General features: G+C 38.3%; 8 protein-coding genes and 2 long non-coding RNA genes across 20 annotated transcripts; 5 read left to right on the forward strand and 5 right to left on the reverse strand.

The window, feature by feature from the left end:
* The first annotated feature begins 2,255 nt into the window (after nucleotides 1–2,255).
* On the forward strand, nucleotides 2,256–11,466 carry LOC103450546 (V-type proton ATPase 16 kDa proteolipid subunit). The gene is made up of 3 exons (XM_029109541.2): nucleotides 2,256–2,691; nucleotides 3,154–3,439; nucleotides 11,034–11,466. The coding sequence occupies exons 1-3, from the start codon at nucleotides 2,613–2,615 to the stop codon at nucleotides 11,164–11,166; spliced, it is 498 nt and encodes a 165-aa protein (XP_028965374.1). The 5' UTR covers nucleotides 2,256–2,612; the 3' UTR covers nucleotides 11,167–11,466.
* A 15,589-nt stretch (nucleotides 11,467–27,055) lies between these two features.
* On the forward strand, nucleotides 27,056–29,402 carry LOC139188982 (uncharacterized). Its single transcript, XR_011572440.1, has 3 exons — nucleotides 27,056–27,093; nucleotides 27,288–27,314; nucleotides 28,047–29,402. It is a non-coding gene; the product is annotated as an uncharacterized lncRNA (long non-coding RNA).
* A 24,832-nt stretch (nucleotides 29,403–54,234) lies between these two features.
* On the forward strand, nucleotides 54,235–57,366 carry LOC103422167 (arginine decarboxylase-like). The gene has a single exon (XM_008360203.4). The coding sequence runs from the start codon at nucleotides 54,885–54,887 to the stop codon at nucleotides 57,075–57,077; it is 2,193 nt and encodes a 730-aa protein (XP_008358425.2). The 5' UTR covers nucleotides 54,235–54,884; the 3' UTR covers nucleotides 57,078–57,366.
* A 10,313-nt stretch (nucleotides 57,367–67,679) lies between these two features.
* Nucleotides 67,680–72,397, forward strand: LOC103445159 (uncharacterized). Of its 2 annotated transcripts, none has more exons than XM_008384145.4 (10): nucleotides 67,680–67,851; nucleotides 68,424–68,475; nucleotides 69,042–69,119; nucleotides 69,874–69,898; nucleotides 69,984–70,016; nucleotides 70,128–70,249; nucleotides 70,378–70,508; nucleotides 70,787–71,004; nucleotides 71,759–72,009; nucleotides 72,114–72,397. In XM_008384145.4, exons 2-10 carry the CDS (start codon nucleotides 68,473–68,475, stop codon nucleotides 72,210–72,212), a joined length of 960 nt encoding a protein of 319 aa, XP_008382367.1. In that variant the 5' UTR covers nucleotides 67,680–67,851; nucleotides 68,424–68,472; the 3' UTR covers nucleotides 72,213–72,397. The 2 variants fall into 2 exon arrangements, with proteins under 2 accessions (XP_008382367.1, XP_070661967.1); XM_070805866.1 differs by having other exon boundaries at nucleotides 67,738–68,029; nucleotides 68,106–68,475.
* A 3,367-nt stretch (nucleotides 72,398–75,764) lies between these two features.
* LOC103445160 (epimerase family protein SDR39U1 homolog, chloroplastic) lies at nucleotides 75,765–81,688 on the reverse strand. 3 transcript variants are annotated; one of them, XM_008384146.4, is made up of 13 exons: nucleotides 81,413–81,688; nucleotides 81,278–81,331; nucleotides 80,725–80,800; nucleotides 80,306–80,365; nucleotides 79,199–79,317; nucleotides 78,990–79,034; nucleotides 78,779–78,857; nucleotides 78,262–78,323; nucleotides 77,379–77,481; nucleotides 77,012–77,072; nucleotides 76,644–76,714; nucleotides 76,265–76,404; nucleotides 75,765–76,189 (listed from the first exon to the last, which is right to left on the reverse strand). In XM_008384146.4, the coding sequence occupies exons 1-13, from the start codon at nucleotides 81,488–81,490 to the stop codon at nucleotides 76,076–76,078; spliced, it is 1,062 nt and encodes a 353-aa protein (XP_008382368.2). In that variant the 5' UTR covers nucleotides 81,491–81,688; the 3' UTR covers nucleotides 75,765–76,075. The 3 variants fall into 3 exon arrangements, with proteins under 3 accessions (XP_008382368.2, XP_070661968.1, XP_028965375.1); XM_070805867.1 differs by having other exon boundaries at nucleotides 81,278–81,328; nucleotides 81,413–81,632; XM_029109542.2 differs by having other exon boundaries at nucleotides 80,725–80,810; nucleotides 81,413–81,539.
* Nucleotides 81,689–83,274: 1,586 nt separating this feature from the next.
* Nucleotides 83,275–83,735, forward strand: LOC103412091 (small ribosomal subunit protein bTHXm-like). The gene has a single exon (XM_008350689.4). It carries the CDS (start codon nucleotides 83,303–83,305, stop codon nucleotides 83,600–83,602), a length of 300 nt encoding a protein of 99 aa, XP_008348911.1. The 5' UTR covers nucleotides 83,275–83,302; the 3' UTR covers nucleotides 83,603–83,735.
* A 1,111-nt stretch (nucleotides 83,736–84,846) lies between these two features.
* LOC103412090 (uncharacterized) lies at nucleotides 84,847–86,858 on the reverse strand. Its single transcript, XR_011571872.1, has 2 exons — nucleotides 85,570–86,858; nucleotides 84,847–85,230 (listed from the first exon to the last, which is right to left on the reverse strand). It is a non-coding gene; the product is annotated as an uncharacterized lncRNA (long non-coding RNA).
* Nucleotides 86,859–87,064: 206 nt separating this feature from the next.
* LOC103412088 (NADH dehydrogenase [ubiquinone] 1 beta subcomplex subunit 9-like) lies at nucleotides 87,065–90,572 on the reverse strand. Its single transcript, XM_029109543.2, has 6 exons — nucleotides 90,323–90,572; nucleotides 90,168–90,209; nucleotides 89,865–89,946; nucleotides 89,151–89,206; nucleotides 88,337–88,411; nucleotides 87,065–87,287 (listed from the first exon to the last, which is right to left on the reverse strand). Exons 1-5 carry the CDS (start codon nucleotides 90,452–90,454, stop codon nucleotides 88,370–88,372), a joined length of 354 nt encoding a protein of 117 aa, XP_028965376.1. The 5' UTR covers nucleotides 90,455–90,572; the 3' UTR covers nucleotides 87,065–87,287; nucleotides 88,337–88,369.
* A 6,853-nt stretch (nucleotides 90,573–97,425) lies between these two features.
* Nucleotides 97,426–97,992, reverse strand: LOC139188538 (uncharacterized). Its single transcript, XM_070806128.1, has 2 exons — nucleotides 97,790–97,992; nucleotides 97,426–97,630 (listed from the first exon to the last, which is right to left on the reverse strand). The coding sequence occupies exons 1-2, from the start codon at nucleotides 97,990–97,992 to the stop codon at nucleotides 97,426–97,428; spliced, it is 408 nt and encodes a 135-aa protein (XP_070662229.1).
* Nucleotides 97,993–99,302: 1,310 nt separating this feature from the next.
* Nucleotides 99,303–106,445, reverse strand: LOC103445161 (kinesin-like protein KIN-7E). Of its 8 annotated transcripts, none has more exons than XM_070805875.1 (16): nucleotides 106,272–106,445; nucleotides 105,612–105,710; nucleotides 105,036–105,065; nucleotides 104,628–104,931; nucleotides 104,306–104,395; nucleotides 104,116–104,216; nucleotides 103,866–103,979; nucleotides 103,694–103,775; nucleotides 103,557–103,624; nucleotides 103,396–103,461; nucleotides 103,141–103,265; nucleotides 102,291–102,627; nucleotides 101,657–101,758; nucleotides 100,712–101,566; nucleotides 99,999–100,306; nucleotides 99,303–99,846 (listed from the first exon to the last, which is right to left on the reverse strand). In XM_070805875.1, exons 4-16 carry the CDS (start codon nucleotides 104,845–104,847, stop codon nucleotides 99,525–99,527), a joined length of 2,790 nt encoding a protein of 929 aa, XP_070661976.1. In that variant the 5' UTR covers nucleotides 104,848–104,931; nucleotides 105,036–105,065; nucleotides 105,612–105,710; nucleotides 106,272–106,445; the 3' UTR covers nucleotides 99,303–99,524. The 8 variants fall into 8 exon arrangements, with proteins under 8 accessions (XP_070661976.1, XP_070661970.1, XP_070661975.1 ...); XM_070805869.1 differs by having other exon boundaries at nucleotides 105,939–106,315; XM_070805874.1 differs by having other exon boundaries at nucleotides 106,204–106,314.
* Nucleotides 106,446–144,179: the final 37,734 nt, after the last annotated feature.

Here is a 144,179-nt window from a genome sequence, read left to right on the forward strand (position 1 = left end):
ACCCAACAAACTGCAAATCGTTTTGAACACCTTCATTTGAGTGAGCGATGACTCACTCTCGAGGTGGGTAGCAAAAATAGTGGCCAATAGAGGCTTCTCAATCAAAAGCAAGCGTTTAGTAGGAAATTGAAGGATTTGTAGGCAGAGGAGTGGGAGGGTAAAGGAGAGCTTTCGTGTGATGCAAAATGAATGAGATCTAAGTAGTTGTTTGGGTTAGGGATTAGAGATAAACCTAGGACTAATTTAAATATGGTGCAACGAGCTGAAATTCTCCAAGAGGTGAGCAAAAAATCAAAAGGATTGGGACGAAGCACTTAATCTGAGACCGAGCTCAGGCCCACCACCACCGAAATTCGGGGATTGGGACTCACCACCGTCTGCTTCCACTTCGAGAGAGGATTTGGGAGGGCCACACTCCATAAAGATGGAGAGAGATAAAAGAAAAAAAAAGGCTTCATCAAACAGTGGTTGTGGATTGCCTACAAAAAAAGGTGGGAAATGGGACGGTGAAGAGGAGGAAGAGATGCATGTAAAAGAAAGGGAGTGGGAGAAAGACGAGGCAAGACATGGGGGCTAGGGGAAAGGGAGAGCGAAGATAGACGAGGCTAGGAGAAAAGAGGCAAAAGGACACGGGGTAGGGTTGAAGCAGAGTGTGGTAAGGGAAATGGGGAAATGGAGAAAGAAGAAGCGCTAGGGGGGTGGGGGTTGGGAAGGAATGCAGGGCCCAGGGTAGGGAACATACAGAGGTGTTGGCACAATGTGTTGGAGGGGACGAGGTCGACAATTGGATCGCTGCTGACCCCAAGCCGAAGCAAGAGGCTAGCGGCTGTGGGTTTACTGATCTAGGGTTTCTGGGAGACTCAACAACTTTTGCATCAAGCAAGCTTTATCAAATCAACACAATTATGACTTTTTGTTATCTATACCAACTAAGTATTTGTTGATATGTCATCAATATTTGGTAGACTGTTGAATGGCGTCCTGTTTGGACCTAATTTTACACTTTCGGTCCGAGGAGTTGAGGCTGTTGCGTAAGCAGATTTGTAGACCGTTGGGTATGTGAGATGTTAAGATAATTTTTTATCATAATAATTATCTCTTAATAACTTTCTAAATTATCTTGCCACTTTCATACGCTAAAAAAAGGAGGTTGCAAGCAGCAATTTGTTTACCAGCAACATTTGGATTTTTTTTTTACCTGGGCTTTATCTTTAGCCAATGATTCAAGCTGATGAGGTCTTGGTATTTGGATAATTCCATGCAATCCCATTTTTAGCACGTGGCAAATCGGATATTGCATTTGATGAATCAGTATGGGATTCCATGCAGGCAATGTACAAAGTGTGAGTCAATGGGATAGTTGACAACTTTTAGTGCAACTATAATTCTATCATACCTTTATCAGACTCGGGAAGTAATAGAATCCCGATTGGACTCTACAAAATCATCAAGTCGTGCCAAGCAGGAATATACGTACTTGAAAGATAATGTTCATATTATCTTGGAATTTACGACGGCAAGGCTACTGATGAACTATAAGTACAGAGGTAGTGGCAACATAAAGGCCTCCTCCAATTTAACACACAAACTGCTCTGCGCAAATTCTCGCTCTACGTGAAACCTCTCAACAACCTTCAGATTTAATTTTCTTTTTCCGCCAACACATCTTCAGTTTGGATAAACAACACTGTGAAGGCAACCGGTGACATCTTCAATTTGGATAAACTGTTGCCGTAGAATTAGCCGATCGCGGAGCACCTTCAGTTTGGATAAACAACACTGCGTCAAGACTGACTGGTTATCTATCCAAGTCTCGGTCGAGAAGGATTTTCGAATCCTTATTGGCAGAAGTCATCTCATTAGTCTTCTCGACGAAGTGAGGTATTACAGGTTACTACATTCGGCACATTAAAAGTCGAATATGATATTGAACTTCGCAAAACTAGCAACCTTGTCCTCAGGCTCTATAACCTAAGGGCTGAGACGTGTTCCTTCCTCGGCCACAGTCGCAAGATCAAAAAGTCAGCAGCGCGCTCAACGCAACATCAACACATTTCACTCCCCAGCCGAGCTTGGCCAACGAGTTGGCACGCCCTGCACACAACCGAATGACGTAGTTAGCTTATTAATTACTCGGTCTGCATGTCATGTAGGCATGGTAGTTTTTAGGATCAACACATCCATATTTAGTACAAATATGTCAATATAATGTTGTTAATACTGTATTGATATTCACTTGTTATGTCATCGTCCACGTAGTTAGATGTCACTCTTCGTATTACAATGTGACCCGCTCGTACCGTACACGATTCAACTAGTTTGATTTGTAATCGTTTGATTTCAGTCTTGGTACCCAGAACTACGTTTCGTCCATGTCCTTGGGTCCTAAAATGCTTAAAGTCCAAAAGAAATTGGGTTGGGTCCTTGGGAAACTTACAAACAAGTCGGATTCGGGCAATACCCGGCCCATCCAGCTTGCAACTAATGAGGGATATTACAAATGATAGCAGTTAAGCGATTCCCGTCGACGACTTTCGCTTGGTTCAGCAGCAGACACACCAATCACTGAGCGAGGGAGAGAGAGATCAGAGATCCCAAATCCACGCTTCGCAATGTCTTCAACATTCAGTGGCGATGAAACGGCGCCGTTCTTCGGCTTCCTGGGCGCTGCTGCTGCCCTCGTTTTCTCATGTATCCAAACTCTTAACTCCAATCTCGCTTTTTCTCTGCGTTTTTCTTTTTGCAATGTGTTTGGTTCCCGAGAAAGTTTAGATCTACTTTGGATTTGATCATCTGTTCCATTCGGTTGTCAATTGAAATTGGTTGCTCTAATAACAAGCAATTAGGCAATTAGGTGAAGTTTCAGTTTTGATGGTTAATTTTTGGTTAATTATCATTTGGGACCCTGAAAGTACAAAACTTTTGCTTGAAAGGAGCTAAATTTGACTATTATTATTCACTTTATGGTCTGATGATATGTTGTTGGAGTTTGTTAACATGGATCTCAAACCCCATCACTCAAAAGAGACTGATTGATCTGTTTGGCTTGGTTTATACTACATACTTGCATTTATTACCCAAAATTTTAGAACCCCGAATGGAGGTTTAGTGTACTTGATATGACGGCGACCTCGTTGGGGATTTGTATTTTAGGTATGGGAGCTGCCTATGGCACAGCAAAGAGTGGTGTTGGTGTGGCATCTATGGGAGTGATGAGGCCTGAGCTGGTGATGAAATCCATTGTTCCGGTTGTTATGGCTGGAGTTCTGGGTATTTATGGCCTTATTATTGCTGTTATCATCAGTACCGGGATTAACCCTAAGGCCAAGTCATATTACCTCTTTGATGGTTATGCACATCTCTCATCTGGTCTTGCTTGCGGTCTCGCTGGGCTCTCTGCTGGAATGGCAATTGGTATTGTTGGCGACGCTGGTGTAAGGTATAAGTTCTGATCTAAGTGCATATGCGTTTCCATAATTGTTTCTTGTTGTTTTCTGGTTTGTTTTATATGTTTTAATGTCTATACAACAACAACAACAACAAAGCCTTTTCCCACTAAGTGGGGTCGGCTATATGAATCCTAGAACGCCATTGCGCTCGGTTTTGTGTCATGCCCTCCGTTAGATCCAAGTACTCTAAGTCTTTTCTTAGAGTCTCTTCCAAAGTTTTCCTAGGTCTTCCTCTACCCCTTCGGCCCTGAACCTCTGTCCCGTAGTCACATCTTCGAACCGGAGCGTCAGTCGGCCTTCTTTGCACATGTCCAAATCACCAGAGCCGATTTTCTCTCATCTTTCCTACAATTTCGGCTACTCCTACTTTACCTCGGATATCCTCATTCCCAATCTTATCCTTTCTCGTGTGCCCACACATCCCACGAAGCATCCTCATCTCCGCTACACCCATTTTGTGTACGTGTTGATGCTTCACCACCCAACATTCTCTGCCATACAACATCGCTGGCCTTATTGCCGTCCTATAAAATTTTCCCTTGAGCTTCAGTGGCCTACGACGGTCACACAACACGCCGGATGCACTCTTTCCATCCAGCTCGTATTCTATGGTTGAGATCTCCATCTAATTCTCCGTTCTCTTGCAAGATAGATCCTAGGTAACGAAAACGGTCGCTTTTTGTGATCTTCGCTAGATTGCTCCGGTCATTAGTGTGGATAAGTATATAAATGGATAGAGATAGGAAAGCAAACACAAGATGTACGTGGTTCACCCAGATTGGCTGCGTCCACGGAATAGAAGAGTTCTCATTAATTGGGAAGGGTTTACACAAGTACATAGGTTCAAGCTCTCCTTTAGTGAGTACGAGTGAATGATTTAGTACAAATGACATTAGGAAATATTGTGGGAGAATGATCTCGTAATCACGAAACTTCTAAGTATCGGAGTGTGGTGTCGTCTTGACTTGCCTTATCTGTCTCATAGGTAGATGTGGCATCTTCTCTGGAAGTACTCTTCCTCCATCCAGGGGTGGTATCTTTAACTGGTGGAGATGCACAAGGTAATGTATCAATTTCATTTGAAGCTTACTTGTAGTTTCAGGCTTGGTCAAGCGCGATACAAACCATGTAGTAGGAGTCCCCCAAGTCGCCGAGCTAGGGGGTCTGCTGAAAGCGTTGACAGACAAGGTAAGCAATCAGAGCTCCGACTGATTGTTCACCTTCTCCCCATCTTGCAGCAGCATGAAGGATAAAGAGAAGAAAAATGAGAAGAGATGATATGAGATACTTTTGCTTTTGAAGAAGTAACTTTCCACAGGCTTATTCTTGAACTGAGCTGGAGGGTTTTCTGGTTTCCTCCAGAGTATAAGGCCGACTGAAGAATTTGAGGGTCAAAACAAGTCCATCAAATCTAGAGTACGTTCCACCCTGCTGATATGGGATACTTTTGCTTTTGACAGAGTAATGGATGTATCGGCACGTGTGCTGTTACGCTTGTCTCCACATGCTTCCTTGTATCCTTCGCACTTGCCCTATCTGTTCCTCAAGCAGATGCGGAATCTTCCCTGGAAACATAAGATGATGAAGATGAGTACTCGAGAGCAATGCCAGGTAAGTAATCAGGTAAGGGGTTCCAGGCAGTCAGTTCCTGGCTGGAAGCTTGATTCCAAGTGCTGACTGATTGCTCTCTTTCTCCTTGTCTTGCAGGTAAAAACAAGGCCAAAAGAAAAAACAGGGAAAAAGCATGATATGGGATACTCTTGCTTTTAACCCTGATGATATGAGATATTCTTGCTCTAGTATAGCTTGTTTGCAGAGGTATTATCGGGGGGAAAGAAAGCTGAATATTTCGAAAGGCTTTGTTGGGAGTGCCCTCTCAGATATGATGAAGGGTTGAGCATTTTTGCAGGTCTGCCTGTCCGTTGGGGATGGAGGTCGACATATATAGGCGTCTCCCTAACAACAAGTAGTAATGCTATTCCTTTACCCTGCTTGGTCATAGCACGGTAGTGGGAGCTGCCAGTTTCACATGTTTTAACTCTGTCAGAGCACTTTGAAAAAGTGGTCTGTGGTATCTGGCTCTCGAGATTCGGAGAACGATGCCTCTTCGATTTTTGAGAAAGCAATTATGCTGGGGGTCTGACTCTCGAGATTCGGAGAGCAGTGTCTCTTCGATTTTTGAGGAAGTAATCATGTTGGGAGTCTGGCTCTCGAGATTCGGAAGACGGTGCCTCTTCGATTTTGGAGCAAGCAATCTTGTTGGGAGTGTTGTCTCGAATGTGAGTAAAGGTTGGACATGTTTGCTAGTCTACCTTGCCACGAAGCACAAAGGTTGACACACAGGGACTTTCCAATTATCCAGCAATGGTACTGTTCCTTTACCCTCTCTTCGATTTTGAGAAAGTAGTCATGTTGGGAGTCTGGCTCTCGAGATTCGGAGGACGGTGCCTCTTCGATTTTGGAGCAAGCAATCTTGTTGGGACTGTTTTCTCGAATGTGAGTAAAGGTTGGGCATGTTTGCTAGTCTACCTTGCCACGAAGCACAGAGGTTGACACACAGGGACTTTCCAATTATCCAGCAGTGGTACTGTTCCTTTACCCTTGTGGGTAATAATATGGTAGCTAGACCTTCAAAATTTATGTGTCTAAACTTTGTTAGTGCCGTTTCTTTGCTATTCTTTTACCTTTCTTGGTCAGAGCGATGTAGTGGGAGCTGCAAGCTTCACGTGCTCAACTTTGGCAGAGAACTTTGGCAAAGTGATCTGTGGTACCCATGAGTTATTGTTGCGTGTGGGAAGTGGGTGATTGAACAGTAAGATTCATGTGCTTTCTACTTCACCAGAAGTCTTCGACAGAATGCCCATAATTTCTGCAAAGCTGAGTGTGCGTGTGACAGGTGCTGACAAGGCTAGAAAAGTAGGTGCCTCTTCGATTTCTGAGATCGGCCCTCGTGGTCTCTGAGCAGCCCAGCTTTTGAGAAAGCGAGCGCCTCTTCGATTGATTCGGAGAATGGTGCCTCACCGATTTTTGAGAAAGCAATCATGCTGGGGGTCTGGCTCTCGAGATTCGGGGAGCAGTCTCTTCGATTTTTGAGAAAGTAATCATGTTGGGAGAGTGGCTCTCGAGATTCGGAGGGCGGTGCCTCTTCGATTTTGGAGCAAGCAATCTTGTTGGGAGTGTTTTCTCGAATGTGAGTAAAGGTTGGGCATGTTTGCTAGTCTACCTTGCCACGAAGCACAGAGGTTGACACACAGGGACTTTCCAATTATCCAGCAATGGTACTGTTCCTTTACCCTCTCTTCGATTTTTAAGAAAGTAGTCATGTTGGGAGTCTGGCTCTTTAGATTCGGAGGACGGTGCCTCTTCGATTTTGGAGCAAGCAATCTTATTGGGAGTGTTTTCTCGAATGTGAGTAAAGGTTGGGCATGTTTGCTAGTCTACCTTGCCACGAAGCACAGAGGTTGACATACATGGACTTTCCAATTATCCAGCAGTGGTACTGTTCCTTTACCCTTGTGGGTAATAATATGGTAGCTAGACCTTCAAAATTTATGGGTCTAAACTTTGTTAGTGCTGTTTCTTTGCTATTCTTTTACCCTTCTTGGTCAGAGCGATGTAGTGGGAGCTGCAAGCTTCACGTGCTCAACTTTGGCAGAGAACTTTGGCAAAGTTATCTGTGGTACCCATGAGCTTATTGTTGCGTGTGGGAAGTGGGTGATTGAACAGTAAGATTCATGTGTTTTCTACTTCCCCAGAAGTCTTTGACAGAATGCCCATAATTTCCGCAAAGCTGAGTGTGCGTGTGACAGGTGCTGACAAGGCTGGAAAAGTAGGTGCCTCTTCGATTTCTGGGATCGGCCCTCGTGGTCTCTAGGGAGCCCAGCTTTTGAGAAAGCGAGCGCCTTTTCGATTTCTGAGATCGGCCTTCGTGGTCTTTGAGCAGCCCAACTTTTGAGAAAGCAAACGGCTCTTCGATTTCTGAGATCAACCCTCGTGATCTCTAAGCAGCCCAACTTTTGAGAAAGCAAACGCCTCTTCGATTTCTGAGCAGGCGCCTCTTTGATTTCTGAAGCTCCGTCGAGTGCAGATTTTTATAGAGGCTGGCATTAAGTTCCAAAGCACACTTGAATCTCCACCAGTAGAAGCTTCATTCTTGCACTTCTAAGATCTTGATTTGTCCGACCTCTTCTCTCTTCAACACCTTTGAAAATGTCTGGCCCCTCCGACCGTCGTTTTGACTTGAACCTTGTTGAAGAGGCAGCCCCGCCTTCTCCAGACAACATATGGCGCCCATCCTTTGTCTCCCCAACTGGTCCTCTTACCGTTGGGGATTCCGTGATGAAGAATGATATGACCGCTGCGGTGGTGGCCAGGAACCTTCTCACTCCCAAAGATAACAGACTACTTTCCAAACGGTCTGATGAGTTAGCTGTTAAGGATTCGCTGGCTCTCAGTGTTCAGTGTGCAGGTTCTGTGTCTAATATGGCCCAACGCCTATTTGCTCGAACCCGCCAAGTTGAATCATTGGCGGCTGAAGTAATGAGTCTCAAACAGGAGATTAGAGGGCTCAAGCATGAGAATAAACAGTTGCACCGGCTCGCACATGACTATGCTACAAACATGAAGAGGAAGCTTGACCAGATGAAGGAAACTGATGGTCAGGTTTTACTTGATCATCAGAGATTTGTGGGTTTGTTCCAAAGGCATTTATTGCCTTCGTCTTCTGGGGCTGTACCGCGTAATGAAGCTCCAAATGATCAACCTCTGATGCCTCCTCCTTCTAGGGTTTTGTCCAGTACTGAGGCTCCAAATGATCCCCCTCCGGTGCCTTCTCTTTCTGGGGCTCTACCGACTGCTGAGACTTCTCCTAAGCAACCTTTGTGAAGGCTCCCTCTTGTGTGTTTATTTTGACTCATGTATATGTACATATTTGTAGCTTATCGGGGATATCAATAAATAAGCTTTCCTTCATTTCAACGTATTGTGTTAAATACACCAAAGCCTTCTTCGCTAAGTTCTTTGAATTTGCTTTTGTTGAAGCTTGTATGTTGAAGCTTTCTGAGTGGAGCATGTAGGTTGGGGTAGTGTTCCCTTAATTTCCCGAGTGAGGAAAACTTCTTGGTTGGAGACTTGGAAAATCCAAGTCACTGAGTGGGATCGGCTATATGAATCTTAGAACGCCATTGTGCTCGATCCTGTGTCATGTCCTTCGTTAGATCCAAGTACTGTAAGTCTTTTCTTAGAGTCTCTTCCAAAGTTTTCCTAGGTCTTCCTCTACCCCTTCGGCCCTGAACCTCTGTCCCATAGTCGCATCTTCTAATCGGAGCGTCAGTAGGCCTTCTTTGCACATGTCCAAACCACCGTAACCGATTTTCTCTCATCTTTCCTTCAATTTCGGTTACTCCTACTTTACCCCGGATATCCTCATTCCTAATCTTATCCTTTCTCGTGTGCCCACACATCCAACGAAGCATCCTCATCTCCGCTACACCCATTTTGTGTACGTGTTGATGTTTCACCGCCCAACATTCTGTGCCATACAGCATCGCCGGCCTTATTGCCGTCCTATAAAATTTTCCCTTGAGCTTCAGTGGCATACGGCGGTCACACAACACGCCGGATGCACTCTTCCACTTCATCCATCCAGCTTGTATTCTATGGTTGAGATCTCCATCTAATTCTCCGTTCTTTTGCAAGATAGATCCTAGGTAACGAAAACGGTCGCTCTTTGGTATTTCTTGATCTCCGATCCTCACCCCTAACTCGTTTTGGCCTCCATTTGCACTGAACTTGCACTCCATATATTCTGTCTTTGATCGGCTTAGGCGAAGACCTTTAGATTCCAACACTTCTCTCCAAAGGTTAAGCTTTGCATTTACCCCTTCCTGAGTTTCATCTATCAACACTATATCGTCTGCGAAAAGCATACACCAAGGAATATCATCTTGAATATGTCCTGTTAACTCATCCATTACCAACGCAAAAAGGTAAGGACTTAAGGATGAGCCTTGATGTAATCCTACAGTTATGGGAAAGCTTTCGGTTTGTCCTTCATGAGTTCTTACGGCAGTCTTTGCTCCTTCGTACATATCCTTTATAGCTTGGATATATGCTACTCGTACTCCTTTCTTCTCTAAAATCCTCCAAAGAATGCTGTTCAAATCAGTACCCCTTTCTTTTTCTTTTCGAATATTAGGCAGAGAATAATTACGGTAGCCATATTTGTCCTTAAACGTGCTTTTTGAGCAGTGAACAGAGTAGAACTAACTTCACAAATAGCAATACTGGTCTTTCTTGTTTTCCTTTCTTTTATTTGTCTCTTACAGAAATTTCCGAGTAGTAGAGTTTGTTGGTGAGCTTTTTTTACCGACTGTCACAATGAACCAAATTACTTAGCCTCTTGTTTAATTTCAGAATTGATATGCAAAGCAAATTTTTTTTCCAAGACTAGATTTAAAGATAAAGAGATTGGCCTGATAGAGGATTAGTATAGTCATTGTAAATTGGAATATCCAAGGAAGGATATTAAACCCCTGAGTTCATTTTAATATGGGAAGTTGGAGTCCAAGACAAGGATAGTAAGTTAGTAACTTAAAGCCACGAAAGACTAGAACTAAAATTAATGATAAATCGTAGTATGGAAATGGATAGTGAAAACATTGTAAACTATGCTAGGGCTAATAAATTGATGTCATGTTTACTTACAAGGAATGAGAATGCAAGGTTGGGTATCATTTCCATTTCTGGAAAATCCACCGTTTACTAACACAAGGAATGAATAAATAAGTGGGCCACATTTTGATGATATTGCTCTATTCCCAATTTACCTAGGTATCATTGTCAGGGGATGTTTATCCCATACCTAAAAATTTAAAGGTATAATTCCCCCCATTAGCCCATATCACTCCTATTCCCAAAAGTATAAGTATCTTAACTGTTCCTGGCAATGTGTAAAGAAGTCCAAGGTTCTTGAGACTATAGTAAAATGTGTCTCGCAGAATATGATCCAAATGTCAATGTATGTTTGACACGTAAGACGAAAATATCATTCTCAAGAACAACTATTGGAGTGGTTCTAATTTAGGGCTTGGAATTACTTGAGAATTAATATTAAAGTTCTCTTTACAAGTAATATGGACTTTTGGTGTAATTGTAATCTGTATGGCCCTGAATATGATTCTAATTCTCATATGTATGCGTCACAAATCACAATACTCAGAAAGTACCAACAGTGGTTAAATTTGAAGTTTATAACTAGTATAATTTGGTAGACAAATGGTATAGCGTTTTACTATAATTTGGCAGTGTGGGTCAAAAGGAGTAAAGATGAAACGATGGCCCTTAGCCCTTAAGTTTTCATGGATCTGTGAAGCTACTTTTTGTCACTTGAGAGCAAAAGAGCAGAACAACTAGAGTTTTAATTGGTTATTGAAAGATATTTGGTTGTAGCGCTTGATCGATATTCCTTACTTTAAATGCTCTTTTTTATTTGAGATTTATTATCCTCTATAGTCTCTACGTAGTAGTCTCAACCTAATTTTAATTAAGTTGTGCACCTCTGGATTAACTGAGCTTGTTTTGTAGAGCTAATGCACAGCAGCCAAAACTCTTTGTTGGGATGATCCTCATTCTCATTTTTGCTGAAGCACTGGCCCTTTACGGCCTCATTGTTGGCATCATCTTGTCTTCTCGATCAGGCCAATCCAGAGCAGACTAAGAAGTGACCGTGCGGTCTAATATTCTTTTATTGCTTATTTATATCACTTCAAAGGGAAAACTTTTGGCCGCTCTCAGGTTAGTAGTTGGACTCTGCTCGCTGGTTCGTAAAGAATATGTTTGTGTAAGTAACGGCCCTGCCTTGTAGTAGTAAGTTTGAGGTTTTCATTCAACAGAATAAAAGCTTTTGAAGCTGTTAAGGTTTTTTCATCGATTGATGTATTTTCCGCCAGAACTATCTTGATTGTCAAATGCCAGATTGGGCCTTTATTATGCTATTTTAAGAATTTGTGCCTTGTTATGTTGTGAGTAAAGGACCAACCCTTGCTAGATTGGAGCCTTCATGTACATGGTTGTAGTCGGCAAAACCAATTGGTTGTTATGCTCATCTCACATTTAGATTTTTTCTAATATTGTTTTATTAGTGGGGGAAGGGAGATTCAAACGTAGAATTGTTTTAAAATTGAAAAGACATATCATTTGACAAAAAACTAGCTAGTTTATTTAAGCGAATCTTAACACTTCGTTTGGGTATAAGGGACTGTTCTAAAAAATCTCCGCCTAGTGCCGTGTAGGATGTTGGTTACCGTCCCGATTAATTCTTAGGCATTTGAAGATTAATAAAGGGCGCCTAGACTTGCTTAGGCATCCGTTTAGCCCGTCTAGACCCGCCTAGGCACCTACCTAGGTCGCGATTCTCAATTGGACGGAAAAATTGATTACCATTTTTGCATTTTTTTTAATAAAAATGTAAGAGATTCGTTGAATACTTGGATGAAATTCATTATATGTTTGTTTCTCATATTTTCAATATGTTCTAATACTTTATCATCTATATGTCATTTTATTTTGTAATTTATCTATCTGAATACAATTTTGTATTTTTTAAGTATAAAAAGGCACTTAGTTATATGGTATATCATAAATTTACTTAAATCCGCCTAGCTCCTGCCTAGGTGCTAGGCTCTAGCCTGCTGCCCACTAACGCTTAGTGTCTTTTAAAACTTTGGCATAAGGTGGGGGCAAATCCATCTCAAAACTCATTGATACACGCGTCATGTCTTCAGAGGCTGAATTATTTATTTATTTGTTTAATTGTTTATCTTTAGGTATGTTGCAAAAAAAGAGATCTTAAGACAAAGTCGTTAAGAGGGGAGGAGGAGACAGAATTTACCATCCTTCTTTCTCCTTTTTTCTTTAGGTTTCACTTGGTGAATTCAAATTTCCTTGTAGTCAAATGGTATGAGCCATGATCAAATTCGAGAGTACATCATCTTTTTTCTGTTCTTTCATCAATTTAATCATTCCGCCAAAATTCTCTCTCGAAAATTTATTATTTTTCTAAACCTAGTGTTAGCGCGCGCCGATTTGAGTAGGAACGTAAAAGAAATAAAATATACATATGAAATGTTATGTGGATGCTACTGCATGTGAGTTCATAGAATGGTCATGTAAAACACGCATATTTCACGAGTAATTTACATAAATGATGTACATTAAAGTGTTTTGACGTAAAAACACAAGTTGCGTCTTTTTAAATATTTTGTAAATGATATAGGGAATCACCTTGGAACGTTTTACTTATGTATGTATTGCTTAGGGGCCCAAATGGGGGCCTAGGGGTCCATATATGGTGGTTGAATATGTGAAGAAGGTTATGCTCATGGGCCCGCATGGGGGTCATTTGTAGAAAGAGATTTTACTGGGGTGTGTTAAAACTCAACTCATCAAATTTAGGACATTTGAATTATAATCAGGGTGATACTTGCTATCCACTCTTCAAACATTCTTTTTATTATAATAAGGGTAATACTTGCATTTCCTTTAGGATGAGCTCATTCCCCAACATTCAAATAACGTATCTTCCTTGTAAATTTTTAACAATTAGAACCACTTAAGGCACGTTTACTAATCCGTAATCAAATTGAGAGGAATTGGATTGAGGAGGAATTAAAATGAGGTGGAATCAGAATCAGATTCATGTTGAAGTTGTTTACTAAAACTGTTTGCAATTGGAGTAGGAATGATGTTGAGTCCATATAAATTGTTTAATAATTCACTTCAATCGGAATGAAAACTCGGTTGATTACTATATTGCCCTTACATAAATAAATTATTTCCATACTAATTAATTTAATTAAATTTATATAATAAAATTCATCTATATAAAATATATATAAATAAGTTTTATTTATTTATTAAAAGATGGTAGGAATGATGTTGAATTCATATAAGTTGTTTACTAATTCACTTCAATCGGAATAAAAACTAGGTTGATTACTAAATTGCCCTTACATAAATAAATTATTTTCATACTAATTAATTGAATTAAATTTATATAATAAAATTCATCTATATAAAAATATATAGATAGGTTTTATTTATTTATTAAAAGATGGCATAATGAGTGTCAAATGAAGGGCAATGTTGGGATAATAAGAAACAAGTGAGGGCATAATTGGTAAATAAACTCCATTCCAGATTCCTCAAGTCACAAGGAATTGAAATACCTCCCTTATGTAGGGAGTCCAATTCCTCCAAAATTAGGAGTTGGATTCCTTAATGTGTGTGGACCCCACATGTATTTTGATTCCCTAAGATTACGTAAACAAAGGTGTATCCCATAATCGGAATCCAATTATGTAAATTGATTCCGATTACAGGTACGTAAACGTGCCATTAGTCTCTTAATCTTCATTCGAAGATTATCCCTTCAAAAAATCATTCGATTAGGAAACAGTTGAGTCATCCAAATGTAAAAAAAAAAAAAAAAAAAAAAAAATCAATAATGTAGTTACCATGACACACCACCTGGGAAGGTCGAAGCATACTGGCCATCACCGTGAGGTGAGGTAACCATAAAGGTAAGTGATGTAAAAAGTGAGTAAATTTAAAAACTAATTAGAACTAATTATACTAAATAGTGAAAGAGTGCGCGATCGTGGGAAGAACCCACTACAATTATTCAGAGCGTAATAGATAGTGAGACTACAAAAGAGTAGTCAAAGCAGCTAAGTACACTTATTACATAACAGTGATAAGTTCGCACGTCTAACAGAAGAGAATGTCAGAATTGCCGAGATTCCTCGAGTGCCACAAAGAGTACAGCTATCTAGGTCCTGGAGGGGCGAAAAATAAAGTTGACTGAGTCAGCAAAACAATGCTTATACAAAATCCTTTATTTTCGAATATACTAAGCCCTCGCCATAAAACAAGTATAGTTTTCTTAAAACATACTACGTAAGTATGTAAACAATAAATCAACAACATTAATAGTATAAAAATAAAAAATATGCCAAGTCATGATGTATCAAATGCCACAATAATATAATCAAGTGATAATCAAGTATAGCTAAGTGCTCATCCATCTAAGCTGACACACGAGTTTGAACATATAATTTCTAACACAAACAGAACTGGGTGAAATCAATATGCTCTAGTACTACGATCACGTGAAGGCTGGTCCAGAAGCATGTCACATATAAGTCGGATTACCTAATGCAATCTACCCGACAGGACTAGCCTTGGCCCTGGGGCGAGTACTAACACCAGGTGCAGCAAGATGAGCATGTACAAATATGTATGAATGCCATGACAGTAATATCTCAACCATATAGCAGCATTTATCACAATTATATCGCAATTATCAATTATTTGGCAATATATACGCAAAGTGATGTATTTATGCAATTTTGGAAACTATAAATACGTATAGATAAAAAAATTGCCCACTCACAAGTTCGTCGCTGGGTCGTAACCCTCGAGCCTAGCTTGGCCTCGAACGTCCTCGGGATACGTTTCCCCTATATGTCAAATAACTAAAATAGAATTAATTAAAGCACATATATGGAAACCTAAATAAAACCCCTATAGTTTGCTTAAACCTAGGGTTTAAATATACCATCGTGACCTATTCGACGTCACGAACATCCCCAAAATTTTAAAATAATTTTTGGATATCTCACACGCCCCCACGCGCTGGCAATGGCACGGCCAGACGCGCCCCCACGCTTAGGCCAGTGCCGTCAGTTAGCCTAACGCTGTCAGGAATATTCCGTTAAAAGCTAACAGAAGTTAACGACGTTACCTGACACCATCAGAAATATTCCATCGACTCTGACGGAATATTCTGTCTCCTTCTCCGATTCTTCTCGCCGTCGCCGCCATCTGCCACTCGATTTTTTCTGGATTTCTAGAAAAATTTCAAACTCATTATTCTTATTCATTTCTCAACCATTTTTGACGTACTTTATATGGATTTGAAGCTCATGAAGAGTAGAATCGCGTTATACCTGTTTGGAGTCCAAAAAAGTGGATGGAGGTCGCCGGACAAAGCCTCGAAAGTTCCGGCCAAAAGTGAACTCTTCGAAACTCAATCGTTTCACATCCAAATTTCTCCCAAATTGATGTAAGAGCCTTGAGGAGTTGTGTAGAAGCTTCCCCAAGCTTCAAAACTTCCTAACTCGCTCGAAAACACGTCGAACTCAGTTTGCTCGAGTTCGGACCTCACAAGTTCGACGTTGAAAACTCGCCCATTTCAGGTTTCAAGAACATGATTATGTTCGTAAGGATGAGATGAACACAAAAATGAGATTCTTGGGTTCGATCAACAAGCTTTGAAGCTTGTTCGAGGGTTTGCAAAGAAGAAGAGAGTATACGGGAGAGAGAGAAAGAAGAGAGAGAGAGTTCCTTTTCTCTTTTTCTGATTGGGGGACAGAAATGAGGGCACGTATGAGATTGGTGAGAAAGTGAAATAATGGAGAAGGGTGCACGGGATGGGCTAAATGAAAGCTAGGGATAAGGTCTTGGATTTTGTACAAAAAAGAGTATCAAAATCTATTCGGAATAGTGTCACACTGAAAAAATTTACGTACACTCGTAACAACGTGTACAATTTAAATGCAATAGAGAGAAATCAAATAAAAGCGATATAAATACGTCCACGTCACTTGCCAATAAGGGCATAACCGTCAATACATATACTCGGGGAGAAATTACATAGGGAAATTAGGGACGGGTCGTCACATACCAAGTACCATATTCATAATGAACCGCTGATTTATTTAATACATTTGAATGACTAAATGATATATAAATCGTAAATGGGGGGACAAGTAAGTTCCTCATGGGTTGACGACAACCACCTTGTTATTGCTTTTCCCTCCTTTTTGTCTTCTTTTTCTAGTAGTTCTACCCCTTGCCCGCTCTTTCGTCGCCTATGATCGTAGGTTTGAAAGGACGCGGCTTGTTTTCCCCGCGTTCTTCGTTGTTTTGGTTTTTTTTTTTATCATAATCCCTGGGGCCCTCCTTTTTCAACCCAAACACTCATCCTCTTCCATCATTTTCATTTAATCATCCTTCTCACATACCATTCATTCCAAAACCTTTGCTCAATACTAAGAGTGACTCACCTGTTTTGGCTGTCCAATCTAAACCTTCCCTTCACTACTCTGCACCCAACTAGCTGGAAAATTGGGACCTTAGCCCCATCCTAGGGTGTTTTGGATGCGGCTTAGCCCAAAACTAGGGTGTTTTAGATGCCCCCTTAGTCCCATCCTCTTCCCTTTTGTTTTGGCTTTTGGTTCTTCTTGTTGGGGCTTGTGTTGGAGGTTCAAATCTAATGACTCTTCTCCTATGTGGCGGTTTTGGTGGCGAAACTTGGTTTGGGAGATATCTTTGTTGGGTTGGAAATTTTTTGTGATGCGATACCTTCATCGAATTCAACGTGGAGTTGGTTTTCTTCGAGCGACTACCCTTGTGGTCACTGACGAGGTGGTTGTGTCAACGGTTGCGACGGATTTCTGCCTGTGCGGGACAGGATTTAAGGTTTTTTTATTTATAATATTCTGCCCGTTTGTTGTTTGGGCTTTGGCTATCCTCATTTTTTGTGTGCTCGTTTGTTGTACTTGTTATAGTGCCACTACCTTTCAATGAAATATTTGCTTTTCGACCAAAAAAAAAAAAAGCCATATAAGCTAACAAACTTACATTTAAAAAATTGCGTTTGTAAAAGTTGTTAGAGATGCTTTATATGGTTGGTACCCATAAATCATTTACGCATCCAGTAGCATCTTCTCTTCACCAACCAGATTGCAGATAGATAGGGTTAGGCATAATTTTCTGTAGCCTAATATCGCCTCGATGCATTCACATGCTCAGCATCAACCTTTTGTTTCTTTTTATTTATCAATTATCAAAGAAAACATGTTTTTTGTTTTTTGTTATTTTGCTGGTTAGTTTGTTGGCCTTCAGTTAATTAGCTATACTTTTTTTTAATTTTAAATAAATGGTTGTCTAAAAAGATGATTAAATATATGAATCCTATACTGTATCTGTATACAAGAACAAAACAGATCATTTGTTCGATTACTTATCCGGATTAAGGATTAAATTTTCAATAATACCTCCTCTAGCTAATAACGCTGTGTTGTCAAAATAGCTTGTAATGTCGTGTTTTGTCAAGTTTTTCCCAGTTAGGAAGTTTTTTTTTAAGAAAAAAAAATTATATATAAATAAAAATCATTAAAATAATTAAGAAGATGGTACTAGAGTTTTAGTACCAGGGTTCCAATCTGAGCCATGTGGCTTGTTAATCACAGAGTCTAATTAGTACTACCAAAACATTAAATAAAAAAAACCTGTTAGATCTTGTACCACAAGGATTCTTTGTCCAACTTCTGCAATAATTGAACGATCGTTAGAAGAACGGAAAATTTTCTCGCATTTTTGTTACTAATTTCTTCTCATTTTACAAAGGCAATCAACCCTTCATCTGCCAAATCTCTTTTGTCAAAGAGAGGTGATTTTCTCTCTATGCCAAGTCCAGTTTTTGTGGTTGTAGTCGATTTCTCGCTTTGTTGAGCGGAATTTTCATGGTTGTGGTCGTGTTCATACCTTTGGTATCTTTTGTTCAGGTCTAAAGTGATTTTTTGTGGTTTGTGCCCTTTGCTAAAAACTATGAGAATGATGTTCGGTGTTTGTTGGATGTGAATTATAGCAAGATTTTTTGTCGACGATTGTAAGATCATCTGAGGATGGTGTGATCATTTCCTCTTGGTGCCTTTAGTTCTTTGACTTGCAAGGTCAGACTAGGGTTTTGGGTTTATAATTGTGGAGTTGTAGTGTTTTGGCATGTGTGGCTTCTTAAATTATTCTATAGGTCACGTTTGACAAGTATTTTTTATGTACATTAATGTGAGCAAACTTATTTTCTCCCTTCAAACGCTACTCTTTATTTTGAGACTTTGAATAGAATGAATCAAAATATAGTTAATAAAAATGAATAAAACGTGCAAAAATAAAAATAAAAAGTATGCGGATGTACTATTTCTCTATGTAAAATGTAAAACTATGTTTTCTAGAGATTATTAAAATGTACATTAATTAGATCGGAGATGTAAACTTTCCCTACTTCTTCAAAACTTCTTTTTCTACTTTCTTCTTCCATAGCAAACCAATCACCCTAGCTGCTTTTCAATTGTTTCGCAACTCAACTAGTTATGATAAACAACAGAAGCATGCGATAACTTGACAGAATGGTGGGTCTCTCTTAGGAGATAACCCTACGCAACATTGCATTATACGTCGTGAGCATGCAATATGTGCTCGACCGACAAACTTCCACATTAAAGTGTTAACTAATTTTTGGGTTTTTAGGTAATATGTAATATGCATTGTGATCCAAGGTCTTACGTGGGAAACCATGTTTCTCTGTATATTAATATCCTGCTGACCCAAAACATGCATATTATATTAATCTGTTCTGGAGGCGATAAGGTACTGCTCACATCCTTCAGTTAATGGCCAAAAAAATTATTAGGTCATTCCCATTCCGCCAGTGTCATTTTTTCGGCATAGCTAGGGCTTGCCCAACTTTCTTTATGTTCGTTATGTGGTCCAATTCTTTCTTTTTTCCTTATTGAGATTTGAGATGATTATGTGGTCCAAATTTAAAGTAACAATTCATTGAAAGTATAAGTTTTTAAGAAGATAAATGATATTTTATAGAGATGCAAATCTAGGTTGACAAAAACTTGAGATGTTTTTTGGATTTAGCCCAGTTTTTAACATACTTGTATCATAAGAAATATATTTAAGATAGAAATGAATACAACTAATTCTAGAGGAAGATTACAAACAAACAGGATCTATTATATAAATAACTAAAAATGATTTATCTGAAAAATGTGTGATCTGATAGAGAAAATTGATTTCATTCCTAATATTATAAATAATCTTATGATTTAAGATATCACATTCTTTAAAACATTCATTTTTATAAACTTAATAAAAAGATTATAAATATTATACCAGACCTATTTCAATGAACTGGACTATTCTTAATATAGCTCACAAAATTAAATTATATTAAATTTATCTAGACGGTGCATCATGTCAAACATTACATTATCGTTTTGGAATTAAGAAAGGGACAACCACACATTTGAGAGAGGAGAGAAAGGCAGCACTTCATTTGATATCGTTTCTTTTCTAGTTGTGGATTACGAGCTTTACACTTTTCTAGTTGTGTATGTACGAATTATATTATATGAATAATAAAAGCATATATGGAGATGGATGCGTGGAGACGGATTATCCAATGAGTCCTTGCCAACTTTTCTGGGCTAAAGGCTTCCATGTGGTAGTAACTCAACTTCTTCTACAACATAAACAATACATTGGATAAACTTGCAGACATCAAACCCAATATCTATACCTGCCACCACTGCCATCGTTTGGCAACTTTGGCTGTTCGCCAATTTTGGCCACCACCGCCAACTTAAGCCGCTCATCACCATTTCTGTTTTTTGGTATTTGAGCACCGATTGGTTGTTGGCTAGCACCGAGTACTAGTCACCAGTGGCCATGTGTTTCGAATTGCTAACAGAAGGGTACTCCTTGCTGATAATTGATGACTTTTACGAAGATTTGCTTGTAAAAGGATCAATCACCATATTGTTACTTTAAGAACAAGAAAAACAACGAACGCCTCTATATGGTGCGTACTAATATGAAAACAGAAAGTAACGTGAAAAGTTCCAAAAGAACCAAAGGGCAAGTCTGATACGGCGCTATCTGGGGTGGCAATCCGAAACCTTTCTTCCATACGTTTAAACTAAATTATATGTAAAATACAAAAGCCACCCATATTGCGACTTAAACCTAAACCCAGACTTGTCCAAAGAATTTCCGAAAACAAGTCTTATGTTTGAGTTTGAATTCAAAATTCATGTAGCCTGCATATTCATTTGTGGCCACCATCAAATGTTTGACACGCACCGGATTAAAAAAGGAAAAAAGCTATTCGAAATGGCATGTAACTTCTCTCAATGGCATGTTTTTTAATTGAACAAGATTAGGCCTCTAATTTGCTTGTCTATATAATTTTCTTATTCATCGAGTTGCTTATGTGGATTGTATTTAGGCCATCTCCAACCGAAAGAGGGCCATAGGGTCATATTTTAATGAACAGTGCAGTGCCATATTTCTTACCATCCCTAACCGAGGGGCCACAAGGCCATAAACTAAACATAGCATTGTGAAAAGAAAAAAAAAACCATCTCTAACTAAGGGCCAAATGGCCAAACATAATTTATTATTAAATTTAAAAACTACAACAACTTAAATTTAAAAACTACAACTACAACAAATTACATGTAATATAATTAAATATTTAAAATAAATTGTGAAAACACTTACTTCGTAATAGTAATTGGCGCCTCTTTCATGTCTACTTGCGGCGGTTAACAATTGTATGTTAAATTAATTTTTTTATTTAAGTGTCCAATTATTAGTACAACTTAGTTTGAGATAGTATAAATGCACATTTACCATCTCTAATAGGAAGTTTATATTTGGGGTACCCATTTTATTTGTCCCACATCGGTCGTGGGAGAGAATTGAGCAAGCACAAGCTTATATTTGGGGCACCCATTATATGTGTCCCACATCACCCGTGGGAGATTAATGAGCAAGCTAACATGCTTATAAAAGGAACACCCCAACATTGAACAAATCACATTTCTCAGCCTATAATTAAATATTTTTAAAAAAAAATTGGCCCAAAAAAAAATTCAAATATAACAGTTAGCTGACGTCAGCATGTTACTATTACATTCAAAATCAGGCCCGCCGTGAGACTGGCTGGCTGGGTTAGGCCAGCCGGTTGGTCCTTTTTTGTCCCGTGAAGCCCATGAGCCCTTTGGCTTAGTCCTCAGTTGGAGATAATTTTCAGGCTATTTTCGACCCTCCGGATTCTTCGGTTGGAGATGACCTTAGTAGTGTAGGAGGCAGGTGGGTTTGTTCCATAGATTGTACGGTTGATTGGGAATATATAAAAAAAAGTGAAAATTAGAATCAGATGCTCATTTGAAACTTTTCGAGGTCAAAAATTTGTTACTTTTCAACTTTAAATTAAAGTGCTTTCATTTTTTATTAAACCCTATATTCTAGCTATACTTTTAATTTAAGTGTTTTTGAAATTCATTTCTATGTCAAAAATATACTCAATAATATTAATTAATTAACTGCTATTTTTGTGGAATCTCATCCTTCCTCAATTTAAGAATTCAATTATATCTAGTGAGGGTTGAGATTAACTTAATAATCAATATATATCTAAATTATTTAAGAAATTTAAATATATCTAAATTATTTATAACTTTGTTTTATACAAATATTTTTTGTCACTTTTTTCTTCATTGCTATAACTATTGTTGTTAATAGTTATTTCTCATTTTTTATTTTCGTCTCTAGAAATTCAAGTATGATTCAATTGAATTGTACCATTGCTCTTTAAAAATAAACATTGACAGGTACCAACACAATTTGTTCTCAAATTGAAATGTACTTAGGCTAAATTAAAATGTATACATACCGAATTAGAATGTATGCTTACTAAATTGAAATGTACCGGTGCCGAATTGAAATGTACTCATATTAGCTTGAAACGTACCAATAGGTTTTAGGGTTACACAGAACTTGCTGTTACCTTTTTACATACCAAAATATGATAATATAAACGTATCAGGAACTTGGTACCTATCTAAACAATAACTAAATAACATATCAAAATACTAATTAATTTATACACAAATTTGAATTACATAACATACCAATAATGTACCAATAAAAATATCACCGTTTGATTTTTTTTTTTAATTTTTTTGTTAAAAAATTATCTTTTTTCACCCACAATTCAATTCAACTTTTTTTTTTGTTATTATAGAATTTTTTTTTCTTTTGAAATGTATTGAATTATTGGGACCTAAATAACAATATCTTCTTTTGCAAGATTTTAAGAATTTGTTATATATTGGACTTATTTAGTAAATTCATTACAATAACAATTTGTGTAATTTGAAATTAATTAAAACTGTTGAAAAGTAGTTTGATCAAAATTGTAGATGTTTGGTCTAAGAAGTTAAAAAACCAAGCATCTAGATCAAAATACCCTTTAAAACCCCTTTTTAATATACTTAAACACAGGTAGTTAGAGTTGGCTTTTTTTTGGGGGGGGGGGAATTGTTATTGGCATTCTAAAAATCTCATTCTACACTCCAGACTTTCTATATTTGGAAAGAAAAATACATTTGTGAGGAGCGTAGAATGAGATTTTTGAAATGTCAATAACACTTCCCTTTTTTTATAGCAAAGTTAGAGTTGTCTTTAAACTAAGTTAAAATAACTTACACAAATTAAAAATATTCCAATGAGGGAATTAGAAATTAGAATGCTAACCTAGCTCCTTCATGCAATAGAAAATCAAAATACTCATAAATTTATTTTCAATTTAAAAAATTGATCCTACAAAACTTTATATTTCTTATTTCTCTAAGACTAACTCCAATCCTTGGAGTAAGTCTCAAAATTTAGCTTCTAAACCCGCCCCATTTCACTCTAACCCTTGGCCTAAATTTTGAGTTTGGGTTAAAACTCAAAATTGGGCCAAATACCAGCCAGCTTTTAGGTTTTAACCCCACCGATGTGACTGAATGCGCCTAGTAAACGCTACCCGCATGGGATTTGATGCGCCTGTTTGAATCTCACGCCCCCAACTTTTCTCCTACCATTATTCTAATTTTTCTCTCTACCATCTTACAAAAACATTTGTACCATGTGTTTCATATTCTTTCATAGCATTCTTTTTTTCTTTTTTTTTTTTAGACAAAGGCGATAGATGTATTGATGATAGGAAAGAAGATTACAACAAAAGGAGCAGTCAGAGCTCAAGCAAACAGTCTTCAAGTAAAACATCTAAAATAAAATCTGGTGGTTCTTTAAACCAAAGACCAGGGCTAGTGGACAAGAGACTATAGCGGGCAAGTCTGTGAGCAACTTTGTTTGCTTGGCGCCTGATATGGGTAAAACAAACTCCAGTGATCCTCGAAGAAATCTCTCTGGAATCCTCAACAATGAGATTGATAAGGGAGAGGTCCAGCGATAAAGAGTAGAAAGTTGGGTGATCTAGAGCAAACTTCTCTCAATAATAATGTTTTGAAAACCCCTGGAAGACGCCAAAGCAAGACCCTCCCTGATTGCTAAAGCTTCAACAAAGAGGGGGGAAGGGACATGAGAAAGAGACTTAGATAAGCCTGCCAAAAAAATTATTGCCGAGTCACGGAAGACCGCCCCCATTCCACTAATAAGGCGATTTGCATTCCAAACTCCATCTATATTCAGCTTCAGCAGGCCAAGCCTAAGCTTTACCCACTTTACCCCCGGAGAGGCCGGGAAGCGGCAAGGGGTAAAAGTAAGAGTAGAGACGAGCTGAAAATTTTGCCACCAAGAGACAGTGCGAGAGACCACGACATTAGGAAGATCACATTTGCCAGACCAAAGATAGAATTCCAAGTAGTCCAAATAGCATAAGAGAGCATCAAGATTAAATCAAATCTATGCTTATCCAGCATAGGAATGAGAGATATTACCCGCTTGCCGACTGTGAGAGGTGAATTGCCACTGGATAGACGACCCAAAACCGAAAAGCTCCACACACAGGCTGCAAAAGCACAGTTGCAGAGGATATGGACGCCAGTTTCACCTTCACTACCACAGAGCACACACCGGGAATCAGAAGTAATGGACGCTAGTTTCACCTTCATGCCAGTTTCACTTTCATAGTGTTTAATGAGTTTCGTAGTGTCGATTTAGTAGTTTTTCAATATTTATCGGAATTTAAATATTTTTAAGTTAAAATATTCATAAAATTAATTAGGATAGTCTACATAATTTTTTTTAAAGTTAATTAAAAAAATAGCCTAAGTTCAGTATTTAATAATTTGGGGCTAAAATTTTAAGCCATAAGGGTTGGAGTATAAAAGTTGTTTTGGGTTAAAAGCTACATTTTGTGGGCTAAAATTTTTTAGGTTAAGCGACCAGGGGTACGCACTCAAACATAGATCAACTTTGTAACAAATCCCGCCGATCGAGTCTGTGAACCAGTACCTAGCTACATCAAAATCATCATATCATCTCATCATTGTGTCAAGTAATATGTGTTTGTTAATTTGCTAACTTCATGTTGGGTTTAAATTATATACACACACACTAGTAGAAAAAACAACTTGCGAGACAAACAATATTTCTTCACACAAGACGTACTTGCGCGACGGAAAAAAAACTTTTATCTCGCAAAATAGACAAGGAAGGAAAATATATATATATATATATATATATATATATATTGCGTGTAAAGTAAGCAAGAAAACGCGGGGTAATTTTTTTTGCGCGAAACACTTACACGACGAAAAGGGGAACCTTGCACGACAAAGGGTTCGTTGCACAAGTTACTATCAGTTTTCACTTAGACCATTCACTGCAGGTGAATAAGAGGAATCAATACTGCAATTAATACAGATGTTTGTGCGACAAAGCCTTCATTGCGTATGCAAATGCCCTAACCTTCCTATAAATATGCGCTTCGGTTGTTCTTATTCTTCACAATTATGTTCTTATTGTTCAAGAACAGATGGAGGATAAAAACAAGGATCAAAGTATGCACAACGCCAACCCACATGATTTGAGACAACATTTTGAGTTCGCGCATGCGATTGCTGTAGCCATGCGAAATAATTGTCCTTCTGCTAAGTGAAATTCTGGAAATTTATACCCGAGAATGCGAAGAAGGCGGTGATGGATGAATTATTAGTAAGTATATTGTTGATGAATCAATAATTAATTTTGTGAAATTTGTTGTTATATGTTGGAATTAATTATTTGCATATGTGTAATAGTGTAAGTATACTCTTGATGATGATACAAACGAACAATTGATGAAGTTGATGGAGAATGTGTTGGAGGAAGGTTACAATTGGTGGCGTTATGACATCCAGTGGAATAGAGGACCATCGAAATAGTAGTTTTAAATTTCTGATTTGTATGACAATATTTAAATTAAAGGTTTTTGTTTTTTTATTTTTTATAAGTTATGTATTTGGACTTAATTAGGTTTTAATTTCTGTTTGGTTATTTAAATAATTGAATGGATTATGGTATTAATTATTTTTAGAATAAATATTTAAGGTAATATTTATTTTTAGAATATATATTTAACTGGAAATTTGATTGTAATTATAAAGTTTACATAAACATAGATATCTATGTTTACGTAAACTTTATAATTACAATCAATCAAGTCGTCGCTAAAGAGATTGCGCGACGAAAATGTCGTCACTCAAGCACACTTCACGCAACAAAGATCTTCTTTCGTCGCACAAGAAAAAGGTCAGATTGCGTTCAAACGATCCCATTTATTGAGCAGTTATGACGCGTTTGCGCTACAAACTCAGGCCTTTGCGCGACCAATGTGTTCGTCACTTGCTATATAAACACAGTTTCAGAACCCTAAATTTCAATTTTTTTTTGTTTCAAAAGCAATGGCTGATTTTAGAGAAGGTTCTGGCAAAAAGAAACTTGTAGTGTGATAAGAAAGGTATTGACAAAAGCAAGTGCAGTACTTTGCAGACAAAAATATGGCTGAGATGTACGCTGAACTTATTTATGATATTGGCGATTTAGTGCAGAGGGAATGTTCTGCCGAGTTGTCTTGGAAAAAAGTGCCTGAGGAGTTGAAAAAGTCCATGTTGGGGGAGTTATCTGTAAAATTGTATTAAATAATGTATATTTATTTTCGTTAAAATGTAGTATTTTTAAAATTACTAATTTATTGTTATTGGCATTAATGTAGGTTCATTAGGATGTTGACGAAACAGATGAGAAGCAACGAAAGCATCTGGATGGGCTTTTCAAGCAGCGTTTCCGGCAGTGGAAGTTTGATGTGTCACGGGATGCGGAGGCAAAGGAGGCTTGAAGTTGAATTGTTAATTTCTTTTTCTTTCTTTTTTTTTGTATAAATAAAATTTTGTGGACTCTTATTAATAAATTTATGTTATATGGATGAGTATTTAATATTTACATCAATTATAACTTGTATTTGGGATAGTAAATTAGTTTTGGTAATTAATTTAATGTTTAATTAGGTTTGAGTTTTTAATTTAGATTAAAATAAAAATTTATATTACATAAAAAGAAAACGGAAAAACTTTAAAAAAAAAAGTTAAAAAATATGCATTGCACAACAATACATGTTTTCGTTATGTAATTTGTTGAAAAGAATAAATTAGAAAGTACAGGAAATAAAATAAAAAAATGGTAAATTTGCGCGACGAACACATTACTTTTGTCGCGCAAAGGCTATTCGTAGATCTTTGTTGCGCAAAATCATTCGTCCAAAAGTTAACTTTATAATTAATCTGGATTTAGATTGTGGAGAGGCTGCATAATTGAAAAGAATAAATTATAAAATAAAGGAAATAAAATAAAAATACGGTAAACTTGTGTGACGAACATGTTATTTTTGTCGCGCAAATTTCCTTTGCACGACAAAGTATCTGTTAGTCGCTCAAAGTCTCTTTGCGTGACGAAAAGGGTATGTGTCGCACAAAATGATTCGTCCAAAAGTGAAATTCATAATCTGGATTGAGCTTGTGCAGAGGCAAACTGCACAAAAATTACAGATTTAGCCTTTGCACTCATCCCCTTCGATTTCGCTCAATCTGGCATCCGTCATTTCCATTTTCTCTCAATTTCATCATCTCATACTCCCTCCATCTTCTTTTCTAGGTTGATCGAGCTATCTCGGTGTGCCTGGTAAGTGTTTTTTTTTTGTTAGGGTAAAAGTATTAATCTAAATTCATACTAACACCATGAATTTCATTATTTATAGGGATATTGTGTGTGATTAGCGATTGGTGAAGAACGATTGAGAATGTATTTTTTTTAAATATCAAATTAATTAAATTATGTTGAACTTATGTTGTTATGTTTATATTGTGTTGTGAAATTATGTTTATATTGTGTTGTGAAATTATATTTATATTATGTTGTTAGATTTGTACGTGACGTACAAATATGTGTTGTGATGTACGGAGTTAATTGAAATTAACTTTGTACTTGTTTTTTATTGTTAGTAAAACTTGGTTTCCCGTTCGAGCATTAGTTGGATTTCGCGCATGGATGCGAAAGCATGACTGCGATCCAATTAATTCTTGAATTGTCCCATTATTTGGACAGTTTGGGAATGCACAGTTATGGTGTGTAGTTTATGGTTGCAGGATTAGGTTTCGGTTATGGAGTTTCAGTGTCATTTATGTACGTTTTTCAGGTGGCACATAGGTATTTTGTATCTACGTCGTACATCTGAAAAACTGTACCGAGATGCTGCTGAAATTCATCCACGTCGAAATCTAATCTGATATAGCAGTAAATTACGTGACATAACTATGCATTCTCGAATGGGATAGGGCCCTTACCGGAGGCATAAAGTGACACTATCATTTGTATGAAGTTGTTGTGATTGTTGTACTATTATTGTGGTTGTAGGAATTATGGACAGAACGTGGATACAGAACCCGAATAGATGCGTGGACGAATACTTGGATGGAATCGAGGATTTTATTGACTTTGCACGTAAACACAACCCGGGTGCAACTAGAATCTGGTACCCTTGTAGAAGGTGTAACAATACGTTAAGGGAGACAATTGAAAATGTTCGATTTCATTTAGTAAGGAATGGAATGATTAAGACATATAATACTTGGAACCATCATGGGGAACAACTAGACAATGCTTCATCTTCAAACACCACAAGAGTGGACAATGTGGAACCTATTATGGATCCTAATGAGCAAGTCATGGATATTATAAATGATGCTTTTCCATTTGCATCGACAAACACCAATCAGGAAGGGTAAGATGACATGCCTACACCAATGGACAGTGCAGAGTTCGGACAATATGAAAAACTATTAAAAAATGCCAACCAAGAGTTATACCCGGGGTGCGAGAGCTTTTCGGTTCTCAAGGCTATTGTGGAATTAATGCACGGAAAAATAAAGTATCGTATGTCGAACCAGTGTTTCGATTATTTTTTGGAGGTTTTCAAGAGAATGCTTCCAAAGGACAATTGTTTGCCGAAAGACCATAGACATGCGCAAAAGGTGTTGAATGGTCTTAGATTGGGTTATGAAAAAATTCACACTTGCAAAAACAATTGTATTTTATTCTACAAAGAGAATAAAGCATTGGATAAATGCCCTGTATGCAATGAGTTGAGGTTCAAAATGACATTTCAGAATAGAATGACTAAGATCCCACAAAAAGTCATGCGTTATCTGCCCCTGAAACCTAGGTTGTAGTGATTGTATATGTCGACACATACTGCCACCGACTTGAAATAGCATAAGGAAAAATGGGTAGACGACAATGTGATGAGGCATCCTGCAGATGGGGAGGCATGGAAATAGTTCGATCAAACGTTTTCCGAGTTTGCTAATGATTCCCAGAATGTTAGATTAAGACTTGCCACTGACGGATTCAATCAGTTCGGGGTTCTAAACCAACACCACAGCACATGGCCGATTTTCGTATTCCCATATAATTTTCCATCTTGGAAATGCATGAAAAAAGAATACATAATGATGACTATTTTGATAACTGAAGATCCTGGTGGGTCAATCGATGTTTACTTAAGGCCGTTGGTTGATGAGCTAAATGATTTATGGACAAACAGTGTGCGCACGTATTATAAGTCCACTGGGAAGATGTTCACTTTGCGGGCAGCAATTATGTGGACTGTGAACGATTTTCCCGCATATGCAATGGTTTCTGGGTGGAGCACTAAGGGTTATATGGCATACCCTGTATGCAAAGATGATGTAATATATGGTTGGAAAGCTGGAAAAGTTTGTTACCTTGGTCATCGGAGATGGTTGCCGTGGGACCATGAGTGGCAGGAAAAGGATAAAAAGTTTGACGAAAAAACAGAGCATCACCTCAGACCTAGAGAATGGTCCGGTGATCAGATTTTGGAATAGCTTAACCATTTGAATTTTGCTCCGTTTAGGAAAACAATGAGTAGGATCAGACCTTTTGCACATATGAATTAGACGCACAAGCCTATGTTTTTTGAGCACCTGTAACTTAAATTGAGACACAAGCTCGACGTTATGCATGTTAAGAAAAACGTATTTGACATATTGGTGGGCACCATTCTAGATATCGAGGGCAAGACAAAGGACATGATCAAAGCTCGTCTTGATTTGGAAAGAATGAGCATACGGAGGGGTTTATGGATGAATAGGGAAAATGATAAAGCCAGAAGGGATCTTGCGTTTTTTCCATGAAACCGAATGACAAAGAGTTTTTAAAGTTTGTATCGTTTGTAAAGTTTCCCGATGGGTATGCTTCTAATATCGTGCATTGCGTGAATGTTAACGGGGGTAAATTTGCTGGACTAAAGAGCCATGACTGCCATATGTTTATGCAATGCCTACTTCATGTGGGTATTCGACACCTATTGCAGGAATATGTTGTGAAGCCAATCATGTTGTTGTCCAGATTTTTTCCCAACTGACGACCAGAATGTTACGGAAGATGGACGTTAATCAGTTGCGCCATAACATTGTCCAAGTCCTATGCAAGTTTGAGATGATATTCCCTCCAGCTTTCTTCACAAGTATGATCCACGTGATGGTTTACTTGCCCGAAGAGGCATTGCTTGCTGGTCCTATCAACTATTGCTGGATGTATTTAATAGAAAGGTATATAATCATCATCATTTGTTTATGCATCATTAACTCACACTTACTAATTTGTATCGTATCATTTTATTTTGGAAAACTTCTCGAGGAGCTGAAAAAAAGTGTACACAACAGTGCGAAGCCTGAAGGATCAATTATTATGACTCGCTTACATTATGTGGAATCTATTTAAAAGACGTGGAGATGACTTTCAATCGTCCTCAATGCAATAATAACAGGGGTGTGATAAAGGAGACTTTCTATTTTTGCCCAAAGCGCACGACCCTTTAGAGATCTTGTATAAGGCGAGTCATTTTCCAAAAATGACATGGAGGTAGCAAGAACATCCATCACATTTGTATGCCAAGAAACACAAAGAATTGTTTCCACAGTGGTTTCTCGAATATGTAAGTTATATGTGTTTTGTATTTGTGATATATACTGGAGTATTTAATTTTCTAACATGTGTATGTTTTTGTATAATATTACGTGAATTAATTGAAAGCATCGAATTCCCCCACTTACAGTGAAGAGTTATATAACTTGGTGTTCGATCTAATTCACGTTGAATTGTTCTCGGGTTGCCATGTTAAAGGCGTCAAGTTTTTTGGGACTGCATGAGATAACAATTTATGTACGCAAAATAGCAGTGTCCATGTCCCAGGTGGAGGCAAAAGTACGGACATTGATTTCTATGGTAAACTAACAACTGTTGTGCATTTGCTTTACAAAGTCCGATACCAAGTGTTCATGTTTAAGTGTCAATGGTTTGATACAAACCCAAATATGCAGGTAAGTGTTAAAATGGACCATGGCTTACTATCTGTGAACATCAACAGAACTTGGTACGATGATGACCCTTACATTTTGGCAAACATGGCAAAACAAATTGTGTATCTAGATGACCCTAAAGCCGGGAGAGGTTAAAAAGTTGTTCAGAAGATGGATCAGAGGAACGTGTATGCTATACCAGAACAAGACCCAACTGACGACGACGTCGACAACATCGCTGACCAACGTTTAGAATCTTCAATGGAAAATGATGTGGAAACACTTTGAGATACAAATCTTATCCAAGAACCATTTCAGATACAATGAGTGTCTTCAATCGAAATACTGATTCAGTCAATTACAATTGACCTCGATGATCTTCCATGATACGATGTTGTAGTAGGCCCAAACGACGACGGTGACCTAGTTATCGAGGAGGAGAATTGGGAGACCGAAAGTGATGATAGCGATGATAACGAAAGTTATTATAGTTCGAATGATGAATAATGAAATTTATTTGTGAATTTCCATGTAAAACATAGTAAATGAATTTTTTTTTGTAATTTAATTATCTTATGTTATAAATAAATTGTTTTTATTTGAATAAATATAAATTTTAAAAAATTTACCCGGGTAAATTAAATTTTCCGCTCATTGCGCGACGAACAAAATAGTATTCGTCGCGCAAATAGCATTTGTGCGACAATTAATTACTCTTCATCACCCAATGAGCTGAAAATTTGACGTTCTGGGCTCCCACAAAAATAATTTCGTGAAAATTTGAATTTGTTGCACGACGAATATATTTTGTTCGTCGTGCAATAACCTAAGGATTAAACTGAAATTGCAAACACTTTCTCACTTTCCCCTCACCTCTCATCTCTGTAAACTCTCCCTCCGACAACCATCTCCCTTAGCTATCCCTCGCACTCTATCTTCCTCCTTCGGCATCCCTCTATCTTCCTCCTTCAACAACCCTCTCTCTTCGTGCTCTGACATCGCTCTCCCTTTGAGGTAAATTTCAATTACTTAACTCTAGTAAAATTTGGAATTAGGGTTCTAATGTTTTAAATAATTTCTTTGATTTGATAATTGCTTTGAATTAGGGTTCTAGAACTAGGGTTCTAATCTGACCAGGAAGAATGGGTTCTAAAATTCACATCTTTTTTTACATTTTCTGTTTGGTTTCCTAGCAAATTTAGGGAGATGAGAAGAAGTAGATTAATTTTTTTATTTTTCTTAAATGGAAAATCTAAGCTCAATGCAACCAAAATGCTAAAAACCCAGTTGACCTTTTCCTTTTCAAGAAAGTATAAATACGTGATTCACTTTTCAATTTGTTTTTAATGCATTTGGTTTAGCTTTTGATGGAATCACATCATAACGTAGCAAAATTTCCTATTAAGCTTGTGAGGTTGAAGTTGTGGAGGATACTTATTGTGTTTGTTACAACCTTTGTTGTCGGTGAATTTACTTTTCCTTTTTTTGTAGGATTCATGTTCAAGTTTCTTCATGAGATTCTTTCAATCTTACACCTATCTTAGGTTGTTCATATCGTATTGTGTAATTCTTCGGGTTTGTTTGAATTTACAAAGTTATTTTAAGAATTTGGGGGAGGGAAAATCAAACCTAGGATCTGGGGTGCAAGGGTAAATGCTCTTAACCGCTTAAGCTATGAACCCCTGGCATCTGAACCTTTAGCTTGGACTATGGTGGCTTGTTGTTTGATCTGAAGCCATATAAATATATGTTCTCTGGTACTTTGATTATATGTGCAGACCAATGAGCATTTCCCAAGTAGGGTTCTAATGTGTTGAATAATTGCTTTGATTTGATAATGTCTTTGAATTTGGGTTCTAGAACAAGGGTTCTAATCTGCTTTAGGGTTCTAATCTGACCAAAAAGAATGGGATCTAAAATTCACATTTATAACTCACATGCAAACACAAAGTGAAGTTTAAAACTTCAATTTAGAAAGAAAAAAAAAATTAAAAATCCTCAATTCGAGTCATAAAACCCTAACTTCAGGAAACCCTCAATTCAAAATTCCAAACAATAACATGGATATTAGAAAGATACAAAAAATAATTACCTTTGATGCTTGCTGCTTCTACCTCCGAGTATCATTCCTCTTAGAAGGTCAACACCTTTAACTCTTTCTCTCTCTCTCTCTCTCTCTCTCTCTCTCTCTCTCTCTCTCTCTCTCTCTCTATATATATATATATATATGTATGTATGTATGTATATTTGTATATGATTAAACCTCTGTGTATAATTGAATGTATGTATGCCATGGAAGTTTTTTGTATATTTTTGTAAATCTCTGTTGGTTTCTTATATTGCGTGGAATGCAGATTGCAATAATGCAATATCTGCTTGCACATTTGTTAGTTTTTCTTCTTGTCTTTTCCGACTTTTGGAATTCCTTTCGGACTAGATAATTTTGTGGTTGCCAATATTTGTTTATAGTACTTTATGTCAAAGTATCAGACTTGTTTATATTATTGTGGTATTTAATTGTAAGTCACTTAGGTGTGAATCTGACACGATAGTAGAACAATTCAAATCTTTATGAAATGATATTACAAGTGGAGAACACAAAGCCTTATTTGACTGATTTTTATGAATCAAGCTTTAAAGAAAAATAGTTCAAATCCCAAAACCTATATTTGTGGCAGAATAGTAGATCAAAATGGTTGAGATTCTTGAACTTGTCATGTTTACAGTTATTAAAATGCCCAAGAGTGTTTTAGGGTTCATGATTTCCAATCTTCAAAACATGGATCGGTGTTTCAACTTTGCATGAGTTAACAACATAATTGATATTTTAACAACATAAGTTTTTATCTTCCTAAAGTTGGTTTGTTGAATTTGTATTTGGGAATCCCTATGTTAGGTTTTCATTTGGTCAGATTTAGGATAAAAGATTTCTACCGTATTTTCTGGGTGAGTTTTGAAGCTGCATTCTTTTGTTTGGTATGCCTGGAAATTTTCCGTATAATGTTCTTGTTTTGTTGTAGTTTCTGTGTTGGCACATGACATTATTTTGCTTGGCTTGCTGATTTTAGGTGTACTGATTCTGCTCTGTACAATTTTTTTCCTTCCAAAAGACTCACCAATTATTTTAACTTGTTCCATCAATAATATCCTTCAACATGTATTAACTAGGAAGCAATAGATGCCAATTTTCTATTTACCTTATAATATGTCTGGTGTACTAGGATTTCATCACAATTCAACTCTAGGGTGATGATTTGCTGTCAAATTTGAGTACTGTTTTGATTCTAAATGTGCTTTGTTTTATTTTTCTTGAATTTCAAATATTTGGAAAATGATTGTCGGTGTTCATGTTTTACACCTATGTTTTGTTATGAGTTGAGGAGTTGGTGCTTTGTCAGGGTCAATGAATAGGCACTAATTTTTTCCTAATTGTGCAGATATCGCAACTTTTTAGAAGTCGTAAGGTGGTGACAACTACACCCAATCTGATTTCCCCGCCTTCTATTTTAGCTGCCACTACTCCAACAGATAAGGAGCCCAGACCGATTAATTCAGTTGATGCGGCTGATGTAGTTGCCCCCCAGTCCTCCTAGGCGCCAGCATCATCAGCCTCTTCAGTTGTACTACCTATTAGCGCTAGGCATGGTCATCGCCGCCCTCGCACGCCAGACATGACATCGGCATCCACTACTAATGCCTTGGGGTCCCAACCAGGTAAACACGTGATAAATGCAATAACTGCTCATATAAATCTCTTATGCTAAATTTTGTCAATATTTATATTGCTAAGCAAATTTGCCGTATTCTGTTACCAGTGTTTGATATAAATGATTCTATTTGTTGGAGCATGAATGCCAACGGTCGATTTACTGTCAAACCTGCAAATTGAATTCAAAATAACGTTGCAACAAATAACTTAAAAACTGAGTTGCTAAATAGAATGTGGATGTTAAATGTTCCTCATCCAATTAAATTTTTTAGTTGGCTTTTGATTCGGGATAGGTTAGAAACTAGATATACACTATGTAATATTTCATTTGGCATCCATTGCTGAAGCATTCAACTGTTGTGATTGTTGTTGGATATCATATATTATTCATTACAATGTCTAGGGTTTGGGAATTGTTATAATTTTAGGGGCGGTTCTATCGGAATTTCGATTTTATTTGTTGTGTTTGTTTGAATTTTTTATTTTTTTGCATAAAAGAAAAATACTCGGGGACCTTGTCGCCAGTTGAAGGCAGCAAAGTCACCCGGATGACCAACAGACGTATCACGATCAGATACAATGACCAGCACCGGGTTGCACCAACGGTGAAGCAGCATAGCGCATTGGCCCACGACATTGGTCACATTGTTCGGACCTATTGCCCTATGCAATGGAAGTCTTGGAAGGCGATGCCGGACGAGGTGAGGATGAAGGTGTGCGCACAGTTGTCGGTAAGTATCCTACCTTTTAATTGTTTTTCCTTCAAATTTTATATATTTATATTACTTAATAAATGTAATTAATTTGTTAGATTGCAGACGAACTACAATTTCGACGAATCAACGATAATATGTTGGCGTACGTCAATAGGCTCTTTGTTGAACGGTACAAGCAATGGAAAAACGATTTGCACCAATATTTTGAGACATTTGATGATCTGCAGGTTGCTCTTGAGGAGGGTTGCCCAAAGGATTTTGAGGACCGAGAAGATAATTGGGTGTGGCTCTACAGTCATTTTCAGGAGCCCGGCTATATGATACGTTTTTTATATTAAGTTTAAAAGCATTATACGTTTCTTTTTAATGTTTATTGATTTTTTTTATATTTCATTTAAATTAGAACTAATACATTTCTTTTTTGTATAACAAAAGAAGGCGAAAGCCAACAAGAGCAATCGGGGAGAAAAAGACTATTCTCCACCATTCCGGTTCGAGGCCCTTCTTATATAAGATGGAGGTGCGGCAATAGGTAATAATAAAGTTTTTCATATTCAATTTTCAATATGTCAATAATATTTTTTTTCGAGCTAACAATTTGCATATCTTGTTCTATTCAGGGGGTTCAAAATTCCTGGAGATCCATGTCTTCAACGACGTTTATGTTCGACCTGGGGATGAGTTGGCCGAGTCACTTCATGTAAGTATTATTCAATTGTAATTACTATCTTACGCATTCAAGTATCATGGTTATTATTTGAATGTTATTATTAATATTTTCACGTGATATTACACATGCGACAATGATGGAGAAGAGGCAGTTGGTTATTCAGGAGTCTGCCTTTCAACTTCCTCCCGAGACTCCGCTCAAGTCTATGGATCCCCTAAAAGATGCGGGGTTTTAGATCCTTATAGAGACCTTGGATCAGACTCTCGGGCAGAGGTTGGGGACGTATAGTAGGGGGATGGGGAATGCCCGACGATGGGAACCTAGAGCCTCTTCATCATCGCAGTCAAAGAGTCAGGTGACAACTTTGACATCAGAGGTAACCAACCTTAGGACTGAGCTCGCCTCATATAAGAGCCAGATATCACATATTGTAAAGGCCTTCAATCAGTCCGGCATTCGTCCCCCGGATCTTCGTCCGCCATCAACATCTGAGCCCCTCTAACCCAAGCATGCCCATAACTCTACCCCTTCGACATTTGAGCTCGTCCCCAACCTCGAGACCTTGCAACCGTCTCCGAATGATGACCCTGTAGATTACACCGCATTATTTTCTTAGTTTTTTACTCCCTTAATTTTTAAACATTTTCCTTGTACATACATTTATATTTGTTTAAATAAATTATTTTTCTCTTCAGTACATTTTTTAATTGCAATTTAATTTTATTATAAAATTAAAAAAATAGAACAAAAAATTAAATTTAAAAAAAAAAATATTTTTGCACGACGAATACCTTCGTCTCGCAAAATTCTAGCGACTAATAAGGTTTCGTCGCTCAACTATAAATTGTCGTCGCGCAAATTTTCGAGAGACGAATATTAGTCATCCTATGTTTGTATCCCAGTATTTTGTGTGACGAACATATTCGTTCCTATAAATTTTGTGTGACGAAGGCTAAACTGTCGCGCCGCGTTTTTGCGACCAATGCTATTGTTCATCGCGCAAAGTCTTTCTTCATGATCTTTGTGCGACGGATTCTGCACGACGAAGTTTCCGTCGCGCAGACATTTGTGCGACGGAATAACACTTTGCATGACCAACTTTTGTTCGTCGCGTAAATAGTTAAACGTAGTAGTGATATAATTGCTTCATTGGGTGCTCATCAAGGACGGAGTCAACATGTGGTTCATGCACCAATCCCTCCCTCCCTCTCGCCGAAGCTGATAGTTGATTATTATTTGCACCAGTTTAATAAATAGGTGTAGTTGCGAGTGGTGTATTTTCTTAGTGGTATTGGGTTCAAATACTCTCTCTTTCTTTTATTATAACTTAGAATTAGGAGTGGGTTTGGAAAACCGAACTGAAAATTATTAGTTCAATTTTGGTTTTGATGGTTCAAAAACCAAACTAAACCAAACAAAATGCATATAAATTAATATTTTTACATTTATTTATGTAGGGTATTCAATTTTCATACCTGATTATAAATCAACTATGAGCCTAATTTCAATTCAAAATTAGGTAAACATAACTTTAGCTCCAAATATGTTTGTTTTGTATTGACCTTGATTATTGTAAAATATATTTGGCTTTTCCATGATATCATTTTCGTAGCTACCGCGGCTGGTGTTGATGGTTTTATTAATAAATACATACCATTCACATTATGTTGATATGTGTTGTCACGAGATATCGTTATTTGCTTGATTTCCCATTATTATGGTGTCAATATTTCGTCGATACATCATTAATATAGCTTCAATATTTTGCTAGTAACTTAAACTAAGCATATTAATGAAAAATCAATGGCACATCTATGTCGTATCAATGACATATCAACACAATATCGATAGTTGAGGAAAACTCAAAAGAGTTTGCTAACTACTTTAACATAAGTATAAACATTTAGGCACATGAATGATCTAAATTCTTCTTTAACCACATGAATGATCTGAATAACTGACGGATAATCTTGGCTTTGCCCTTTGTTCTTCTCACTATGTCAACCGAATGGGATCTCACAATAATTGCACGAACTCTCATCATTGCATGTGATCTAATATTCTAGTGAATAGAATGTTTAGATTTCACTCATGCATTTGGGTTTGAAACTCCCTCATTTTCTAAATTATTGTAATATTTTTTAACTCTTGCCCTCCCTCTAATAATAATAATTTTAAAAAAAAATTATGGAGTGTTTAGATCTAGATCCAAAATCTCAAGCTGTTATTAGGTCTAATCTAATTTGCTCTCTCTATCTATTTAGGTCGACTAGCTACCTTGATAAATAAAGGAAATTAGTTAAAATCCCCTGGTTTAATACATGCATCCTAATTTGAAATTTGAGTATTCAAATATTTCCAGTCTTTTGTTTTTTTGAAAACGATTCTATGCACATATAAAATCAGATTAACTAGTGAAATACTGATAATAATTGCTTAACATTTTGACTTCTAAGCACCTACTGAATAGGTAATGAAAAATATAAAATATATTAAACTAGTAGGTACTCTAACAAAACATATCCAACCTGATTTGGGATCAGTTTGGGGTTGTTGTGTTTTTTTTTTTCAAACTGGTTCCGTTGTGCTATGAAAATAAATAGCTGTGAAAAAGTAGTAAGTGTTTGGTAAAATATAGTGCCAAAAGTGTTTTTGACAAAAAAAAAGAAGAAAGATGTGAGTAGAATTGTCAATATGAAAGTTTCATTAATCGCTATGTTCACTTACGGGCTAGTTTGGTATTGGTGTGTTTTTTTTATAATAATAATAATAATAAAAATAAAAACCTGCTTTTTTGTGTAGTAAAAATAAACAACTGTGAAATAAAGTTGTTGGGGTGTTTGGTAAACCCTTTTTTTTCTTTTAAAAAAATAACAGTGACTGAGTGTTTAGTAAACTTTTATATAAATTGATGTGAATATGTTAAATGACTAGATAGGATATGGTATTTAATGTGAATAATAATTGTCAAAGAGAATAATGTAGGGGCAAAAATTGTAATTTTGTAAAATATGTTTTTTTTTGGGGGGGGGGGGTAACACTTGCCAATTTCATTAAAGTGGCATTGATCACTATGCTTTGAAAAAAAAAAGGCATTTTTTTAGAAGTATGATAGATTCTGCTTTTGCTTTTCTACTGTCATTAATAGTAATTTTTCAGAAAAAAACACTTTTTTTTTTGTTTTACCAAACACATTATATGTTCTAGATTTTTTAATAAGCTCTTTTTTTTTTAAAGCACCGCAACCCCAAACCAACCCTATCTCCAATGGATTTAAAAAAAATTTAAAAAAAAAACGCTTTTTAAATAAGCATGTGTAGTGCTGCTTCTGCTTTCTACTATTTTGGACCTATATTTTTGAAAAGAAAAAAAAAATTTCATTTACCAAACACAATTAAGGCCCTAACTTTTTATGAAGCTGCTTTAAAAAAAAAAGAACTTTAACGAAAAGCTTTCGGTAATGTTCACTTTAACGAAAAACCACATTTTTACACTAAAAAGTCAATCATGGTACTATTCACTTTACCCTTTATTTTGTCTTTATCGTTAAAACTCTAAGTTTTCAAACCATTTTCATTAGTTTTCCTTTTAAAAAAATTAAGCAACCCCAAACCATCCCTTAAAGATACAAGAATACAAAATCTATATACAATGACTACATGCCTATAAACAAGACACCTTAATCAATTGAAGTATACATATACAAACAATACACTAATCAAATTACTATACATATACACAAGAAACCTTAATCAATTCAAACAACAAATAATATCAATGAACAAAGGAATGAAGAAGGAAAAGACGAAAAAAATAATAATTTGGAGGTAAACTTTTTTTATAAGAGAAGGCTGCACATGTCATTCATGGAAGAAGGAAAAGCCAGATTTGTGGTCAGGGGAGGATGAAATGCCTCTGTGAGTCTTCCCGACCCTCGAAATTGATGGATAAATGTAGCTTGCCATCAATTGTCCCCTTTAAAAAAAGATGATGGGGTAAATTTGGTGTAGCGATAAAAATGATGGGACTCATCGGACTTATTTCAATGCTAACAGATAAAGTGAATTATTCCTATTAATGTTTCACAAAATTGGACTTACTTATATAAAATACCAACCAAAGAGAAAATTATTTCTTCATGAGTAAAATTTTCACCTATATATTAATCCTCATCCAATATAGAGAAAATTTAATATCTGCAATAAAAAAACATTAAAATATAATGAGTAATTGTGAAGGGGTAGAATATGTATGAAAAAATCATTCAATTTTTTACTAAACCCTAAATTGTCTCAAAACCTTCAAAATAGGAATGTTTACTCACGCGGAATGTTGATCAACTGTTTAATTTAAAAAAGGTACAATACTTGGGTTTTATCTTAAATATGCTATCATATTTGGGCTAAAATAAACTTTTTATCTGCATTAAGAAACCCTCCTACTATCTCAAACAGAAAGTAAGAGGTGAGAATTAAAACTTGTGAACTTTTTTTTTGATCGAAAAGAAACATTCATTAAGTAGAGAAGGTTACAAACCAATCCAAAGGAAACGGAAAAATATCTCAAAACATATTGGGAGGAATCAAATACATAAAGCCCAGCCGAAAAGGCAAACTAACGAAATTTAAAATCCTAATTTCCAAACGTAGGCCGCCGCTGCTGCCGGTATCACGAACGTCTTACTAGTAGCCACCAAAGCAACAATACTACTGAAAACTTTCTGTATTGCCTTTTGGTGATGGTTAAATTAAGTAAAATTTAAGAGGGCATGAGTTTTTCTGTGTTTGTTAGAAAAGAGAAAAATAACGGGCATAAACGATTTTCCCTTGTCGGAACATTTCTTTGAGTGTAATTTTTTGTTGTTCCAAACTTGTATGTATTTGACCCATACATTATCGAGGAAAAGTATTATCCTCAAAAATCTTTGGCAGTAGTTAATTCCGTGATCCTTAAATTAGGGAACCCAAAATGAAATTGAAGGTAATGATTCAAGAAGGTAATGATTCAAACTTTGATTTTTAACACATTTAATTTAATATTTACATGTCACTCAGTACTACGCCTAGTGATATTCCTCTTCACATGTATATGAGAGGTCTTAGGTTCGATTCTCGCCAAAAACGAATTTAAACCATATATTGCTAGCTCATTGTGAGACTAAGTTCTCTCTCCTCCCTTTTAATGCAGAAAATATCATTTTTTCCAAAAAAAAAACTACCTAGCTATAAGCTAATATTGTAGAAGTGTGCAAGTGCCAAGTGCCAACACTAGCTCCAAAACTATTAATATGCTATATATATTTTGTTGAATTGAAGAAGTGGTCACGGACTTTTTCTGAACACCAATTTTGAAAAACCACATCTACTCAATATTCGAGAAGATCGAGTGAGCTCCAACTCACCTTAATCTTTTGTTGCTAGCTTAGCTTAGCCCCCTATAAATAAGATATTTCCTCCATTTCAGGACACATCATCGCACATGGCCCTACCCTATCTTCATCATTCCTCTTTATCTTTCACCAACTGCACAATTTAGACACAAAAGTCTACGTTTTTTACAGCTCAGACGATACGGATTATTGAAAGGGTTGATTGGGTTCAATTTTTTTTCATGGTTAAGTTCAACAAGACAAATTTTGTCATGGCGTAGGATGAAAGGAAACCAAATCAAATTAAGGAAAGACAAATGTCACATTTGTTCCCGTCTTTGACTGATTGAAAAACGAAAGTAATCAAGAACCGTTCCCCCTTGTTTGATAGTGCTCGTGTACGTGTTACAGCAAAAGCAACCCATATGGGTTCTCAAGGGGCCCGTCGGAGATTGAATTATTTGAAAGAAGTGATTTTTTTTTTCTCATTTTTTCTCTCTATTTTTTAGGTTGCAGATGATCGGATCCCATGCAAAGTGCATGATAAATTCTATATAAAGTTTAAGTTTTTATAACGTTACCCTCCAACTATGTATTATCTCCATTTCCATACTGCACAGAGTGATAAGCAAGTGCGATGTGTTTTAATTTTTAAAATGTTGCTTCATACGCATTTCTTTGATCTAGCTAAAATGACAAGATCATGTACCTACTGCAAACATCCCTGCAAGGATAGACACGTCTAACGAACATCGAGTTTATATCCCTGAATGAATGTACCACCTCTAAAGGATGGTTTGTCGTCATTGATAAAGCATGCCAAATCCTGTATTGAAGAGATGGTACAAAGGGCGGCTAGGCAATCATATGTCCTTGGCTAGAAGTAAGACATAACATTTGGTTCGTAGGATTCACTTCCAATGGTAGGAAGAACAAGAGACAAAACAAATCCCTACTCGATTGCCGTCTCAACTATTTCATCTCATGAGACTAATCCAAATTCCTCGAGCCCTGAAGTTCTAGGTCAATCATTCAATCGGTGCAGGGTCGCTGTGAGGTCCCTTGGAGCTTAAAGTCCATTGTTGAAGATATGCAGTGGTTGGCTACATAGTTTACTATGTTTGTTTGTATTGAGAATGATTGTATTAGAAGTTTCTCTTTATGAATGAATGGTTTCTTCAGTAAAGTAAATAGATGTCTCGTTAATCCTTTAAAGTGCGGATTCGTATTTTATATATGTATAAACCTTGATATATCAAATATCATAAGCTGAAAAGAGTAAGATTCGAGGAGCCATGACAGTTGGTATGTTGTGGTGGTACAATGACAATTATGCCCTTCGAGAAAGAATAACCTTGTGGGGTAGGTCGAGTCATTTGACGAATATTCGGCGGGAGACCATGCACGTGAAAGCTGTATGAAATTCAAAGCAAAAGAGTTTTTTCTTTTTTCTTTTTTTCGGTGAATATTCAGAGCAAAAGAGTTTGTTATTATTATTAAAGCTTCGTTTGTAACTTGTAACCAAATATTATCATTTGATCATGGTCACATATAATTCATGTGACGGGCCCAGGAAATCCATCTCTTATTCACCGGAATGAAAGGTGCATCAGACTCTACATCTTCATCTCCATCCATTTTCCGCTCATCGATATAAATTATACATATTTCTTAGCAGGATTTGCTGGAAAAGGAGTCTATCAATACTTTCTATGCTCTATTATCTTTCCTCGTGAAGTATGTTCATTGGGGCCAACAATTAAATTTTATTCTTTTTCCCTCGCCATTTTTCATGTGCCCATTGGACTGGAGGCACAACATCTATGTTTTTTAGAAGCATTTTTGTTCACCACCATAAATTATAGTGTATGCTCATCATACACCAAATCATCTGTCACATATCATTTCACTTAATTTTTGGTTAATTTTTTTCAAAATTGAAAGGGTAATATTTCATAACAGTTGGTACAAGAAGCAGAAAATAATACAAAGAGTTTTAGAGAGAGAATTGTAAAGTACTTTTTGTATTAGAGAGATAAAACCTTCATTACATTGTAAAGAGCATCTCATCACTATTTATAGTAGATAGGAAACTCAATAGCTAAGTAACCATCTAACTAACTAATATCCAACGGTCAACAATCCTCCAATCTAACTAGAATATAATGGTCTACAATCAAAGTACATTTTATTAACTAAGCTAAGATTGTGCCACTTGGCATTACATGGTTAATACCCCCTCTCAATCTCAACTGGGGAATCCCAATTTGATATTGGAACAATGTTGAAGAAACAAAGTGTTAAACCCCACCTTCAAAAATTTTGTAATTAGACAAATTCCTTATAAGTTTATAGAATCTTGCAATTTGGTCCCCTATCCTAATCTAATCCGGGCCCTCCATCTAGATTTCCGTTCTCCCTCACGATGCCACGTGGCAACCTCCTAACTCACTTATCCATCTCTATCTCTCTCTCCTTTCCTGAGTCTCTCTCGAATCTCACACTCTCTCAGCTCAACTCTCACTCTCTCACTCTCCCTTTCCCCGATCGAACCCACACCCATGCACACCCAATTAAACCCCCCAACGGCAGCGCACCAGCAACACCACCATCATAGACCTTATCTCCCTCTCCCTTTGTCTCCGTGAAGCTCTGGGACACCCAGAGGGCACCCAACCCAGGTTCGGCTAACCCATGGGTTTCGAGCAGGATTCTAGCCATCTTCGGCCATTACACAATGGATTTTAGGTACAAAACTCATCCATCTCGTCTCTACCTTCGTTTTGGTATCTAGATCGGAGTTTATGATGGTGTTGGTGTCGACCAGAGCACAGAAGGCTCCAGCCTTCTTCCTCGGCGAGAAATGGGTCAACGACCCAAACCGAATGAACCAAGGCTCTTGGGCCGTGTATAGGACTCAGGCCTTAGGCCCGTTAGTCGTTAGACCCAAAAACCCAACCCGTTTAGTTTTAATTTTAATTATTTAGTTTTCTTTCAAAAACCCAAAAAAACTAGGCCGGACCTTTAAGCCCAAGCCTGTGTAAACCCTTAGCCTAAGACCAAGGGCTTCAGGCTGTGAGCTTTAAACCCAGCCCAAAACCCTTAGAACCTAAACCTTTTAGACTGAGGCCTTTAGGCCATTCACCTAGGGCCTTCGGCCCAATTAACCCAAAACCTTAAACATTTTCCCTTTGGGCCGAGCTTTAAGCCCAAAACCCTTTGAACCCAAGCCCAAGGCTCAGGCCCAACCCGGATCCAACCCAAGCCTAGAACCGTTGACCGTTGATTGTTGATTTTGACTTTGATCGGTCAAAGTTGACTTTTTGTGGACTTTTTCGGATTTCGTTCGGGACCCCTCCTAGGCTAATTTCGACGTCTTGAACCCGTTTTTTACGTCCATTTTCTCAAATTCAATCATCTGAATAGATTTTTATTAATTGTACAATTTATGTGTTTAGGTGCGAATATTAGCGATGATTCCATCATTCCTATTTCGTACGGCTCTACGACGACGGAGTATCTGTGAGTGGACCCTTCTAAATGCATATACGAAAAACATGATTTAATGAGTTCATTTTATGAAACGTTTTATGAGATGTTAAGCTTACTGAGAATATTTTGAATTTCCATATTTTTATCGAACTCATGTTCTTTGTAGTATAGATGATGGATGACTTCATACTATGAAGATGTTTTTGAGATATATACATATATATATATATGATACTTATATTGGCTTTGGTCGGACGTAGGTTGGTAGCTTTGGCCGGGAGATACTTATATTGGCTTCGGCCGGGCGTTGGTTGGTGGCTTTGGCTGTATGACACTAATATATGATACCACTATTTAGCACACGATACGATATATGTTTATGAAGTTTTATGGCCTGTTAGGGTTTTCAAAAAACCTATTACATATTATATTATTGAATTTCCATAAAACTTTGGGGGTTAGTATGTTGACTAACTGTTTTATTATCATATATATCAACTTGGTCCATTCATGTTTGTTTTGTGCCCCCTCAGGACATAGGAACGAGCATTATGACCCGAACTACGAGGCCTTCCCCTACTAGTGACATCGTGCTATTCTCTCTGCTTGACATCTATTGTAATAGCACTCATCTATCTCAACTTCCGCTTGTACTCTGTATTAGATTTATGCTTTGAACATGTCATGCATTATCACTATATTCATTGTTGGCAGTTGAGTATTATTATTGTAATAGTACTCACATACTGCATGAATAGTCACAACCTATTATCTTGATATAATTTACGTGCATGTTTCATATGTTCTTAGCATTTGCATTCATAAATGGCTTGCGTCACATTCGGGTGTCGGCCAGCACGTGGCCATCCCGATGTCCCCCGGACATCGGATCGGGGCGTGTCATAAGGGACCATGTAAACCCTTAGTCAACACATCAGCTACTTGACTTGTTGTGGATATATACTTAACTTGTAAGTCACCCTTCTATACTCGTTCCTGGACAAAATGAAAGTTCGTATCGAGATGTTTGATTCTTGTATGGAAAACCAGATTAGAATAGAGAGCTAGAATGGAAATATTATCACAATATAGCAATGGAGGATGATGCAAGTAAACATGTAAATCTTTCAAAATTAATCTAATCTAGGCTACATCTGCTGCTGCATTGGCCAATGCTTTGTACTCAGCCTCTGTAGAACTGTAAGACACCTCTCTTTGCTTCTTAGAATGCCAAGAAATAGGGTTTTGACCTAAAAACACTACACATGTAGTTGTGGACCTTCGAGTATTAATGTTAGATGCCCAATCTGCATCACTAAATGCTGTTAATTCCGTCTGTGAAGTAGCAGAATAAGTAAGGCCACAAGAAATAGTGCCTTGTAAATATATGAGTATCCGTTTAACAAGAGCAAAGTGAGAATCTGTAGGAGTGGCCATGAATTGACAAGCAAAATTGACTGCAAATGCTATATTTGGGTATGTGAAGGTGAGATATTGCAAAGCCCCTACCAAGCTTTGAAAGAATTTAACAACTGCTTGAAAATGAGTCTGAATAAAGGCATAGAATGATTGAAATGATTCAAAAACTTGAGATTTGTCTATTAATGGAAAAATCCAAGTGAACTTGGGACAATCATCTATAAAACTAACATAGTACTTGTAGCCTTCCACAACTACAACAGAAAATGGACCCTAAACATCAGTACTAATTTTCTTAAAAGGTTGTACAGACCCCAAAGTTCGAGACTCAAATACTGTCTAGACATTTTACCTTGAAGACAGAATCTACATATATGTTTATTTATATCCCTAGTGTAAGTACTATGAGATTGAGATAGCATATTGTGAAAAATCTCATTGGTTTGATGCTTTAGTTGATGATGCCACAATGATGCTTTGACTAACTGCCTAAGAAATACCTTTGGTGTAGACTGCAATAGCTGATTATACTTGAAGAAAAGCTGCTTTGGAATGTGATATAGACCCTCACTACTCTTTCCTCTTATGAGTATTGTCTTTGTTGCGTTATCCTGCACCCAAAATCCAAATTCATCAAGAATAACATAGCAATTATTATCCTTGCATAAGGTATAAACAAAGATAAGACTTGCAGCTAATTCAGGTACATCCAAAATACTATAAAGATTAAAAGGTTTAAAAGATGTTTTGATAGAAGATGAATCCGTATTCTTCACAGGTAGACATTCTTCGAATGGTGAAATTATGTCACGTCTTCAATGTCTCCAGTCATGTGATGAGTTGCTTCAGTGTCCATGATCTAAGATTGATTAGGATTAAAAGTAGTTGTAGATTGAGCAGTCATAACATTGATAATTTGAGATGGTTGAGCTCCTTGGTATGAGTAATTTCCTCTATAGAAGCAATTGAGGGCCCACATTTACCACAAATCTAGCACTCGGGAACTGGAGCATTAGAAGCAGTTTGTTCATTTCTGTAGTAGCAGTTAGAAACAGTGTGGTCCCTCTTGCTGCAAATCTAACACTTTGGTATTATATTAGATCTCTGTCCACTACTTCCATTCCAAGAATTCCAATTTGAATTGCCCTTGTTATTAGTAGAAGAGCCAGAAAAACCACCACTTCTGTTATTAAATCCTCCAGAGTTACCTCATTCATTGAACCTTGATCTTTTATTGAATATATGGCCATTGTTATTTCTTGGTCCTTGAAACTATTGATAATGTGAAAAACTTCCCCCATTATATCCATTTCCACCATTACCATTACCAGAGGTCCTTTGATATTACCCAACAAATCCTACACCATTATAGGTTTGATCATTAAAACTAGAACCATATGAACTGTCTACTTGATAAAACTTCATGTTAGCCCCCATTGTAGAAGACTATCCTTGATAAAACTGTCTCTAAGCTCCACTAGCAGAAGACTCACCCTGAGAGAACATGCATGTCATTGGAAACCGCATTGTAGTTTGGTATTCTTCAGCTGTTCTTTCGGCACTCAGTAGTTGAGCACAAAATTCCTTTAAGGTTATTGGTGACTCTCTTGCCACAGTCACAGTTCTGATCATGTTATGCTCAAATGGTAAACCAGCTAATGCAGCAACAATCAAATCATTCTCTGAAATACTTTCTCCTGCAACATGTAATTGATCCCTTAAATGTTTAAGTGTCAGCAAATATTTCTCGATTAAATCAGCCCCTTTCTTGATTGTGTGGAGCTCAATCTTGAGATGATTTATCCTTGCCCGTGACACGGTATCATACCTATTAGTAAGTTATGTCCAAGCCTCATGAGCTGTCTTGCTTCCTACAACATATTCAATTGCCTCATCACCAAGTTATGCAATCAAAAGGCTCAGTAATGCCTTATCAATCTTTATCCACTCATGATACACTGTAGTTATCTCCTTTGTGACTCCACTCTCCAAAGAACTACATACTTAGGAGGACAAACATTGGTACCATCAAAGTAGTCAAAAATATCATATCCTTCCAAGACAGATTGAAATTGAAAAGATCACTAAGCAAAGTTATCATCTTGTAACTGAATTGTAATCATTCCTAACACACCGTCAATCTTGAGTGATGTAGAGCTCATGTTGTTATAAACAACAAACAGACAATTAGCCAAACAGACAACTTTTCTAAAATCACAGCACCAAATTTAATCACCTTACATCAACTATAATCGCCTTATATCTCTAGACAATATAGCAATCAACAATATTCTTGTGCAAACAAAATCTTTCACCAAGCAAATAATAGACTTCGTGTCAAATCAGACCAAATTCATACACATCAAAGAGCTTCGTGCCCTAATTTGTGTTTTTCTGAATAGAAATGAAAGCTTCGTGCTATAATTTTCTTCAACAATTCAAGATTTGTATGAAACAATAAGCTTTGTGCTACAATAATATTAGAATCAGATTCAATATCCAAGAAAGATATATGGTTTCATGCCTAAACGATTTTCCAAGAAATTCAACATTTTTCAACAACAACAGAAACCGGAATCTCTTCGTGCCTCAATTTTATTCACAAGAACAATCAATCACCCTAAGAATTGAAGGAAGAAACCTGATTTCATGACACAAGATCCAAACAGCACCGCCATTGATGAAACTTTGAGAAAAAGATTCAACAATCGATCTCTGAATATCGAACTGAACCAGCACCAACTTACTGCAAACAGCACCAACTTGCGCCATTGACTTGCTCCGATCAGCACCTACTTTCACCACGGACTTTCTCCGATCATCATTGGCCCCCCCTACCCCCTACCCCCCTCCCCCCCCCCCCCCCCAAAAAAAAAAGAACAAACCGGCTTGATACCATCATAATAGTTGGTACAAGAAGCAGAAAAGAATACAGAGAGTTTTAGAGAGAGAATTGTAAAGTATTTTTTGTATTAGAGAGATAAAACCTTCATTACATTGTAAATAGCATCTCATCACTACTTATAGTAAATAGGAAACTTAATAGCTAAGTAACAATCTAACTAACTAATATCCAACGGTCAACAATCCTCCAATCTAACTAGAATCTAATGGTCGGCACATGTCATTAACTAAGCTAAGATTGTGCCACTTGGCATTACATGGTTAATAATATTTAATGTGAAAATTAACTATAGTCGTCATCTTCTCTCCCAAACTATGAAACTGGAAACCATGGTTGGCAAGCTGCAAAAACCATATAAATTTTTTTTTAGGTGAACCCAAGATCTGAATCTATAACCAGAAAAACTAAAAAATCAAGGTTGAATGTGAAAAAATAAACCAAAGATCTAAATCTCCTTCTGCGTTTCTCTCTCTCTCTCCCCCAAGAATTTAATTTGCATTGCTAATTATCTACAGTAGTAGTTTTCATATGTATTAGCTAGAGTAGCAGTTTTCATGAAAATACCAATCTCGTGGTCGTTAGAGATAGGAACAGCTGAGCAATTTTATATTTACACACTCTTGGGAGCGCGTTTACTAACCCGTAATCGGAATGAGAATAAGGAATCCGATTCCGATTACGGATTATACATGTGTTTACTAAAATTGAGAGTAATCAAAAGTGTGTGGGGCCCACACAAAAAATGGAATCCAATTCCTTAAATTGGAGGATTTGGATTCCCAACATATACAAGGTATTTGGATTCCGGATTGCCCAAGCAATCGGAATGATAATTTTTTTCCCTTTATGCCCTCATTTACTTTCATTATTTCCAAGATTATCCTTTTAACCCTAGACTTATTTTTCTTTTCACCCAACTCATTTTCTATCTTCACCTAGCTCATTTCTTTTCACCCAACCCATGTCCTTCTAGCTCATTAAGTATAATTCTATGCTCATTCACATTATGCACAACTCTGTACATATGCCAAAGAGAAAAAACTACAACTTGAGCGAGAAATTTTAGATATTAAAGTCAATACTTAAATTTATAAAAAAATAAACAAAATCATTTTAGTATGTCTATGAAATAAAAAAGCAATTTAATTTTTTCTTACTATTATATCAAATTTTATTAAAAAAAATATATAAAATATTTGATTTGAGACAAGGGCATTTTAGTAATCATACTGGTTTATATTCCGATTCTGCTGAATTAGTAAACAGCTTTATGGAATTGTATTCCGATTTCGGACAGTTTTAGTAAACAACTTCAATAGGAATCTGATTCTGATTCCACCTCATTTCAATTCCTCCTCAATTCAATTCCTTTCAATTTGATTACGGATTAGTAAACATGCTACTGGGTATGGAAGAAGGTGAGGAGGAGAGAGAAAATATTAAAATTTAATTAAAAATTAAAAATTCTTTAAATAGAAAATTTGAATTTGTTCAATTGTGGGATCCAATTAGTATATTATAAGAGAGAGAGTAAGACGTTGGTAGAGTTCTGCAAAGACTCGCTTCTTGCTAGCAAATTTCTAAACTATGAGATCATCTATGATTGTCCACGTGATAATTAAATTTATAATATTGTAAATACGTCTCTAACAAGAATCTTTAATTTCAATTTAAGTCATGAAAATCAATATTCATATCCTTTCAAAATTATTTAATTTAATTTAACTCTATATGAACGTGACATGCAAGAAAGAACACAAAGGAAGAAGGTTCCAAGTCAAATAGTCAATTGCAAGAAGTTGCGGGTAAGAGAAGAAGAAAAAGGTAATGTCCATTATCTCCTCTGGATTCCCCCTTACCCACCCTCCTTTGGCTCATTTGCCTAATTATATGGAAGCAAAGGTCTGATTGGTCTTCATCTTTGACTCACCATTTATTGTTAAGTCAATTTTTATCATTTCCCTAAAGACCACCTTACCCATACCTTTAGAATATTATGTGTATTTATACCATGGATTAGTTAAGTATGGTTTTTTGGTATTACAGTTTAGTTGTAATTCGATAGATAATCTGATTGATGCATTAGAGCATCTATAAAAGAGGAGTAAAAAATTTTGCATCGTCAATAACAGTTAAAAAAGACAGCTTCAATGTTTTCCAACCAAAATGCTAATTCCTACGTGGCGTGACATGGATTGACATCAAAGGTGATTGCTATCTAATTTGACGGTAATTTCAAATCTATTTTTAGTGATTAATAAATACTTTTTACCATTTTAATTATTAGTTTTTGTTTTTAGTATTAAATAATTGTTTAAATTTAACATATCGAATTACAAAATTTACAACAAGATCAAAGTGTCACATAACGTAATAGTTTAAATTTGACACCTCCTTGAGAGATGTTCTTAGGGCTTAATCTACTTGTTTTACCATGGAAAAACTCTATTGTATGGGACTATTTGTATGGGAGCTTTTGTGTACACTCGGTATGTATATTAATTTAATGCAACGAACATTTTATCTGTAATGGATTAGAATCAAATAGGTCCGTAATTCGATTATCTTTAATGTAACAAAAAAAAATGAAAATAACTTAGAATAAATACAAATACAGAGATCTTTCTATAAAAGAAATGAATAAGGACGTCGTAACCGAAATTATAATTGCAACTTAGCCCGGTTCAACTAAATAAGTTTTATTTTTGTTTTATTTTTATTTGTCTTTCTTTATAAATTTCTTCCTTGAGCAATAATCCACGCCTCTAAATGCAACCCAAAGTAATAATTGAGTCCAATCTGACGTCTCAAATGAAAAGATATAAAAGTAAAGTCTGCTTTGATTTGAATGACCAAAAAAACCAATGACTTTTAGTAATTTCAAGAAGAAAACAAAATCACCTCACATGAATGCATGCAAGGTCAATGTCGTCCTTCCAAAATAACGCAACGCGTCCAGGATTTGGTAGTTCCCCACACGGTCGTTGAAAATCACAAGCGTATTGGGAGGACTCAAAGAGATAAAGGGCATTTCGGTAAATTCGTACTGACATTCACGCAAGCCATGGCGTCCTCGCTCCAGGAGAGCAACTTACCCAGATACCACCCGCAGTGAGCAGTCCAAGCTCCTATTCTTCTTTCTATTATTTTATTTTTTTCTATAATAATAATGAAGAATTGTAATTAGCACTTTAAAAATCTCATTCTACACTCTAAACTTTCTATATTATGAAAGAAAAATACACTTTTAAAAAGTGTAAAATAAGATTTTTAGAGTGTTAATAACACTTTCTTAATAATAATAATAATAATAATTAATATTTAGTATTTAGAATTTATGTGACTGAAGAGAGAGAGAGAGAGAGAGAGAGAGAGAGAGTCCTTCGTCAAACTTTTGCTGGATTTAGAGTGTCAGTTTTTCTGTTTTTGGTGTTTGGGTCATGCTCTTTAGCTTCCCAATCTTTTGTCTGTAAACGTTGTTTACGTGTGTAAAGCGCGTCAAATAAATTAGGTCTCTCACTGTCAAAGACTTTTTTTTTTTTGGATCCGTAACGTTTTTAAAATTTCCCCAAAAAATGGGACAAATACATGTCAAATTTGCAAATTCTATCATAAATAACGTTGATGCAAAATAAAAGTACTAAAGACTTATTTGATAATTATTTAAGTTTTCAATTTTCAATTAAATCGACCACTACGCAAATGATTAGGAGGACCTTAGGTCTCGTTTGGTAGATATGGTTAGGTTGTATTTAAGTCATTTTGAAAAGAGAAATAGATGACAACCCTCTAAGTTATCTAAATTAAAGATTACTCATAAAAAAAAAAAAAAATTCCTTTTACTCTCTACGTTATATTCATCCATCATTCCATCTACTTTATCTTGATATTTAAGTTATTTGCAATAACGCTCCTTGAAATTCTATGATTATAGAATTTCTTAAAGTTTGAAAAACACCAATACCGTATGAGGTTTTAAATTGTTCATACTTTAAATCAAATAACGTAATAGATGATGCTTTATTACAATGACGAAATCAATTATATTTGTATATCCTCTGTAAATTCAATCTCCACCAATCATATTTTTTTATAGATTAAATAACAATTAATTATCTCATCCACTAAAATTATTGTTTTACAAAAAAAATCACATAACGTAAAGTGAAAAATGAAAGTGAGGAAGGAAAGTCCAGCAAATCTAGTGCATGACCTGCACGTGACATTCTTCAAACCTGAGCTAATTTTCGCGGACTTGGATTGTCTGCCCTCCAATTTATGTGCCCTCCTCATGCCTTTCTGTTTTTGTGGTCACGGTTAAACCACGTCAACATTTTATATTACTATTTATTTTTATTTTATTATTTTTATAAAAAAATAATATAAAATATTAACGTGACTTAATCATGACCACACAAAACAGGAGAACACGAGAAGGGCACCTAAATGGGAGGGCAGACAATCCAAGTCCAATTTTCGCTGCGTGTTTTGGAAAATGTCAAAGAGGCGACTGGTAACGAACTCATCCATACGTGGCACTATCCTATCCGTCCATCGGAAAAAACGCCCCATAACTCGCCTCCCTAAGAAACTTCGCGCCACTTTCCTGCTCAAAGTACCGCACTCCTCTCCCTCTCGCGGCGATATTTTAAAACCCATCCCATTTTATCGCCACAGAATAAGTTGGAACCAGGAGAATCCTCGGGAGTCGCTCCGCCCCAAAGAGTGGGTCCCAGTCCACGCCTCAGTGGCCACGCGGCAACTCGACGCTGTCGCCGATGTGTGGCTACGACAGCCCCACCCACAAATAATCGTCAAAAAGGAATCTATATCTCACGAGAAAGCCAGTTGAACCACGAAAGAAAAAAAACATTAAAGTAAAAGATATTCATTGGTCTATTGATAAAAAAAGAAAAGAAAAAGATATTCATTGGCCGAGGCCCAAATCAAAAGGCGGGTCCCACCGGCCCAACCCTAATCCCTTCGATTCCCTCCCTATATAAACACCCCCGGCCTCCCATGCAATTCTTGCCACTTCCTCCTCCTTTTCATTTCAGGATTCTTGACAGTCTCCGAGGAAAAGAATAGGATCCTTTTTCTTTTTATTTATTATTTTTCTAATTTTCCCAGCAGTTTTCCCGGCCTTTCCCGGAAAATAAAATTTCCCAAATTTAGGGTGCCAGTTGCCGTTTTCCATTTTTCTCAGGTGACAAACAACCCACAAGAGCCCATCCCCTCATCCTTATCCTGTCACATGCACTGCATGGTTGCGTCTGATTTCGGTGCTTAAAAACCTGTTTTCTGGGCCGCACAATTTCCACCGCTGTTATTACGAAACGTTTCTCTTTCTCTCTCCTGAGGCTCCGGCGTGGGGATTTCGGATCCGACTGAAGGGGTTTCTGGATTCCTGACCCCTTTCCGTACACCCCTTTACTGCTCCGTTTGCGGGGGTAGCCGGGGCTCCGGCCTCGGCGGGTTCTAAAGCCCCCATTCACTACAAACTCACAATTTAACGATTCAAACCCTAACCCCTAAATTTCTCTAATTCTTAATTTCATTTTTTGATTGATTAATCGTCGCGGAAGAAGAGATGCCGGCCCTGGCTTGTTGCGTGGACGCTGCTGTGGCGCCTCCCGGCCACCTCTTCGCCGGGGATAGCTCTCTTCCCGCGTCGCCGTTCTCAGGCGTACCTCCGGCGACCATCACCACCACCCCCGCCGCCGACAATTCCCATTGGTCCCCGTCCCTCTCATCCGACCTCTACCGAATCGACTCCTGGGGTGGGCCCTACTTCACCGTCAATTCCTCCGGCAACGTTGCCGTCCGTCCTCACGGGAGGGCGACTCTGCCGCACCAGGAGATCGATCTGCTGAAGATCGTGAAGAAGGTTTCGGATCCGAAACCGGACTGTGGGCTCGGGTTGCAGCTACCGCTCATTGTTCGCCTGCCCGATGTGCTCAAGAACCGGCTCGAGTCGCTCCAGGGCGCCTTCGATCTGGCGATCCGGTCCCACGACTACGGCTCCCACTACCAGGGCGTGTACCCGGTGAAATGCAACCAGGACCGGTTCGTCGTGGAGGACATTGTCAAGTTCGGATCGCCGTTCCGCTTCGGACTGGAAGCCGGGTCGAAGCCGGAGCTCCTCTTGGCCATGAGCTGCTTATGCAAAGGTAACCCCGATGCCCTTCTCATCTGCAACGGATTCAAAGACTTGGAATACATTTCTCTGGCGCTGTTTGCTCGCAAGCTCGCCTTGAACACCGTGATTGTTCTCGAGCAAGAGGAGGAGCTCGATTTGGTCGTTGATTTGAGCCAGAAGCTCGGCGTTCGACCTGTGATTGGCGTCCGCGCTAAGCTCAAGACCAAGCATTCGGGCCATTTTGGTTCGACGTCCGGCGAGAAGGGGAAGTTTGGACTCACCACCACTCAGATTTTACGCGTTGTGAAGAAGCTTGATAAGCTGGGTATGCTTGATTGCTTTCAGTTGTTGCATTTTCATATCGGGTCTCAGATCCCGTCGACGGCTCTGCTCGCTGATGGCGTATCCGAGGCGGCACAGATCTACTGCGAATTGGTCCGCCTCGGTGCTCACATGAAGGTCATAGACATTGGAGGCGGTCTGGGTATTGATTATGATGGTTCCAAATCGAGTACCTCGGATATTTCGGTCAGCTACAGCCTTGAAGAGTATGCCTCCGCTGTTGTCCAAGCAGTTCGAAACGTTTGCGAACGGAGGTCCGTGAAGCACCCGGTGATTTGCAGCGAAAGCGGCCGAGCCCTGGTGTCCCATCACTCGGTTCTGATATTTGAGGCTGTTTCTTCCAGTGCTTGTGACGATGCTCCTCCCATGTCCCCCTATGAGCTTCAGTACTTCATCGAGGGGCTGACGGAGGAAGCTCGTGCCGATTACCTGAACCTCTCCGCTGCGGCAATCAGAGGTGAGTACGAGGCTTGTTTGACATACGCTGATGTGTTGAAGCAACGGTGTGTTGAACAATTCAAAGAAGGCTCTGTTGGTATTGAGCAATTAGCCACCGTTGATGGACTCTGTGATATGGTTTCGAAAGCAATCGGAGCATTTGACCCTGTCCGCACATACCATGTGAATCTCTCGGTTTTCACTTCAATTCCAGACTTCTGGGGTATTGGGCAGATGTTTCCGATTGTCCCGATTCACCGCCTCGACCAGCGGCCGGCGATGAGGGGGGTATTGTCAGACTTGACCTGTGACAGTGATGGGAAGATCGACAAGTTCATTGGTGGCGAGTCTAGCTTGCCGCTGCATGAGCTGGAAGGCAATGGTGGGAATAATGGCGGTGGGCAAAAGTACTATTTAGGGATGTTCTTGGGCGGGGCTTATCAGGAGGCGCTCGGAGGAGTCCACAACCTCTTCGCTGGCCCGAGCATTGTTCGGGTCTCACAGAGCGACGGTCCCCACAGCTTTGCAGTGACGCGGGCTGTGCCAGGGCCGTCGTGTGGGGACGTCCTGCGGGTGATGCAGCATGAGCCCGAGCTCATGTTTGAGACGCTGAAGCACCGCGCGGAGGAGTGCGGGCAGGGGGATGATGGGGGCATGGCGAGTGCGGCTGTGGCCACCAGCCTCGTCCAGTCCTTCCACAACATGCCGTATCTGGTGACAGGTTCTTCTTGTAGCATGAGTGCAATGAATAACCATGGGTTCTACTATTGCAGCGAAGATGATTACGACGACGTTGTTTCGGATTCGACGGGGACTGCTGCTTCTGCTGGCGAGGAGGAACAGTGGTCTTATTGCTGTGCTTAAGAAGTCTCAAACATCCCTTTAGTTTGGTGTCGGTGTGTCTGCCGGGGCCGTCTGTTTTTTAAATTTAGTTTTAATCTTTTTGTTTTGGTTTTAATCCTTCATGGAGAGCAAGGGATGTGTTAAGGTGATAGAGAGAGGGAGAGTCCTTTGTAATTTATGGCAAAAAAGTTGGGGGAATTGGGAGCCGAATCCGCCCTTTTGTAAATTCAGGGCCTTATTCCCCTCTTCCTATGTCTTCTTAGTAGTCAAATATTTTTGCTTTTTAAGATATTATTGTCTTCCAACCAAATCTTAATTTTTGCCTTTTGTTCCTCCTTTGCATGGTACTCATGATGTTCTCGATTGCTTTCTTTCTTTGCATGTTAGGTCAGTTAACCAAAACAGTGTTCTCGAATTTTTTGTCCTTAAATTTGATTTCTTTCGTTAGTTTAGAAGGCTTCGCAATTAGAGATGACAAATCAATTTATTGAATTGTTAAAATCCGTTAAATTTGATATCAAATCAAATAGGTTTTAATGGTTATCCATTAACGATCCGATTGGTTGATGTGTTTGATAAAGAAAAATGAAATGGAATGGGGTCGGTGTGTTTAGAAAGGGCAAGGATTGTCTGCCCTCCACTTTCGGTGTCCTCCTGTTTGTGTGGTCACGGTTAAACCACGTCAACATTTTATATTATTATTCATTTTTGTTTTATTATATCTATAAAAAAATATATATAAAATGTTGACATAACTTAACCGTGATCATAAAAAACAGAAGAGCACTGGGAGGGCACCGAAAGTGGAGGGTATTCAATCCTTGTACGTTTAGAAAGGGGTTGGACAAGGAGATTCTGAGATAATGGGTAGTTGTGGGGTCTGCTGTGTGTTTAGTTTCCGTCTTTTTTGGGTGCCCGCCAATCATTTTGCTTGCTTCTGCCTTAAATTGGAGAACATGGAACATAATCACCGTCAATGTGATCTTTTTGACATTACTTTATTAGATGAAAACTTCTTGTGAAAATGAACCCATTTTATGTAAAGCCTTCTTCATCAAATTAATTTTTTTTTTCGAATAATGAATGAATAATGGTTGTTTTAAGGGTTGGGTTCAATTTGGAAATCGAACCGAAACCCTTATCTAGAAAATCAAACTGAAAATTTTAGTCTGAGAAAATTAAATAACGAAATTGAATCAAAATTTTCGGGATCCCGAAATTTGATTTAGGAGAAATAAAGGTCTGGTGGCGGTGCAAGGATGGTGTCGATCGCAAACTGGAGTGGACAGAGTGGTGGTGGCTGGTCGCCCATTTAGAACGAGAGGAAATAAGTCTTCTATTCAAAACAATGGTTGACAAATAATCTCAACCAATCTGACGGCTAGTATATTTAGATTATAGACATATTAATAACAAAACTTAAATATACAAATATATATGTTTATATTTGGTTTGGATTGGTATTACTGAAAATACGACCATGAGGTCCTGTACCGAATTATTGGAATTTTTCAGTATCTAATTTTCGGGATTTTCTGTTTCGTTTTATTAGGTAATCGTTTCTAGTTTTTTCGAGTCTGAATTTGGGTACAAAAATTCCAGCCCTAGTTGTTTTATTCAAATTCAATATACACATCCTATAGAAATTGTGATTACTTCCATGACCACAATTTTGTGGGCTTGTCGCATAGGCTTGTAGCATCAAGTCTCGAGACATTTTGTGGTTAAGATTGGCTGTGACACATGTTATATGCAAAGACTAGTGGTTGTGAGTCTTGTGGCTTGTGAGGCACGAAAACTACAAATGCAAGTTGGAAACTTGGAAACTCAGCAACTATATAATGTAAGACTAGTTAAATCCTGCGCTCGAAGTTTTGTGTTTGATTTCTCCCTCCTATTACATCTCTCGTAACCAACAAAAAAAATACGAAACAAGTATAGATGGCGATTTGAAATGGAGTAGGCTAAGAGAGCTAGTGATGTGAGTGAGTGATTGCAGAATTTTAATTACCATCAATTAGTAACGAAAATGAGTGCCTCGTACATGTTAGGGACAATTAAAACTAGGCCAAATTTTTTTCTTGGTCCCTATGGTGACATGACACTTTTAATGTGACTCTTGTGGTGAAAAAGTTATTAATTAAACTCCCGTGGTGAGACCTGTTAGCAATTGAGGTCCAAATCCAAACTTCCGTTAGTGTTCCGTTAAATAAACTCATTTGACTGTCACGTGGATGAGTCAAATTCATCATTTCAATCCAAATTACATCCTATTTCATACCATATATGTGTGTTCTTTCTGGGTGAGTTATGACATACACTTGTTTCTTTTGTGAGTTGGCATTTGATTCCAGTGTACAAAGCAAATTGAAACAAAGGGGAGATAATTTACATTAACCATTCACGAAAGAAAAAATAACTTCATCATTTCTTATACCATAATGTATTTTGCACACTTAGCATATATCCAACACCCCCCCCCCCCAAAAAAAAAAAGAAAAAAAGACAAGTATCTCTTCCACAATATATTGTGGTTCATCATAACAAAAGGTCATTTTTAACTTCATCATTTCTTATACCATAATGTATTTTGCACATTTAGCATATATCCAACAAACCCCCCCCCCCCCCAAAAAAAAAAGACAAAAGTATGTCTTCCACAATATATTGTGGTAACAAAAAAAGTCATTAAAAATGTTTTCCACAAAATAAACAAATAATCTGGTTTTTCACAAAACAAAATCAATTCCCTTCGCTTCATCTTTTTTTTTTTTTTGCAAGGTATTGTGCTAACAAGGCTCACTACGAGGGTTTAATTAACAACTTTTTCACCACGAGGGTCACATTGAAAGTGTCGTGTCACCACAGGGACCACGATGAAGGGTTGGAGATGCTTTGTGTGAAACCTACTGATACATTTGTGTCTTGTACCTGAGATTGATATTCTGTTCTCTTTTTTTTCCTAGTCAATTAGTATCGATATTCCGTTGATGGTGGTTTGAAACGGGACTTTGGGGATGGAATATGCATAATGCAGCGTGGAACTAAGTGCAGAAGATCCTTGATGATATTTTGTACCCTCTAAGCGATCTTCTATAGATCTCTTTGTCTGTTGGTTCCCTCGATTATGATCTCGCTAAATTTTTTAATGTCGCTCGATTGATCCCTGCAGGTTTGCTTGGAGCGATTTTCCACAAATTTTGGTAATTTGTTGAGAAGCATATTACCAACCACATTGGAAATAAGAATACTTGGGTTTATTAGCATGTTAGTGTGATTTTTAAATTAAGAAACTGTTTCCTATCAGATTAATTTAATGGAAAGGAATCTAAACAAACAAGATACAACAAGAAAGACGAATTATTTTCGCAGAGAATTAGTCTTTTACTGTTGTAGACATGAACTGCTTTCGTTTATTTCGAATTTTCTTGTCGATGGATACGTGATTTGATCTATAAGATTGTGATAGTTTTCTGAGAAGAGATTGCGATTTATGTTATGTAGTTGCATTTGCTGATTTGCTTAATGGAGAAGTATGAACTCAAATAATTTGACAGCAGATTCGCTTTCACTTGCCACGAGATGGAACACAAGATAATACAACAGATTGGGGATAGAAAGACTAAAGCGCAAGCAAGCAATACAAACGTACGTGGACCTGGAAGAACATCTGTGGGGAGAATATAAAACTGTGGGATTAGCAAGGTACATGTTCAAGAAAGGAATGGTGCAGTAGATGCAATTTCCTTTTTGTTAATTTGATTGTTACTTCGGACCACTAGGCATCGAGTCTTGTTTTCATGGTGTTTCGTAACTTTGGTATGCAATTATTTGTGGTACCGATGCTTTGGTAGCCTTACACCTTGAATAGGAATAAGGACTACTTCCACAGTGAACCAGTGTCGTGACATAAAGTTTTGGCTAACCTTTCTGACTTGGATGTCTTTTATCTGCAATGATGAGGTACAAAGAATTCGCCCGATTACTAGAGTTCAGAATATATGTAGTAGGAAAATATGCACACGATATTCTTGTCCGCATTCGTTTCTAATACATTGCCATAACGTCTATTTAGATGTAAAAACTTTGGTTGTAAGGAATAATATGGCTCGCACTGAACTCGGGTCAGACTAACTAACATTCGGTTGTGCTGTCTTATGCAGAAGGATGATCGCTTATATATGCAGGTTCATCCATTTACAAGGGCAAATTCTATCTACTAAATGAGTGCTTCGTGTTCGTGTTCATGTTCGTGTTAGGGAACAAAACACGCAGATAAGTAACTGTGCTTAGAACTAATATTTATGCTTTTTTTTCTTTCTGGAAGGTGGATGAAGGATTGTAGATGCTGGTATAACAATAAGTGACTTCAGCGAAAACAACCGATGCATGCCCTCATACTTTGTAGGGGGATTTGATATTCTGTTCATGCTGACTCGCACTTGTGGACTAATTTTCATGGAATATACATAATGCAGGCTTTGTGGAACAAAGTGAAGATCCTTCATGATATATAATTTGTGCCGCTCCAATTCACAATCAAAGAATGTGACCGACGCGAACATGTACAGATTACTTGGCAGTCGATTTCCTATGTATCGATCTTGTTGACATTGAAATTATCAAGAATCTCATCAAGATAATTTTGTTTTTGAATGGAAAGGAATCTGAACAGAAAGATAGAACGAACAGTGGCGAATGAGCATATTCAGCTGCTTAGAAGATTCACAGAGAGCGCTGGACCAATCTACTTCTCACATGGCAGAATATAAATAAGGCTTTCTACTGCTGTGGACATAGATGCTTCGCTTGTCAACTTTAATGCATGATCTGATCCACACCTTACTTAGATGGCCTCAAGCTGCAGGGTCAGCTTAAGCACTTGGTGATAAAGTGGCTTTTGTTCTCTCTTCTGGGTGGATTCTACTTTAGTATTACTTTACTTCTTAAAAGCTGTATTGAATCTGCTCGTGTCGATTGGAACATTCACTGATATGTATAATACAAGTGTTGAGAAGATATTACTTTTTTAAAGAACAAAGTTCGGCTCTCCTTAACTGCAAATCATAAACTAACATATATGTTGAAGTGACGTAAAACAATCACAAAGGAAAAAGTTTTTTACACGTGTGAACTGTGATTTATTTGTACAAGATTCCTTTAATGTAAGGAGCCAAGTATTTTCTTTTTTGATCGAGATTGTTGTGTTGGTTAATTATATACTGACTTCTCATTTAAATTTTGATGGAGACCCACGAACTGAATGAATTTGAGTGTTACAAGACATTGCACTAATTAGTAGATTGAGTAGGAAAAATATAAAAAGCAACAAACAGAACCAGAAAAAGAATAAATAAGGTGATCCTCAAAAACAAGATTTTTAGTGTCCCAGGAACAAGGGTAGAACACCACATGTCATTATATAATTGGAGGGTCTCTTGAAAAACAAAAACTTCCCTCCAATTGTATAATAACATATGGCGTACCGCCCCGTATTTCAGGCACACTGAAAAATCTCTCCTAAAAGACCAATCTTGGACTTGGTAAAAGAATCAAAGTGGACGGGGATGTGGAGAGCCAAAAGATGGGGCAAATCCTCTTCGTAGCAACTAGCAACTCAACCTGCTTGCTAAGATATTAGCATGATGTGTATTGTGCACAAGCCATGTTCAAGTTGCAATTGGATTTTTGTTATCTGGACTGTTTACTTAGGATCACAAGACAGTGTGTCCAAGTTTTCTTGGCGTTTCTCATGTTTCTTACCCTATTTGATTCAAAGCTCACGATTCGTAGTTATCTTACACCTTCTTGGAAACTGAAGCATTCAGATTGATGCTTTGATGGCCTTACATCTTAGATAGGATTAGAGATTTACCATGGTGAAACTGAGTCATGATATCTTCAAACGTTTTGGCATAACATTGCCCAACTTGGTAGTTCATTCCCTTTTTTTCCCTTAGCCGTGCTTTGTGGCGTGGAGCAACAAAGTAACTTATATCGTACTAGCTAGCCCACAGTGAGACGTGTCGTGCCAATGACATAATGCGATGTGTACAAAAATTTATATATGTCTTTAAAATATTGAAACAGGAAGCTACGGTCACGGTGTACATGTGCCATGTAAGCCCTTCTCATGAACCAACAGATTTAGAAAGAAAAATACTCTTATTAGGAATGAAGAATTATAGTTTTGAATGTCAATAATAATTCTTATAAATAAATAAATAGGTAGTATTTACAAAAGTACTAGTCAAAACATCGTAATGTATTATATCCAAGTAATGAAAACTAATAAAAAAACACATGAATGGATAATATTACCTATTCACAATAATTATAATTGTACCCAACAAATTTTGTGACAACCCGTGACACACCCCGACCGAGATCAAGGCATGATGGCCGTCACGTGAGGGTGACGTAGCCATGTGCACAATGCGAAAGCAATAAGGATAAGAAATATATGAATAATTAAAAACCGAAACTACTAGAGTGCACTAGTAAACAGGAAGTGTTAGGAGTAAGTTACAAAAGTAAATACTCCTAATCAGAGCATAGAAAGTCTAGGTGCAGTCCAGTAGGACAAGTACTAATTATACAGTACCATAAGATGTCCTACAATTATTTTATTATGTTAGAACCGCCGAAGTCCTCAAGGCCACCAACAGCAAGCTTACCTAAAACCTGGAGGGGCGCAAAACAGAAAACGTGAGTGGGCAAAAACAAATGTTTTACAAAACCATTTCATTCATCAACATTTCTAACCCCTCGCTGTAAAACATGTATAATTTTTCCCAGAATTAGAATACAAGCATATACATAAATATATATGTAAATATATCAATTCAAATCATGCTTCACATAATCATATTCATATGTATGTCATGTCAAGATATAACAGAGTAAGTAATTCAGGTGAGAATAACTTCATAGAAATATGACATATTAGCCAGAACCCATGTGGTAGTATGTACGGCTGAATTCATAGCTCGAAAGTCAATCTAGCCGAAGTCACTATGATGACCTATACGACACTATACTGCACAAGAGTCGGAACCAAATGAAAAGGTATGTACGACAATACTGGATGTAATATAATTATGCTCAATACTACTCTCACATAATAGCTGGACGATAAATCGCCAGTCACCTACGAGTCGGAACCATAGTAAAGGTTTGTACGACAAGACTGTGCACCTAAATTAGATCCAATATGAGCATATGGTGCGGGAGGTGACATTATAAACAAGCCTGTGCCATATCTCTGGCTAAATCACAATCACCCTAGGTGCAGTTTTATGAGCTCAACGTTATTCAATCACATATCACCCTAAGTGTAGTTTTATGAGCAACGTACCTCGGATACGCCTCCAATGTCTATACTTATGGTTGCAGCTGATAAAATAAATCCTAGTGTCAAAGCAAGTCCACTAATGAGTAAGTCTGATTTTATTTTATTTTTTTTTAAAAAAGGGACAATTGGTGGCAAGTCCACCCCTTCCGGGGGCCATGAAGACTCACAGAGGCATTTCAGCCTCTCCCTAGCCACAAGTCTAATCTTTTTTAGTCTTAACCATTTTTTTTGTGAAAGATCATTAATTCCTTTTAAATATGCAAGCTTAATGTTAGATAGCTCATGTCCCAAATGTAATTCTAAATTGTTCTTTGAATAACTCAAGATAGTGCTACGAAAAATCACTTGGATAAAATTGGACAAGTTGCATCAACTTTTCTATGGCAAAAGCGTATACTATATTATTTGGACTCAAACATGCCACGGGCAAAAGTAACTCGGTATTCTTCTCAGTAACTCAATAAGTTGCTAGCTTATGAGTCTATGACATCAATGAATAAAAACATAATAATGCAAGTTTGTGATAAGATGAGCTTTTCAATTTGATCTCCCTCCACTCAAAAAAAATAAAAATACAAAATATCATTCATGATAAATTTTAATATGATTCTTGTCACCAAAGAAGGAAACTTGATAAAGCAAAGATTCCTAGCCCCGCACTCTCATCATTTGCATATTTCGACCGAGTCTGTTGTATCCATAATATTTTGATGCTTCTTTTGTAATGCATGTGATGAATCATTTGTGATTTTGAAAAGTTGAACAATTAAATAAAAGTCAATCAAACCTTTACTTTAACTTTTTGAAGTGCCAATAATAGTCCGTATAAATAAATAAATAGATAATATTTACAAAAGTACCTATTCACAATAATTATAATTGTACCCGACAAATTTTCTTTTAAAACCGTTGCATAATGCCTCTTCATCTAAAATATCTTTTTCAATATAAACAACGAAACAATTGTTCATCCATAAAGCAGCCCTTTGATTATGTAAGTTGTTATTCACATTAGTTGTAGAAAAGACTCATTCTATACTTGTGGTTGTAATTAATAGAATAAATCTCAGTGTCAAAGCAAGTCCACTAACGAGTATGTCTGATCTTTTTTTTCTAAAAATGATGACAACTGGTGACAAGCCACTGTTATCCAATCCTTTCGAGGGTCGAGAAAACTCACAGAGGCATTTTAGCCTCATCCTGGCCACAAGTTTGATCTTTATTAGTCTTAACCATTTTTTGTGAAAGATCATTAATTCCTTTTAAATATGCAAGCTTAATGTTAGAGCTCATGTCCCAAATGTAATTCTAAATTGCTCTTTGAATAACTCAAGATAGTGCTAAGAAAAATCACTTGGATAAAATTGGACAAGTGGCATCAACTTTTCTATGTCAAAAGCGTATACTATATTATTTGAGCTCAAACATAGCACGCACAAAAGTAACTCGGTATTCTTCTCAGTAACTCAATAAGTTGCTTGCTTATGAGTCCACGACATCAATGAATGGAAACACAATAATGCAAGTTTGTGATAAGATGAGCTTTTCGATTTGATCTCTCTCCACTAAAAAAAAATATTATCCATTGTAAATTTTAATATGATTCTTGTCACCAAAGAAAGAAGCTTCATAAAGCAAAGATTCCCAGCCCCGCACTCTCATCATCGCATATTTCGACCGAGTCTATTGTATTCACAATATCTTGATACTTCTTTTGTAATGCATGTGATGAATCATTTGTGATTCAAAAAGTTGAGCAATTAAATAAAAGTCAATCACCTTTACTTTAACTTTTTGTTCAAAACCTAACGCGGCTTTACATCTGACTTCATCATCATTCAAAGAATTTGGGCACCCTAATACATTTCCCTTACTACTATTATAGGAAAAACAGGCTAGTCTGCTGGTAAACCCATCCAGATTTGAATGTTTTTGCTAGTCCATAAAACAATTTGAGACCCAGCCACTAGAGGAAACGTAGATGGATGCACCATGCAAATGCGTGTGTTGGTTGTTGTGAAGCAAATTAAGGCCATTTAAGTAAGTAGGTGAAAAGGAAGTCGGTTAGTAAGGTTGACAAAAGTACCGGGACGCGATGCAACTAAGCAAGGAAAACCCTAGCATGCAAAAATATATAACAACTGCAAGCCGTCGCATTGTATGGATATTTCCAAACTTTAAATCGCATCCCATCAAAGAGAAACTAAGACCATGGATTTTTTATGATATCTCGAAATATAAAATACTCCAAGTGTTTTAACTGTTAAATTTTTGTTTAAAACTACAAAATAAAACTTAACTATTAAAACACTAGAGAGTATCCATGCTCCTGAGCACCCTATAATTTTTCAAGCAGGGTAAGTTCCTTGGAGGTTTGATTTAATATCTTCTTCTCTTTTTGGTTTGGGTACGTAATTAACTTATTAATTATATAACAAATGCAAGTAAGTAAACCCTAGCAAACACATATAACAATTGCAAGCACATGCATTGATCTATGCGGATCTCTCTAAAACTCACATGCCTCACGTCACTAACACCAATCGATACAAATGGTGGTTCGGGCATCCTCTCCCAGGTGTTTGAGTGGTTGAACTTTTCAAACGGATGCCTACAAGGCATATCAAACTTTACAAAATTTAATTTAAAATTTTGGTCTCTCTAGCATTATTCTTTATTATTTCAACATGCTTTGTCAATAGGATAATGCTAGAGTGACCAAATTTGCAAACTAAATGACGTGGTGGTTAATGATTGGATTATTACTTTAAGTGTTGATTAATGTACTTATTTTCTATTGATAACACATAATTTAATTTAAAATTTTGATTTCTCTAACATTTTCCTTATCAATAATTCCTTTAATTGTCGTTCCACCATTTATGCGGATGGGAACCTGATGCAATGGCTAGACCCAACATTTACGTCGCTGAGGATGAGATATTCACGTCGGACAAAATTGGTGTTTATTTCAGGTGCGGGAAAATTAAAAAGAATGAGGCAGTATTTAATAAAAAAAAGTGATTGAAGAACTAATAATCCACGGGTTAAAAAATTATTTGCTACTAAAATATCCCAGAAGTTGAAGTTTTGAATTTTTCAAATGGTTCGTATTAACGTTACTTTCGTTTGGTGTGTCATTTTTAAAATTTTCGAGTTGTTTGGGCGAAAAGAACACAAGCATGGCCTTGGTGTAGATGTTAATTTTGGGCCAACATCACCAAAAGTGATGAGCTACATTTGTATGGGCCAAACACTACAGCGTGCACAAAACGCATAGAGGCGCATCTTAGCCTTTTCTTGCGCCACATTCCAACTATTTCTTCTACTCTCACCCCTAATACATATTCCAACATCGTCGTACGTCTTCCCAACAGAGATCAAAACAGACACTGCGACTTCTTCATCTGCTCCTTCTTCTCCTTCTCTCTCCATCTGACGGTATCAGAATTCTCACCCGCAATTTCAAATTATTTACCGTTTTGTTTCGCGTTTGGTTTTTCCAATTCATTATCTAATTACAGTTCTAGATCCATCCAATTTTTCCTATCTAACAAAACACCCTCTAATTTCTCAGTTTTTCTGTTTTTTGACCATACCGTTTTCTTTTGAAATAAAGGTTATATCTTGCTTTATTTTTTTAATTAAGCTAAATATTGGGTTGAGTTTTTAGTAATGGTTATCTGCAATTCTAGTATTTGATTGATTAGTTATCTTTTTTTTCAGAAATCGAATGCGATATGTGATTATATATTTGTTAATTTTATGAATGTAATTGTTTATTTGATTCATTGTATCCTGAGTTTTTCGCTCCGGTGCAATGAGACAAACAAAGGAAATTTGATACAAGTTGGAAAAGTTGGAACCTTTGAATAATGTGATTACTTTGATGTGGGCATTAGTTGCTTGTTAGGGTTCTTTGCTTTCAATTTATGGACTCATGATAGTTTCAGTAGTTGATTATTTGGTTTTGTGCAAGTACATTGATCTGTATTTTTGTTTTGTTTTGATAGGGAGCTTTCGGAGGTTGATAACCGGTGTTCAAATCTATACGCAGTCAATATGGTATGGGTTTTGTTTAGTATATCTTGTTATTTATATAAAAGAAATAGAAAAGGTTTAACTTTTCGCTGTTTAATTACTCAGTACCAATGGGCAAGTGATGATTTTCTGGGTTGAAGAGTATATTGTTGACTAGATTAGTTCATTCTTTACTTAAAACCATAGATTATGTGTATTATGTAAAGTCTTTACTCCTGGTTCAGTATGAGCAACGCTGATTCCAGCTTTTGAGGTGGTAATTGTTTGAGTAGTTTTGAGTTTAACCCATAGCTTACTGTCTACTTTGCATTGTCATGTGATGCGAGAAGTTACTAGTTGCGGGGTCTTTTTAAGACTGATGCTAGTCATCTAATATTAACTTAATGCAGACCAATTTAGATATTATTATCACATTTTTTTTTCTTTTTGTGAATAAATATATTAACTGCCACCGTTTATTTTGGTTGATTTTTGTGACTTGAAGAGATTGTTCTTATGCATTGTTCTCCATTCAAATTTCATGAAGTGCTATAACCTGTAATTCTTGATTAACCCTGAATGTTTATCAAAATTTGTCTGTCTTGTTGCAGGATTTTTATGGATACGGGTATCGTGGGACATCGTTTGAGCAGACATATCGATGTTACCCAGCATCTTTCATTGAAAAGGTTGGAATTCTTCATTTCTTTTCAAACTATGTATATGTCTCAGCACAGTTAGAGGATAGATTATTGTCCTTAGAGGAAGGCGTCCTTTCCATTTTCTTTCTTCTCTCCCCTGTTCAGAAATCTTAACTAAACAGTTCTCATATACCTCTTGTATTAATTATATAAACTCCGTTTATTGTGTTGAAAAAATATATATATTGGGGTTATGATACGCACACATTTGACACCCATTTTGTAGGGACTCACTTCGTAATGTATTTCAATAATCCGAACCGTCTATATTTTAGTATATCATTCCCAGATCATCCTTGCAAAAAATTGAACAAATCCAAAACCATTAAGACATTCATTTGTGGTGAAGAAAATGGACGAATACGGTTCTACAAAGAAACACTAAATTTAATCCAACGTCATATCGTTTCGGATTTTGGTTTTTTTGGAAGACATGATCTTTGGAGGTAGTAAGACATAAAAGATAGATGGTTGGATCGTTGAAATACATTATGGAGTGGACCTCAAGAAATCGTCTGTCAAAATGTGTGTCAAAAGCGTGTGTCACCATATACTAACCCTGTGTATATGTATAGATTCCTGAGTAAATTATTTTGTAGCTGTGGTGTGAATGTATACACACTTGGTTACTAGGCTTTGGTTTTCTACTGGATGAACTCCCCCTCCCCCGTGATTGTTAGTATTTTGTTTCTACTTGTTCAGTTCCTTTATTCTGATATCAAATTTTTCTTTTTATTTTCAGCCACAAATTGAAAGTGGTGATAAAAGTAAGTATCCAACTTGTCAATTAATTTGGTTAGGTTTTCCTTTTATTGTGTATTCCTAATTTTTTTTATCTTACTTATTTTTCAGTTATAATGCCTCCCTCAGCCCTTGACCGTCTTGGTGAGTTGTTTTACTTTAGTCCTTTGTTATGAAGATTTCTATATCAGATGAATTTATTTCGTATTAGTTGCCAACTATGATATATTAATCCTAATATTGATCCTAATACAGCATCTTTACACATTGATTATCCAATGTTGTTTGAGCTTCGAAATGATTCTGCTGACCGGGTCTCTCATTGTGGGGTGCTGGAGTTCATTGCAGAAGAAGGCATGATCTATATGCCATATTGGGTAAGAATTAACTTCTAATATATGCACGGCTTTACTTGGGGAAAATTACTTTGAAGTTGATTTTGCAGCCAAAAATGCCTTCTGATCTTTACCTTGAACTGTTTCCTTTTGGCGTTTTTATTTCTTAGATGATGGAGAATATGCTCTTGCAAGAAGGTGATATTGTGCGAGTGAAAAATGCGACTCTTCCGAAGGGAACATATGTTAAATTACAACCCCATACAAAGGACTTTCTAGATATCTCAAATCCAAAAGCTATGTAAGTAAATGATTCATATGTTATTCCATATTCATTATCCAAAAGCTATGCAAGTAAATGATTCATTGATATGACTTGTTAATGTTTCTTGTTGAGTTATTGCATTTCTTTGTAATATGTATTGTGTGAGTGGCATATCTATTTTATGCTGAGTACCTCTTCCATGTTCATTCCATGAAACTATCTATTTATTATGACAATCATTTCATGATTTTGTTTCTTAAGTTTTCTGTTAATGTTCTGATGCCAAAGAAGTTGATTATCTTGTTGCAATGCAGCTTGGAGACGACGCTGAGGAATTTTTCTTGCTTAACCACTGGGGACAGTATTATGGTAGCATACAACAACAAGAAGTATTATATAGATATTATAGAAACGAAGCCTTCTCATGCAATAACTATTATAGAGACAGACTGTGAGGTGGACTTTGCACCTCCGCTTGACTATAAGGAACCTGAAAGGCCTGCTGTCCCTCTAAATAAGGCAACTGCTCAAGGTACAGATTTCTATCCTCGTGGCCATAAGCATGGCTGGCATAATTTTTCTGGCTTTTCTATTTGTTTATTTCAGTTCTTGGTTTGTCGTTGATTGGATTCCTCTTTTGTTTCCTTATTGTGCCCTTTTCTTCCTCAAACTATTTATTTCCTGCCCTTGCTCTTTTCTGAGATTGAGTCGGCTTATCTGGTTTGTCTCTTGTATTGTATGTCAGCTGTGTGCTGGGAAATTTTGTTCTGGTGTATTTAGACATAGGCATTATACATTTTCATTGATGCACATACTTCTAGAGGCTATACAGACAATGATTAAAATATCCTGCTAGGGGATTCATTCACTAAGAAGCTAGACTTGGTAAATGCCTGAGATTTACCAAGTGTACTGCCACTTGGTCATCCCGGTGAATTTTTTAAGATCTTCTGCGGTGTTTGCTACAGTTGACATATATATTGTCGAAGAATCCTCATAATATTCAACTTTTTGACATTCGACAAACTGGTAGAAAACTTTCACCACAGAAAACCAGTAAATTGTCAATTACTGGAAAAATGTTTACATTTTCTGCTTGAAGGCTGGAATTGAAACTATAAACATTCTAGCATATAATGGTGATTAAGGGTTTTATTCAAGTCACAGAAATTACGTAGTTTGTAGTCCTCTTAATTTTGAACACTACATGTATTTCAACGTAATGGTATTCCATTGTCCAAGAAGAGAACAGAAAGGAATTGTATGAATTTCTGATTTTCTTGCAGTTGAAGAGGATCCTGCTGAGGCTGAACCTAAATTTAACCCTTTTACTGGATCTGGAAGACGCTTGGATGGAAAACCTTTGAAATATGAGCCAGCACCGGCTTCCTCAGGGTTTAAAGACAAGAAACCTGCAGTCACCAATGGAAATGCACAACCTTCTACAGGCTCTAGTTCACAAGCTACCAGTCGTCAGGCTCAGGGAAAACTTGTTTTTGGAGGAAATGCCAGTCGCAGTCCAAAGGAAACAAAAAAGGTATTCTTGGTTCTCTTGTTTCATGACTCAACTTTGGAATTATATTACGAACGTTGCCAGTTTGATGTGATGGTAAATCACTCTTTATCTATTCAATTCTGCAGGAAGCTGCAAAAGAGACTAAGAAAGAGAAGCAACCGGAAGTGAAAGAAGACCCGAAGTTCCAGCCTTTTACCGGGAAAAAGTACTCACTGAGGGGTTGATTGGATCGGATTATCAATCCATGTGTTGCTTTTAACTTATGTTGTCCCACATCATCTGCCCTTATCTGCGTCGGATTGGGTGAATGTAACTAAATTATGTACTGATCTCAGATGTTGTATCGTGGGAAAAAACTGTAGATTTTGTCAAAACTGAGGATAGAAATACAATTTCAGTTTGTGCAGCATTTCGATTTTTTATTTATTTTCCTCTTGCAATCAACCTGCTTCATAACATGATTGCAACAAACACTGACGTTGTGAAATGTGAAAGCTATCATAACTGTGTTTGGACTTAAAATACATGGGGACGTGCTCGTACAGTTCAAAGAAGGGTATGATCAACTCGTTGATTGTTGGGAACTTTCACTCCTCTATATTCGAAATATGTCTTTCTAGGAGCATTACGATCTGCAGCTCAAATTGTCCCTTATGAAGTATGTATTGGTCTTATTCTTATTGTGCACCTTATGAGCGCATGTGGATCCGCGACGGCAATCACTCGGATGTTCCCCTAACCCAACCCGGGAACGGACCGGAGGGAATTGCAGCATGGGGAATGTCCGCGTCTCGTCGCAAGGCTCATTTTAAATTGCGGGTCATAGGGCGGGCATCTTCATCTGATTAAGGGCCGGGGCACAAGGGTCTTGGTACTATCCATGTGCTAAGAACCCCAGGGGTGACTGCAATGAGCAGAAATCTCACTCACCGAGCTAAACGATGAGCAAACACTCGAACGTTCTCAACAAATGGACAAGCTCCAAGGAGGAGGAGAGAGGGAGGCAAGAACCATGCTTTCAGAGAAGTGACGGTCTGAATTTTATCTGAACTACAAGAATAATTGACTAAGCCGTGCCATAAGGGTCATTCTCCAAACAGGTTGGGGCCAAGCCTTTTAGGTTGTTTAAGTAGGTTGGGTATTGGAGGAAAGAAATTATTTGAGGAGTTTAAAACTTGAAGTGGAAGGAATGTTAGTCATGTGTATACAACAACTTTGTACTTGTATATATTTCTCTTTATGTTTATAGCTTTGCTAAAACACTTGTAGTATCGATTTCCATTAAAAGTCCAACTTGAATTAGCAAATTCGCAGTCTCCACAGAGTGATCAAGAACTTGCTCAACTGACGAGAAAGTTTGCCTAATCTCTTATTTTATATCTCAAACTTTCTAAGTTGTAAAACTTTATTTGCATGTTTACCAAGCATTCTAAGCCTGAAACTCTTAGAACAACTCCAGCGTTGCAAAGGCCCCATAGGGCAAGTCACTATTGAATAGCCTCCAATGAACAGTAACTGCCTTTTGTATCTCCATAATAACGGTCAATTAAAAAGTGCCTGAGGCCTTCTTTAGAGCAACTCCACTGGGTGGAGTAGCCCAATGGACCGGCTCGAGAACAAGGGGCAATAGCCCTAGCAATGACGTCCAACCCATGTGAGCAATAACGCAGGAGGGGGCCCGAGCGAGAGGCCTGGCGAGAATCGGTGGCCTGAGAGCCCGAGGTGGAGGTGATGCAACGCTGACGTTAGGGCGACGTCAGCCACGTTTTAATATTTTTTTAGTCAGGCGCATGCATAACATGCGCTTGGGGGCGCGTCCCCGACATGTTTTTAGGTGGTGGGGCCAACGACGCAGGCCTGCGTAATGTTACCATTGGAGGCCACGTGGCAGCTTCGCATCCGTTGGATTTCAACGGTTAATTTTTGTGGACCGTTGGATTTCCAACAGTTAAAAAAAATTCAAACCTTCATTAATTTCAACCGTTGGATTTGAAATCAACGGTCCACGTTATTCGCCCTTATAAATTAAAAAATATAACAGTAAAAAAATCTAAAATTTTACCCTTGTGCCACGTGACACAATCTAAAGGGTTGGATTTCAAAATTTGTTTAATCCAACGGCATAAATGAATTAAGTTAATAAAAAAATGTTTAAAATTAATAATAAAAAATCCGAAAAAAAATTTAAAAAAAAAATTGATTTTACTTTTCTATAAATACATTCTCATTATCTTCGACCTTACACCACAATTTCATATTTTCTCAAATACCTTCAACCATATTCCAATTTTTCTCTCAAAGTTTCAATCCAATTGGTTAAAAATTTAATCGGAAATCTATCATCAACGATTCTGAAATGGTAACGACACGTGGCATGACGGTATTAGATAAATATCTTATTGAAATCTATCACAAAAAATTGTCTTCTTGGATAATGACACGTGGCGCAACGAGAACGATTAAAAATCTTATCCGAAATTACAAATAAAATTATTTTGTATTATTTTATAAAATAAAAATACTAATATTTTATTGCCTATTGCCATGTCTATTCAGTGTAGAGACGGAGATGCAAAAGACAGTTACTGTCCATTAAATGCAGTTACTGTTTATTGAAGGTTATTCAATAGTGACTTGCCCTATGAGACATTTGTAACGCTGGAATTGCTCTTAAGGTTGTAAAAGGCACTTGAAAGCTAACTAGAGTTCTCACACCCACAAGGGGAATTGTGACACCAACAACCTGAACATTTGGTGGTGTCAGGACCAGGATCCTCTCCTGAGCTAAGGATGAGGATTCTCCTCATCAAGTGATGTGGACCGTTAGATGAAAATCCAACGGTTACAAACAAGGGGGTCCCTTTAAAGTTATAATAATTGTAACCGTTGAATTTTCATCAAACGGTCCACATCACTTGATGAGGAGGATCCTCATCCTTAGCTCAGGAGAGGATCCTGGTCCGTGGTGTCATACTGCAACAAGCACTGCTGTCCCCACAAATCATAGCTTTGCTATCGCTATACATCTATGTAACAGTACTGACTATTACAAAAGGGGTCGTTTGGTATCTATAAATAGGACAAGGATTATCTGCCCTCCCACTTCTGATGCCTTCCCGTGCCCTCATGTTTTATATGATCACAGTTAAGCCACGTCAACATTTTATATTATTTTTTTATAAAGATAATAAGACAAAAATGAATAGTAATATAAAATGTTGACGTGGATTAACCGTGACCACACAAACAGGAGGACACGGGAGGGCACCGGAAGTGGGAGGGTAGACAATCCTTGTCCCTATATAATTGGAGTTGCTCGTAAAAAATAGATAGTTCTAATCATTAAAATTCAATGCGAAGTAATATTGTTTTGTAAACACTACCAAACAGGCTCTTATTTATAGGGACAAGGATTGTCTGCCCTCCCACTTCCGGTACCCTCCTGTTTGTGTGGTCACGGTTAGGCAAAGTCAACATTTAATATTACTATTCATTTTTTATCTTATTATCTTTATAAAAAAAATAATATAAAATGTTGACGTGGTTTAACCGTGACCACACAAAACAAGAGGGCACAGGAGGACGGACAATCTTTGTCCATTATATGGGCAATTAAAGTAGGCAAAACAGTACTAAAAAAAAGTTGACCTGACATGTTGCCTACCCAATTAGGAAATCTCAAAGAAGAACTTAATTTAAAAAACACGGGTACGGTTTCACGGTTTACTGATAAGAAGAATCCCCTATCAATCCAATGCCACTAATTTTGGATGTCCTTAGGTTTGGAACTAGAGTGATTTCATATAACACTTTCAAAATGTGTTTCGGATAAAACATTAACCACTTAAACAAGAGATCCACAGCATCCACAAGGACCCAAATTTCACCTGATTCCTCAAATCTGAATTTCTTATAATCTGGGATTACCTTGTAACTAAAAGAATGAAAACAAAGAGGTTTCTTCTGCAACTTGTTACAGCATTTTCTTTACGACAATTGATCGTGATGCATCTCTGATGTAGGTTTTGGAGATTCGGATACCCTCTACCTAAAAGAATGAAGAACTACATATATTTCCTCCGCCAAATTAGGCCGCCTTTTGTGAAATAATGGATTGTAATGCATCTCTCACATACGAGTATTTGAACGAGAAACCCAGCTCCTTGGCTCTAACTGGAAGCACCCTCTGCCCATCCAGAACCTGCAAAGACCTTGTTATGTATCTCAGCAATATGAAATTGGGAAAGGGTTGAAAAGAAAATAAAGAGATTCTTACCACAGAAGCACCTTCGCCAAGGACTGCTTTCAGGGCAAAGTCCGGTACAGGCAGCCATGAGGGCCTGCCCAAGACATTTCCCAAATGTTCACACATTTCTGCAAATCGAACAGGGTTGGGTGCAGTTCCATTTATAACTCCTGAGATTTAGGTATAAACTGTGTTCAATATGTTGAAAAGTTTCAAGAACCAGTTTCACACGACATTGTTGAAAAGTTGAACAATATCATCATTAATTTGTTTATAGAAATTCTTAAGAGCATTCGAACTCTTTAGAAGTGTAGTTATCTCCACAGGCCAGCAAACTTTAGATGAAACCAACATCAATCCTTTGGTTTTTTGTTATACTTCAAAACGGTAATAAGTATTGAATCTTTACCTTCATAAGATGGATTGGATAGGGCTTCATATATCAGGTTCACTATGTCATCCAGATGAATCCAGGAAAACCTACACAATATTGAGAAGGATCAATTATCCAAGGTGTTGACAGGAAGGAGAAAATAAACTAATAAATGACATCCAATCAGTACGTGCGAAACCTTTAGTAACTTTAGTTTCTTCTTTATTAAACAACCGATGTCCTCGGTTGATCAAACTTAACCGACGATGTCATATTGTCTGATTAGCATCACTCAAATGCTTATACATATACAACAACCAAGCCTTGTCCCACTAAGTGGAAAGTGTTAGTAGCAAAACATCGACTGATACCCGTCATACGAAGGACAGAATTGAGGACAATACCATTGCTTTCCAGAGCCCAACGGTCCTCCAGCAAACACCATAAAGAGAGGGATCATTTTAGCTGCAAATGCTCAAAGGTGTCAGCGTGCGTGTGGCAGTCGGAGATTATTACATTCATACTAACCAGAGTTCTAGATATGTACACTTTGTAACCAAATTGAGTGATGTTTTAAATGTCTTTTGCCAGTATATTTTTCTAACATGACATCACAAATTGAAAGTTAGAGATAATTATGCATAGAACAGCCTGGTACAATTACGAGGTCATGCAAGCCTCAGTGCAACCAGATTGGTCAATGTATAATCAAACATAACGCGGAAAAATTACAAAACAATGTCAATGTAGAGTTCACAGTATAAATCATACCTAAAGCTCCGCCATCTTTACCAAGGACAACACCAATGCGAATGAGTGCTAGCCTAACATCCTTATTCACTTTGCGGGCAGTTCCTTCCCATTCTCTACAAACCTGAAAAGACTTATATGTTAGTTGAAGTCATTAAAAGGCTTAGATGTGAGTTAAAGACGAGGACAATTTTGTGCGCAAACGAGGAGAAGTTGTGATAGTGATAATGTGATATTCCTTCATGGACTGGAAGTCGTATTGGTAATAGAGTGTATATTTAAACAGACTGACAATATGTCCAAAAGTCCATTCTACAACTCATAATAACAGTAGGCACCACAACTATGAATTCTAAAAGAAAAACATAAACATAATTCATCTGAGCTGCAAAAGCCCTTGGCCAGTGATCCTAAAACTAGAAAACCGAGATTAGATATGATCAAAGTAGTCAGGAATTCTACCTAGCAGGTCTTACCACATCATTGAAATTAGAAAGTTCAATTTTCCATTTAATTATTTCCATCATGTCTTTTTTTTTTTAAATTTAAATAAAGGTTAAAAGTTCCTCTATCACATCCAAAGGACATGCCAAGAACCTATTATTTCAATATTGGAAATTCAAACCTTATTCAGAAAATTAGTCATCTGCAACCACAAAGCCTAAAGAAGGTTAAGGCAGCATGCCCAAAAGGGTATCACGACGGTAATCAGTTTGATCTGACTACATTGGCTATGTTGTTGATCAATCTGACTATGCATTCAACATCTATTTAGTAAGACAGTCATCAGTCAGATAATTAAATACTCTTAGAACATAGAAATCTTAGAAGTTCTAAGCATATTGTACAACCTCAATTGCCTTTTCATACATTCTTTTCGAAACTGATTATGCATAAAGCTTACCTCAGCTAAGTAATCATTCCCTGACGGACTTTGCTCATCAAATACTTGTGTCTCACTAGTACCTGAGCATAATGAATAGAAAATTAAACAAGAACCAAAAGGGAAAATGATCTTAGTAACTTTAAAGAGGCTCCTTAAATTTGGATTATCAATCTCGAGTAATGGAAAATCATTTGCCAGCTATGGGGAGATAATGAGTGTTAATTCAGCACAATGACTATATAATAATTACTAAATGGTCTTCTAACTCAGTCTGACATCAGAATGTATCACTTTAGAACTTTATCAATTATCTATGAACTTTATTGATTAACTTGCAGATCCAAGGATGCTCCAACTCCATGGGGTATTGAAAGGTTCAGTCAGAATCTAATGATCCCAAGAAGAATAAATTCCACATAAATATCTAAAATGTTTTACAGAGGACTACTAGCAAAGCAAGAAAAATAACTGAAACTTCATGCAAACCAAGCAAATACAGTGGCTTAATAGATAAAAAGCATGAGACTGAACGGACCATAGTAACCGACAGCTGTTGCGCTAACCAAGACTGTAGGTCGAACTGCATCTGGTAAATCGTTTATTAAATCTATGACCTTCACAACCAGTTGAAAAGGCCAAATCAGTTTTTGATTAAATAATACTCTTTTTATTAAGAAAAGGAACAAAAACTGGATTTGTATTTTGACAGCCGCATCCACTAATCAGTATAAGAAACAACTACTAACCTTTGAGGTGACCCTTATCCTGCTAGTCTTGATCTCTTTCTTTATCTACAGTCCAATGAGAAGTTAGTAACTTCTAGGCATACATACATATGTTCACTTCTGATATTGAATCAACATGAATCACAAACTGTATGGTCTTAGCAATATTCTGTCAATTCATGGAAATTTTTTTTTACTAGCATGAAGTTTAATTCACCACTGGTACCAACCTCAGGAGACCATCTTGTGCTTATGGGCAGTCCAGCCAAATTTACGACACCGGTTGAACCTTGAATGCTGTCTTTCCACTGTGCCTCCTCTGCAATCATGATTCCTGGAAAGTCCTTGACTACAGATGGCAGGAAAAATTTCAAGTGTTAAACCAAAATATCTGTAAAAAAAGTATACAGACGACTAGTTATCTCAATATTAACCCGGAAAATAAAACCAACAGTTAACAATGATTCAAGGATTGGGGTTAATTTCATAATAAACAAATATAATAACTTTTATGTTAAGTTACCATGTTCTCAAAAGCTTAACTATTAGGAAACAAGCCCAACAATGTTATCAAGAATAATTTAACATGAAACACTAACGCTCCTTCTCACATGACATTCACACAACAATGAACCAAAGGAGGCCTTACAGGAGCATAACAGAAATTACCAGAAAACTGGGTATTAATACTAGAACCAATGGCTTGAGGAACAATCTCTCTCCAAACCCTAACTCTATCAAGCATCAAACAACAACACACACTAACAATATGCTTGAAGTACACATAAAATAATTCTTCCTTTAGTTTTTGTGTTGATTCTTTGGGATGAAGGAGGGGTTGTTGGACAGATATCCAACTATTTAACCAATTCTAAAGAGCGGAGTTCTCTAGAAGTTGATTATCTTTCCAAGTGTTGGAAAAGTAAACACTAGCTGCTTACATATCAATGCTTTTGATGTAATGAGGAAGTGACCAGTAGAAAGCACTGGTGGAACAATTCAGCAGCTCCTCTTTCAAATGATTCACATGAATTTGATTTTCTTTGTCCTCAGAAAATCTAACTTACAGTTTCATTTCACTATTTACTTGGATTCATTGAAACATGGGGTGTGATATCCACACACCCCTTTTTACTTCTCCCACACCTTTTTGGTTTTCGGCTGTCGGATCGGATGAATTGAAGAAGATCAACGGACAGAAATTAACAAGGAGTGTGTGCGAAGTAAAAAGGGGTGTGTGGATAGCACACCCCTTGAAACATATGCACACTTACTATTCATAGATTTCAAATTAAAATTTTGAGCAAATAGCCAACAAGTGTACATTACCTTCTTACCCGGAAAAATTAACTCAGCCTTTGATCTGGACCGTGTCAAGACACGTACACTATGATTATCTGCATTACAAATTGGATCGAAAGAACGTTCAGGTGGTGAAACTATGGACATGTAGTATGAGTTTCAGCTTCATAGCAATAAGTATTAGGCAACGTAATCATAGTTAATGCAACCAAGCAGCACCACAACCTTGAATTCATTTGATTTGGTTGTAAATGCACCTTGTTATGCATAAATACTGAAAGATATGCATGTCCATTCTTGCTCGCACCAGTAAAATGAGGACCAAATCAAGTCATTGGGAAATAATCAATCCGAGGTGGATGCACGAAAATAAGGTATAACAACAACAGAATGGAAGCACTACGTATAAGCCTGCAAGATTTTTATAATAGTGGAGAAGTAGAATGAGCATAACCTGCATGCAGCCTTTGCACCAATCTTCTCCCGATAAAACCCGTAGCTCCAGTTATTGATACAGTCATCTGATTTGCCTAAGACAACCTACAAAGAGTCAATATCCAACACACAAAATGCAACCTATAAATGCTCAAATATATTCTTGTGACGTTCCAGCTTTTTTAACTACACACATAAATGCAATCACCCTAAATCATCTGATTTCTCACTGATCCTCAACCACTGTGTTATATAAAAAGGGCTGATGATAAGTAACTTTGCGAAGCCCACTCCCTACAACTTTTGGGCCAAATTGCAATGCAAAGAGGTGGTAAAAGTGAAGCTAGTTAACCATGTGGGTTAGTTGAGTTGGTGAGGGCAATGTGTGCCCTCCTTACACCCAAGTTCGAATCCCCCTCTCCCCCGCAAATTAGAATAGTTTAGAATATCGCTTGCGTCAAATATAAAACATATTAAATTCTAGTAAATATTGAATTGACCAAGTAAATTTGTATCGATATGAACAGAAAAGTACGTGTGTGTGTGGAAGGATTCATGTTGAAGAGCATTACCGTCTGGGTTTGATCAGAGGCACACCAAACACTGAGCCTCAGAGTCCCACACTTCTAAAAGTCCAGAAAAACACAAAAAAAGATCAGAAACAAAAACAAAGGAGAAATTGGAGAAGTGGGTAGTGAGATACTCACAGAGAGGGGCAGAGAGACGTGAGGAGGGGTGGAGACAGTGTGGGTCCATGAGAGAGCAGTGGCTCCACAGAGCTCCATTGCTGCAGCGGCTTGCAAGCTCTCTCTTTCTACTAAAACAAGATGTTTTGTTTCTCTTTTCTGAGATGGCGGTGAAAGGAAAGGCTAAATCACCGAGTCCGAGTCACCCATAAATGGCAATGTGTTTGATTTCGAACCACACCCAAATTACCCAAAACCAACCAACCACCCATTTCCATCGATTGCCTCTTCTCTTTTGTTTTTGCTCAGTCATTTCCATGGATTTTAGGTCTGATTTGGTATTGCTGTTCTTTGAAAAAAAGCTGCTGTGAGAATAAGCGGCTGTGCTGTGAGAATAAGCGGCTGTGAAATAAAGCCAGTAGAGTGTTTGGTAAACTTTTTTGTGAAAGTGCTTTTGGAAAAAAAAGCAGGATGATAGTGTGTCTTTTCATTAAAGGAGCACTGTAGCTCCGTGTGCTTTGAAAAAACTGGCTTTTTTTCAAAGCAGCAAATAGCAGCTTCAGCTTTTCCTTTGATTTTCAGCTTATTCTCACAGCAGCTTCCAAAATAAGCCCTTTTTTTTCAGTTTACCAAACACAAAAATGACCCTCAGCTTTTTTTCACAGTGGCTTTTTTTAAAATCACCTCAATCCCAAACGGGGCCTTAGTGACACATTTTTAGAGGAGTGCTATCCGGAGAGTTCAAATTTATTGTAATGTTATAAATAAGCAAAAGTTAGAGAAATAACTTTTGTTAGGATAGAAGCGAAGCGGGTGCAAAAAATCATATTGTCTAATTTCGTAATTATAATATAAAAAGATTGCAGGTAGAAGGAGAAAGGGAGGGATATTGATTTTATTGCTTTCAGTTCTTTTCTTTCCTTTTACTGTGTGTATTGTGATCACACAAAGTGTTCTTTATATAGAGCAACATTCGTGACAAACCAAACAAACAATATGTTTACACTTTTTCAAAGTATCACACAACTACTATTACCCTACTATCACTTTTTGAAAGTATTACACAACTATTATTACCATATTATTCTCAAGTCTACCTCACTTTGGGCATTCATTCATCCTTACAATTTTACAACATATAATAATGAAAGGATTGAAAATTTAAACTCAGAGCGCTCAGAGTGCATGAGTTGAAATTCAACATTCTATCCACCTTCTTGACATTTTAAATAACATTCCTTCTATGAAAAAAAAAAACAAAAGAATCTACCAATTCAACAAGTAAAGTTTTTGGTTTCCTAGCTCGACTATGAGGGTGTTTCCTATTGTGATGAAGCTAATTGGATCAAATGTTACGTGCAACTCTTTGGAAGAAAAAATGGCAGCAACTATTTGAAATAAAATAGCCGTTAAGCAAGCATTTTATTGTATACTATTGAATGATGGCAGCAAAAACATGAAGTTGATCGTTAATTTTTAAAATTATTATTATTATTTGTGTAATTCAATAAGGATATTATTTCTAACTCTAAATAAGTTAAATATGACTTTGCACTTGACTCCAAAGTCATATATAACTTCAATTTTATCGGTACATTGAAGAACGATTGTGTTACATTTGGAATCAAATATGACTTTTGACTCTAAATTAAGTTTATATGTTGTTTATAGAATCTGACATGAAATTTTTGTTATGTTTTTTAAATTTGAAAAAGAGAGAGAAAAAAAAAGGAGATAATTCTCTGATGTAATTTGCAACGCCCATTTTTCAATTACGTAATATAATTAGAAACATAATGGACTTGGGCTTTTATTCAATCCGGGCCTACAATACAACCCAACAGCGCAAGCCCACTCTAAAACTAAAATACTTGATAACAGCTGCTGTTAGTGGTGAATAAAGTGGAAGAAATGGCGATGATGGTGCAGTGGTGCGGCGCAGCGGCGAGGCGGGTGTTGATGGCGGAGCAGCGCGCCCTCTTCACAACCTCATCCTCCTGCGCGGCGGTAGCTGCAGCAATTGCAAAAGAGAATGTGCTCGGGGCGCCGATGCTGTGCGGGCGAGGAGACAAGAAGACGAAGAAAGGGAAGCGATTCAAAGGGTCGTTCGGAAACGCTCGGCCGAAGAAGGAGAAGATGATCGAGCGCATCAAGGACAAGGTTGAGGTGCCCAGGTCCACCCCTTGGCCTCTCCCTTTCAAGCTCATCTGATTTTTTCAAATTTTCACTCTCTTGTTTCTTAGGATTTTAGCTCCTTATATTTAACGTCGAACTCCCTAATTTTTTAGGGTTTTAAGTGTAGTGTACAATTTTTTTTTTTTAATGTCAATTCATATTTCGGATATATATGTTTCAATTGTTAATTGTTTGTTTGATGGGTCTCTTGGTGGTGTAATTTTGACGTCTAAAACCACAAAATGCATGATAAGATTTGAAACTTTGATTGAAAGCTACTTACAGTTGCTCCCCGACTGCACCCAAGTTCGAATCCCCCTCTAGATTGGATTAGGATGTCGCTCGAGCTACTGAGAATGGAAATGTCGGGACTTTTGGTGTTTAACTGTGCTATTCATTCTTATTGGGGTTAAGAATGAAAATAGTGATTGCTGGTGCAGTAGGGATTTGATCTGCATACTGTGAAGTACTTCCATTTCTCAGGAGCATTTAGCATGGGATTCGGGTTTAGGGGTTCTAGCTTCGGGTTCTGTTTGCATGTATTTTCAGTATATCATCTTCTAAGTCCATGTTTCAGTTAATTGCTTGAGTAACTTAGAAGATTTTCAGAAATATATTGAAGCAATTTTGTTGGAGCGGAACTGACAAAAAGAGATAACGGCAATACTAGGCGGAAATTGTGAACTAGGTACGTAAATTAGAGTTTGGACTGGTTGGTGAAATGTGAGTGTAGCATATAAGGATGGTTTGTGCTTTTGATAAGATGGACACCAACTATTTTGAAAATGCTTTATGCATAGGAATAGGCATCATGAGTTATGATATTCAATTTGTGAGCCGTTTGAAAACACATTGCTGTTCAATTTGTGACACTAGATGCTTGCCTATGGTATTATTCCAAACGTCGGTGTGGTTCTACATGGATAATAATGGTTTTGGTAGAACTTAGTTGCCTCAGTATTGTTCCTGATCGTCGAGTCAATTAGCTAGATAAATGTTGTTAATTGATGTATAATGCTAATTTTGATTGAAAGCTAGTGACTTCTTGCCTATCCCCCAAATCATTTTGACTCTTGCTAGGCATGGAGGGCAAACCTTATAGGCAACTTAGATTTTCCAATTACCAATTGCAGATTGTCGGATGGTTCATAAGTTGGTAGGGAATTAAATGATAGGACATGATTGATAGAGCATCTGATACCAAAAACCTTTCCATCTTTGTAGCTGATGCCCTGGAGCTATACTCGCAGCTTAAATCAGAAAATATAATTAGTGCAAAATGAGCTTAATCTACTTTCTAATCGAAAAGAGCATTGTATTTAGTATTTACACATTGTATGGTGTATTATAGCAGTGTCAAACAAAACATGTGACGTTTATTATGCATACTTGATGATTAACAATTTCATTTTTCTCTGTCGTTTGGAACTGCTTTGTCAACTCGAGCGCTAGCTCTGCAATTATGCAGAGTCCGATGATAGAGTAAGTGAAGCCAAACATAATAGTCACTACACCAACTGGGGATGCTAGAGGAAAATATTTGTCTTCTCTTCTAGGTTCAGTTGCAAGCCTAAGTCCAGTGTTAATTGCCCATGCTAGCATGACCATTGCGATGATACTCACGACTATGCGGCTGACGATACATATCGTCTTCAGCTTCCCTGCTGCATCATCAGAAATCGAGTGAGATAATAGTTGTCGAAGGTAAAAAGTTCAGATGAATGAATTTCATAAGTTTAGAAGCCATTGAATGTACTAATGAACTCTTTAGCTTTTCATGTGTGTTTGGATTATATCATATGTTTATGTATCTACCTGGAGAAAGACTTAACTATCCTGGTTTCGTACACCCCCGCCCCTCCTCTAATCTCACTCAGATCATGTGATGTGATGATAGAGATGGAATGGGTGTATGAAACCGTTGCGTGTAATTTTCTCGCACCCCTGAAGTTAACACCTGTTTCTTCGTTTTAAATTCCTACTTTCGGCGTTGGTTATATTACCTTGATTTTGAGGTTTCCTGGTCTCCTCCTGCTTCCTCTGCAATTGTTCTGAGAATTTTATGACCAAGTCTACCAGTAAAGGAAGACCAGCAACCAAAAACAGGAAACCGAGAACTATCGTCAGAAGTCCGACGCAGAATGCCCAGTTGTTCGCCTCCCTTTTTATCCCCGGCCTGTCTGCAGGCCCAGATTCCGACGTAATGGTCCACAGGAACAGAACTACCATGAGCAGAGACGTCAACACAGGAAACAATGTTGCACATAGGGTTTTGGCATCTCTACTTACCTTCAACCCCAAGGCTCTTATGCCTTCTTCCTCCATCTTCGGCCCGCCGGAGTTCGAGGAGAGAAGAAGAAAAACAGAGAAGAAACAAAAGAAATGGTTCTGGCGCTGAGAAACTAAAAAGGGTTATGGTTTAATGGATCACGCCAGATAAATGGGGGAAATTTTATGTTGTAAGTTAGTTGGGTCATCACTTAATTCAAATTTAAATAAACATGACAGAGATTGTGGTAATTAGCCGTGCTTTATTACCTAACACCCAATTTATGAGTAAAATGCCCTCTTGCCACTTGGTTTTGTTTTGTTGACCATTATCATTTATTTTTAAATGGTGATTCATGAGCCTTATTTTATCTTTCACACATCCTGCTAATTTCTGTCTGATCATCTTCAATTCATTTGATATGATGTTCAAAACTTGAAAGAAGAGTGCGGATAGCACCACTTTTATTTTTTGAAAAATGATGGAATAATTTATACTAGTTATTTAAACTACAGTAATATGGGAGAATTTAAACCCGAAACTTAAAAACTTAAAAAAAACAAGTACTTTATTTACTAGAATAATCCACCGCTTATTATTGCCATGCTTACATCAGTCATGAATATTCAAAAGAAAGAAAATGAAGATAGAGGATTATGGGCCAATATTCACAATTAAATGACAAGAGACTTTTGGTATTAGGACACTAGGTATTAAATTGCGTTTTCCACAGTGAGAGCACTTTGAAATGGACACGTCACATCTTCAAGTCTTGAGGTAGTGTTTTACCTTTTTGGTTCGTTTCCAATTCCAAAGGCCCTCATTTGCTTGCAGGTCATCATGGCTTGAAAGGTAATTTCAATTTTAATTATCATACCATGTCCTAATCACCCTTCAAATTCTTCAATTCAATTCAAAAGTGGACATTGTAATGATACTTGTTAGTCATAGTGGAACTCGAGTCTCCTTAATCTCGTGGCCCTTTTTTCGTCGGTGGACGAAGACCGGAAAACTAGTTAGTGCCCGTCGATGAACTTAACAATGACGAGACTGACTCGTTAGATAGAAGAAACACATACCCAATGACGCCCTATCAAACAAATGTACGTGAGTATGTGTGTGCGAGCGAACGCATGGATGCACTCATGCACCCACACTACATTACTCCAACTGCAGGTCTAGTGTCGCATATTTGCCCGCCAGCAATAACTCAGCCAAGGAAATGCAAATTACATGAACAGGAGAAAGTTGTTCATATCAAGCGTCACGCTTAATCCAATCCTGATCCTGCAGCATAAGCCGCGTTGTACTAAAACACCAAACTCACCTTGAAAGGAGAAACTAAGCATTTAAAACTATTCAAAGCTTAAATCCATCATTTACTTAAGCAACACGTCAATGATGCTGGCCTCGATTATTATCTTCTTCTTCATATTCACTCTCCATCTTGATCTGCATCGTTAAAAATACCAGACATCATCAACATAAAAATACTTATTATTTATTTATTTATTAGAAAGAAGAAGAAAAGCATTGCGTGACGGGGGAATGCTTGATGTGTGTTAAACTTCCTTCCTAGTCTCTCTCCCTCCTTCCTCCTCTAGTCCTTTGCTTTTGTCTCCATCTCCCTCTGTTTCCTTTCTCTATCAGTTTTCTAATTCTCAAAGCTAGCGCCATCAAAACGTCACAGGAAAACTTCTGCCTCGGACTTGTACCTATGGGCTTTCATGCACACACGCAAGTTAGTGGAATTTTTGAAAGTCTTGATTTTCTCTCTTTTGCAATTTTTGGATTTCTGCGAATTATATGAAAATTATATTTTAGGGCCTTCTACCTTCCACCATTTTCCCTCCAGTTATTCCTTCTCTTTGTTTCTATTGCTTAAACTCTACTTGGGTTCATATCATTTTCCCTCCAGTCATTCACTCTCTCTTCACTTTCTGTTTACCAATTTGTTTCCTTCAAATTTTCAAGATTAAGGAGTTGATACGAAATTAGTAACAAGAAACAAAAAAAAAAAAAAACTATATTTTCTTTATGACTATAATGCCCTCACAATCAACAATGTCACCAATTTAGCTGTATGAAATCGATCCGAAGACTCATTCATATTGAACTAAAAGAGGAGGGAAAATAAGATTTTGAATTTGTGGATCGTAGAAGAACAAGACCGTTATGGTAGCACTATATTTGTGATTTCCTGTTAAAATCATAAAATTACAGTAAGGCTACAAGTTATGCTCTTACTACACAAGTAACTTTAGCTATTTATTTATTGGAAGTAGGAAAGAAGAAAATGTCAGTCTAGTGAAGATGTCACCAATGTGTTAAGAAATGGTGAGTTGACAAACTGTGGCACTCGTCATGTAAAAATTAGAAAGAAGGGAAAGTGTGATTCTCAGTCTCGGAAGGGGTGAAAACTCAAGAAAGCCAATCAACTGAGCATCCAAACTGAAAAGTGTTAAAGAAACACTTATCAAGTATATAATTAAATTGCTCAACTTTATTTATTGCGAAGAAAAACATTTGAATTTTTAGTCGTTATCCTCTTTTCCATAGTCGTATACTATCTCAATCTGCATTAAACAACAAATACCACCAGGGTTAAACAAGTTCTAGGTGACCGCATTGTTCCAGGAGGGAATAGCACGATAAACAGGACCAATGCAAAGCCAAGAAATATTTGGAAAAAGTAAAGAACTTTCTACTTGCAATAGGAAGACACCCTTTTTTTGGAAACTGACAATAGTAATATTAAACAAAAAAAAAAATCGTAAGTAAGAAAACAAATTAGTGTTCTAAAGCATCCTTTTAAACTTGACCGATAACAGTATTCTATTTTCCTGAATGGAATAAAACCAATTAGTAGGTAACTAAGAAAACTCTCAAGGATCCATTATGATTACTGGGCAATAACAATACTCTATCTCCGTGAATTAAATAAAAGATGATGGTAGAACGTAAAAAATAGAAGTAAAGATGTTAAGCAAGATAAAAAGAAACTCTTAGTTTTGAGTACTCATCTAGAAATGATAATTATGTCAGCAATTATACAACTGTAACATATTAATTTTCTTCCAAAAAGAAGAACAGCAACCAACTATGAGAATACTTGTCCAATTCCACTTGTGCCCTCTGGTTAGATAACAAATGCATGACTAGTAACTAGGGACAAAGTAAACATAAAACACAACGCAAAAGTGAATCAAAAGCATGAAAATGATTGAAAAAATGTAGAAGTCCTAAAAATAGATGTGAACAAGCAATACACAGAAGCACAATGAAAAACTGAAGAATGTGTTATGATAAAATTACCCCAGCAGGTGGAGTAGGATTTCGGTGAAACTTAGAACCACCGGGGGCCCAAGGAACTGCACAGGCAAGATGGAGAGGGGAGAAGATGAGACCATATAAAACCATTAGTAAAAACATAATATGGAAAACACAGGGATTGATTAAGTAAAATAAAGATAGACCAAACCTATTAGAAGCTACAAAACCAAACTCTCAATTCAAGTTTTTATCTATGTACAAACGAGAACAAAGAAATGGTTGTAGGGATAGGTTAATAGGGTGCCATAATATTGATACCCAAAAAAAAAAATAATAATATGAGCACCAAGCTAATCAGAGACAGACATAGACTACAACAGAGACAGACATAGACTACCACAGAGACACATATAACTTTCTAAGCAATGATGATTTTGTTGCTCATCCAAAACAATTTCTCGAGCATAAGGTAGCTTAAACACACTACGAAAATTAGAGGTGAGCTGCCATCAAATCTAAAATGGTATCATACAAGCCAGTTCCAAAATCCTCTCTCACTAAACTACTACCCATATGAAAGCTTAAAAGACGTCAGAGCTTACAGGAAAAGTGAGGTCCAGAATATCAAACAAGAAACACAGAACCTAAAGACATATGCCCGGAAATTTATGAAAGCTGTTCCCTTGTTTTTCTAACTGGGGGCAAAAGCAATGAATTTATGCAAGTAAACTTGGCATTTTACGAAAGGGATTGTACCAATGTAAGGATCGGGATGGCGCCACTTATTGTAAGTGGCTTCGGCATTCGCTATGAGTCTATCAATGGTGTCAGGATCTTCCTGTAAATCCATACCAATCAAAAGGGTACCTTAATTCATTAGCAAAACAATCAAAAGGGTACATTTATCCAATAACAGAAAATGCAGCCAAGCTAAATAATCAAAATTTTAAACTGAATGAAAAAAATTCAAAAGTAATCGAATCCAAATGGAAAAAATAATAATAATAACAACAATAACAACAAAATTTGGGGAAATTGAATAAAAGGGAAGAGACCAACCACATGCTTGTTGGTTTCGAACCTCTCGCGGAGGGCATCAGCCTGAAAAAAAAAAAATAATCAGACAGCGATTGAAATCGAATGCAATGCAACGGCTGATGGATGGTTGTGATTGAATAATGAAGATTGGAAAGGGGGGCGGAGAGCGCGAGTACATCTGGGTAGAAGAGGTGGCGGTGAACGGCCCAGTTGAGAGTGTCTCTGAGGGCTCGCCTGTAGAGGATCCGAACCTTCTCCTTCTGAGCTGCTCGACGAGCTACGTACGCTGCTGTTGACACTCCGCTCATCTCTCTCTCTCTCTCTCTCTCTCTCTCTCTCCCAGCACTCTTTCGTTGTTTCAGCCTTTCGTCAGATGAAATTTGACGACGAAATGGCTGGCAAAACGAAGTCGTTTCCTTTCTGGGCTGAACGATCTTAACGTAATTGGGCTGGGCATATTGTACCAGGAACCGAAAACTCATCCGGATTCGAACCGGTCGATTTGGTTTTCTTGGTTTTTCGATATGAAACCAAACCTATTCTCTAATTATACGATTCGGGACCAGTTTTGAATACTTTGAAGGATATTACTATTCACACACATCTTTTTATCTCTTACATACTTTTATTAATTTTTGTCAATTGATTTTCTTCAACTCATTTGACTAGACCGTCGAAAATTGAGAGGGGTGTTTGAGAGTTAAAAATAGATATTTAAATAGCACCATCATAATTTGAATCGTATCAATCGAACCAAATTGAACCGAATTTTTTTAAATTGATTTTGTTACGCGTCAGGCTTCTATTGGGTAAGGCCATACTTCTAGCATGAACTTGTCGAACCCAGATCTTCTTCGAATCTACAAATACTGAGCCTAAGGATCAAATGATCCAAGCCGTTGAAATTTGATCAAACAGTTACAATTATTATAACTTTTAGCGGACCCCCTATTTGTAGATGTTGAATCAAATTTCAACACCCTGGATTATTTGATCGTTAGACTCAGTTTTTGTAGATCCGGCAAAGATCTGGGTTCGGACTTGTCCACACTTCCAATCAAAGAAAAAACAAGCAAATTGACTTTTCTATAACACAAGTGAACCATGACGGAAAGCCTTCCTACCTCCTCAATCATCCACCCTTGTTCTAGTTCTTCGCTTCCTTCCTCAATCCCTTGTTCGAAGTTTGAACTTTCAACGTACTATAAGTCTACAACAATTAAAGTTTCTGGGAATGCAATTGGGTTAAAATTATGGGTTTTGTGAACCCAAATTAACAATAAAACCATACCTTGGTACGGGCTAGTTTGGTATTGTTGTGCTTTTCTAAAAATAAATTATTTATGCTATAATGTGAGAATAAACAACTGTAAAATAAAGTTGTTGATTGTTTGGTAAACTTTTTTTGTAAAAGTGCTTTTAATAATAAAAAGCAATGTTTGAGTGTTTGATAAACTTTTATGTAATGTGCTTTGAATATATTAAATGACTAAAAGAATGTGGTATTTAATGTGATATAATCAAAGACAATAATATAGGGGCAAAGATTGTAATTTTGTAAAACATGGAGGTATATTTTATGTTTGAAAATTTCATTAAATGAGCACTAATTACTATGTTTTGAAGAAAAAAAAAACACTTAATGGCTTTTAAAAAAAATTGTTGTCATATAGGGACACAACACCTTTTCACCAATGTGGTAAAGGGCCACTTGCGAGAGGTGGAGGATGCAACACGAGGACTTCTCAGGAGGTCACCTATCCTAGTACTACTCTCGCCTAAACTCGCTTAACTTCGGAGTTCTAATGGTATCTGATGCATACAGTTGTTTGTTCTTGCTTTTAGGTGGTTGTTCTTGCACAACTCGACGATGCGAAAATTTGGTTCTAACATAATTCCTAATCTTGTTTGCTTGTCCTACATTAGTGGTTTTCCAGCGTTGCTGGAGGTTGAAAAAGGTTATTCTTGTTCTGATGCAAGTGTTTTTTTTCTTGTTTGTGTAATCGGAGTTTCTTTTATCCAAAATTGAAGCATACATGATTTAATTTGATATATGATCTGATTTGATACCTGTGTTTGAGTGGTGTGGAACACCACCTGATTTAACTCAAGGTGCCATGTAGAGGATAATTACCAAAGAAATACCAGGGTGTTATAAATAGGTAAAAGTTAGAGAAATAACCTTTGCTAAATACAGGAGCAAAGGATGATAGATAAAGAAAGGGAAGGAGATATATTGATATGTTGTAAAATCGACAATGTGTGCAGTGGAAAAATAAAACAAGACACAAAATTTATAAGGTTCCTCTACAGTCAGTGTGTCTGGAGTACATCCTCGAGGCAGCAACGGTGCTTTCATTTATAATTTGGAATAATAGGAGTACAAATATAACTCTCTCTATTCTCCCCTTTATTCTTCCTTTTTTTTCTTTCTTCCTCTTCTTTCCTCTTTCTCTCTCTCTCCTGTGAGCCTTGTGGTTTATGTCTCTCTATGATGGTCACGTTTTGTGCATAGGGTGTCTTGTATTTATATAGGGAGTAAGAGCACTGAAAGTTCCTGTACAACTCACTCCCACTAATAAGATTCCCATTTGTCGTCTTTGCTCTAAAATGATTGGTACAGTCATCCATCACATTATTTAGTGGCCAGCCATCAATGTTTACAACATGATATTGTTTATTTGATTCTTTATTTCGCAGTGTGTTTTGATAACACACGAATCACTCTATTTATAGAGCTACTCCCATGAGAACATTTAAAAATGATATGATGGCTAGTTTTGACAATAATACATAACAACAAATTTATCACTATCCTTTTCACCTTTTTCCAAATGCATGTGGGATGTGGGCATACACTATACAACTTTTACAACACTCCCCATTGGATGCCCACATATTAACATCAGTTGCCTCGTTAAAACCTTGCTTGGAAAAATCCAGTGGGAAAAAAAACCATAACGAAGGAAAAAGAGTACAACTTTACCTTGATTGTTGATATAATGTTATGTAAGCTTATGTTGCCTCGTTAAAACCTTGATAGGAAAAACTCAATGGAAAAAATCCTAATCGAAGGAAAAAGAGTATAACATGCATGTATCATAGATGCTCCCCCTCAATTATATCTCCCCTTAATTCAGCATTCTTCAAATTTAGTTGATTGGTAAGCCGACGTAATCTGATTCCCTGCACTAATTTCTGAAATGTGCACTTTGGTAAAGATTTGGTGAACAAGTCTGCCAGATTTTCATTGGAACAGATTTGTCTGACTTCAATAACTTTAGCCTTCTGAAGCTCATGTGCACTGAAAAACTTTGGAGATATGTGTTTAGTCTTATTGCCCTTGATGAATCCTTCCTTCATTTGGGCAACACAGGCTGCATTATCTTCATGGATAACGGTTGGAGTGTCTATCTTTAAAGTTAGACCACATGAATTCCGGATATGATGGATCATTGATCTTAACCAAGAACATTCACGACTTACTTCATGTAAAGCAAGTATTTCCAAGTGATTGGAAGATGTAGCAACTAGTGTTTGCTTTATTGAGCGCCATGAGATTGTTGTATCTCCATTAGTGAACACATATCCAGTTTGTGAGCAGGCTTTATGCGGATCAGAGAGGAAACCAACATCTGCATATCCAGCAAGGATCTGGTCATTTATGGATTTCTTTGAGTAGAAAAGACCCATGTATGTTGTCCCACGAAGGTATCGCAAAACATCTTTGATTCCTTTCCAATGACGAATTGTTTGAGTAGAGATATTCCTTGCTAATAGGTTAACTAAAAAAGCTATATCTGGTCGAGTACACTGTGCTAAATATAATAAAGCATGTATTGCACTCAAATATGGTACTTCTGGACCAATGACCATTTCATCATCTTCTTTTGGACGAAATGGATCTTTCTTAATGTCCAACGAACGAACGAATATTGGTGTGCTAAGTGGATAAGCCTTGTCTATTCCAAATCGCTTCAGGATTTTTTCAATATAAGCTGATTGGTGAACCAAAATTCCACTAGCATATGCTCGATCTGCAGGCCAAGACAATATTTTGTTTTCCCAAGTCTTTCATTTCAAATTCGCTTTTCAGATATTCAGCAGTTTTATTGAGCTCTTCAGGAGTTCCAACTAGGTTCATATCATCGACATATACTGCCACTATAGCAAATCCAAAATTGGATTTCTTAATGAACACACAAGGGCAAATGACATTGTTAATATATCCTTCTTTGATCAAATACTCACTGAGACGATTATACCACATTCATCCAGATTGTTTTAGCCCGTATAATGATCGCATTAATTTGATTTAGAGCATACCTCATGGTTTGTTAGTTGTTTCAGGCAACTTAAGTCCTTCTAGGACTTTCATATATATGTCAGCATCTAATTCTCCATATAGATACGCGATGATGACATTCATAAGTCGCATGTCAAGTTTTTCTGAAACCACTAAACTTTTTAAGTAACGGAACATAATTGCGTCCATTATAGGAGAGTATGTTTTCTCATAATCAATTTCAGGTCTTTGTGGAAAACCTTGTGCAACGAGTCGTGCTTTATATCTTGCAATCTCATTTATCTAATTGCGCTTTCTTGTGAATACCCATTTGTAACCCACAGGATTTACATCAGGCAGGGTTTGGACTATCGGTCCAAAAATATTTCGTCTTTCCAAGGAATTTAATTTTGCTTGGATTGCATCTTTCCATTTAGGCCAATCTTATCTCTGTTTGCATTCATCAACAGAGTGGGGCTCAATATCATCGCTTAATATGATTTCATTGGCTACTAAGAATGCGAACATGTCGTCGATGATTATTTCATTTCGATCCCACAATTTGTTAGTACATGCATAATTTATAGAGATTTCTTTGCTTTCATGCACTTCTGTCTCTTTAAGGACATATGTCTCATCAAGGACATTTTCCTTTTCAGAATCATGAATTGGGGATTTATCATTCATTTTCTTTTCTTGAATTATTTCATTTGGATTCAGTTGTGCCCTCGTCTTTCTCTTTCGAGGGGCTGAATCTCTTGAACCTGGGGGTCTACCACGCTTTAGACGTGCACCAGATGATTCATTTGCTGTCACTTTATTTTGTCTAACAGGGACATCCATTCTTACAGGTGCATTTGCAGTTGGTATATGTGACTTTATCACTTTTGAAGCATCATTAAATGCATTTGGCATTTGATTAGCAATACTTTGAACGTGAACAATCATTTTCACTTCATTTTCACATTGAGTGCTTCGTGAATCAAAATGAGATAAGGTGGGAACAGCCCATGTCGGCTGTTGCCGTTCTTCTGGAATGGTTTTTTCTCCCCCTAATGAATGGAAGACTATCTCATCAAAATGACAATCCACAAAACGAGTTATAAATATATCACATGTCAAGGGTTCCAAATATCTAATGATAGATGGTGAATCAAAACCCATATAAATTCCCAGTCTGCACTAAGGTCCCATTTTAGTGCGTTGTGGTGGTGTAATAGGCACATAAACAGCACAACCAAAAACTCGTAAATGTGAAATGTTTGGCTGATGCCCAAACATGAGTTGTACCGATGAGTATTGGTGGTTGGCTATAGGTTTCAATCGAACCAATGATGCAGCATGCATGTAAGATGACATGTCCCCATGCAGAAACTAGCAATTTTGTTTTCATAAGCAGAGTGTGAACTATTAACTAAAGCCGTTTGATCAATGCTTCTGCTAAACTATTTTGAGTACGGACATGAGGAATAGGGTGTTCAACATCAATGCTCAATGTCATGCAGTAATCATCAAAGGTTTGGGACGTAAATTCACCAACGTTATCAAGTAGGATTGACTCAATGGGGTAATCTGGAAACTGTGCTCGCAGCTTAATTATCTGAGCAAAAAGTCTCGCAAAAGCTACATTTCGAGTAGACAAGAGATAAACATGTGACCATTGGGTAAATGCATTAACCAAAACCATAAAATATTAAAATGGTCCATAAGATGGTTGAATAGGCCCACAAATACCCCCATTGAATTCTTTGCAAAGATGATGGGGATTCAGCATTAGCCTTTAGTTGTGATGGTCTAATTACCAACTTCCATTGAAAACAAGCCTTGCAAGGGTTATCATTTGAGATAGCAATGTGTCTGCTCAATATTTGATGTTCATTAGAGTTGGTAATGATCCTATGCATCATGGTGGATCCTGGATGACCCAGACGGTCATGTCAAAGCATGTAAACTTTTGAATCAATGAAATTCTGGTTCATGACAGTATATGATTAAACTGTCTTTATGTATGTATAATATAATCCACTCGACAAACCATACAACTTCTCCAACATACATTTATGGGTATCATTGGAGGTAATGCATAAATACTCCACATTTTCTGCATTTTTCATTTCAATGTGGTATCCATTTAAACTTATGTCTTTGAAACTTAACAAATTTCAAGTAGATCGAGTAGCATAACGCGTTTTGTATGGACAATATTGTTCCCTGAGCCTTCAATTACATCTGATTGGCCTGATATTGTTGTTACCCTTAATTTTGTAAGCATTAAGCTTAAGAAATACTTTCGATCACGAAGTATTGTATGCGTGGTTGCGCTGTCTGCAAGACAAATATCTCCGCCATTTCTCATGTTTTAAGAATAACCACAGTTTTTATCCATAATTTCTGAGTAAAGGGGATCATAGTTAAAAACAACTTATTCATAAAAGGAAATTGAAATGCCACTTTTATTGAATTGAAATGCCAGTTTTAAATAAAAAATACATCAAACATAAGTGATTCAATCGGACCGGTACACTTCATTCCCTATTTCCATAATGAATTATGAAGCATTTAGGTGGGTTGTGTTCAACTGCCCTGATAAGTTGAGCACTGGATCAGGTATATCCATTGGTCTAGCCTGATCGAGGAAATTGATCTCGACACCCCGCTCCTTGAAGGAGGCTTGATATAGATCCACCAGATGTTTTAGGGTACGACAGGTACGCGCCTAGTGCCCATTTCCACCACACATATGGCAGGCTCCTTCAAAGTTTCTAGGAACGTTGTTCATATGCACTTTGCCTTTGTGGCGATTTGCATTCTTAAAGCTTGGGCCTGAATTATGCCTTAGAACATGTTTGTGAAACTGGACACCATGGTTCTTGCTTTTCTCGTTCCATTGGCCTCACTTGTGGCTACATCATCGTTTGTAATTATTGCCACGAGAGGATGTGGTATTCCCTTCAAAGGAAACAACATTCACTTCTAGGAATGGTGCCGATCCAGTCAGGACTGATGATTCTTCATCAAGAGTTCATTATTTTGTTCAGCTACTAGGAGCACAGATATCAACTGGTTGTATTTAATGAAGCCTCGCTCCATATACTGCTGCTGCAGGAGCACGTTGGAGGCATGAAAGGTGCTGAAAGTCTTTTCCAGCATATCTTCCTCAGTGATGGTTTCCTCACAGAGCTTCATCTGGGAGCTAATTCTGAACATCGTAGAATTTTACTCAGCCACTGACATAAAATCCTGGATCCTTAGGTGAGTTCACTCATAACGAGCTTTTGGAAGAATCATTGTTTTCTAGTGATTGTATATGTTTCTCAATGCCTTCTAGAGAGCTAATGAATCTTCAATTGTTAGGTACTCGCTCTTTAGTCCTTCATCAAGGTGGCGACAAATAAAGATCATGGTCTTCGCCTGATCTTGAGAGGATGCACTGCTTTCCTCCCTAATGGTTTCTCCAAGATTTCCTGCCTCCAGATGGATCTTGGTATCCACTACCCAGGTAAGGTAGTTCTTCATAGTAATGTCCAAGGCAACAAAATCAAGCTTTGCCAAGTTCGCCATTTTTCTTTCAAAAAAGAAAAATGAGATATGTAAGAACTTGTAATAATATGTATTCCTGGAGGAATATAGTGTTAGAACTTCTGGTTCTTACAAATTTTTCATTTTGATATTCAGGCCAAAATAATAAGCACTCGAAACTTCAGGCTCGAGATTTACATGATTGATGATAAAGGTGATTGTACCGCACTATTCTCATTGAAGTAAGCATATGATGGGTGATTATTTCGCACCACTCAAACTGTAGGAAAATTTAAATATGCAAAGCAGGGTGGGCGATTATACCACACCACCTAAAATTGCAGTAAAATTAAATAGCAGACAAATTTAAATATGCAGGGTGGACAATTATACTGCACCACCTAAAATTGCAGTAAAATTAAATAGCAAGCAAATTTAAATATGCATAGTGGACGATTATACCGCACCATATTTGATCGCAGTAAAATTAACATAAATAAATACTGAGTTAGTAATCAGGAACTACACCAAACAAGAAATCATATATATATAAGTAACTATTAAATTGAGAACGAGAAGCAGGAATGGTGCAAACAGTTCTTCACGAGGGTATATCCAGCAGGTGAGGCAAAGGAAGAAGAAGAACAGTAAAATTCTAGCAGGAAACATTTTTTTTTCTTTCGGCGAAGGGAAATGAGAAATGGTTAGTGAGTCGTGCTGATAACGTGTTATAAGTAAGTAAAAGTTAGAGAAATAACTTTTGCTAAAGACAGGAGCAAAGTAGGTGCAAAATATCACACTATAACTTTAGTAGCTATGACACAAACGATGGTAGATAAAGAGAGGGAGGGAGATAACACATAGTGTGTTTTGATAACACACATATTACTCTATTTATAGAGCTATTCCCATGAGAACATCCAAATATGATATGATGGCTACTTTTGACAATATTGCATAACAACAAATATATCCCTATCCTTTTCACCTTTTTCCAAATGCATGTAGGATGTGGGTATACTAATGTATGTGGGATGTGGGCATACACCATACAGCTTTTACAACACTTGGCTAAAATTGTTCTTCCGTACAAATTTGGATAGGGATTTTTCCTTCCAGTTTGCTGGTGTTCTAATATTCGTTAAGTATAAATAGCATGACCATACATTACGCATAATACATGTTTTCGAAAACCCCACGGTGTGTATGAGACAAACGTATCCATTTCGATTAGGGTTCTCTTTTAATCCAAAGGCTAAGGGAAATGAGATGTTATCATTTTGTGCATAAGCATTACACCCTGGGGCCTGGGGCACTGGCTTGAGGGACAAGACCAATAACAGTCACAAAGATTCAAAAAACCACATTTCATTAAAGATGCAACAAATCCAGGAAACCATATTACCAAAACACAACATAGCTTTCGCTGAGCATGCCGACTCAGATTTATACAATTCCTATAGATAATCGTAGGCAATCTGTTTCAAGTTTTGGTGACGAAAACAATGCTCTGTGGCCTATCTAACTTGAGAAACTGGTTATCTATAGTGGTATAATATATATGAGCAGCATGTTTATATAAGGGATGCCATGCTATTTTTCCATCCAAAGGATCTACGCCGTGCTTTTGGGGGTGTAAAACTAAGCCCGAACATTCCCTTGAGGGCCTGCCCCTGCTCTACGAACATCACCAGCTTTGCAACAATGGCGGCGCTCTCTGTAATGTGGTTCATATTATTTGTGTTACTCCACAAGCAGTTGGCCAGCTGCAGCCTCCTGCGCTTTGAATCCAGTGCAATACCCCACTGCTGGAAGAGTCTCTTTCTCTCTTCTGCCGAAAACCTTTTCTGCATCAGCTTGCTTAGCATTACTCTCTCACGACCAATAGCTTTCATGCTGTGTCCAAATACACATGTTGCATCCATAAATCAGAACAGTATTTTAGTTAACTTGTGCATGAAATAGAAGTTAGCACAGAAACAAGACATTATGCAAAAAATAAGAACGACATCGAGTAAAAAGAACGAAAAACAGACACGAGAGTGAACCTTGAAGCGAGTGTGAGCGCCTGACCATTTTCAACAGCTTGATCTCCACGGGAAAAAGTTTCCTCGAGGAAAGATAGTCTCCTAAGTTCTACCTCCATGTAAATGGAATCTGTTGGATCACCTTTGAAGAGCAAGAAAAAGTAGGTTCGATGGACCACTGATATATGGCAAGTTTGCCAAAGTTCAAATATGGCCCTCTGCTGTCTCTCAAATTCCAGTGGCCAATCAGAAGTTTCTGATAATTCCAGCATTGGATCTACTCCTACATCTTTCACTTTCTTTTCAAACTTTTCCCCCGTCTCTTGGTCCTAGCATGCACATACAGATCCATGTCAAACAAAGCAAAAGATTTGTGAGAAGCTGACTTGCTCAAATGCCTTCCAATAGATAAATGAAAATTATAGTAAGACTATTCGTAAATAAGTTGGAGAGAATCGACAAAATTAAAGACGTTTAAACGTTTCAATAGGTAATGTGGCTTGCGTGGATTTAAAAATGCAAATGTTGCATTGTCACCCCAACTTGTTGATATAAAAATTATAAACTTAGAAGTGTGAATCTTAAGAGTAAGACTAATGCATAATATTTCACATTCTCATGAATTTATCACCTTCAAGGATATGATCTAATTTACTATGACAAGCAAAGACACACACACAAAAAAATGACAGGGTTTTTTAGTGGACAAACTAAAAATTAAGGCACATTCTTACCTGACTGTTGACCAGTTGTCTGTCATTCTCAAGATTTTTGGCCATTTTCTTTAGTCCCGTGACAAAAGTACGAACACTGGTAATATCCTCATCTGCAGTCTGTCCTCCTAACTCATCCACGGCACTCCCAAGGGAAGATTGAGAATCATTTCTTGACAACCTTGCGTTGGAATCATAATGTAATAGGGGCACCTTCCTCCCACTAAAACCTTCTGGTCTCCCAGGAAAGCTTTTCTCAAACCAATTAGGTGGGGTTCTCTCTGATTTATCCGGAGAAGATGAGCCGGCAATGAGATTTTCTCTACAACTCCAGCTCCTAGTTAACTTTAAGCTTCTAGATTGTTTTTCAGGGTAAGGATTACCAAGAGAATCAATGGTCATCTGTACATCACGTAGTCTCTGTTCCAACGTGCCATATGTAAAACCACTTAGCATCTGACTCCCTTCTCTATCTGCATTCACTGGGGTTGATATCATTTCTTGACCTGCTACACTTGTATCCCCAGATGTTACTTCACTTTCAACAGTAGATAAAGCAAGGGATCCAGAATTATTGTCTGTGCTTGACTCTTCCATCTCAATACAGCGGACTTCTTTGCAGTATTCATCAGTATCTTCTGCAGTCCCACCTGCGGGATACTCTAGACTCTGGCATGAATCAGATCTAAACTTCTCATTAATCTGTCCGTATACCTCCTCGGGACTGCTCTCATCACCGTCTCTGTCATCAAAATGAGGATTGCTGAATTTTCTGACGCCATTCATATAATGAGGATCAGCCACACTTGATGATACTGAGCCTTCATCATCTGACACATCCCCGGCATTCCATTTAGGATTAAGGTTATCTGAAGGCTGAAAGAGAAGAAATAAGTGAGAGTTAGAAAAATAATGGTATATATAACATGTAATTAATCTCCATAGTCCATAAGCAAGAATATGTACTTGTCTGGAATCGTTATCCTTTCCAACCATCCGCAGTAAATCCTTCACTCGTGATTCAGCAAGATCACGTTGCTTTTTCAGCTCTCTAATTTCCTTGTCCATCTGAAAAAGGTCACATGTCATGTCTTGGTTTAAATGCATTCAGTTAGAAACTTGCTTAAATGAAAACATGGTTGCAGATTCCAAATATGGACGTAGATGAATTCAAAGCCTACAGCAAACTTACACCTAAGCTGAGTATATGAGTCAAGGCAACCCATTTTATGATCTTATAAGAAGCACACAATTAATAATGAAATCGTGTAGATGCTAGGTACATGGAGATTTCCTTTAGACCAGCCATTTGATATAGCCATACTGTGATCAGAATGATTTTTTTTCAGAATAAGGAGGTGCACTATTTTTTATGTTGGGAAGAAACTTGGAGAAACATGTATTTGTGAAACTTAGAAGCAAATTCAATACATCTAAACTGCTGTCTTCCAGACCTATCTTCTCTTCTGAAAAGATATTCTTTCAATTGCCATCTGTTACTGGTCTTCAGAAATGTCAACATAACTGTGTGCTTATATTTAATTCCCGTTGATAGGTATTCTTCCCTAATTGTAAACCTTCTAAGAAATCGAACCCTTGCCTTTTCAATCTGAAGATCTTTCTTTCTAAGCAACGCTGGGTAATCACAAGTTGACGAAGGAGGTCCAGGTGTCCTCAACTCACTCTCCAATCTAGCCAGCTCTTTCTGTAAATGTTTAACCAGGGCCTTATCTGACATGACTACATTGACCTGTGCTTTTGTAGTCACTTCTTTTGCACAACAAGCAAACAAAAGAGTGTTTCTTGTTTGCTCAACATGGCTTCGTGCAGGGCTCAAAGTGCAAATGATGGCTGTTCTAGCATTACCACCCAAGGCAGGCTGCAGTATGCGTGTTAGCTTTGAATCTCTGTAATTGACGTGGCCATTCCTTCCTTTACTGCATGGAACAATATAACTAGATTTACAAATCACATCACTAGATAAAATATCTTAAGGAATAGGGATGTATACTCAAGGCCACTGGGGATACAATAGTAAATCTAAACGAATAGTGTCATTAGCTCTTCAATTTATTCTTTTATAAAAACTCACCTTAAAATTGTATTTCCTGTATTAATAAGAAAAATTTGCCACCTTACAATTTACAACAGAGATAAAGATAAGGCATGTAATTGTAGTTCAAAGAGGTTAAGCCGTTTTTGCGCTTCACTGCAGTTCCCATCCAAGAAATCAAATTTCACTTCTGCTGATATAAAGTGATTTAAAAAAATTATATTGAAAATAAATATCGGATTTGAAATCAAAGATTCAAAACAGGTTTGTAAACATGGACGTAGATAAACATAATTAAAAAGAAAGTGTCAAGAATAAACAATAATATACTACACCTTTGCATGTCAAATGAACTTGGCAAAGTATATGACATAAAGGAAGGACGGATTATACAAACCTTAGCTTGCGAATAACAGTGCTAAGAGTTAGTAAACTGCGATTAATGTGGCAGCCTTCTTTTAATCTCATCCCAGCTGATAATGCCTGGGCTGCACGCTCGCTCCCTGCCAAGTCCACAAAGTTCTGCAACAAACCCATGACTTCTGAATTTAATATCTACTTAATATTGCAAATGGAAAAAATTAAATTAAATTAACAGATACAGTTTTACATATTCTACCAAATATCCAATTTAGAAGTAATTAAAATATACCACGCTAGCTGCAAGGGTGGTTGAATTGCCCTTGCCTAGGAACTCACGAGCAGAACTTTCAATTGCCTACAAGTTAAAGTTGGGTTAAGCAGAGAAGTTGAAAGCACTCCATCTGAAATGAATATACACTTATCAAAGAAAACCCAAGGGGAGGGGCATACCAATCTAATAATTTGATGTGATCTAGAGCTTTTTTCGTTTAATGCGGTCTCCCCTATCTGTCTTTGAGCTGTAATAGACACAAACCATTAAGATATAACACTTTATGGTAAATGCAGTACTTTCTCAAATGCTTTACCTTCGCAAGTAGAAAGGAGTTCCTTTAAATGGCTCCAGTCCCTCAGAGTTTCCTCTGTGATTTTCTCTATTATGGTTCCCCGCTGAAGAGAATATAGAAGTGTTAAAGCAAAACTCATATATACATGAAAATAACCATCTCAAGAAAATAAAAGTAATTAAATGGCATCCACCTCAGGATCATCTAGCAGCCTAAGTGGAGTATTATCTGTGCTTAGGAGGTCTCTAACAGCTTCATTGTATATCTCAATTGCTGAAAACTTAACAACAAAAGCTCGTTCCTCATGCTGAAAGAAATAGAAAACTTTATGTTAGTGACATTTGCAATAGAAACTATCTTGATATTATTAACGTCTGCAAATAAACAGTAGTCAAGTATTAAAATTGAAATGAAGCAATGAACTTGTTAGTAATTGTTCTTACCGCATGTATATAGTCAAATATTTCTGCTACTGTAAACTCTGTTATACCATTCATGGTGTACGTTTTCCCACTGCTTGTTTGACCATATGCGAAAATACTTGCTGAGAAAGAAAACTTTGGTGTAAACTTTTCACTAATTACATAAAGTAAGGTATCAGAAGAATGTCAACACACAGATCTATATACTTACAGTTGATACCATTGACAACTGAAAGAGCAATTTGTTGGGCTCCTTCATCATAAACCTGCCTTGTAGAGCAATCACCCCGAAATACTTTGTCTACAATAAAAATATGAACAAAGATAAATAGATAAAATAGATAAGATGTGTCCCATATATCAATGGACTATGACAAAACTATGCATTCCAAGAAATTCAAGCAAAGGCCAGTGCTGGATATTAATGGTATGCAGATGTTCCATTATAATCTCAGACTTAAACACCTAAGAGGAATTACAGTGAGTACGCTGTATACAGATGTCCCACTCTATACAGATGAATATATTCTTACCAAATGTATAGGCAGTTGGAAATGTAGACCCTTCCCGCAGCGTGTTTCGGTATAAGATGGTTGTGTCGTTGATGCATTCCCAATCTGCTACTTCATTTGCTGCAACCTCCTTCTCACTCAGAGGCCTCAACCTCACCAAAACCAGAATCTTCTCTTCGCGAGCACTTGCTCCTTGCATCTTCTCCCACTTCACTACCTCTTCCCCACCAATTGCCCCCATTATCTCACTTTTCCACCCGATACTCTTGTCAACCCAACCACCAATTAATCAAAGCTTAACAAACTGAAAAATCCCATCGAATTTCTGAAAGCGGAAAAAACAAGCTCGGTGTTAAAGTACTCCAGGCCACTCTCATTTCCCATAATGCAAGATGATTTAAATGTTAAACACAGGGTTGTTACACTTGCCATAAATTAGGCCCGTCATTACCAAATTATCTGCAAAAAGAAGCTAAAGCATGGGCATTAACCCAACCACCTCAGAAAAGGCAAAAGATGCATAAAGAATGCTAACTAACTACGGGTCACATCCGCAACAACAAGCTCAAACATGGGTTTAAGAATTTTAACCCATAAACAACAGAGAATTAAAAATAAATAAAACACCCCCAAATGCCAATCACGTCCTAAATCTGCAACCACAAGCCATTCGTGGCCAAATCCAACCACCCCCGGAAGACAACAGCCACAAAGAAAGTTAATTATAATTTAAAGCTTACTAAGATGAAGGGTTTTTTAATTTCTTTCGTCACGCTCATTCTTCGATTTTAAGTTTCATTTCTACCGCATTATAATAAAGAAACACAATGTCGTCTGTATTATCTGTCATACATCTCCCAACAACGACTATGCTTCAACAGCAACCAACCGAATCCCCACTAATAAATTTCATCAACGGACCACCGAAACGTGCAACATTTCAGAGACAGAGGGTCCCCAAAAGCTTCAAACTTTAACAACCAGAGATTAACCATGAGATCTTACCTTGCAAAGCTTTGTCGTGTTCAGAAAACCGTTACAGCTTTCCCGACGACTTGTCGCTTCAGCCTGCACTGTGAAGCTTTTGCTCCTCTGATTTGTGCTCTGCAACACCAAAGAAATACAAAAACTTAATAATATTAAAAATTAAAAACTAAGAAGTCAATGCAACAGTGACGGTGGCACTAAACCCAATTCCAACGGTTATTTACATAAAATTAAAAAAAAAAATTAAAAAAAAAAAAAAAAAACCCAGAACAAAGTGTGTGTGACAGAATCGCTGTATTTTCAATTCAGTCTCAGAAAATGCCCCTCCGAATCCGATTGAATTACCTCTTTGGGACAAGAAAAGTCAATGCTTGGGATTGGGAGCTCCTTCTCCGGAGGAGGGGTGAGTAGGAGGAGGAGGAGAAGGCATTAGGAAGAAGACGTAGCTTAAAATTCCAGAGAGTAAGAAACTTGAAGCAAAGATTTACCGACGAGTGACGACCAAAAGTTTACTCACTCAGACGAATAAAGCGAAAAGGAAAAGGAAAAGAAAAAGAAAAATTGACGAATAAAGCGAACAGAAGGGTACGGGAACGAAACGGCACCGTACTGAAGGTTGGAGGAGCTTTCGATGTAACAGTAAAAATTGTGCAACAATATTTTCAAGCAGCCCACGACCTGCGTGTGAAGCTTCTCTTCCAAAACGGAGAGAAGAGACGCTTGCTTGCTTTCGTTCTCCTCCAGCTTTCTCTGTGCGGGTTGCACGTTAAAATTACGATTTTGCCCCTGACTTTTGGTCTTTTCTGGCACGCGAATAAAGGAAATGCTGGGGAGCTTTTTGGGATGGAAGAATGGGAGCCTCGGATGGGGGACACGTGCGGGGGGGTTGTGATTGGGTGAGGTGGTTTGGATTCTGTAACTGTTCGATGATGGCCGTTGAATTGTTCGGTTTTGGGTGGTTGGGGTCGACGGTCGGGATTGGACGGTGGATTGCGGTTGAGTAAAAAGGGCGGAAAGAGCGATCACGTGTAGTTCAAGCTTTATTTGAGTTGGAAGTTGAAACTGAAAAGGAAGGAAAGGAATCATGGCGAAAGAAGATTAAAATAAGATGCCTTTAATGATGCTAGATCAATGTGACTTACCGAAAATAATCATACATTAACATGGCTGCTTATCAAAAACGAAGAAAGTAAGGAAACTAATGAAAATAGTCTGAAAACGTTGAGTTTTAATGATAAGAACAAAATAAAGGATAAAGTGAATAATATTAGGATTTATTTTTTAGTGTAAAAATGTGATTTTTCGTTAAAATGAATAGTACCGGGAGCTTTTTGTTAAAGTTTCATATAAAGTAAGATCATCTCTAAATACACCACAAAATTTGAGATTGGTCAAGTTGGTCTTATTTTCTAATTTTAGTTCTGGTTGGCTTGAGGAGCCTACATTTTATCCTAGACGCTCTTTTTGAAGCAGGAATACTCTGTGATGTAATCTTTCATTTAAACCCTTAGGGGGCGTTTGTTTGCCCGTCTTAGCTCTCATTGGACTAGACTGGATTAAATATTAGTCTAGTGCAGTGTTTGTTTCCTTGCGGGACTAGTGTTAATGAGATTAACTAGGATTCGCTTTCACTAGAGACGTTGCTAACCGGTCTTCATGAGTTCCCCCAAAAACCACGGGATTAGCTAAGAACTTCACTTCGTTTTGCTTGATTCACCTCCTCAACCTCGATTGTGACGGCACATCACATCGTCCTGCTCGATTCACCTCCTTGACCTTGATTTTAACGGCAAAGGCTTCGGGCACGACTTCATCTCCAACGCCGAACTCGTCAACTGCTACATCTCCGACGATTACCTCGTCGTTTGCGTCATCTGGGTTGGCTGGATTTGGGTCATGGGAAGCCCAAAAAGGCTATGACTGGGGGGGGGGGGTGAGCTGATGAGGATTCAAAAAATGTTTTGATTTATTTTTAGTGGGTAATGTTTAATTTTTTTTATAGTTCTGATGATTTAATGATTGTTTAGCTTAAATTTGAGAGTGGTTTGGTCAATTTTGGATTGCAAAATTGTTTCTTTGCTAAATTTGCCATTGATGTGTGTAGAGCTTTCGTTAATACTGAACTAGAGAGAAAATGAAGAAGTTGAAATTCTCTCTCTGATTCTCATTTGCAATTCTTTTGCTTTTGGGGTTTATATATATGAGCGTGTGTTATTTCCAGTTCCAAATGAAATTTGTCGGAGTTGAAATATATTTTGATGAAATTGAAATGGTTTATATCTTTCGATTTTTTCTGGATAAAAAATAAATAGAATTTGCAAATTTCAGAGAGAGAGAGGTGCGGGGCGATGGAACTCGATTATAGAAAGATAATTTTTAGGATTTTGATTTTTGTGTTTTGGTTTTCAATATTTAGAATTGGTTTTATTAGAGAGATGTTTTGATTTTGAATATTTAGAATTGGATTTTACTGGAGAGACAAGCTTACAACTATGGTTTTTCCACATTCAGTGTTTTATTTGATTCTGGGTTTGAGTTGGACTTTTTGGTTATGTGCTCGACATTCTACAGAGAAAAGGTGTGATAAATGGTGAGAGAAAGAAAAGGTTGGTATAAAAAATATCAAATTCCAAAAATATTTTAGTCTGCTTGCTAGTCCAGCACTGCACCAAATGCTTCATTATTCTTATACTGCTTAGTCTATGTTAAGCCAGTCCAACCTAGTCCCTGAAGCTAGGATAGTCCGAAATAGTCCGGTACAAAAAACGCACCCTTAGATTAATCTGATGGGAATTAATCAATAACCTTTTATTTTCCTTTTTACACCCTATCAAATTAATGATCTCGATTAAAAAGAAAAAGAAAAAAAGGGTTTAGGCACCAAACATGAGCCTCTCTTCGTTGAGTTCCTAACTCCCTACAACCGCTGCTACCATGCCCAAGAAAAAGACAAACACCACCTCCGCCAATTTGAACACCATCGACGTGCTCAAGCCCAACCTCGTGGAGCAACCCATGTGCATGGTCCACAAAAACCAGATGCTTTTATAGACCATTCAATGTAAGCGGACGGCTGATGAGCTTGATTGGAATTGACTCAGCAGCGGATTTAGGTCCTATGGGAGCGATTGGGAAGGAATAAACCGGGATGAGCCGTCAAAGGCAGACGAGATTATTGATTGGGGCATCGCAAAGAAATTGATGAAGGGTAAAGGGTTTGAGAGGTGGATTTTTTGGTGGGTCACAGTCGAAAGCTGATGAATGAGATCACTGGGTATATAAATATGTTATGTGTTGTGTGAGGGACGAAGATTTGGCAGCGGTGGCCGCAGTGGTGGTGGTGCTGCGTTTGATTGAGATTCAAAATGGGAATGCCGGTGATAGAATTGAAAGAACTTAGAGGAAGCGGCCGATTCATGTCCGTAGAGGTTTTGTAGGGTGTCACATAAATAATATAAGGCTATTGATTAATCCACAGTCAGATTAATCTAAGGGTTTAAATGAAAGAGGACATCACAGATCCTCGAAATGAGGACTTAGGTGAAGATTGTATATGCCTTTAATTTCATTGAATAAAATTGATACTATGGCCTATCTAAGGCCCAACGTCCCATTTAACTCATACTTGTATTTTTAACATAAATGAATAGTGGATGTCCCAAGATTAGAGAAAAGCTTAATTCATAAAGAAGAAAGCTTCTATAAAAGGTAGCAAAAGGATTAGAGAAAATGACATTCAACTCAACAAAAAGACTTCTTAAACGCTTTGTAGTCTACTTTCAGTTATTCACTTTGTACTTCAAACATTCGTTTGTATTTAGAGCTTTACTAATCCCTTTTGTAGTATCGATTTTCTTTGTAAAAATACATTTATTATTGTACTGCTTACAACAGCAAGAATTTGCCCGACAGGCTTGGGAACTTTGCTCGACTAGGTTGAAAACTTGCCCAAGGGCTTGTATTCATCATTTGCTTTCAAGTTATTGTACTAGCCGTTATATTAATGTTTCTTGAACATTTACTGACATAGTTCTCCATTTGTTCACTTTATTTTTTTTCATTCTCCCTTCGCTCAAAGATTGCTGACTCGTTCAAACTCTCTTTTGATTAGTTTGTGATCCTTGTATTTGGTATTTAATGCAAGAAAATTATAAAGTCCATCTCTTCAAGGCATAGAAAAGAACCTAAGAATGGATTTAACTCCCCCAGAATAACAATCATTTTAGAAGAAGGCCAATTTCTTGTGGCGCAAAATGGCTTATAAGACAACTTAAAACAAACAATCTGTTGGTCTTGGCCAACAATGGCACACTTGAACACAATCATTATTGTTTTTTTACAAGAGAGCCTAAGTGTCTGCTCAAAGTTTGACTAAGTACTGGTTTGGTACTGAAGTGCTTTTATAAAATGTGGGTATCAAAAAAGTTGAGCCCAAAAAGGTGTTTGGTAAATACTTAAAAACAGTTTATTTTCAAAGTTTTGAGTGAAAAAAAAAAATTGAAAACATGAAGCAGCAAAAATGAGCTTATTCTCACAGTACAGCAGAAACAGTTTTTTTCAAAGCACAGCAATACCAAACCAGCCCTAGGGCACCTTGTACTAACAAGAGTTCACCACTCACTTTCAGGGAAGGTTGTGTGAGGATCTTGCATCCCGACACAAACTTAGTTCCAAGTTATAAAATTTGACTAAAGAAACATGTATTTTTGTGATTGATGTTCCCATGCACATTTAAATCTCAAACTCGAGAATGTAAGACTCATTGTATAATAGTTCTCATACTACTTGCCATCATAGTAATAAGAAACAACTTATGTTTCCTTTTACCATTTTCAGACTTAGACTTGCAAATCATTTGCAAGTTCTGATGCCTTGGACAGTTGGATTGCCTAACCAAAGGGTATCGTTTCAAAAACAGGTATCTCTGAAGAAAAAATTTCTTCGCCAGGCACTCACAGGTCCACTTGAACAGGAAAGGAACCTCACCTTTAGAGTACTTCCAGTGTGTAAAGGTCTCCCTTAGAAATAGGCAATTCAATCCCCTCAAGTGAATAGTAACCGCCTTTAATGAACAGTAATTGCCTATTGCATCTCCACTCCTAAATTGAATAGACCAGACAATTCGTATTAAAATATAAGTATTTTTATTTTATAAAATAATAAAAAATATTTTTACTTTCTAATTTCGGACATGATTTTATTTTAAATAAAATACCAAATTAAATAAATACGAAATTACATAAAACACCAAATTAAATAAATACGAAATTACATAGAGTACTAAATTAAATAAATACAAATTACATAAAGTACCAAATAGTGTTATTAACTTAAATTTTAAAATTACATACTCATAGAAAAAAAATACAATTTACATAAAGTACCAAACTATGTTGTTGAACCGTATATTTTCACAAAGAAAAATAAATAAATAAAAATATAAAAGAAGTGGAGTAGACGTGGAGATGTGTGGGGATTGCAAGTGCCTATTTTTAAGGGAAAATATCCCATCCGGACCTCTCCCACCAAATCCTAAGGATCTGGAGATCTGGACTCTTGAAATTTGATCAAACGGCTATAATTATTATAACTTTTAGAGGGACCCCTATTTGTAGCCATTGGATCAAATTTCAAGGGTCCGGATCTCTGGATCCTTAGGACTTGGTGGGAGAGATCCGGAGGAGATATCTTTCCTATTTTTAAGGGGTGAAAACAATATGGAGGTTGTTGATTTATATCCCTAAATATATATAAAAAAATGGGATAATAAAATCACTTCACAACTGGTGACATTGGTGGTTTTCTATAGGTATCCCATTGTGCAGAGTAGCACTCACCCACTAACCACAACTTCCGTTTCCACCGTTCGCCTATAAAAGGCACTAAGCCAAAGCAAAGGAAGAGGAGACAAAAAAGCACAGAGGAGATTGACAGTAAAAGCATACAGAGAGGGACAAAAGCGCTGTAGAAATTCCAAGGCATCAAGAGAAGGTGGAATGTTGAAGATCAAGCTTGCAGAAGGCAAAGTCGATTGAGAAGTAATAAAAGAAGAATCAATCAATAGCTTGCAGTTCAAAAGAAATCCAGTCACTCATTACAAATGAGTAAATTCAAAAGGTAAACTCTAAACAAACTGAAGGTACAAAACCTATATTTTCTTTGTCTTCTTTTTTATGCAGGGGGCGTACATTGCCTTTAAGTCATGCTGGAAATGTTAGAGAGTTTACCTTTTGTAATTAGTTTAGTTACCTATTTGGGTCCTTGTAATCAAGTTGTTATTAGGAAAGATGTTATTTGATGTTTCTTTCCTTGTAAATCAATCTTCTACATTATGTGTTTTCCTCTTTGGTGAGAAGAATGATATTAGAAAATTAAACCCCAAAATAAGCCCTAATTAGCATGGTATCATAGCAGAGATTCTAGGATTTCTGCTCTACCCATTCCCTCGAGCAAACTCAGCCCTCCCATGGGGAACCTACCACCACTCCACGGTGGAAACAATCCCATCATAACCGATTCTACTCTTACACTAAACACTACAACCCTCAACACTATTACCCTAACCAAGCAAACTCAGCCCTCCCATGGAGAACCTACCACCACTCCACGGTGGAAACAATCCCATCATAACCGATTCTACTCTTACACTAAACACTGCAACCCTCAACACTATTACCCTAACCGACCCTACCATGAATCCTAACCTACCTCTACCACTAGTTGTTACACAGATTGTCCATCATGATTCGTCTATTGCTTCGATTGGCATCAAACTCAATGGTGCCAATTATGGAGTTTGGTCTTAAATTGTTGAGATGTTTGTTATTGGAAAAGACAAGTTGGGCTACTTGTTTGGGAGTAATCCTCAACCACCTATCGATGATCCGGCCTTTACCAAATGGCGTACGGATGATGCTATTGTGAAGAGTTGGCTTATCAACTCTATGGAACCCAATTTGATTAGGTATATTATTCGACTACTGACGGCAAAAAAGTGTGGGACACGGTTGCTTGCACATATTATGACGACTCCAATATATCTCAAGTCTATGATCTTACTTGTAAGGTCTCTCTCATGAGGCAAGACAGACGACCGGTGGAGACATACCATAGTGATCTTCAATCTTTGTGGCAAGAGAATGATTATCGTCGACCCAATCCAATGAAGTGCAGTACTGCTATTGAAATTTATAATAAAATTGTTCAAACGGATCGTGTGTACACTTTGCTTGCAGGATTAGATGAGATGTTTGATAAAATTCGTAATGATATTCTATAAACTGAGCCTCTTCCATCCGTCGAATAAATTTTTTCCTATGTTCGCCAAGAAGGAATACGACATGCTGCTGTGAATACCGGATGACAGCTGCCAAGTGCGACAGCCATGGTGGCTCGGTCTGTAGCACGAGTTGTGGCTCCACCTCGTCCCCGCACCCCCGAGAAGCCACCTGCACCGAGCCCAGGACTGCAACCCCAAGCTACTGCCCCAAGCCCAACACAGGGCTCGCTCTTTGCTGCTCAGACGGCATCATGGCCCACCGTGGGTCCCCGCCCTCCTTGTCCTAAACCACTCGTCCCGGCTGGTGGTTGTACTTACTGCAGTAGTGAGAAACATGGCTGTGATAATTGCTTCCAGTTGCATGGCTATCCTAACTGGTGGTAACCGTTGAAGCTTCAGAAACAACGGGAACAAGACGAGCAAACCAAGCTTGGGCATGCCAATCTCGCCACCTCCATGTCCTAATTATCTTTGATATCTCAAGATGATCTTCCTCTTGTTTCGAGTTCTTCCTACATGTCTCCAGAGTCCTCAGGTAACTATGGTTATGCTTTTAATATAAATAGTGATGATACTCCATCCGGATGGATCATTGACTTCGGTGCTACATACCATATGACTTATGATCACACTGATTTAGCTTGTGATACCGTCCCACTTCGACGTAATATTACTAATGCTAATGGAGTCACCTCACCGGTTACTAGCACTAGCACCGTGCGCCTCACGCCCACTATCTCTTTGCCTCATACATTACTTATACCTTCACTAAAGCATAAATTGATGTCTCCTGGCCAAGCCACTGAACAATTGAATTGTTGTGTGCTAATGTATTCAAAGTTTTGTCTTATACAGGATATTCTCACGAAATAGATAATTGGTCGTGGTACTAAGGCCTTGTCCAACCCTGGGCTAAAACTCAAATTTCCACTTCTATTCCCCCCAAAACTCAACCCAACCCAAGGCTAAAATGTGGCCTAAAACCTAAAACTCAAATGGAAGCCAAATTTAGCCTAGGATTAGTGGTATTGGCCCACCATATATGTATATTTCATTTAGTTTTATATTTATAAATTCATTGAATCCAACGGTTAAGATCTAATTTGATGAAATTCAACGGTAAAAAAAGAAATTAACGGTCCAAATTTAAATCTAATGGCTAAAGTAATTAAAAAAAATCTTTCATTTGTTTCATATTTTTTCATAGTGTTTAACGAGTTTCATGGTGTCGGTTAGTGATTTTTTTCAGTATTTGTCAGAATCTAAATATTTTTAGGTTAAAATGTTCATAAAATTAAATTAAGATAGTCTATATAATTTTATATTTTAAAAATGCTACTTTAAGAAAAAAATTAGTCTAAATTCATTCTTTAATAATTTGGGGCTAAAATTTTAGGCCAGAGTGGTTGGAGCAGAAAAGCTATTTCTGGGTTAAAACCTAAATTTTATGGGCTAAAAATTTTAGGTTTTAGGCCAAGGGTTGGAGATGGTCTAAGATGGGGGATCTCTATTTTGTGGATGATGTCAGTTTAGGACGGGTCAATCTCGCCCAAGGAGCCGTTGATCACAAGCGGCATCAAATATGGTTATGGCATCACCGTTTGGGTCATCCATCTTTTAGATATTTGCAGCATATGTTTCCTGATTTATTTGTTGGTTGTTTAGTTTCAGACTTTAAATGTGACACTTGCATACTTGCCAAGAGTCACCGTATTTCTTATCCGCTGAATTCTAATAAAAGTGTTATTCCTTTTGGTCATGTTCATTTGGATGTTTGGGGACCATCTTCGATTACTACTTCATCTGGTATTCGGCGGTTTGTAACTGTTATAAATGATTGCACACAGATAACATGGTTATATCTTCTTAAGCATAAAAATGATGTATTTTTGGCTTTTATGACCTTCCACACCATGGTTCAAACATAGATTTCTACTAAAATACAAATTTTGCGTTCTGATAATGGCGGTGAATATGTTAATAATGATTTCTCATATTATTTAACTAATCACGGTATTCTTCACGAAACTACCTGTCTTTAGACTCCTCAACAGAATGGGGTGGCTGAGCGCAAAAATCATCAGCTCTTAGAAATGGCTCGCTCACTCTTGATTGGGGTGCATGTTCCCCGCTGTGGAGCCAAAAATAATCACAAGGCGACACGTGGATTTTTTGGTTAAAATGACAAAATTACCCTCGAGGCACACCGGGATTCCTACGCGTGACCAATGGGCAATCATCCCTCAACCAAGTCAAAAGTGCCCAAAATAGGTAATAATTCAAAAACTATTTCATCTATCCCCATCAAATCCTCTCCACAAGGTAACTCCCAAATCATTCCTCTTTTATTATATTAATTAGCTAATCAATTATGAAATTATTCTATTAATTAGCTAATTAATTGATTTATTATTCAATTATTCCTAATTAGCTACAAATCATGAACCTCACCCAAAATACCAACCAAGTGGTTGGTCTTTCTCCTCCTGAAGAGGTCGGCCACACCCCTATAAATACTACCTTATTCTCTCCAAAGCTCAATTCCAATTCTCTTGCTAAATTCTCAAAATTCTCCAAACACTTTTCCTTCAAAATTCTAACTTTGGCATTAGAGATTCTTCTGCCAAAGCCCCTTCCCCCCAAATCATCATTGGCGCATGAGGCTCTTGGCCTTGACCTAAGATGTTATTTATTTTGTAGGTGCAATTTTGTCCAAGATTAAGGAGGAAGAAATTTGCATCCACAAATTGGTGCTTTCATTGAGAGTTGAGTCACACACTCGTAGAAGACTCTCGCATCTAAAGTTTTTCATTTTCTTGTTCGTTTGTAGAATTTTTGTATGTTCTTATTCTTAGAATTTTTATTTGTAAAAATTCTATGGTAAAATGTCAAAGAAAAGTACAATGGCAAGGGATTCGGAAACCTCGACGAACGAAACTTCCTACGTTCCAAAGATCCAGATCAAATGATGGAAGACGAGACGTAGCCCCACCACGACGATCCACGAGGCTCAAAGCGATGGCAAGGTGATCAACTTTGCCACCACGGAGCACCACCACCATGGTAGCCACGAGGACCATCATGGCAGTGGGTAATGGGCTAAGCCCACGATGAGCAGCGAGGCAGCCATAAACTTAGGCCTACGCCACTTTGTAGCAGCAAGCCCAGGTGCTAAAAGCAGTGCAGACCCAAGCCTCGTCCACTTAGCGCACGACCTAATCTACAGCCCACGCTGCAAGGCAGCCGAGCTAGGCCTAGTGCGAGTCGACCTGAGCCATTACCTCAGCAACGCAAGCCTAAGTAGTTGCAACAAGAGAAGCATCCCAACGCTCGCGAGCCCAAGGCCAGCACGTTCCCGAGCCGAGCCCAAGCCCAACATGCACACGCACTGCTGCTTACTCATGTGGTGTCTCAAGCAGTCCAAGTCGGTCCAAGATAGGTTCAACCGTCCCGACTCTAAATTTTTAGACCGACGATTGAACCAGGGGCATTTTCACCCTATTTATCCGCGAATTTGACATTTCCTAACTCAGACCTCGCACCTGGAGTCTACAACACTTTCGCTACTCAAGGAAACGCATTCCGCCCAAGCTCTTCCAACCCAAATGGAGAACAACACTTGTCTCGACAAGTTATAGAGTTTATGAATACCCTCGCATAGTAAACGACCTTGGTGAATCAACTTTTGTAGTGCACCGTGATGCAACGTGCCTCTAACGAGGTGTCTTGAAGTAAGATAAGGGTAGACGACGAACCTCTCCAGCAGCATCCCAACAAGTAGCCACTTGACTAGTCACGAACTAAGCGTTCTGACGGAGTACACTCCCGATCGGGCCCCCGAGATAGCGTATACTCTCGTCTTTGCGTGCATATGAGCGTACACTCTCAGTTAGGCCTACAGATGAACATACACTCACAATTGAGGCCACACTCCGATAATCAACATGAGCAACCTTCCAGGCGAAGTGTTCATTCGCGACAAAGCCCGCAAGGAGCATCATCTACCTCACATCGGAGTAGGCAGCATAGCAGACAGAGAGAAGCAGTCACTCAATCCTGTTCAAGTTCAATCAGCAGCCTACGAGTTACCCCATCGCCTGCTAGGAACATACCACATGCACCGCAGCTGTGACATAGACGAATCGAACATATGGAAAAGCAGCCTAGACCAACAGGTCACGACCGGGGGCAACCAAGAGCTCCGCTACCCCCAACAAAGGCAAATTCAGGAAGAAATAGAAAGGCTCATGACCGAGCGATTACGTGATTTCAAATGCAATGAAGCTATTGACAAGGCACTCCGATGAGACATGACCAAAGCGGGTCATCTTTCAATGACATGATTGAGCAGATGGGACTATCACATATAAATTGTCGAATACAAAGATTACTTCTGTTCCAACAAAGGTAGTAGCTCAGCCTAATGGTACGCCGAGGCAAATGAGTACCAGAATGACACACCAGCCCAACTACAAAAAATCGGGGGCATGCCTTGTTCTCAACACTCCAAACGATTCAATAATGAAGTAGCACATCACCAGTAGCCGAGCATCATGGACCTAGTGGTCCAAATCCTCATGCTGCGCACAACCTGGCCCAAGCTAGCCCCATCTCTGCTTTCACAGCCATGCCTACCTGCTCCACGACTCCCGGTATCCATTGATATATCACTATGGCTCATAATTGTGCCAATCTTGCACCACGGCTCTTAGCTGTGCCGATTTTTCCATGTTGCTCTCGTCAACCAAGCCTCAAAAGGGCACACGATGAAACACCTAATGATGGTGCAATAATTCTGGGAGCAGCTCATTGCGCTTACACCCTTACGTGGGTTCCATAAGCAGTTCAAAGTCTTAAGCAGTTCGCCAAACAAGACCTCGCAGGCTGAGGATTATTTTAGTTGTCTAGCAGTCCAGCTTTCCTCAACTGCACTGACGACAATGACTTCTAAGCTCTCCAGTGCGAGAGGGTAAATTAATTGCTCTCTAGTGCAAGAGGGTAAATTAATAGCTCTCCAGTGCAATAGGGTAAACTAATTACTCTCCAGTGCGAGAGGGTAAACTAATTGCTCTCCGGTGCGAGAGGGTAAACTAATTGCTCTCCAGTGCAATAGGGTAAACTAATTACTCTCCAGTGCGAGAGGGTAAATTAATTGTTATCTAGTGCGAGAGGGTAAACTAATTGCTCTCAAGCGTAATAGGGTAAACTAATTGTTCTCCAATGCGAGAAGGTAAACTTATTGCTCTCCAGTGCGAGAGGGTAAACTTATTGTTCTCTGATGCGAAAGGGTAAATTGATTGCTCTCCAGTGCGAGAGGATAAACTGATAACTCTCCAATGTGAGAGGGTAAACTGATTGTTCTCCAATGCGAGAGGGTAAACTAATAGCTCTCCAGTGCGAAAAGGTAAACTAATTGTTTTCCAGTGCAATAGGGTAAACTGATTGCTCTCTAGTGCGAGAGGGTAAACTGATTGCTCTCCAGTGCGAGAGGGTTAACTAATAGCTCTCTAGTGCGAGAGGGTAAACTAATTGCTTTCCAGTGCAAGAATGCCACATAGCTCAAAATATTGAATCCTTATAGACCAACTAGGTAGCAAATGGTTAAGGGGCAGCAACTACTTTGCACTCAACATTTCGCTTATCTGACACTTCATCTTCAGCAGCTTCTATCTTGGCAGCTTCATCCTTGACTGCTCCATCTACGGCAGCTGAGAAATCAAACTTAAGTAGTATTTCATTTTTGGCAAGCAGCCTAGACGAGGCAGCCCAAATCGTGGCCAATGCCACGCCACTTCCCCGACCCATGCCGAGCCAATCCGTGGCTTCAGTCAAGCCAAGCATCATAAGCGATGGCCCCTGCCACACCTCTTCCTTGGCCCATGCCAAGCCGACTTTTGGCCCCTGCAAGCCAATGTGCCGCACCACCCCGACAGTTACCCCATGGCAACACCACCCAAGAAGAAGACAAAGAGAATTAAGTTTTTCTTACATTGGTGCGGCACGGAGAAGACGAAGCAAGCAACGAAATACGATCATTTGTATGTGCAAGATGTTGAAGATTGCTAGATGAGGGGGAACATATATCATCTAAGCTCTTTTTCTCTCTCTCTCTCTCTCTCTCTCTCTCTCTCTCTCTCTCTCTCTCTCTTGTAGGGTAGAATAAATTGCTCTACAAAGTTAATTTAATAATTCGCTTAAGGTGGACTTAAATAGGCTTTGAGAGAAATTTATTTCCCTTTCTTAGAAGGATCTAATTTCTTATTAAAGAGGGAAACCACATCAAAATAGGAAGCAGTCCTAAGTTTCCTAAAGCAAGAAAATCTCTACACATGTTGCCCTTTTCTGCGAGCAGCCTAATATGTGTGAGGGCATTTGTAGAGCCAAAAATAATCACAAGACGACATGTGGATTTTTGGGTAAAATGGACAAAATTACCCTCGAGGCATACTGGGATTCCTACACACGAGCAGTGGGCAATTATCCCTTAACCAAGTCAAAAGTGCCCCAAATAGGTAATAATTCAAAACCTATTTCATCCATCCTCATCAAATCCTCTCTACAAGGTAACTCCTAAATCATTCCTCTTTTATTATATTAATTAGTTAATCAATTAGGAAATTATTATATTAATTAGCTAATTAATTGATTTATTATTCAATTATTCCTAATTAGCTACAAATCATGAACCTCATCCAAAACACCAACCAAGTGGCCGGTTCTCTTCCTCCTAAAGGGGCCGGCCACACCCCTATAAATACTACCTCATTCTCTCCAAAACTCAATTCCAATTCTCTTGCTAAATTCTCAAAATTCTCCAAACAAGTTTCCTTCAAAATTCTAACTTTGGCATCGGAGGTTCTTTGGTCAAAGCCCCCCATGAAGGAAATATTTGTGAAAACAAGTTCATTTGACCAACATCTACAACATGCAATTAACAATTAAAGGCGGAATCATACTTGTATGCACTCAAAAACAAAACTTTACCCATGAAATTTAAGGCCTAGTGAGTGTGGTGAACCAAGACTCAACTCAAGAACAAAGTGAGTTGAGAAATAGTATACCTTTGTTGCTTCCTCTTTGCATAAGCAAAGGCTAACCACCCAAGAGATAGGACCTTCATTCCTTACTTTTTAGCTCTATGGATTTCTTGGATGAGGATGGTGGAATGGATTCTCCAAGTTCCCAAGAAAGGGAACCTCTAAGTCTCCACACCAAGGAGAGCATTGATGAGGAGATGAGTGACCTAGGAAGATTTAGATACTAGTAAAACCTTCCTAGGGTGGCCGGCCTCTTAGAGAGAATGGAGCTTATGTTCTCATCTTTTCTCCAAAAGAAACCCTAAGGATGAAATGGCTATAAAGTTGCCTTTATACCACCTCACAATGGAGTGGCAAACTTGCAATTAAGCCAAGTTTACTACCCCTCACTCTTATGGCCGGCCATATTAGGTTCTTTGGGCTTTGAGGCCCTTTGTGTTTCAAGTTGTCATACAGCTTGAGTTAATGGACTTGACATTCAAATCTCATTGGGTCTTGCGGCCCAAAACTAACCCGAGGTCTATAATGAACATATTCATTTGATTAATTAACATATTAATTAATCATAACCATAAATAATTAAACCATTTAATTATCCTTACTCATCCCCATTGTTTCTTCAATTTCTACCTTACTTAGTGTACGATCCATTAGGTTCCTTTTAGCGAGGCGGTGAGCGATTAGAACTTTTCAAATCGATTATGAATTGAAACTTACTTTCAATTCTCCCTTTAGTGATTAGACACCTTTAGGGCTTCCACAAACCATGAGTGACACCTAGCAGTATGTCATGGCTACCCAGGCTAATAAGAAGAGGTGGAAAACCTATTCAGTTTAGGATTACAATGCAATAAGGTATTTCTTTAATACAATACTCTTGACCACATTGTTTGGTTTGATAGTTTATTCATGTCTACTATCTAAAGTGATTCTCTTACTTATATGATTACCTTGAATGTAATTTGAAACGACTTCCTAAATCTCATTCATACTCTAGCTAGAGATTCTTAATCATATCATAGAGTATTCTCCCTTAAACGGTTTGAAGGTTAGAGATCCCTTGTTGCTCATTCACTTGCCTCCATGGCTAAATGGCTTAACCCCAACTATGCCGTGGACACCCTCTGACGAAGTGACTTTGACATAGCCAAAGATCAATGACCTAACCACAAGACAACTATGATGCCTCAAGTCAAATGACTACTTTGCATTATCTCAACCATGAGTTCTCATGTGACATGAGTATGAGAACTACTTGTTGGTTGTGTTCAATGGACTCATTCTATATTGAGCACCTACATGCTTATCTTGGTGTCGGTCACACCAACGACTCGAGACTAGTCACTCTCCCTAAGAGAAGACATAACACGTACTGATCTTAACGGACTGTCAATGCCTAATTGGCAATCCTATGATCAGGAACGTTTAAGATATGTATATGAAAGGGAATGGTCTCATGAATCTAACTTCTTTAGATCACATTACCCTAATTACTTATTCCTTGGACTTATCGTTTAAGCATATAACATTTATATGAGACGACTTCAAACTATAATCTTTGCCTTTTATATTAAACTAAATTAGTTTAACATGTGAAATGTTCGTAAAGTATCATCATATGATTGGTTTTAGGGCACATTTCCAACACCCTCATCATTCATCATTGGTGCGTGAGGCTCTTGGCCTTGACCTAAGGTGTTATTTGTTTTATAGGTGTAATTTTGTCCAAGATCAAGGATGAAGAAATTTACATCCATTCCCGTTCCTCTTAGGATGTTGCTCTTCAAACTACCACTTATCTTATCAACCGCCTGCCATTCAAAGACCTGGATTTTCTTACCACCTTACAAGTCTTTGCTACATTTATGCATCTACCGTTGGTTTTAGTACTCCCACCTCGAGTTTTTGGATGTGTTGCATTTATTCATCTTCATAAAAATCAACGAACGAAACTTAACCCGTGTGTTCTCCGTTGTATTTTTATAGGGTACGGACTCTATCAGAAAGGGTAGCGTTGCTACCATCTTCCTTCCTGTCGAATGTATGTTACTATGGATGTTACTTTTTCCAAGTCTGAGATATATTACCTTTTGGATTCTTCCAATCCTTCTCTTCAGGGGGAAGACACCACATAACGAGAAGAATTGGACCATGGATGCCACTATTGATCTTTCACTGCAACTAGCCGAGCCAACAGCCGAGCCTATAGTGGTTGCGCTGCTAGCCCAGCCAACAGTAGTCGTAGTGCTGCCTACAGAACCAACGGCAGGCACGACAGTGCCGTCCTCACCCATGGCAACAGTGCTGCCACTTGTCAATTTTGAGACTTCTATTGATACTACTCCCCCTCATCTCCAAATATAGTACCACCAAATGACCATAATCTTGAGAATATTCCTGAGGTAAGCTCTACTATCCCTGTTGATGTATCTGTTATTCTAAATTATCAATTACCTTTCAGGCACAACCAGGGAAAACCACCCAATCAATATTCATAGGAAACAACGAAAAGCTCTAAATACCTTATTGCCAATTATGTGTCATCACAAAAATTATTAGAATCCGACAAAGCTTTTATACAACAAATATCCAATGATAACACACCAAGTTCATTGAATGAGGCACTATCTGATGATCGATGGACCAAGGCAATAGAGGAAGAAATGGCTGCACTTCAAAAAAATCAAACATGGGATTTAGTTCCACTACCCCAAGGAAAGAAGATAATTGGGTGTCGATGGGTGTACACCATCAAGTACAAAGTTGATGGGTTCGTTGAACGATACAAAGCACGATTGGTGGCCAAGGGATACACTCAGACGTATGGTGTTGATTATACAGAGACATTTGCCCTAGTAGCAAAGATTAATATGGTAAGAGTATTGCTTTCATTGGCGGCCAACTTAGATTGGCCATTACAGCAATTTGATGTGAAAAATGCTTTCTTACATGGTAATCTTAGAGAAGAAGTGTATATGGATATTCCACCTGGTTATGCATTGGTTTTACAACCTGGAGTAGTGTGCAAGTTGAATAAAGCATTGTATGGGTTGAAACAATCACTTCTAGCATGGTTTGGTAGGTTCCGGACGATTATGAGGAAATATGGGTTCGGGCAGACAATTATACACTTTTCTTGAAACATCGAATGAGGAAATTTATGACACTTATTATTTATGTGGATGATATGATTGTTATGGGTGACGATAAAGAGGAAATCTTAAGGCTCAAAGATTACCTAGCAACCGAGTTTGAGATGAAAGATCTTGGTGGTTTGAAATATTTCTTGGGAATAGAAGTAGCTCGATCTAAACAGGGTATATTTATGTCTCAAAGAAAATATGCTCTTAGACTTGTTAGTTGAAACTGGAATGCTTGATTATAAACCGGCTGACACCCCTATAGTCCAAAATCACCATCTTGCCATGCACCCTGATCAAGTTCCCATTAACAGAGATCGTTATCAAAGGTTAGTTGGGAGATTAATTTATTTATTTCACACCAGGCCTGATATTGCATATGCAGTAAGTGTTGTTAGTCAGTTTATGCATTCTATGAATGATACACATATGAGTGCGGTTGAACACATCATATGATACCTAAAGTCCTCACCGGGTAAAGGCATCATGTTTTCCAAGAATAATCATTGCCGAATAGAAGGTTACACCAATGCATATTGGGCAGGAAACGGTACTGATCGACGGTCCACATCTGGTTACTTTACATTTGTGGGAGGAAATTTAATGACTTGGCGAAGTAAGAAACAGAAAATGGTTGCTTTATCAAGTGCAGAGGCAGAATACAGGGTTATGGCAAAAGGAGTATGTGAACTATTATGGCTTCGGAGGTTACTTGTTGAGCTTGGGTATCCTTCAAATTCAACCTCAGATTTATTTTGTGATAATAAAGCAGCTATCAATATCTCACACAACCCAATCCAATATGATCGCATGAAATAGGTGGAAGTTGACAGACACTTTATTAAGGAGAAGTTGGATGAGAATATTATTCAATTCCTGTTCATAATGTCAGAGGATCCATTGGCAGATATCTTAATAAAGTTGTTGCAAGTCAAGCGTTCTACAGCTTTCTTGTCAAGTTGGGCATGAACGACATTTATGCACCAACTTGAGGGGGAGTGTTGGAGAGTTGACCTTTTGTAATTAGTTTAGTTACCTATTTGGGTCCTTGTAATCAAGTTGTAATTAGGAAAGATGTTATTTGATGTTTTTTTTCCTTGTAAATCAATCTTGTACATTATATATTTTCTTCCGTGGTAAGAAGAATGATATCAGAAAATTAAACCCCAAAATAAGCCCTAATTAGCAGGAAATACTCCCAAAATACACTCAAGTTGTCGAACAATGATGTATGCACTGAAGCCTCTTTATCGTCATCTCTATCCTTGCCACTATCAACTCCTCTAGCCAAAAGTGTTCCTTCCTCTTCTTCACCGATGAAGAGGGAGTCATTTGTCGTTTTCTCCGTCCTTGTCGTTGTCAACTCCTCAACTCACTGAGTATTCCTTTTTCGTCTCCACTGATGAAGACATTTGCAGCGCTACAAAAAAACAACGGAAATCTCACCAAAACGCAGTAGCAAATCGGCTTCCCATAGCCTCTTGCAACCTTTTGGGTGTTTAAAGAAGTTTCGACATCTTTCTTTCTCTCTTCAGATATGTAGTGGAGAAGAAACCATCATCCTCCATGTTTAAACAAATGGAGAAGAAGAACCTATCGTGCCCAACGATGGCCCTAAAACTCGCCGACAATGTAAGGACAGTTTCGAAAAAGGCAACAACAATGACGGACGAACAAGCAGTAGCCGCCAATCGCTTCAACATCATCGCCCAATAATGGCATTGAAGGAGCCATGGGAAAGTAACCACGACAAAGCAAAAATGGGCAACAAGTTTTTACTATCATCAGTCGCTTGTTTCTTTGAACCCAGTAATCACAACAATGGTTCAAACCACGAGGCTTAATCACTAACTGCAGAGAATCATAGGCTTCTCCTCTTCCGCGCCTCAGTCATCAATACAAGAGCTAACCATAAACATGAAGATCGATCAACCTTTTAGTTGGACAAGTTTTTTTTTTAGATGGAAGTAGTCCATCTCCACTCCAGAAGTCATGCATCGCATAATCAGAACTACTGAGCAAAAAAGAAAGTCACAATAGGGAGATGTAAAAATCCTGCCTCATTCATGGTAGTTGTTCAATGTTTGTTGCGACAAGCATCAAATATGAAGGAACAAAGTTGCAGCGAAGAAAGACAACAACTAGCCCGTCTCCACTGTTTAGATGCTCCCCAAATGTCTCATCTCAATCCAAAAACGAGTCCCCACAAGGCTCACCCGTTCGTCCATTCACCAAGTTACTAGAAATCGGAGCTGTTCGACAGAGAAAATGCAGCAGCCACTTGGGACTTTGTGATTGCTACAAGGAAAGACAGCAGTTATACGAGGACGCTACTCGAAGGTGTGCAGCACCTATAGAATAATGCGTTGAATTGTTATGTTTTATTCCCAATCTGGGGTATAATATATACAATCCTAGGTTTAACATAAAAAGGAAAGGATAAATACAATAATTACAATCCCAATTTACAAGGAATCACCCTAACTAGGAAATCCTAAATTGTAGGAAACTATATGCAAGTCAACACTCCCCCTCAAGTTGGTGCATACATATTCCACATGCCCAACTTGTCTACAAACTTAGGAAAATTTTCACTTGAGACTACTTCGGTGAGAATGTCTGCTACTTGATCTTCCGTTTTGATTGGAGGAACTTCAATTATTTTCCCTTCTATCTTTTCTTTAAATTGCTCAGACGGAGAAGTTATTTATAGGAGGAGATTTAAATGGACACGTGGGCAGGGAGACAGGCAACTATGGAGGTTTTCATGGTGGCCATGGTTTTGGGGAGAGAAACGAGGATGGGGAAGCTATCTTGGATTTTGCAATGGCATATGATCTCTTCTTAGCCAACACCTTCTTTAAGAAGAGAGAAGAACATGTGATCACCTACAAGAGTGGGTCGTCAAAAACACAAATAGATTTTCTTCTAATGAGGAAAGGGGATCGTATAACTTGTAAGGATTGCAAAGTTATACCAGGAGAGAGCGTGGCTAATCAACATCGCTTGTTGGTGATGGATGTACATATCAAAAGAGTAAGACAAAAGAACAAGACTTGGAAGTGCCCAAGGACTAGATGGTGGAATCTAAAAGAAGAAAAACAAGCCATTTTCAAAGAGAAGGTAATCACCCAATGTGTGTGGGATAGAGAGGGGGAAGCTAGCCAAATGTGGGATTCCATGGCTAGTTGTATCCGAAAAGTAGCAAAAGAGGTATTAGGAGAGTCCAAGGGCTTTGCCCCACACCAAAAGGAATCTTGGTGGTGGAATGAGGAGGTACAAACAAAGGTGAAGGCTAAGAAGGAATGTTGTAAAGCCTTATACAAGGAGAGGACTGATGAAAATGGTGAAAGGTATAGAAAAGCGAAGCAAGAGGCGAAGAAAGCTGTCAGAGAAGCTAAGTTAGCGGCTTACGACGATATGTATAAACGACTAGATACCAAAGAAGGAGAGTTGGATATCTATAAACTATCTAGAGCAAGGGAAAAGAAGACAAGGGACCTAAACCAAGTGAGGTGCATCAAGGATGAGGATGGAAAGGTTCTTGCTACAGAGAACGCGGTTAAAGACAGATGGAGAGGTTATTTTCATAATCTTTTCAATGAAGGACATGAAATGAGTGCTTCTTTAGGGGAGTTGAGTAACTCAGAAGAGTGTAGAAACTACTCTTTTTATCGTCGAATCCGGAAGGAAGAAGTGGTTGTAGCTTTGAAGAAGATGAAGCATAAAAAAGCAATAGGCCCAGACGATATACCAATCGAAGTGTGGAAACTTTTGGGAGAGACAGGTATAACATGGCTCACTGACCTTTTCAATAGGATTTTGAAAACGAAGAAGATGCCAAATGAGTGGCGAATGAGCACTTTGGTGCCTATCTACAAGAATAAGGGCGACGTACAAAATTGCATGAACTATAGGGGTATTAAGCTAATGAGTCATACAATGAAGCTCTGGGAGAGAGTCATTGAGCATAGATTGAGGCAAGAGACACGGGTTTCGGACAACCAATTCGGGTTCATGCCAGGGCGCTCAACCATGGAGGCAATCTATCTCTTACGAAGATTGATGGAAAGATATAGAGATGGGAAAAAGGATTTACACATGGTCTTTATAGATTTGGAAAAAGCGTATGATAGGGTCCCAAGAGACATTCTTTGGAGGATTTTAGAGAAGAAAGGAGTACGAGTAGCATATATCCAAGCTATAAAGGATATGTATGAAGGAGCAAAGACTGCCGTAAGAACTCATGAAGGACAAACCGAAAGCTTTCCCATAACTGTAGGATTACATCAAGGATCATCCTTAAGTCCTTACCTTTTTGCGTTGGTAATGGATGAGTTAACACGACATATTCAAGATGATATTCCTTGGTGTATGCTTTTCGCAGACGATATAGTGTTGATAGATGAAACTCAGGAAGGGGTAAATGCAAAGCTTAACCATTGGAGAGAAGTGTTGGAATCTAAAGGTCTTCGCCTAAGCCGATCAAAGACAGAATATATGGAGTGCAAGTTCAGTGCAAATGGAGGCCAAAACGAGTTAGGGGTGAGGATCGGAGATCAAGAAATACCAAAGAGCGACCGTTTTCGTTACCTAGGATCTATTTTGCAAAAGAACGGAGAATTAGATGGAGATCTCAACCATAGAATACAAGCTGGATGGATGAAGTGGAAGAGTGCATCCGGCGTGTTGTGTGACCGCCGTATGCCACTGAAGCTCAAGGGAAAATTTTATATGACGGCAATAAGGCCGGCGATGCTGTATGGCACAGAATGTTGGGCGGTGAAACATCAACACGTACACAAAATGGGTGTAGCGGAGATGAGGATGCTTCGTTGGATGTGTGGGCACACGAGAAAGGATAAGATTAGGAATGAGGATATCCGGGGTAAAGTAGGAGTAGCCGAAATTGAAGGAAAGATGAGAGAAAATCGGTTACGGTGGTTTGGACATGTGCAAAGAAGGCCTACTGACGTTCCGATTAGAAGATGCGACTATGGGACAGAGGTTCAGGGCCGAAGGGGTAGAGGAAGACCTAGGAAAACTTTGGAAGAGACTCTAAGAAAAGACTTAGAGTACTTAGATCTAACGAAGGACATGACACAGGATCGAGCACAATGGCGTTCTAAGATTCATATAGCCGATCCCACTCAGTGACTTGGATTTTCCAAGTCTCCAATCGAGAAGTTTTCCTCACTCGGGAAATTAAGGGAACACTACCCCAACCTACATGCTCCACTCAGAAAGCTTCAACATACAAGCTTTAACAAAAGAAAATTCAAAGAACTTAGCGAAGAAGGCTTTGGTGTATTTAACACAATACGTTGAAATGAAGGAAAGCTTATTTATTGATATCCCCGATAAGCTACAAATATGTACATATACATGAGTCAAAATAAGCACACAAGAGGGAGCCTTCACAAAGGTTGCTTAGGATAAGTCTCAGCAGTCGGTAGAGCCCCAGAAAGAGAAGGCACCGGAGGGGGATCATTTGGAGCCTCAGTACTGGACAGAACCCTAGAAGGAGGAGGCATCAGAGGTTGATCATTTGGAGCTTCATTACGCGGTACAGCCCCAGAAGACGAAGGCAATAAATGCCTTTGGAACAAACCCACAAATCTCTGATGATCAAGTAAAACCTGACCATCAGTTTCCTTCATCTGGTCAAGCTTCCTCTTCATGTTTGTAGCATAGTCATGTGCGAGCCGGTGCAACTGTTTATTCTCATGCTTGAGCCCTCTAATCTCCTGTTTGAGACTCATCACTTCAGCCGCCAATGATTCAACTTGGCGGGTTCGAGCAAATAGGCGTTGGGCCATATTAGACACAGAACCTGCACACTGAACACTGAGAGCCAGCGAATCCTTAACAGCTAACTCATCAGACCGTTTGGAAAGTAGTCTGTTATCTTTGGGAGTGAGAAGGTTCCTGGCCACCACCGCAGCGGTCATATCATTCTTCATCACGGAATCCCCAACGGTAAGAGGACCAGTAGGGGAGACGAAGGATGGGCGCCATATGTTGTTTGGAGAAGGCGGGGCTGCCTCTTCAACAAGGTTCAAGTCAAAACGACGGTCGGAGGGGCCAGACATTTTCAAAGGTGTTGAAGAGAGAAAAGGTCGGACAAATCAAGATCTTAGAAGTGCAAGAATGAAGCTTCTACTGGTGGAGATTCAAGTGTGCTTTGGAACTTAATGCCAGCCCCTATAAAAATCTGCACTCGACGAAGCTTCAGAAATCGAAGAGGCGCCTGCTCAGAAATCGAAGAGGCGTTTGCTTTCTCAAAAGCTGGGCTGCTTAGAGATCACGAGGGTTGATCTCAGAAATCGAAGAGGCGTTTGCTTTCTCAAAAGTTGGGCTGCTCAAAGACCACGAAAGCCGATCTCAAAAATCGAAGAGGCGCTCGCTTTCTCAAAAGCTGGGCTCCCCATAGACCACGAGGGCCGATCTCAGAAATCGAAGAGGCACCTACTTTTCCAGCCTTTTCCAACCTTGTCAGCACCTGTCACACGCACACTCAGTTTTGCGGAAATTATGGGCATTCTGTCAAAGACTTCTGGGGAAGTAGAAAACACATGAATCTTACTGTTCAATCACCCACTTCCCACACGCAACAATAGCTCATGGGCACCACAGATAACTTTGCCAAAGTTCTCTGCCAAAGTTGAGCACGTGAAGCTTGCAGCTCCCACTACATCGCTCTGACCAAGAAGGGTAAAAGAATAGCAAAGAAACAGCACTAACAAAGTTTAGACCCATAAATTTTGAAGGTCTAGCTACCATATTATTATCCACAAGGGTAAAGGAACAGTACCACTGCTGGATAATTGGAAAGTCCCTGTGTGTCAACCTCTGTGCTTCGTGGCAAGGTAGACTAGCAAACATGCCCAACCTTTACTCACATTCGAGAAAACACTCCCAATAAGATTGCTTGCTCCAAAATCGAAGAGGCACCGTCCTCCGAATCTCGAGAGCCAGACTCCCAACATGACTACTTTCTTAAAAATCGAAGAGAGGGTAAAGGAACAGTACCATTGCTGGATAATTGGAAAGTCCCTGTGTGTCAACCTTTGTGCTTCGTGGCAAGGTAGACTAGCAAACATGCCCAACCTTTACTCACATTCGAGAAAACACTCCCAACAAGATTGCTTGCTCCAAAATCGAAGAGGCACCGCCCTCCGAATCTCGAGAGCCAGACTCCCAACATGATTACTTTCTCAAAAATCGAAGAGACACTGCTCCCCGAATCTCGAGAGCCAGACCCCCAGCATGATTGCTTTCTCAAAAATCGATGAAGCATCGTTCTCCGAATCAATCGAAGAGGCGCTCGCTTTCTCAAAAGCTGGGCTGCTCAGAGACCACGAGGGCCGATCTCAGAAATCGAAGAGGCACCTACTTTTCTAGCCTTGTCAGCACCTGTCACACGCACACTCAGCTTTGCAGAAATTATGGGCATTCTGTCGAAGACTTCTGGTGAAGTAGAAAGCACATGAATCTTACTGTTCAATCACCCACTTCCCACACACAACAATAGCTCATGGGTACCACAAATAACTTTGCCAAAGTTCTCTGCCAAAGTTGAGCACGTGAAGCTTGCAGCTCCCACTACATCGCTCTGACCAAGAAAGGTAAAAGAATAGCAAAGAAACAGCACTAACAAAAGTTTAGACACATAAATTTTGAAGGTCTAGCTACCATATTATTACCCACAACTGTAAAGGAACAGTACCACTGCTGGATAATTGGAAAGTCCCTGTGTGTCAACCTCTGTGCTTCGTGGCAAGGTAGACTAGCAAACATGCCCAACCTTTACTCACATTCGAGAAAACACTCCCAATAAGATTGCTTGCTCCAAAATCGAAGAGGCACCGTCCTCCGAATCTCGAGAGCCAGACTCCCAACATGACTACTTTCTCAAAATCGAAGAGAGGGTAAAGGAACAGTATCATTGCTGGATAATTGGAAAGTCCCTGTGTGTCAACCTTTGTGCTTCGTGGCAAGGTAGACTAGCAAACATGCCCAACCTTTACTCACATTCGAGACAACACTCCCAACAAGATTGCTTGCTCCAAAATCGAAGAGGCACCGCCCTCCGAATCTCAAGAGTCAGACTCCCAACATGATTACTTCCTCAAAAATCGAAGAGACACTGCTCTCCGAATCTCGAGAGTCATACCCCCAGCATGATTGCTTTCTCAAAAATCGAAGAGGCATCGTTCTCCGAATCTCGAGAGCCAGATACCACATACCACTTTTTCAAAGTGCTCTGACAGAGTTAAAACATGTGAAACTGGCAGCTCCCACTACCGTGCTATGACCAAGCAGGGTAAAGGAATAGCATTACTACTTGTTATTAGGGAGACTCCTATATATGTCGACCTCAATCCCCAACGGACAGGCAGACCTGCAAATATGCTCAACCCTTCATCATATCTGAGAGGGCACTCCCAACGAAGCCTTTCGAAATATTCAGCTTTCTTTCCCCCGATAATACCTCTGCAAACAAGCTATACTAGAGCAAGAATATCTCATATCATCAGGGTTAAAAGCAAGAGTATCCCATATCATGCTTTTTCCCTGTCTTTTCTTTTGGCCTTGTTTTTACCTGCAAGACAAGGAGAAAGAGAGCAATCAGTCAGCACTTGGAATCAAGCTTCCAGCTAGGAACTGACTGCCTGGAACCCCTTACCTGATTACTTACCTGGCATTGCTCTCGAGTACTCATCTTCAACATCTTATGTTTCCAGGGAAGATTCCGCATCTGCTTGAGGAACAGATAGGGCAAGTGCGAAGGATACAAGGAAGCATGTGGAGACAAGCGTAACAGCACACGTGCCGATACATTCATTACTCTGTCAAAAGCAAAAGTATCCCATATCAGCAGGGTGGAACGTACTCTAGATTTGATGGACTTGTTTTGACCCTCAAATTCTTCAGTCGGCCTTATACTCTGGAGGAAACCAGAAAACCCTCCAGCTCAGTTCAAGAATAAGCCTGTGGAAAGTTACTTCTTCAAAAGCAAAAGTATCTCATATCATCTCTTCTCATTTTTCTTCTCTTTATCCTTCATGCTGCTGCAAGATGGGGAGAAGGTGAACAATCAGTCGGAGCTCTGATTGCTTACCTTGTCTGTCACCTCTTTCAGCAGACCCCCTAGCTCGGCGACTTGGGGGACTCCTACTACATGGTTTGTATCGCGCTTGACCAAGCTTGAAACTACAAGTAAGCTTCAAGTGAAATTGATACATTACCTTGTGCATCTCCACCAGTTAAAGATACCACCCCTGGATGGAGGAAGAGTACTTCCAAAGAAGATGCCACATCTACCTATGAGACAGATAAGGCAAGTCAAGACGACACCACACTCCGATACTTAGAAGTTTCGTGATTACGAGATCATTCTCCCACAATATTTCCTAATGTCATTTGTACTAAATCATTCACTTGTACTCACTAAATGAGAGCTTGAACCTATGTACTTGTGTAAACCCTTCACAATTAATGAGAACTCTTCTATTCCGTGGACGTAGCCAATCTGGGTGAACCACGTACATCTTGTGTTTGCTTTCCTATCTCTATCCATTTATATACTTATCCACACTAATGACCGGAGCAATCTAGCGAAGATCACAAAAAGCGATCGTTTTCGCTACCTAGGATCTATCTTGCAAGAGAACGGAGAATTAGATGGAGATCTCAACCATAGAATACGAGCTGGATGGAAAGAGTGCATCCGGCGTGTTGTGTGACCGTCGTAGGCCACTGAAGCTCAAGGGAAAATTTTATAGGACGGCAATAAGGCTAGCGATGTTGTATGGCACAGAATGTTGGGTGGTAAAGCATCAACACGTACACAAAATGGGTGTAGCGGAGATGAGGATGCTTCGTGGGATGTGTGGGCACACGAGAAAGGATAAGATTGGGAATGAGGATATCCGAGGTAAAGTAGGAGTAGCCGAAATTGTAGGAAATATGAGAGAAAATCGGCTCCGGTGATTTTGAACATGTGCAAAGAAGGCCGACTGACGCTCCGGTTCGAAGATGTGACTACGGGACAGAGGTTCAGGGCCGAAGGGGTAGAGGAAGACCTAGGACAACTTTGGAAGAGACTATAAGAAAAGACTTAGAGTACTTGGATCTAACGGAGGACATGACACAAAACCGAGCGCAATGGCGTTCTAGGATTCATATAGCCGACCCCACTTAGTGGGAAAAGGCTTTGTTGTTGTTGTTGTTGTTGTATCTTTTCTTTAATAAAAAAACTTGTCAACCTCTACATGCTTGGTTCTATCATGTTGCATCGAATTATGAGCAATGTTTGTACCATACTTAGGGCCTCCATATTTAGATCTCGTATAAATACTCGGGGGACTCAAATGTAATTATGTAATAAATGAATGAGCAAATATGTAATAAGTGAGGAGCCCTTATTCTATAAAATGACTCCTCACTCTCCTCATTGGAGGAGGCCAATTCTTAGGCCTGAGATTCCCAAAGCCTCATTCTCACATTACAAAGCTCTCTTTCTCTGAGAAGCTCTTTTCCCTCACAGTCCTCTCACAAATAGAGAAATACAATATCAGTGTGGACGTAGTCCAAACATTGGGGTGAACCACGATACATCTTGTGTTATTTACTTTCTTGCAGATTCACTGTCGGATTTACGTTGTTCCAAGACCCCTCCGGTTTTGTGCATCAACATTTGTGGCCGTCTGTGGGAATCAACACGAAAAGTTATGTCGGTTCTCTTTCATTTTTTTATCTCACCACCGTGAGACCTCACCACACTCATCCGTGAATCTGCAGAAACCTAAGAACCAAACATCACACCAATATTCTGATTTGTCCTCATCATTACCAACACTAGAGAGAGAAAAAAGGCTTTTGGTTTCAGATCGCGTTAATATCTCAGCTCAACTCGCTCGCCGATCTACGCCGTCTCGCCCCAGTTCGCTCAATGGACGGCTCGAACGATTAAAATGCTGGCTGCTGCTCTTTGCGATTTCGATGTTAATCGCTCAAAACGTCTGCTCCTTTAGCTGCTTTTGAATGCCCCCTTCGACTTGCTGCTTCTAACACGGTATTCAAGAGCATCTCACTTCTCTTTCTCTACTTCTCTTAGCCATGGCTGGCCAGTTAAGAGCAAATTGGTGTGTTTGCAAACTTCTCACCTCTCTCGCTCCACGACAACATCCTCCTACAAAGTGACGGCTGTTGATAGTGGAGGAAGAGTTCTGCAGTCCCTCGGCCTAGATGAAGAGGAGAGCTCCACGTCTCGCCGATCTCGAGCAAGACTACAACAGTGTCTGTAAATGCAGTGAAATCTATGAGAAGAAGATATGGGGGCTTCGCTCTCGAACCTGAAGGAGGGGATGAATGAGTCGGGTCATGAACCAGGTCAACGATGCCCACTTGGAGAAAGTTCTAGCCGTCTGCAATGGCTTATTTGAGGACATGGTCGACCAGCTCAACGACTTGCTAACCTCCATGGATGTGAATCAGAGCGAAAAGCTTCTCTCCGTCGCTAAAATCAACAACAAGAAAACCGAAAGCTCATCAACAGCACTACATCACCTCTCTCTCTCTCTCTCCAAGTCTCTCCCTCATATCCCCTTCAAGCCTTTAAGCACACAATCAAATGGCTTGATCTGCACTAGACAAGACCTCACTATCAGGTGCCTTGCATACTTGAACATAAAAGGAATCGATAAGCCATCAGCTTTACGTCAGTCAAACCGATATGGGAAGGGACAAAAGAAAGTGAGCTTGCGGAATGATCATTCCTGGAAAGAGTATAGGCTCTAGAACTATTATTGACAAGAAGCTTCTTTAGGCCTAACAACTTTCATAACAAATATATATGAAAGAGGAGTTTTGGGCTACCACTTAGAAAGGAAAATGGTGAAATTTTGTTACTTTGGAAACTTGGCTACTAGCAAGACACCTCATTCATCAACTCCATCGACCGGAGACTTGGGAGACTCCTACCATATGCTACTGTACCTTGATACTCGGAAGTCTCACGACCACTCAGTAACTTGGATTTTTTCAAGTCTCCAACCGAGAAGTTTTCCTCACTCGGGAAATTAAGGGAGCACTATCTCAACCTACATGCTTCACTCACAAAGCTTCAACATACAAGCTTCAACAAAAGGAAAAATTTCAAAGAACTTAATGAAGAAGGCCTTTGTGTATTTAACACAATACGTTGAAATGAAGCAAAGCTTGTTTATTGATATATCTGATAAGTTACAAATATGTACATATACATGAGAGGGAGCATTCACAAAGGTTGCTCAGGAGAAGTCTCAGCAGTCGGCAGAGCCTCAGAAAGAGGAGGCACCAGAGGGTGATTATTCGGAGCCTCAATACTAGGCAGGACCCCAGAAGAAGGAGGCACAGAAGGTTGATCATTTGGAGCTTCATTACGCGGTACAGCCCTAGAAAACGAAGGCAATAAATGCCTTTGGAACAAACCCACAAACCTCTGATGATTAAGTAAAATCTGACCATCAGATTCCTGCAGCTGGTCAAGCTTCCTCTTCATGTTTGTAGCATAGTCATGTACGAGCCTGTGCAACTATTTATTCTCATGCTTAAGCCTTCTGATCTCCTGTTTGAGACTTATCACTTCAGCCGCCAATGATTCAACTTGGCGGGTTCGAGCAAATAGGCGTTGGGCCATATTAAACACAGAACCTGCACATTGAACACTGAGGGCCAGAGAATCCTTAACAGCCAACTCATCAGATCGTTTAGAAAGTAGTCTATTATCTTTGGGAGTAAGAAGGTTCTTGGCCACCACCGCAGCGGTCATATCATTCTTCATAACAAAGTCTTCAACCGTAAGAGGGCCAGTAGGGGAAAAGAAGGATGGACGCCATATGTTGTCTTGAGAAGGCATGGCTGCCTCTTCACCAAAGTTCAAGTCAAAACAGCGATCAAATGGGCCAAACATTCTCAGAAATGATGAAGGAGAAATGAGGTGCAATAAATCTCTTAAGTATACAAATAAAGGGAAAATTCCTACAAGCAATAACTCTTTTAATGTACTTCTTGCACACAATTGGTGCCCTTATAAAACAAAAGGCAACAGGGCCGTTGGTTCAAAAATCGAAGAGGCACCACTCTCCGGATTTCGAAGAGGCACCACTCTTCACACGCAACATCAGCTCCTCGGGTACCATAAATAACTTTGCCAAAGATCTCTGACAAAGTTTAGACACATAAATTTTGAAGGTCCAGCTACCGTACTATTACCCACAAGGGTCAAGGAACAGCACCACTACTTGATAACTGAAAAGTCCCCATATGTGTCAACCTCTGTGCTCCGTGGCAAGGCAAACTGGCAAAAATGCCCAACCTTTACTCAAATTCGAGAAAACACTCCGAACAAGATTGCTTGCTCAAAAATCGAAAAGGCACCGCTCACCGAATCTCGAAAGCCAGACTCCCAACAAGATTACTTGCTCAAAAATCGAAGAGGCACCACCTTCTGAATCTCGAGAGCTAGACTCCCAACATGATTACTTTCTCAAAAATCGAAGAGGCACCGTTCTTCGAATCTCAAGAGCCAGACTCCCAACAGGATTACTTTCTTAAAAATTAAAGAGGCACCGTTCTCCGAATCTCGAGAGCCAGATCCCCGACAAGATTGCTTGTTCGAAAATTGAAGAGACACCGCTCTCCGAACTTCGAGAGCCAGATTTCCTTGGATAAAGCTTGTCTGCAATCTTCACATGCAACATTAGCTTTACAGATACCACATACTACCTTTTCAAAGTGCTCTGACAAAGTTAAAACACGTGAAGCTTGCAGCTCCCACTACATTACTACGACCAAGAAGGGTAAAGGAATAGCATTACTACTTATTGTTAGGGAGACTCCTATTTATGTCGACCTCCATCCTTCACGGACAGGTAAACCTGTAAAAATGCTCAACCCTTCCTCATATCTGAGATGGCACTCCCAACGAAGCCTCTCGAAATACTCAGCTTTCTTCCCCCCCCCCCAATAATACCTATGCAAACCAGCCACACCCGGGTAAGAGTATCTCATATCATGCTTTTTCCCTGTCTTTTCCTTTACCCTTGTTCTTACCTGCAAGACAAGGAGAAAAAGAGCAATCAGTCAACACTTGAAATCAAGCTTCCAGTCAGGAATTAACTGCTTGGAACCCCCTGCCTGATTACTAACCTGGCATTGCTCTCGAGTACACATCTTCAACATCTTATGCTTCGAGAAAGATACCACATCTACCTGAGGAACAGATAGGGCAAGTAAGAAGGATACAAGGAAGCATGTGGAGACAAGCGCAATAGAACACGTGTTGATTCATCTATTACTTCGTCAACAACAAAAGTATCTCATATCATCAAGGTCGAACTCACTCTTGATTTGATGGACTTGTTTTGACCCTCAAATTCTTGAGTCAACCTTATACTCTGGAGGAAACCAGAAAACCATCCAGCCCAATTCAAGAATAAGTCTGTGGAAAGTTACTTATTCAAAAGCAAAAGTATCTAATATCATCTCTTCTCCATTTGCTTCTCCTTATCCTTGTTGCTGTTTACGACACAAGGAGAAGGAGAACAATCAACCGGAAGCTGAAGTCGAACCTCTGATCCAGGTTGCTTGCTTGGAAGTCTGATTGCTTACCTTGTATGTTACCTCTTTCGGTAAATCTCCTAGCTCGGCGACTTGAGGGACTCCTACTATAGGGTTTGTATCACACTTGACTAAGCCTGAAACTACAAGTAAGCTTCAAGTGAAATTGATACATTACCTTATGCATCTTCATTGGTTAAAGATACCACCCCTGGATGAAGGAAAAGTACTTCCAGAGAAGATGTCACATCTACGTATGAGATAGATAAGGCAAGTGAAAATGATACCACAGTTCAGTACTTAGAAGTTTCGTGATTACTCAATGGCTTGGATCTTGCAAGTCCCCAACCAAGGAGTTTCCCTCACTCGGGAACTTAGGGGAGCACTGTTTGTACCATACTTGACCAATCCCGAAACTACTGAGCACCGGTCAACGTTATACTGTCAATGACCCAGAAGAGTTTCCCTCTAATCAGGAGGCCAATCACAGCGCGACACGTGTCGACATCAGAAGCTAATCATAGCGCGACACATGTCAACATCAGAAGCCAATCACAACACGACACGTGTCAATGTCAGAATGAAACTAGAAACTCTCTTCTATAAATAGAGATCATTCTCTCATAATATTTCCTAATGTCATTTGTACTAAATCATTGACTAGTACTCACTAAATGAGAGCTTGAACCTATGTACTTATGTAAACCCTTCACAATTAATGAGAACTCTTCTACTCTGTGGACGTAGCCAATCTGGGTGAACCACTTACATCTTGTGTTTGATTCCCTGTCTCTATCCATTTACATACTTATCCACACTAGTGACCGGAGCAATCTAGCGAAGGTCACAAACTTAACACTTTCTATTATACCAAAGTCCTCACTGATTTTGTACATCAACAAGCAATATCACGAATAGCCTTATTATCACAAAACAATCTCATCGGTTGACTCTGTTTAACCCCCAAATCTTGAAATAGAAACTTAAGCCATAACATCTCACAAATACCAAGCGTCATACTTTTATACTCTGCTTCTGCACTAGACCTTACTACTACATTTTGCTTCTTGCTTCTCCACGTGACCAGATTTCCACCAACAAAGGTAAAATAACCTGATGTAGAACGCCTATCATTCGTTAAACCAGCCCAGTCAACATTCGTATAACCTTCAATTCTGAAATGACCATTCTTCTTGAACAAAATACCTTTTCCGAGACTTCCTTCAAATAACTCAATGTCCTCATAACAGCACTCATATGTTGTTCTCCTGGATAATGCATGTACTAACTAGCTACACTCAAGGCATATGCAAGATTTTGCCTAATGTGTGCCAAATACATTAATCTTCCCACTGGTCTTTGATATCTTCCCTTATCAACTGGTACTTGATTAGGATCAACACTCAGTTCCATCCCTTTTACCAATGAAGTAGTCACAATTGTGCATGCAAAATACATTAATCTTCCCACTAGTCTTTGATACAGGTTTCTTTCAATAGGTCAATAATATAGTCTCTATGATAGGAAAATTCATGACCCACACCTTGACACCTCAATCTCGAGAAAATATTTTAGAGACCCTAGATCCTTCATCTCAAATTCTATGGCTAAATACTTTTGTAAGGCTGCACGTTTATCAGGGTCGTTACCAGTAACTATCATATCATCCACATATACAATGAGTGTCGTGAGTTTCTCATTCCGACGTTTCAAGACCAACTGTGGCCACAATTACTTTACTTATATCCAAATGCTCTCATCGACTTGGTAAACCTACCAAACCATGTTCTTGGAGACTGCTTCAACCTATACAATGATTTCCTGAGCCTGCACATCTTTTGTCTCTACCTGCCAGGAATGTTACTCCCTGGTGGGAGTTCCATATAGATCTCCTCGGTCAAATCTCCATGTAAGAAGGCATTCTTTACGTCAAACTGTTTCAATGGCCAATCTAAATTTGATGCTAAGGATAATAAAACTCGGACTGTGTTGATTTTAGCCACCGGTGAGAACGTATCAGTGTAGTCAATCCTATACTTTTGTGTATACCCTTTTGCCACCAACCTCTCTTTTAAACAGTCCACATTTTCGTCTACTTTGTATTTCACTATACAGACCCGTTTGCATCCCACAGGTTTCTTGCTAGTTGGCAAGTTTGTTACTTCCCAAGTAGCATTCTTCTTCAACAATCTCAATTCCTCGTTCATTGCTTATTTCCAGTGGATATCTGCTAAGGCCTCATGCACACTGTTAGGAATAGATACAGTAGATAATTGATGGATAAATGACTTTTTTTATTCCGACAGGTAACGGGTAGACACAACATTATTCAATGGATATTTAACCCCTGAATCTATTTTTGGTTCACTCATAGGATATTTGTGTTTACATTTAGGATCGGCCTCATAAGTTGGTTTAGGTATACCTCGATTAATGCACTCTGGAAGACGATGAATAGGAGGAGCATCCGAAGTGGAATGTGATTGGTTATGGGTATTAACTGGAGACGAGTGGGTGTGAGACTGATCCGGCTTCTGTTGGTTCGTGCCCCATCCCAGTTGTCCAGAGACTATGGGCTTGTCCTGATAATTCTGAAGCCCAGAGAACATGGGCGTGGGATTTTCCTGAAGCCCAAAAGATGCGGATAGATCATAGGGCCCAGATTCAGTGTGATTTTCCTGAAGCCCAAAAGATGAGGGCAGGTCATAGGGCCCAAATTATGTAGGTTACTCAGCTTCTGTAAACTGATCCACGTCAACTTCAATCTTCATGGACTACTCAACTATTGTGGGCTGCTGTATGTCAACTTCAATCAGGCTAACATAATCAAGTGTTTGAACTTGTTCATCTCGCATACCCCCATGAAGTGAGGACCTAGATGAGCCATAATACATATCATGTTCATGAAAAACTACATCCATCGTGATAAACATTTTTTTGGTCGGAGGGTGATAACAACGGTAACCCTTTTGAGCGATGGCATATCCTAAAAATACACAACGAACAGCGTGAGGGTCAAGCTTACTTTGTCTTTGAGGTGGGTGTAGGTGGACAAACGCTACACATCCTAATACACAGGGAGATAGATTAGAAACGAGTAGGGAACAAGGTTTAGCCATGAGGACCTGCAGAGGCATTTGGAAGTCGAGGGTGCGAGATGGGAGACGATTGATCAGATAAGCTGTCGAAGTCAGGGCCGCTAAAAGAGAGCGCTAAAAGAGAAAGAGAAACAAGGGAAGGTGGGCCGCTAAAAGAGAGGCACGAACTACCTCTAGTAAGTGTCGATTCTTTCATTCAGCAACTCTATTTTGGTGAGGAGTGTAAGGGCATGTGTTTAATGAATAATACCATGTTTGTCAAGGAATGCGCGAAGCTCCGTATGGACGTATTCACTTCCATTGTCACTGCGAAGAACCTGAATATTCATGTTGAACTACATAGTAATCATGTGATGAAACTTTTGAAAGGCTGAATTAACTTCACTCTTAGATTTCAACAAACTAACCCAAGTTATTTGGGTACGGTCATCAATAAACGTAACAAACCAATGAGCACCACCAAGAGTACCAATTTTAGACGGACCCCACACATCAGAATGCACAGTCATAAAGGGGATATAACTCTTATTCAAACTATGGGAAAATATGTTCTATGGTTGTTGGCCAATTCACAAACATCGCATTTAAATTGAGAAACATCACTCTTAACAAACAAACTAGGAAATAATTTATGCAGGTAACCAATTGAAACATCCCCAAGACGATGATGCCACATCCAAATGTTTGACACTTTATTAGTCTCTACATGAGATGTATCAACTGAGAGAGCTTGAGTTAACAATCCAGTACTGTTTGTTGTCAACTCTAAGTAGTATGGCTTTCCTCGTCTAATACCATAACCAATCGTCTTCCTCATTCGGATGTCCTTGAAAACACAAAAATAAGGCCAAAAAATAACCAAACAATGTAAGGCAATGGTTATTTGTGCTACAGACAACAAATTATAATTTAGCGATAGAACCGCAAGAATAATATCAAGTTTCATGGTATCAGTAAGAACAATAGTGCCTTCCCCGATAACCAGGACGGTATTACCATTAGCAACATTGACGTTGGTTTGAGTGAAGGGTTTTAAGGATAAAACCTTTCTAGAATCATAAGTTATATGTTCAGTAGCTCCTGAATCAATTATCCATGTAGTATTCATAACAGGAGTATAAGTACTTAGAGCCTTAGCATCGTTGCCTATTATAGCAATTAGAGCCGAAGCCTTGTCAACCAGACAATCCGATTCACTCTTAGATTCAGTGATGGATGTATGAGGTTCGTTGCAACGGGGATCGCGCATTTTATCCAAATGCTCAAGATATCCTATCAACTCGAAACAACGCTCTTGGAGTGCCTATCAAACCACAATGTGGACATTTTCTGAGATGATGGTTGCGGTTTGCTTGGTTGGGTCGATTAAACCTTGACCGAGTCTCATCCCCAATTCTGTCAAACCTGTTTGATAGCCCACGTGCCTTTGCTACCATAGCCGTGGGTTCAGCCTTGTCCACTTCAGTTTTCATAGAAGCTTTTCGATCTACTTCACGACGAATATATGCATAAGACGCTTGAAGCCCAAGAGATGGGTCATTGTGCAATACTTCTCCACGCGCTTAATCAAAATCATCATCTAGTCTTCCAAGAAAGAGGTAAACTCTATGCCGCTCAATGGAACTTTTGTAAACCTTGATGTCATTGGCACACTTCATCGCCACTCTATTACAGTGATACAATTCTTGGAAAATTTCAGTCAATTCCCCAAAATATGTAGCCAAAGAACGGCCATTCTGACGAAGGCATGATGCCTTCTGATTTAGAGTGTAAATTATAACTTCATCATTCTCATCAAAATAGGTTGTCTTGAGAGAATCCCAAATCTCTTTTGTTGTGGGTAAACAGATATAACGTTTCATAATCTCCGGTTTCATAGATGACAGTAACCAACTCTTTATTTATTTTTATCTTAAAGAACCAATCATCATACCTAGGATCGTTTTTGTCTAGAGCCTTGATAAAGAATGAGTCCACTGAACGCGATCAACAAGGAGTTCACAGTTTCCTGAACAACAATATAGAATGAGTCTATTGAACGCGATCACCTGCCGACTGGTGAGCGGTGAAACTGACTTCACAGTTTCCTGGACAGCAACAACATAAGGTTGCTCGCTGCAATTTTTTTTCAAAGGGGCAGCAACAACTCAAGGTTGCTCACTGCGATTTCTTTCAGGGGGCAGCAATGGCACAACAGTCGCTCGCTGATCAGAGGCACAGTGTATGGGAGCGGTGAGTTGTTTTGTTCTTGATGATGTGTTGAATGACTCAGCACAATTAAGGTTTTCTTGGCTCTGGTGCCAAGAAGAATGCGTTGAATTGTTAGGTTTTATTCCCAATCTGAGGTATAATATATATAATCCTAGGTCTGACATAAAAGGGAAAGGATAAATACAATAATTACAATCCCAATTCACAAGGAATCACCCTAACTAGGAAATCCTAAATTGTAGGAAACTATATACAAGTCAACACCTATGCTTGACTAAATATCAAAGGTAGCAGATATTGAAGATGGAGTGGCTATGTTTGAGAAAAGCATGCCATGTAAAAACCTTTCATCATGTATGGAAGGTGGACCATACTTTTGATCCTTCTTCAACCAAGTGATTATAAAATCTACAAGGAGAAGGCCTGGGACTGAAAAAGAAATCATGCAAAGAGAGAGAGAGAAATTTGCAGCCTAACAGAATATGCAGACAAAGAAGGGGTGGGCTAGTGAAAGCAATGAACCGAAACGATCGAGTGGAAGGCAAAGGCTGAAGCAAGGAGGATAATTACACTAAGCAAGCAACCATACATCTTTCTTGGTTGTCCATCTCATTTGTTCCTTTTAAACATGGTCAAATTACTCTAGCATGACCATGTGATAAATCATCACTCGTGATTCTTTCTCCTCTATTAGAGTGGGGTTCTGTATAGGAATACATTTGGGTACAAAACCTTTAAAAGCTGCAAAAGGAAAAAGCGAGTTTAAAACTCAAAACAAAGAGAAGAGCTCCAACCAAAAATACAAGAGAGGCTTTTATCACATCGAAAGATACAAGAGAGGCTTTTATCACATCGAAAGTAAATAAAAATTATGGATGTGGTCTTCTTTTCAGCACATGAAGTCCTATTTGGACCTTAAAGAGTTCAAAATGTCCCAAGTTCACAAAGAAGGAAAAAGCTTGCTGTCAAACTTCCCAAATTAATTGGGAAACTCGCTCACATGGCAACTTAAGTAAAGATGGGCCTACCTTTGTTCCTGCTACTTTGACCAAGTAAATACAAATTCTACAATTAGTAAAAGATAAGTTTATGCCCCACTATGGTGCTCATGGTTGATCGGCGCATGTCTCTCAAGATACAACGACCACATCCTTGTAATAGTACCACTCCAAATCACAAGGCTCCATGAACCATGATTACGTCGAAAACTCTCA

Source organism: Malus domestica, chromosome 10, assembly GCF_042453785.1.
Source record: "Malus domestica chromosome 10, GDT2T_hap1".
Taxonomy (NCBI): domain Eukaryota; kingdom Viridiplantae; phylum Streptophyta; class Magnoliopsida; order Rosales; family Rosaceae; genus Malus; species Malus domestica.

Bases quoted from the DNA above. Each gene is read 5' to 3' on its own strand.
- LOC103450546 (XM_029109541.2), top strand. From the start codon at position 2,613: ATGTCTTCAACATTCAGTGGCGATGAAACGGCGCCGTTCTTCGGCTTC. The intron at 2,692-3,153 runs GTATCCAAACTC...TTTGTATTTTAG, and splicing joins TGCTGCCCTCGTTTTCTCAT to GTATGGGAGCTGCCTATGGC. The intron at 3,440-11,033 runs GTATAAGTTCTG...CTTGTTTTGTAG, and splicing joins GTTGGCGACGCTGGTGTAAG to AGCTAATGCACAGCAGCCAA.
- LOC103422167 (XM_008360203.4), top strand. From the start codon at position 54,885: ATGCCGGCCCTGGCTTGTTGCGTGGACGCTGCTGTGGCGCCTCCCGGC.
- LOC103445159 (XM_008384145.4), top strand. The intron at 70,509-70,786 runs GTAAGTAAATGA...GTTGCAATGCAG, and splicing joins ATCTCAAATCCAAAAGCTAT to CTTGGAGACGACGCTGAGGA. The intron at 71,005-71,758 runs GTACAGATTTCT...ATTTTCTTGCAG, and splicing joins AAATAAGGCAACTGCTCAAG to TTGAAGAGGATCCTGCTGAG.
- LOC103445160 (XM_008384146.4), bottom strand. From the start codon at position 81,490: ATGGAGCTCTGTGGAGCCACTGCTCTCTCATGGACCCACACTGTCTCC. The intron at 79,318-80,305 runs GTAAGAAGGTAA...TGCCATCTGTAG, and splicing joins GGCTGAGTTAATTTTTCCGG to TCAAGGACTTTCCAGGAATC. The intron at 78,858-78,989 runs GTTAGTAGTTGT...CTGGTTGTGAAG, and splicing joins GGATAAGGGTCACCTCAAAG to GTCATAGATTTAATAAACGA.
- LOC103412091 (XM_008350689.4), top strand. From the start codon at position 83,303: ATGGCGATGATGGTGCAGTGGTGCGGCGCAGCGGCGAGGCGGGTGTTG.
- LOC103412088 (XM_029109543.2), bottom strand. From the start codon at position 90,454: ATGAGCGGAGTGTCAACAGCAGCGTACGTAGCTCGTCGAGCAGCTCAG. The intron at 89,947-90,167 runs GTTGGTCTCTTC...ATGGATTTACAG, and splicing joins TCGAAACCAACAAGCATGTG to GAAGATCCTGACACCATTGA. The intron at 89,207-89,864 runs GTACAATCCCTT...TTGCCTGTGCAG, and splicing joins CCATCCCGATCCTTACATTG to TTCCTTGGGCCCCCGGTGGT.
- LOC139188538 (XM_070806128.1), bottom strand. From the start codon at position 97,992: ATGGCGAACTTGGCAAAGCTTGATTTTGTTGCCTTGGACATTACTATG. The intron at 97,631-97,789 runs GTACCTAACAAT...TACGATGTTCAG, and splicing joins GATGAAGGACTAAAGAGCGA to AATTAGCTCCCAGATGAAGC.
- LOC103445161 (XM_070805872.1), bottom strand. From the start codon at position 104,847: ATGGGGGCAATTGGTGGGGAAGAGGTAGTGAAGTGGGAGAAGATGCAA. The intron at 103,980-104,115 runs GTAAGAACAATT...TATTTCTTTCAG, and splicing joins TATTTGACTATATACATGCG to CATGAGGAACGAGCTTTTGT. The intron at 101,759-102,290 runs GCAAGGGTTCGA...GACCTTTTTCAG, and splicing joins AAGATCTTCAGATTGAAAAG to ATGGACAAGGAAATTAGAGA.